Genomic DNA, 142,429 nt, shown 5'->3' on the forward strand with positions numbered 1-142,429 from the left:
TCCCCCTGTGTCTGATCCCTCTGTGGAAGCAGGTGAGAGAAGAAGAGACATAGGATAAGCAAGAGAGGTGGTGATGGCACATTGGGCACCCCTTGCAGCTGGCTGAACATCTGGAGGCATTGGCACTGGTAGAGGAACATGTGCATCTCTGGGCAGAGCCTGCAGCATCTGTGCTCAGTGGCAGGGATGGGGAGACCTGAGCTCATCTTCACTGTGGTCACCTTCATTGTCCCTTTCTCTGTGTGCTGTCCCTGTGCCAAGGGAAGCAGGGACCTGGCAACTGGATCAGTGTTGGAAGCAGCAGGGCACATCCCATCTGAGGAGGGAGCGATGGCGGGGCTGGCATGGCCAGAAAAGGCAGACCCACGTTGTCCTAAGCTGCATCCCTGGCACAGATCCCTCTGTGCGCTGCTGGATGAGAAACGAGGTCCTTTACCTGTTCCTGTGAACACTGGAGGTGTTTGTGACACAGCAGGTGCTCCAGCCTCCTTCCTCTCACTCACTGTAAAGCCAAGCAGTACTTGGAGTTGTTGGGAAATTCTGGTCTCTACAATAAACTTAATTTATATTAATTCTGCAGGAGTGTTTTCTGTTTTGATGTTTTCCCTTTTGTTTTCCAGAGGTGACAGTGCATTATCAGCTCTTCCACACGTCTGTTACGGGAAATAAGGTGTGTCATTTCCATTGGAAACCACTGCCTCCCTCTGTGTGGTAACAGAGGGCTTATCTTTCAATGTGTGCCTCCCTGATTAATGAGCACCATCTGAAGAGCTGACCACCTTCCAGGGGCATCTCTGAATGACACCTGTAGCTCCATAGAGTCCCAGACCAGTTTGGGTTGAAGGGCTCATCCAGTTCCAACCCCCTGCCATGGGCACGGACGCCTTCCACTAGAGCAGGTTGCTTGAAGCTCATTCCTATCCCTACAGGACTGCAGGGGGGGTCTCCCCAGAGCCCAGCAGAGGGGCAGGATCCCCTCCCTGAGCTGCTGCTCAGGCTCTGGGGATGCAGCCCAGCACATGGGGGGGTTCTGGGTTCAAGCACACACTGAAGCTGGGTCATGGGGAGCTTCTCATTGACCAACACCCCCAAGTCCTTCTCCTCAGGGCTGCTCCATTCAATCTCCCCCAGCCTCTGTTTGTGCTGGGGATTGCCCTGACCCATGTGCAGGACCTTGCACTTGGCCCTGTTGAACCCCATGAGGTTTGCAGGGTCCCACCTCTGCAGCCTGCCCAGGTCCCTCTGGATCCCATCCCTTCCCTCCAGTGTGTGACTGCGCCACACAGCTCAGTGTGATAATCCCGGCTGTGATAATCCCGGCTGTGATAATCCCGTTGTGATAACCCCGCTGTGATAACCCGGCTGTGATAACCCAGCTGCTCCCTCGCAACAAGCAGTGGGGCTCAGTCCAAGAGTTTAAGAACCCCTCTCACACACACGCTGCTCGCTGCGGTACCCAGGCTGGCCACACCGTGTCCCAGGGACACTGCCTGTGCCCTCGCCTGGTGTCACCCATCAGGGGAGCTGGTGGAGCCATCGCCCAGCTCCTGTGCTTGTAGCGTTTCAGAGCTGGGAGCAGGTTGGCTCAAGGCAAAGCCTTTGCTTGCAGAAGCAGGAGCTTGCAGAGCAGCTGAAGGACAAGCACAGCGGGGAAACGTTGTGTTTGCAAAGGAAAGATTAAAAATGTCTAAATATTAATAATGAGAAAGATAAAATGGGTGATTATCAGCAGAACTCATTGATTTGCAGCCGCTGGGGACTCATAATAGTCTGATTTATGTTGCAGCTTGCTGTGCCCTAGATCTATCACTTGCACAGAGAGGGAGCTGAGGAAACCCCACTGGTGCAGAGCGCTTTGCCGGCGCTCAGGGGCTCCAGGGTGTCAAACTGAAAGCAAATGAAGGTGGCAGTGAATGTGGTGCTGATGGGGCTCCAGTTTCCCCCAGATCTGAACCTTCCAGCCCAGTCCAGGAGCTGTCAGTGGCTCCATGGAATCCCAGCCTGGTTTGTGTTGAAGGGACCTTAAAGCTCCTCCAGTTCCAACCCCTGCCACAGGCAGGGACACCTTCCACTGGAGCAGCTTGCTCCAAGCCCCTGTGTCCAACCTGGCCTTGAACACTGCCAGGGATGGGGCAGCCACAGCTTCTCTCCTTCTATGTGACCTTTTCTGGATATATCTCATATTGAAGTCCCGGCCTTAGGAATTTTTCCATGTATTTCATTTGCAAACTTGCTGTTCCAAGCAAGTGCCAGCGTTTGCAGCTTTCTCATCCAGAAGAACACCAAAGGTTACTCCTCAACTCTGCTCCTCATTGCTTTCTCCTACACAAACCCCATCATTGTTACAGATTCTTCTCTCTCACATTTGGCCAGCTCTGCTGCTCTCTGCTTATAGGGTTGCTCTTTGCAGCTGTCAGAGAAGACATTCGGGCCCTGGAGTGGCAGAGGCTGTGCATGCAAATTCCCATAGCAGTGTTACTCTCTATTCAAACACAATTTGTTTCACTTGTAACTTGCTTCCTCTCCTTAGCATTAATCTTTTTCATATGAGCTCAGAGCAACAATAACCCTTCTTATCACACCCTCTGCACAGGGGAGTGCTGGAGCACAGCGAGATGGAGCTATCACACACTTTGCAGGTAGTTGCTTTCCTCAAAGCCCGATTTGTTGCTTTTGGAAGCTTCTAAAAGCAGCAGCAATGAAGCCTCTAATCAGGGTGTTCACCTGCTGCAGGGCAGCACCTACACAACCCCTGCAGAGGCACACAGCTCCCAGGGGTGTTCAGCAGGGATGCAGCTGGGGTTGCAGGATGCTCCTGAGGCCGCAGGGTTGCCTGGAATCAGGGGTGCATCAGGTGAGGATGAGTGGAGCTGAGGCATCACCCAGGGCCTCCCTGCAGCGGGGTGAGGGTGGTCCCGGCCCCTCTCCTTGGGGTTCGGTGCTCGGTGCTCGGTGCCTGTGCCCGCGGGACCGCAGGGCCGGTGGTGGAGCAGCAGTGGGCTCTGGTGGCGGAGGCAGCCAACTGCACGCTGCGCAGCGCCGGGCGGGGGTGATGCCGCCCGCCTCCCTCCGGCTCTGGGGGTGGTTGGAGGGATGCGGCTCGTTCGGGGGCCCCCCAGCAAGGAGGGCATCGCTGGAGGAGGCTACAAGGAGACAGAGAGAGAGCTTTGCTGGGATGGAGGATGAGCGCCCCAGCCAAAAGGGATCAGGCTGGGTGGGAGGTGGAGTCCCTTGACCCAGTGTTACCCGCTGGTTGCCTGCAGATGAGCACAGCGTGGGCCAGGCTCTCTTGCAGGTTTGCCTCCTTGCTGTTTGGTGTGAGTGTGAATCGTTTCCTTCCTCCTGAGAAAGGTTCCCCCAAAGCCTCCTCAATCCCTGCAGGTCCTGGGCCACCTCGTGCGTCTGCACCCAGCTCCTGAAGCATCGACTGCACAGAGACGGGTTCAGGAAAGGCTTTTTCTTGCTGAAAAGTGGGTGACCCTTGTACAGAAGCAATGCCTGGTTTAAGAGGGCTGAACACTGGGACAGCTGAGCATGAGCCCAGGTTGGGGAGAAACAGCCAGGCTTTTCCCTGCTCCATGTAGGGATGGTGCCCTGAGGTACAGAGCTGGGAGAGAGCATCCACCTCGGGGAGCATCCTGTTGTCCATCTCTGTGCCCTGATCCTCCAACACCATTCCCCACCCCGTGGAGCAACTGTAGAGCAGAATGAGACTGAGTCCTGCTCCCCAGGTAAGCCCTGAGCACCCTGATGAGGCCAAATCTTGACATGTCTTCAGTCAGCCTCATTTTGAGCTCTTCTGATGATGTTGGTTTCTCATTATTGGATTTGAAATCACTTCTCCTTTCTCACTTTCACGTTGCCCTGTGCCCTTGCTCCCGGTGTGCGGTGCAGCTCCCTGCTCCCAGCTAGCACCAAACCATCCCACAGTGACAAACAGCATTGAAGATCTCCAGCTGTGCTGAGGACCTTGGAATAATGTGGTGGGGCTGCTCCACGCCCTGTGATGGATGGGGAGCGTGTGGTGCACCCAGGACAGCTCTGCACCCCTGCAAGTTTGGGGTGTCCACTGTGTCCTTGTTGCTCTGGAGCCTGGAGAGCAGCTGAGCTTCAGAGGAGTCAGATTCACACCAGTAAATAGCAGTTACATCTGCTTTGGGTGCTAATGGCATCACGCAGAAGCTGAGGAATACTGCTGCAAGAACTGAATATAACTGATGCTCTTAAACTGCCAGAGAGAATGGCTTAAACCTGCCAGAGGGGAGACTGAGCTGAGCTCTTAGGCAGAAGCTGTTCCCTGTGAGGGTGCTGAGGCGCTGGCACAGGGTGCCCAGAGAAGCTGTGGCTGCCCCATCCCTGGCAGTGCTCAAGGCCAGGTTGGACACAGGGGCTTGGAGCAAGCTGCTCCAGTGGAAGGGGTCCCTGCCTGTGGCAGGGGTTGGGACTGGGTGAGCTTTAAGGACCCTTCCAACCCAAACCAGCCCGGGATACTTTCTGAGCTTTAAATGAAAGGGTTTAGGTGCAGCCAACCTGCCAGAGGGGGAATTTTATCTTCATAGACACAACATTGTCTATGGAGGTCTTAAAACACTTGCACATTGGAAACCTGCCTGGGTGTGAACAGCAAACAGGAGGAGACATGTTCAGGTTTAGCACCAGATTTCACTTTGCTGTCTGTGGTTCTAGCTAACTCCAGCTCAACCCCATTGTGCTGTTTTCATTGTTAGCATCATTTGTCCATCTCCCACCCAGGTGCAGCTGGTGTGGTTTGCAGCTCAGTGATGCTTCCGCAGCATCCTGCAGCCCTTCTCCCTGCAAACTGCTGATGTCCTGGTGGCCTGGGGTCACCGGTCTGCTCTGTGGGGAGTCATTCCTGCAGCACTGAGTTAATGAATGTGTCAGCTCCTCTTCTGGGCGGTGCATCTGCACAGCCAGACTGGGGACAGTGCTCAGGAGGGGGTCATAGCCCTTCTCTTGGTGACTGTGACTTCTCCCAGTGCCAGGGCTGTCACATCAGCCGTTCCCTATGGTGTCCAAGCAACCCGGTGCGCAAAATCCCCTCTGCTTCTCTGCCTTTGGGCAGAAAAAGGAGCAGTTTGGGTCTGCAGCAGCCTGAAGGCACATCCTCCCTCCTGCAGGTGTGTTGAAGGCTGCATGGGTGCTGGTGTCAGGCGGAATACACCTCCCATTACACCAGTGGTGGGCTAAACATGGGGCACTTGGTGAGGCTGGATTGTTGTGCAGGTGGCTTGGGAGGTGCTGGGTAGAAGGAGGTGGCTCACGGGGCTCTATGGGGAAAGCTCACCGGTTGATTTCCTTTCCGTTTTGGTAGCTCCGTGCAGTCCTTCAGTTCCTCCCCATCCCGGGGGGGAAGCCATGAAAAAGGGGGATGGGAGGATGAGCCTCCCCCAGAAGGAAGCATCCCGAGAGCAGGGCACGGGCCAGGAGACATCCGCTTCTCCATGCGCAGCGCAGCAGGAGCGCATCCCTGCGGGAGCGCCAGCACTGCCCTGGTTCTGCTGAGGAGGAAACCACAGCACAAAGCAGGGAAATGACTTGGCAAAGGTCACCTGGAGCTGGGGCTGAGCCCAGGAATAGCACCAGGGCTCCTGGTACCCCCGGCACAGCTGAGCTGCACCGTCCCTTCCTCCTGTGTGCTGAGGGGTGGCACTGACCCAGCTGCAGTGAAGGGGCTGCTGGGCACCAGCGTGGGTTTGCTTTTGCTGCTCATTGTGGTGGTAAAAATCTATTGTAATAAAGAAAAGTGAGAGCAGGGATGCAGGAGGTGGGGGAGCCTCAGGTGGGAAAATCAGAGCAGTGAGAGGAGGAGGGAGGGATGGGAATGGGATCACAGAATCCCAGACTGGTTTGGGTTGGAAGGGACCTTAAAGCTCACCCAGTCCCAACCCCTGCCATGGGCAGGGACCCCTTCCACTGGAGCAGCTTGCTCCAAGCCCCTGTGTCCAACCTGGCCTTGAACACTGCCAGGGATGGGGCAGCCACAGCTTCTCTGGGCACCCTGTGCCAGCGCCTCAGCACCCTCACAGGGAAGAGCTTCTGCCTAAGAGCTCAGCTCAGTCTCCCCTCTGGCAGGTTCAAGCCATTCCCCTTGGCCTGTCCCTACAGGCCCTTGTCCCAAGCCCCTCTCCAGGTTTCTTGTTGGCCTTTTCAGATATTGGAGGGTTGTTATAAGGTTTCTTCAGACCCTTTCATCTATTTATTTCACGTTGCCCAATTCTGCTGTGTAATCCCTGCCCCTTGCTCTGCCTTTTGCTGTCGCATTGAGGGCACTGCGCCTATGTCACCTTTTCCAACATGTGGCTTTTGATTATGTCACTGCTTCATTTTCATCTGGACACAGCAGGATGAGCTCATGAGTCACTGGGAGCCTTGCCACTTCACACACAGGCAGGCACAGGGGAAGAAAGAAAGTGCTGGCAGATGTGAGCCGTGTCCTGTCAGGCCTCTCCCCTTCCCTCTGTCCATCTGTCCTGGCCGGCTCCCCCTGCCCTGGCACATGCTCTAACCCGCTTGACTCTGCCTTGATTTTCCCAGTGTCACTCCTCACCCAGCACTGATTTTACACCAAATCCTTCTGTGCATTATTTCACAGGATCCCAGACTGGTTTGGGCTGGAAAGGACCTTAAAGCTCACCCAGTTCCAGCCCCTGCCACGGGCAGGGACACCTTCCACTGGAGCAGCTTGCTTCAAGCCCTGTTACTCTATGAGGTCAGAAATCTAACAGTGTAGGGGAGAAGCTAATGCAGGAGCATCACCCGTCCTTGCAGGCATCTTCCTGCAGCACACGTGAGGCTTTGCAGGTGGGACAGGGGCTCTGTGCAGGACTTGTGCCTTCTACAAAGCACACTTTGCAGGTGACAGCGGGCAGTGGTGGTGGTCCCTGCAGTCTGGAAGCTGATGGCATCCACAGCCCTCTCCCAGCTGGGGAGCCCCCCACCCCACCAGGCATTGTACCAGCCCGGTCCTCCCTTTTCCTGTAGGTGGGGTTTCCATAGGAAACACGGCTGGTGCAGGGCCCGGCCCCGGCCCGGCCGGACGCTGCTCCGGGCTGGAGCTGCAGCAGCAGCAGCGCTGGTCCCTCTGCTCCGGGCTGAGCCGTTCAGCCCGGGGAGCCCCTCGGCTGTCCCCGGTGATGGCGGGGAGGGGGACAACCGCCGGGCTCGCTCATGACTTCTCCTCCTTCCCAACCGGCGGCTGGCGCCTGCGGGACGCGGCGATGGGAGAGGATGCTGAGCACTCGCGGTCGCCCTAAGGCCGGCCGGGGAATGCGGCGGGCGGCGGGGCAGCCCTCGGCGATGTGCCGCTTGGCCAGCAGCGTGCTCCTGCTGAGCCGCTGCGCTCTGCAGCTCCCGGCGCTCTGGTGGTACCTGTTCCTCTGCGCCGATGCCCAGGAGGTGGCCACGTTCACGGTGCAGTACCGGGTGTTCGAAGAGGTGCCGCCGGGGACCGTGATAGGGGCGCTGGCCGAGCACTTTGAGGGGGGTGAGAGCGGCGATGCAGCGGACACCTTCCAGCTGATGGAGACCCCCGGGGGCTTCCCGCTGCTCGTGGGGAGCGGGGATGGGGTGCTCAGCACGGCCGGGCGGGTGGACAGGGAGCTGCTGTGCCGGCACAGCGATCCCTGCTGGGTCTCGTTCGACGTCCTGGCCGCCCGGAACCTGGCGCTGGTCCACGTGGAGGTTCAAGTGCTGGACATCAACGACAACGCGCCGCGGTTCCCCACGCCCCAGCTGGAGCTGGAGATGTCGGAGAGCGCATCCCTGCGGACGCGGATCCCGCTGGATCGAGCTCTGGATGCCGATGCTGGCCCCAACGCCCGCTGCTCCTACACCCTGTCCCCCAGCGAGCACTTTGCCCTGGAGGTTGTCTCCAGCTCCGATGGGACAAGGCACGCGGAGCTTGTTGTGGTCAAAGAGGTGGACCGGGAGCTGCACTCTTCCTTCGACCTCGTGCTGACAGCTGCTGATCATGGGGAGCCACCAAAATCAGGTACCGCTTTAATCAAAGTCATTGTCCTTGACTCCAACGATAACAGCCCCGTCTTTGCAGAGAGCTCTTTGACGGTGGAGGTTCGGGAGGATGCTCTGCCCGGGACCCTCCTTGTGACAGTCACAGCCACCGACCCTGACCAGGGTCCCAATGGGGAGATCGAGTACAGCCTGAGCAAGCACGCACCCCCGGAGGTGCTCAGCGCCTTCAGCATTGATGCCCGCACTGGCAGCATCATCCTGAGGCACCCGCTGGACTATGAGGAAACCCAGGCCTATGAACTGGATGTGCAAGCCCGGGACCTGGGTGCCAACCCCATCCCAGCCCACTGCAAGGTCCTGGTCAAAGTGCTGGATGTCAACGACAACGCTCCCGATGTCCACGTCACCTGGGCTGCTCGGGTGCCCGTGCTCTCTGAAGCCCTCCCCAAGGACAGCTTCGTGGCTCTGGTGACAGCCAGTGACCCCGATTCGGGGAGCAACGGGCAAGTGCAATGCTCCCTCAGTCAGGGGTACGAGCACTTCAGGCTGAAGAGGACCAACAGCCACAGCTACGTGCTGATGACCAACGCCACGCTGGACAGGGAGCTGCGTGCCGAGTACAACCTGACACTGGTGGTGCGAGACCAGGGTGAGCTCTCCTTGGCCGTGCTGAAGCACCTCACTATCTGCATCAGCGACGTCAACGACAACGCTCCCTCCTTCGACAAGGCCACCTATGAGGCTGCTGTTGCTGAGAACAGTGAAGCACCCACCTTGCTGCTCACTGTCCGTGCCACCGACCCTGACCTCGGTTTCAATGGGAAAATCACCTACAGCATCTCGGACTCCTCCGCCTCCAGTCTGGTCTCAGTTGACCCCACCACTGGGGATGTTTTTGCCCTCCAGGCTTTTGATTACGAGCAGATGAGGGGCCTGGAGTTCCTGGTGACCGCAGAGGATGGTGGTCACCCCAGGCTGGCATCCAGCACCTCCATCAGGCTGGCTGTGCTTGACAGGAATGACAATGCGCCCATCATCACCGCACCAGCGCTGGTGGGAGGCACAGCCACGCTCTCCGTGCTGGTGAGTGCGGACACAGGGTGCCTCTGGGTGGTGCCCGGGAATGGGAGCACCCAAGGGACTGCAGCGGTGACCAATGCAACGCTGGTGTCGTGTGCTGGCCCTCCCTTCCTCTTCACCATCGTGGCCAAGGATGTGGACTCGGGCACCAACGGGGCTCTCCGGTATGAGCTGGTGGGGGGGGAAGACGTGGGGCTCTTCATCCTGGACCCTCTCCTGGGGCAGCTCTTCCTCAACACCAGCAACGCCAGCAGCCTTGCGGGCAGCGAGCGGGAGCTGCTGGTGCGGGTGAGCGACGGGGGGGACGTTCCCCTGCACACCCTGGCCCGGCTCCGCTTGGTTTTCCGGAGTCACGGAGCCTTCTCCAAGATCTCAGCGCAGGATCCCGCGTGGTGGAGCCCGCCCGTGGTGGTGGTGACCTGCATGGCCGCTCTCCTGGGGGGGTGCCTTCTCCTTCTGGCTTTGACCCTGTCTTTGCGTAAGAAGGAGAAGAAGGACGGCATGGCCTACAACTGCAGGGAGGCGGAGGATGCCCGCAGGCAGCAGCACCTCAAGAAGCCGCACAGGCAGATCCAGAAGGCAGACATCCACCTCGTCCCCCTGCTCCGGGGCCGGCCCCAGGATGCTGAGCCCCCCCGGCCCTGCCAGGAGGATCTGCCTGGCACAGGCTCCCCGGAGCAGGGGGCTCCCCTCCACCTCACCCCCACTCTGTACAGGACGCTGAGGAATCAGAGGGCCCAAAAGGACCTGGATGAGCAGCAGGAGGGCTTCGACCTGCCCATCCTGCAGCGCCGGCCCTGCCAGCCCCACCGGCAGAAGAACGCGGTGAAAGAGGAGGCACCTCTGCACAGCAAGAGCTTGGTGAAGCCACTGCAGGGGCCTTTGGGGGAGCCCCCGTTGCCACCCAGCGAGCCCATGGGTGCTGGAGCCCCTGGGCAGCCCCAGCCCCACCAGCACATCCTCAGGAGCCTGGTCCGGTTGTCGCTGGTGGCACTGGCAGAGCAGAGCCCCAACGGGGAGTTCGCGATGGAGTCACCCCCGGTGCAGGTAGGAGCTGCCCCATGTGCTGATCCCCTCCACATCCCAAATCCTTCCTTGCCCAGGTCTGGGGTGGTGGGAACACAGAATCCCAGCCTGGTTTGGGTTGGAAGGGAGCCTTAAAGCTCATCCATCTCCAACCCCTGCCATGGGCAGGGACCCCTTCCACTAAAGCAGCTTGCTCCAAGCCCCTGTGTCCAACCTGGCCTTGAACACTGCCTGGGATGGGGCATGGAACATGCAACCTGATGGTCTTTGGTTGGTCTCCCATCCCGGCAGTGGGGCTGGGCAGGTGAGCGGGCTCCCCACCACGGGCAGGGTCTCCCCACACCTCCCCTGGGTGCTGCGATGGGGAGAAGGGGACTCACTCACCCACCTCCCCAGGGCAGGGCAGGGCAGGGCAGGGCTGGGCGGCGTGGGGGGACCAGGTGGGCTGCCCGGCCCCTTGTTTGTGCCTGCGTGGGGATGCGGAACCATCTGCAGGAGGAGGAAACGCTATAAAAAGGCTGGGGGGGGATGTCCTGGCAGGAAGCAGCTTGAGCGGCCACCAACAGCCTTTTCCTGCCTTGCAGCAAATCTCCCAGCTGCTGTCTCTGCTGCACCAGGGCCAGTTCCAGCCCAAAACCAACCACCGCGGAAACAAGTACACGGCCAAGAGCGGCAGCAGGTAAGGCTGCGCTCAGCCCTTCCCGTATCCGTGCCCCGCTACCCTGTGTCTCTGCTGCATCTGCTTCAGCCCTGCTGGTCCCAACAGCCCCCAGGGCAGCAGATACACAGGGCAAAACCTCACCCTGGGTTTGCTGACCAGAGCCTGGGGTCTTCCTTCAGGGGATGAACGTGCTCCTCTGGTCCTGGCTCCCTGTTGGTACCCAGGGCTGCTCTTTGCCTCCTTCCTGGGGCACCTTTGGCAGCTTCTTCCTTACTCACCTGAGCACCTCCATGGTCACAAACCATAGACCCATCCTTGCTAGGGCAGCACTGATGTGTTCAAGCATGATGGAAAGGTGAACTCATGAGCGCATCATTGAAGGCATCACCATAAACATGAGTTTTATCATTGCTTTGGGTACTTTCTTAGATATGCTGTTGCCTGTTGACATGAGTTCAGGACATCTATCTCAAGGCCAGAAGGTAATTGAGGGAGACACTCTCAGTAGCGATGGGAAGGACTGACATATCCCAGATGTATGCTGAAGTTGTTCCCAAAGACAAACTATGGCATTCCCATTAAATTACGCTGTTGATGTCTCTGGGTGAATGCTCTTGAGCACATGCCAGGGCTGTATCACTGACTTGCCATGTCCCCCTGTCCAGCACACGGGCAGACACAGCTTTTCCACCCTTCTCATCACCACCTCCATCTGCTGAGGATGAAGAGGGAGGAAGAGGGAGGAAGAGCTGCACTGAGCTCTGGGGCTGCTGGGGCTGGGCTGTGATGCTCCTCACCTGGAGCTCCTCTGCGCTCACAGGGAAGAGCCGGCATCTCCCTGTTTGCTCAGGATATGCCTGCAGAAGGATAAAACCCCTCTGGGACAAGATGTGAAGCACCCAGCACCCACCCAGGACCCTGACCCCAGTGCTTTTGCTCATGTGTTTGTTTCTTTAGAAAGCCCATAACCCCAAACCAAACAGCCCCCAAACTCATTGACTGGTGGGGACTGAGATTATCGTTCCTTCTACGTGAACGATGCTCGGGGAGGATGCCCTCACCCCACCTCTGGGTGGCTTCACGGGGGATGAAGACAACCACGTCCAGAGGAGCCCCATGGGCAGTGCTGGGGCTGGGCAGTGACGGGGGCTGTGTCCCTGCAGGGCGGCGGGGCCGGACGCTGACTGCCTGAGCACCAAGGACAGCGGGCACGGAGAGAGCGAGGCCGAGGCCGAGGACCGCGACTCCGAGAGCGGCTTCGAGCTGTCGGTGCCGCAGCTGGTGGGAGAGGAGCTGGAGACGCTGCTGGAGCCGCAGGCGGGTGAGGAGGCGCTGGGGGGGGCTGCTCGGGAGCGCACCCGGACCATGCAGGAGGCGGAACCGGCTGCGGCGAGCCGGGGGACAGCGCAGCTCCGGGGGTGGCTTCGGCAGCGCGGGGGCTCAGGGCACTGTGAGAGCAATGGGGCTGCTCAGCGGGGAGAAGAGAAGCTGCGTGGAGACCTCAGAGCAGCTTCCGGTGTCTGAAGGGGGCTGCAAGGATGGGGGAGAGGGGCTCTGCATCAGGGCCTGTAGGGACAGGCCAAGGGGAATGGCTTGAACCTGCCAGAGGGGAGACTGAGCTGAGCTCTTAGGCAGAAGCTCTTCCCTGTGAGGGTGCTGAGGCGCTGGCACAGGGTGCCCAGAGAAGCTGTGGCTGCCCCATCCCTGGCAGTGTTCAAGGCCAGGTTGGACACAGGGGCTTGGAGCAAGCTGCTCCAGTGGAAGGGGTCCCTGCCCGTGGCAGGGGTTGGAGCTGGATGGGCTTTAAGCTCCCTTCCAACACAAACCAGGATGGGATTCTATGAACCATCTTATGCTTTTGGTACCAGGTAATTTATAGCAAAGGCACTTGCTGAGCTTCGCCTTGGGTTTCATGAGTTTAATCCCTCTTGGTAGGTCTTTTCTTCTGTGCATGTGTCATGGATAGGGATGCTGGGGATGGACTCTTCATTAGGGACTGTAGTGGTAGGACAAGGGGTAATGGGTTAAAACTTAAACAGGGGAAGTTTAGATTGGATATAAGGAAGAAGTTCTTTCCTGTTATGGTGGTGAGGCACTGGAATGGGTTGCTCAGGGAGGTTGTGAATGCTCCATCCCTGGCAGTGTTCAAGGCCAGGTTGGACAGAGCCTTGGGTGCCATGGGTTAGTGGGAGGTGTCCCTGCCTATGGCAGGGGGGTTGGAACTGGATGGTCTTAAGGTCCTTTCCAAACCAAACCATTCTATGATTCTATGAGCTCCTTTCCAGCTGATTTGTGAGGCTGACCTCTGTTGCAAGGGGGTGAAGTGCAGCTTATGCATCATGTGAATTGCTTCCCGCACTCACCTGAGCCCCTTTGTTTCCTGGTCTGCTGGTCCATGCAGAGTGAGAAAGGTGAAGCTGCCCTTGTCAAGCCCCTCAAGCTGTTACGTGCCCTTTGGGCCCCATCAGGCTCCTGTTTCCCTCCAGGCTTGCCTCCTGTGACTGGCCTGTTACTAATTTTAGTGTATCTTTATTGAGCTGTGGTGACCAGAACTGAGCACAATGTTCAGGATACATCTACACTGGTGGTATAAGGAGGTCTTCTTGTTTCTGCTTCATTCCTATCCTGCTTGAGCCCCACGTTGTTACCAAACTGTTCACGGTAACTCCCAAATCCCTCTTCTGCGTGGTGGGAGAGTCATCAACACACAGTGTGCTGTTCTCGTGGCAATAATCCAATAGCTGGTGACACAGAAACCCACCAGCCACTTTTTGCTATGGCACTCAGTTCTATTAGGTCCTTCAGCAGCCCTCTGCTTGCACGACGTTGGCTGTTCCCAGTGGCATTGGGTGTTCCAGTGGCCTCAACACCACCGCCATCCACTTCTCCACATTCATCACTGTTGAATGGATACTCTGGGACTCTCCTAATGACCTCCCTTTGAGGGAAAGATTTATTCCTACCCTTGCTTTGAACACGTATTAGTCTAACAGAAGCTGGCTGTTAACACAGAGACAGCTCAGGTCCCTTTGAGCCTGGCTGCTGCAAGCTCAGGTGTCCTCTGTCAGCCAGGACTCTTCATCCAGCTCTTCCAAAGATGCCAACAGATCTGCAGCTTCCCCACCTTGCGAATGTCACTTCAGCTCTGGTCTGAAGAGCACTCGGCTCTCTGCCGAGCCTCGCATGTAACAATTGCTGTGGTTCTGCCTGCACCACATTCACCTTCACGCGCTTAAAAGCTCCTGTCACAGTTTCTACCTTCCCTTCCTCTGATCCCGTGTTCATCCAAAGCAGTAGTTAACCAACAGCAGCTAATAAAGCAAGCAATTTCATATCTGAGTTCCTCTGGCACTCCGGGGTGAATCCCATCTGGGCCTGGCATTTTCTGCATGTTCCTTTTATTGATTTGTTCTAAAAATCTCTTCCACTGGCATTTCAATTTGAAGGGGTTGGGCTGACTCATGTCCTGTAGCAGGAATTGCATTGTGGAGCCTCTGTGCTCCTCCACAGCAAGAGGAGCTCATTGAGCACTGCTGCTGTGGTTGTTTTGATGCCAGAGCTGGGCATTTTCTGTGCTCTTGCATGGCAGAACCACACTGCTGCTCTCTGTTGGCCTTCCTGCTCTTTTATTCTAACAAGGAGCAAAGGAAGGAATGGCTGGGTCAAATAAGAGCTATGAGCTTCCTCGGATTTAAAGGTCCTGCAGCTGCCCTGCTCCATCCCCACCATGGGTGTATTGACATGCATCAGTCCCAGTAAAGGAACTGGTGATCTGCTCAGCAGATCTGGACAGATCCAGTCCTGCCCAGCCACGTAGCATCCCACCAAATCTGTGCTCCAGGGAGGCATATCCATGAGATGGCACCTCCCATGCTTTTTGGATTTGATAGAAAAAGAACCTTTTCACCAAATGACTGGAATGTCACTGACCACCAGTGCTGAGGCTGTGCCCTGTGGCTTCCTGCCCGTGCAGTAGTGCTGGACATGACAGAAGCCCTGGGTCAGTGGTGAAGAACCTTAACCATGAGCCCAGATGTTCCCAAAAAGGCAACAGAGCGCAGCCGACGGAGCTGCTGGATTCCTTCCTCCTCTCCCAAACATAAACAGAGCAGTGGACTTGCATCCTGAGAGAGGGAGGAAGGAAGCATTGCTTGTGCTCTGGAGGACCAGAGCAGCTGGCTGAGGCTGTCTGGGCCTTTGTGCTGTTCTCAATGGGGGGAACTGCACGAGTCATCTGTCCCAGCCAGCTCTTGGCTTGTTTATGCTGCAAAGCATCATGCTGTGGGGTGAACTCTCAGCACTCAGTACCATTACCGCCTATCCCCTACCAGTGAAACAGCGTTCACAGCAGCAGATGAGTGAGAGAACTTTATTGATTATAAAAACAACCCCTGCTCACAAAACACCATTAAAGTAAGGCAGTAAAGTTATTGGTCTTAACATACCTAATGCCAAGGTTTCATGGCCACAGGACTGTGAGTCCTGACTCTTCCCGCAGTGAGCAGTCTACTGCTGTGCCCTGCACCAAAATATTCCAGAAACTCAGTGGCTTCTTGCAGACTGAGAGAACTGAGGATATTTTAGAGGAAAACCATGGGAATTCAGCTTGGGAAATCTCCTACAGAACAGTCACCGCGACTGAAAGAAAACAGTGAGATTGTGGAAAGAAATCCTGGAGTTAAGCAACACAAAAGAACTTTGTGCCTTCAGCTGAAACACAATCTAAGCAATGCATCTCTCCTTCCTGGGTTTGAATCCCAGCTCTCACCCCCATCCTGCCCCAGTACACGGCTGTTTTCCAGAGAAAAAGAGACTAATGACTTAGCTGGCTGAGGAAGGAGACTTGTCTCAGTGATTGAGTAGACCCGGACTGAGGACCACACGTCCCAGGCTCTGGAGGGTATTGATTATCTTCTGGAAGCAGCCCGATAAGGGCATCAGGATGGGGCCCCTCGTTTCAGGGGTCACTTTGTAAGTCAAGAGCCACGTAATTATTATCATGACACCATCTGATTGGGACTGCTGTGCTTTGTGAACAGACACCAATGCCCTGTTTTGCTGCTCTTTGACTCTGTCTCACAAGCCTGGAGGTCACTTCAAACCTCCCAGGGTTCCAGGTTACACGTTGGATATGCAGCAGTGTGGGGCTGGAAGGCAGCATCTGTGCACTGCATCACAGAGTCTTGTTTACCAACTGCAAAGCTCTACCTTAAAAACAAGAACCCCCATTTCCTTCCCTGCTGTCTGATGGGGAAGCTATTCCAGGCTCACCCTGCTATGGGGTCCTTCCTTTAATTTCCCAGTATATGTTTATTAATGGACAGTAATAATCACTTCTTCTTTTGCCAACACTATTTTAAGCATAGAGATTTCCTTTGTTGGTGCTTAATGCCTCAAAATACTGATAGGTTGCAGTCAGGTCCCTGGTGAGTTTCTGCTTCCTTAGGCTAAGCAACCCCTACCTCTTGTGGTCTCAATCACGTAAGCCTGGGCTCATTCCTGTTTTCATCTCAACAATTTGCTTTATGCTTCTATCATTGCAGATCCTCCCTCCTAAGGATGGATAATCAGATTTCTATGTAATACTCCTAACCAGGTCTTGCCAGACCTATTAACAATACTAGGGCTGTGTCTTCATGTCAACTGGGAATACCTTGACCAACACACTATGATTTTGGGGCAGAATCACATTACTGGTACACTCATGAGCCTGCAGCCACCACCCACGCCAGCTCCCACTGCTCCTCATCTGTTTCCAATTGATGAACGACAACTTTATAGCTCAGTTTTCTGTTCTTAGTCTTCAACCATCCAGCTGTGCATTTTATAATCCAGAATTTCATTCTACTTCTGTTACTTTTTTCACAATAACCCATTTCTTTTCAGTCTCAGCATGCCTGCTTAGCAGCAAATTCCCACCCTAGAGTGGCCCTTCAGGGAAGTCCACAATTGACCTTCTCTCTGGCCAACACCTTCCCCTTGAAAGCTTTCCATTGTTGTCTCCCCTTTAGCCAGTCCTAACCCTCACTCTGCTAACCATTTAGTGAAGTGTCACTTGAGGCTGCAACAAATGAGACAGCAAAGTAATTCTAATGGTTATTATACTTAAAAAACAAAACAAAAATCCAGTAGATAGAAATCAGTTCTGGTTGGTTTGGGATTTTTCAGCTGCTGGTTTGAATGATGCTGCTGGTAGCTTATCTCTAGACTTGTTCACAATCAGTCTTCCCACAGCTGATTTCAGGAAGTCTCCTTATTTTGCATTATTATTCCCACCCTTTTTCTCCCATGGTCTCCTCTGCTCCACATCTCACCAGTTCTTGTTCTTATTCCCTGCAGAGCTGGCCCTCAAGAGGCTGACGGCTGCTGACCCAGCATGGGTGGCTCGGCTCTCCTTGCCACTCACCAGCAGTTACAAGGACAACGTCTTCTCCCCAGACTCTCTGCATTCACCTCAGGATGAGGAAGCTGCAAGGCAGGAGAAACCAAGGACCTTTGAGACCTTTGGCAAAGGTGCTGGGGCTGACTCAAGTGCTGCTGGGACAAGGCTGGCCAGCACCTTCCTTTCAGAAATGAGCACCCTCTTTGAAATGATTTTGTCCCAGAAGGTCCAAGTCCACAATGAAACAGGCTCAGGGCTTCTGCGGCAGCTGTCGGCACGTGGGAAGAGCCTTGGACTGGAAGATGATGCTCCTGTTCTGTAGGCAGCTTGGTGGCTGTGATAAGGAGATAAAGAGTCAGACTTCTTTCTGCATCTGAGGTGTACATGTGGGCTTTGACCGTGTCACTGTATTTCCTGTGTCTACATTGATCACAACAGGCATATTTCTTCCTTTGCTTCACCCCATCGAATTTCTCTACAACTGATTTCACCTTGTTTAGTTCCCTTCTACCTGCCCATTCTGGCATTTCCCGCTTTCCTCCCCTTTCATCCTCATCTTACACCTTACTTAACATCACACTTAAGTCACACAACAGCAAGAAGGCCCTTTCCTCCCAGGGCAGGCTGACTGAGGGGATGGGCTTGTTAGTTTAACCACAAGCACAACCCAGTCAGCTACATCCATGTGATCACAGACTGTGCACCATGGACGATCAAATATTGCAGTCCTGGTCTCTGCAGCACACTGCAGAGCTGGGCTCCAGGATCTCAGTTCTTATTTAAATAAAATTGTTGGTTTTTAAACACTACCATCTCTGGAGCGAGGTGCAGTGTATCTGACATGATGATGTATCTGCAGAAAGCCTGCAATGGCATCTCACAAAGAGGAGATCTGCCTCTTGTCTCCCACTGATGTTTTCAGCTTTTGTGGTTCTACAAGTGTGAACTTGGCGTTCTGTAAAATGCCCCAAAATCAGCACTGGCATCTCTCCTGTGGCTGCACAAGGTGCCTACAGCTTCCTTCTCCATGCTCTCTTTTGAGGCCATTGGATTTTGGAGCAAAGTCCTTGCCCAGAAGCAGACTGGAGCCTGCCAAAGGGAACCTGGGAAAACAGAAGTGTGAAAACACTCTTTTGGAATAGTCAAGTCACAAGTTCTAACCATACTACAGGTTTTCACTTTGATCTGTGTGTATGTGAGCTATAAGACAGTTTTATGCTAATAGAATGCGTAGGAAAACTAAGGTACAGGTATTAGTAAAAACAGAAGGAGCACGCAGGTCTTGTTAACCATGGGGATTTGTACTTGCAGAGGTTGGAAAGACAACACAAGCATCTGGAGTGCATCTGCAGGCTTACACAGCAGTGCATGGATGGCAGGTAAGTGCTTCTGGATCACGCACACATGGCACTCTCTTCTGTACCACAGTCTGTGCCTTCCAACTAGGATACAAACCATCAGAATACACCTGGGGTGTGCTGGCAAAGCAGCTGTACCAGTGAGAGGAGAGTCAAGCTACAACACTGAGGGTAAGCCATGGCAGCAGCACACAACAGCATTGCTTGCAGAGTGACTACAAAAGGGAGGCTGAGAAGAGCTTTCCTCCACCACAGTGCAGGGCCAGCAGTGCTTTATACACACTGCTTGCTTCCTTCACCGGCTCTACATCAAAAATACTGCCCTGGCTTCTCCACAGATGCTGCAGTTCACAACACAGGCTTATCCAAAGCTGATCTGCTCATGGCAGGGCTGCTACATCAGGTGTCTTTGGGTGGTATTTTTAGCTTTTGTTTTACTGTTAAATTAAAAAATAATAGGAAGCATGACCCAACAGATGTGATCCTGGAGCATCTCAAGTGTCCTATCTGTGTTTCTTTCCATGCAGCTAGAGGGGACAGTCCCCTTCTTTTAGTGTGGACACACGTGAGCCACAGCAGCAGAAAACCATACAGATAATTTAAAGAAGAGGAAATGGGAAAGTTATCCTTTCCTGTTGCTCTTGGGACCAAACAACAAAAGCAACAGAGTAAGATTTCCCCAGGTAAACTCTTTTAATATCCCAAATACCCACTGTTGTATTTAGAGACTCCAAAGTGATTTACAGATCACCCCATCTTTGTCAATAAACTACACTGATGGGTTCGCCCCAGCCTGCTTATGCTGCTGCGCTGCTAGCAGAAGTACCTTGCTGTTCTGTTTCACAAACAAAACACTGCACCAAAACAATGACAGTGAGCCAAATTCTAACTGAGAGGCAGCTGTGCAAACCACAAGGGAGGCAGATCTGTGACTGTGAGGAGCTGGAGCCCTGTGGGATTCCTCTGCATCTTGGGAACACACACAGAGGACAAACACACTGCACAACCTCACATCTTCCTCTGGAAATTTACTTTGATGTGCCTATTAAAGGACAATCTTTACACAAAAATACACTATAATAAGCAGGCTAAAAAGGAGACAAATTCCTCTCTCCCAGTTCAATTTCCTGATTCTGCAAACTATTTTCAACCCCCTACACAACCCTTACCCTGTCCTGACCAATGCGTAAGCATGCTGTGGATTATCACAGAATAGGAAATCCACCCGAGGAATTTCCTGCTAATTGTATCCTGCTTGATAAAGGAAATGGTCTAAGAAAGTTTGGTCTGAGCAGAAAGAGAGACCAGACTAGAAGAACAATCAGATGTGTTGAGCTCTGCCTGTGCCACTCCCTTTGCTGAATGGAGACCACAGCAAGTTCAGGATGGGGCCATTGCCTTTGTTTTTCACAGCCTGATCTACACAAAGCACCAGAGCACCGTGGCTACAGGAAGCTGGACAGTTTGTACAGATGCCCTTGAACCAGTTTAAACTGGTGTGGACAAATGTCTTTTTCCAGATTCAGCTGCCCCAGTGGAAGGAATTACCATACCAGCTGCTTGCCACTGTCTGCCTGACAGTGGTGGCTGCCTGCTGGGAGCATCCCTTATCCACTCCAGTGAAAATGAGCTGGCGTGCTTAGCAAACACACACAATATAAATTCTGAAGCAAACCTTGCTTGTTGTGACTCAAACGGGTGTACCCGTGGGAACAGCTTGCTGCCAGAGCTGAAGGAATAAGAACTGGGGACCAAAGGACACTGAGAACAGTGCAGGATGCCTGAGGACAGCCAGTACGCTCACCAGTACAGGTGGATCCATAAGCCATATCCCACAAAATCCTGTGCCCTAATAATAATTCACTCTTGCTTGCACAGGTCTGAAAGCAAATTAAACTGCCACAATGTCAATACAGAGAGAATCCCAGACTGTGGGAATAGCTAGCCTTGAAGTGAGATCAAATTGCCTCAGAGGGTGCAGGCCAAGCCCATCACAAAGTTAGCTGCCAGCAACACCATATGGTGGCTTGTAAACCTCACTGGGGGACTACGTGCAATATTCACAGGGCTACTGGAATGACATCACTGTGGGATGGTGAAGCTTATACAGAAGTGTAAGAGCATAAAAAATGTCCTTGTATTGGAAGGTAGAGAGACAACATCATGGAGTAAGAATATCACAAGGTTTATTCTCAAACCCCTGTTATTTAAAATTGCCTCCTGTTCCATTAACAGCCTTCTCGTTCCACTCACTGCTAGCCTGCTTCCAGCTCCACACAGACCAAGAAGGGTTGCCTTCCCTTCTGCCTGCTCGTTTCACTTACCTACTGAACTAGTAACAGCAGTGGTGGGGCTCCAAGCACTGAAATTCCCGTGGCCTTGCCCTGTTTCCGAGGGCACGGCTCCATCCTGCACCACTGAGCATCATCATGTGGAGTCCGTCCGCGCTCCATGAGTGGGGCAGGGTTAGGGCAGATTGTCTTGGCTGGGTGGTGTGGTGGCCTACATGCACAGGCTCAATAGCCCAGAAACTGGGGCTAGAGGAAGAGGCTCTCATTCCAGAAGAAAATGGATGCTTTGTTTGCGCATCTGAAAGTACATTAAACCGAGATATTAATGACACATCATTCTATGGGAATGGTTTCTCTGTAGAAACATAGAATATCAGGTTGGGAACTCAAGGATCACCTAGTCCAACTCTTCTAGGCAAAGTATGACCTATACTAGATGTCCCTGCATGCTCCTCTTCAGCTCAACTTGGAAATAGCTGGTAACAAGAAGAATGAACTGAAATTGCTTCCTTCCCTTCAGCAGAGGACTCCTTTTTGCCATGGTTCTCTGCTACCCTTCCTCTGGCAGTACATGCCCCACTTTTATGGATCAGTTCCCCATGCAGTCCCACACACCCTTGTCCCCTGCTGCCCCTGGTACCTTCCACCTCCTCTTGTAACACTCGAAGTCTCTCCTGAGCGCTCCTGTTCCCTGCAGCAGCTGACTGCTGGTAGTGTCTCATTGCTTCCGCCAGGTTCTGCTGCACTCCAAGGCCCTTCTCATAGCAAACACCCACGTGGTACCTGCTCTGGGCATCCTAGCCACAGAGATAGCACAGCAATCAGCCCCACACGATGGAGAAGTGATGACAACACATGAAAAGAGAACAGAGAGTCTTTAACACCTCCTTTAAAGTTTACTCCTTTATCCCTCAGACCATATCTTCAGTAATTTAGTCCCTTCTCTGAGCACACAGTGAAGCAGAATGTCTTACCAGCTCTTTGACTCCACTCCTCCCTATCCTTTTCCAATGGGATTCACTGATTTCCCTTCCACATCCAGGTCTGTGTCACAGGAACAAAGGAACAGCTGCCTCTGCAGAGCATCCCGATTGTCTCAGGGGTCAGAGCTAAGGGGACATGGGCAGCCTTGACTGCACCCACATCCTGATCACACCCAAACTCTGAGCACACCCTGTGGACTGCCCAACTACAGTTCACACTGAAGTCTTGTACAAACATAACAAATGCCACAGAGGTTCTTGCTGCCAAGGGCTGAAAGATTCCCCTTGGTAGCAACAGGTCAGCAGTGCACAATAGTGCATTACTGTCTTGCTCAGCCCCACTTGATTATGTTCCAGAAGAAATCTCAAGCAGCAGAAATGAAGTCGAATAAGCACTAGAGAAAAAGCACCTAAAACTACTAAAGACATGTAACTGCTGAGAAGGAACTAGAAAGTAGAGGATGTCACTGCAAGTGCATCAGTGAAGCCAAACCCAAACCTATAATGTGTTTACACGTTGGCTGTGCACTTTATCTTTGAGACCCAGTGGGAGAAAAAGGATCTCAGATAGCATAAAAGCAAGATGATGGTCCTGAAGACACTGAAAAGGCAGCATGGGCTAATGGTCACACAGACCTTTTCCAGCAAAAAGCCAGCAACAGAACTTGAAGTGTGTGACTGCCAGAAACATGATCTAAGCAAGGCTTTGCAAATAAAGAAGGAAAAAAAGCAAGTAGCAAGTTTTAATAAAGCCATGAGAAATGAACATATTGCAAGTGTTGCTGTCTGAGATGGAGCTCGTAGAGGCAAGCAGAGAACTCAGTGAGTGGGTGCTTTGCAAAATGTTGCAAGTCTCAGCTTATGACAGCCATAAACTTCTCCAGAGATGAGATAAACACGTTGAAGGATTGGCACTTCAGATGTGACAAGAGACAGGGTGAAATAAGAAGCATTCCAGTAGCCGTCTCTCGGATGACGAACACCTCTAAGAAGAGACCACAAGGAGAAGAGATCCCCAAATTAGCATGGCATGAGTGATTGTGATATCCTTTGACATCTGAAGGTCAGACTCAGTTCTACAACCCTTTTCAGTATGTTTTTCTATATTCTATGGTTGCACACGTAGAATAAGGGAGGATAAAAAGTGGTAAGCAAAGTAGAACGCGGCTGTCTGAAGCGCTGTTGTGTTTGGAAGAACACTTGTCAGAGCTCTCAGCTCTGAGAACAACAACCTGAAAGAGAAACACTGAACCCACGACTTCTTGTGCTTGTTTCCCCTTTCTGGAGTCATAGCTGAATGGTGCTGTCCTTGCTTCACCCATATCCAGTGTTCTTTTACCCAACTAAACATAAACTCCTACTCCAGGGTAACAGGAAAAGAACGTACCCATGGACAATGCTCCCAGCAGAACATGTGGGGGGCTGATGCACAAGCCTGTCACCAAAGATGAGGCTGTGGTACATCTGCAGCCAGCATCCATTGGGAAGCAGAGACAGGGAAAGATGACTGGGTTCTGAGAACCATCATGGCTGTGACCAAAACACTGACCTACTGAGGGGTACCCCTGGGACCTGCAATTACCTGCTAGATTTCTGTTTTCTTACAAGGCCACTTATTGTTATATTGAGCAGCATCCACATCTGAGGTCAGGCTGGAAGAAAGGAGTCAATGATGCAGATTACAAGATCTTTAGCAGACTTGGAATTAAATCTTGTTATCATGGTATCTGAGCTGCTGTGGCTGTCAGGCCTAGTGCATTCTGAAAAGTGGGTGAAAACTGATGTGGCAAAGTTTGCAAGTGATGTAATGTCACTCAGAGTGCTCAAACTTACTGCCAAGAATTAATCAGAGAAGATCTCACAAGACTTAAGAGTGGACAACACAATCGCAGAGGAAAACTTACTGTTGACAAATGCCAAGTGGTGCTTATAGAAAGAAATTTGTGAGTCACTGTGACAGTTCCCTGAAACCACCAAACACTGCTCAGTGGCAGGCAAAAGGGCCAGTAATATTAGGAATCACCAGAAGGCTATGCAGAATAAAGCAGAGGATCTCATTATGTCAGATTCCTGGCATACCTCCATTCTGAGTCCAGCTTTAGTCCAAGCATCTTAAAATGGTCAAAGAAGACCAAAGAAAAAATAGAAAGACTGACAGGCCCGATGAAACAGCTTAACTACACGGAGAGACAAACTAAACTAGCACTGTGCAGCCTGCAAAAGAAATGACTTCGAGAAAACATCCTAAAGGGCGACAGAACCACAGGTATTAGCCAGAAGAAAGAACAGCTATTCATTATTTTCCATTGCACAAAAGCTGTGGGAACTGAAGTTAAAATGACCAATTCTTCAGAAAAACCTAGCTATTACAATGCAGTGCAAGCTGAAAATGAGTGAACGATGTTGCAGTGCTGTAAAGAAACAGAACTATGGGATGCAGAAACCTGGCTGCAAGACCTGGGCTGTCATTCTGCTGGTTCAGAAGTAGGATTATGCCAAGACCGTGCCACTGCCCATCAAGAAAATAAGCCACCAGGGGAAAGCGCATGCAAGAAAATGATCTGGGTTCTCGACAACACGAGGCGTGAAGAGAAACTGCAGCAATGAGGGAAGGCTGAATGGAGACTCAAGTATGTTAAAGGTTCCTGCAAAGAAACAGCAATAGTCTTTACATCCTCTCTGCAGAAGGCAAGACATAATGGGCCAATTTTGAAAACAGATTTGAGATAGACACAGCAAAGTTCTCAAAATGATACAGTAGTGCAAGAATTTGACTGAAGAGGGTGTAGCTGCTCCATAACGGGAAACCTCTAAAATTATGCTGGATGAATACAAGCACTGGTGCTGTAAGAACTACTTCAACCCAGTAAGACTGCTCCTATATTCATGTTTTGTAGGGTCTGTGCCCCAGGGCCTCCTTCCTTCCTCTCCAAGATGCACCAAGGCTCCACACTGTCTTTTCAGACTGCGTAGTAAGATCTTGACACTTGCTCCCATTTCCAAGAAGCCCTCAAATCTGCCATCTGTAAGCAGCAGTGATCCTAAACTGAGAACAATCATAGCTTGTAGAGGGATTACTTACACCGTTGTTCGCCGCCAGCAGCAGGTACTTTAGACCTCTCTTTTCCTTAGGTTGCAGCCCCCTCATGTAGAATACTCCAAGATAAGCCTGTGCCTGCAACAAAGCCACGTGGTAAAAATCAGCCAGGATTTCCCCCTTCATTTTCTTTTACTGATTTTGCAAGTTGCTCAAATGCTGGGTTACTGTGGCAAGATGAGGGTGCCAAGTACTCTGCTTGCTGCAGAGCCTGGGGAGAGAAAAGGGGGCTGTCCTAGAAAGAATCAGTCTGACATGGTCAACACACAAAAATCACATTGGATCTACAGAACAGCACTACAGGTGCAGTTAACATCACCACAGTAACACCTTAAGACCCAGAATCTAGTTTCAAACTGTACTGTGGAAGTCAGAGCCAAAGAACAGCTCCTACTCGTGAGCTGTCCCTAAGAGACAGCAGATGCACTTCCTGGAACAGTGTGCTACATGAGGTACAGTCACTGCCAGAACGACTGGCGTTCGCCACACAAGATGGCACATGCCTAAATGCATCTCCTAAAGAGTGGGAAAGGAGGGCAGGCATATCCATGCAGATGAATCATCCTGACAAGTCACAGATACAAAATGAGGATCTGTTCTTATTTAAAGCATCTCATGGAAGTTCCTCCACCCAAGCAACCTGTATTCTTGGAATTGAGAGGAGGTGAAACACAGAGCTACATTTGCAACTGTAGGTCAGTCTTCCTAAGGCAGTCGTATGATGTAGGTGTCTGATCTAAGAGCCCCATTAAAAAGCTCAACAGCAAAGCAGACAACCAACACAGCTGACACAGTGGGCACCTAGCTGCCCCCCATGTGTAGGCAGGGCTGTCTCCCATGCTCTATTATAAGTGTAAATATATTAGAAGGATTTTGCTTCCACTCCCACAATGCTGCTTTCTAGGATGTCTAGGTTTAAATCCTTTAAACAGGGATCTCTGCTGGCTCTCTCCTATGAACTCCCATACTATAGACACTAACCTCTGTAATGCCAGCCATTGCTGCTTGCTCCAGGAAAGTCACTGCCTTCTGATGCCTGTCCCACTCATTTTCAGGTCTGTGGCATAAGAGGTATCTTGCGTAGCGGTACTGTGCCATGGGGTGACGGCTGCTGGCTGCGTGGTAGTAATATAAAGCTGCCTGGAAAAAGATAAACACACTTGTGTGTTTATCAGGTAATATATGCCCTCAAACATGACATGTCTCCCCTCTGGCCAGGACAAGCTTACCCTCTCTGTCTAGATCTATCACCAGCTGGACACACTTACCCCAGCAGCTCTCCCACACTCCCCTGATGAAGAGTGTAAGATTGTTCAAGTGAGACAGTGAACTGCAACTATCTGAGAGCCCTCTAACCACACTGCCTTCTCTAGTCAAAACTCCCCGTGTTGAAGAGGCTGGCACTGGGTCAACAATACTCAAGCTTACTGTGTGCTAAGGGGGATCTACACAATCACTCGAAACAAGCCTCTTTTGCAGATCTTTCCAGCTACAGAAGATGCTGAGTACAACCAGCATGCACTAGGTGGCAGGATGTAGTTAAGGTACGCAAACACGAAGGCTCAAGATGTAAAAATCCCTCAGATGTGGAGTGGTGTTTTAAATACAGCAACATGACAGGTTTCTCCTTGGTGCTCTTCTGGGTGTTAGTGGCATAGGCTGAGTACCTATGAGAAGACCTCAGCAGCTACGAGAAAGGAGACTTCAGCAGCACTGATGGGATCTGTGATGCTGAAGCCAGCACTGCAAACCAGCACTCTCTATTATTTCCAGCATTTTCTAATGGACTTCAGAGCCTGTCAAACCCATGCAAAAGGAGAAAAGTACCTGTGTACCCCACAGAGACCACCCTCCTCCTCTGTGCCACACATACACAACCCTACAAGCCGTGGATACCTTTTCCAAGTCCTTTTCCGTGCCTCTGCCATGCTCGTAACACAGACCCACATTGAACTGGGCTTTGCTGTAGCCTCGATCTGCTGCCAGTTTGAAGCAGGTATAGGCTATCCTGGAATGGCCAGCTCTCATGCTTTCAATCCCTGAGAAGAGCACCATGTGAAAACAGGGGAAAAGAGCATGGACAAAATGTAGCCTCACATGCAGCAACCTTCCCCACAGCTACTTGGTCTTCCTTTGCCCCTGCCACGTGCTCCTTGCCATGTCCAGCTGGCTCAGCCACCCTCATGCCCCAGAACCAAAGTTTCCATAAGAAAAATGGCAGCATTGCCTTTCAGGAATTTGTCTAGGCTCACTGCAACGGAGGATAATGGGCTAACACAATGTATGCTTTGCACAGAAGCAGCTCACTTTTCACGGCTGCTGCTAGTGGTGTGTATATAGGGCAGAGCTTTTTTCTTAGGTCACTGCATCTTCCTTCGTCTCTTCTTAAGAGTTGCAATTCTGCAATTGCTTTTTCAGCTTGCCAGGGAGCCTGAGATCTCAGACAATAAAAAAGGATAAAAGGAGATGACATCTCGTGTTGCAAAAAAGACAGAGATGGCTTAATTTCCAACTACAGATGTCAGGACAACAGTGCAGGCTTCAACCAAGCCTGGATTTAAATATGCTGACATAAATCAGGTGGTAGGATGGGACAAAGGGCAATAAATCTCCCAAAGCACAGTTGAGTTTGCTGAAAGGAGGCTTCAGCTTGGGTATAAGCCATCTCTGCCTTCACAGAAGACCTGCAATGATCTGGAGGTCCTCCAAAAAGAGAAACGTGTGGTTTAAGGACACAACAAATCCAAGTGCACATTACCGAGGATATTCAATGCAATGGAAATGTCAATCCGGAAAACCTGCTGCAACTGGAAAGCAGCTTCCTCCAAATGCCCTCGCTGGGCTGGGTCACCCTGAGGAGTTAAAGCAGCAAGCTGTTAAGACAGCAAAACCATACAAACCCTGTAGGAGATTCTTTCTTAGAAACAAGCAGTCAGACACATTGGTACTGTATTATAGTTATCAAGAGGGTGATGTAATCTGCTGTCATGTGTCCACAAGAAACCCCTCCGTGTCCTACACAGCCATCTAGTTAGGGGAGCTGTATGGACACTGCTTACCTCCCCTCTGGCCAGGGAGCTTGGCTTAGCCTCTCAGACATCATCAGACCTGTCAGAATTCAGCAAATACCTGATATCACTCCTAACTCCCCCCTTCAAAAGTAATGCTAACCCTTGTTTGCTCTTCCATATCACGTCAACAGCACAAACAGGCACTGATGTATCTGTATAGGCTTTAAACAATTCAAGCTGAGCCCACACTGTCAACTTACCAACCACTGCACACGCCTAATGAAACCCTGCACAGCAGAGACAACGTCTTTTCTTTCTCAGTAACAGTATTTTCTACCTCAGCACAGCTCCGGGAGGTGGGAGGAGGATTAGCCTGGCTGTAGCTTCCCCGCTTGCGTACAAAGGTAGTGCCATCGAGCGGCAGCAGCGCACACTGCACACGAGCTGAGGTGCCTCCACGCTCGGGAAGTCATGCAGCAGAAATGCCCCTTGTCACCCAACAGCTTTACTGCTCAGCCAGCACTCAGAGTTGCTCACAAGAGGCCAGGACATGGACCAACTCCCCTCCTCTCTCAAGACCTGCCCCACGACCTACGAATGAGCTACAGACTGCTCCTAAGGCCCTGCAGAAGTGGCATGCCCCAGGATGGGCAGCTCGATGGTCACCCCCTCAGCAGATCAAGCAAATGCCTTTCTGGGGTGGGAGCAGAGTCATTGCACATCTAAGTGAGCAACCTACTCTGTGAAACACCGAATTTGCTCCCTGCTCTGTTCACTGTGTCCTTGAGCAATAGCTCAGCTGACTGATTTGTAAAATAAGGATTGTACCCAAGACTGTGAATTGCAAGGAATTAGCAGGTTTAATCACAGCAGGAACAATAACATAATTTATGGCCTTGTGACTCTCAAGCTGATGCACCCTCTTCAAGCCCAAAGTGTTTTCCTCTCTATAACAGACAACAGCCAGTCCTGATTTGCAGCTTTAGGCAGAGTGACATTACCTTCTCCAGTCATGGGTTGTCTGGTAAAAACCAAAATAGCAACCACAATGTAATCACCTACTGAAAGAATGCATCAAAATGCAAATACACAGGAACAGACTGGTGCTGTTGGAAAGGGGTTTTCCATTTTGTTTCAGCTCTTCTCTACTAGCAGCCCTGTTACACAGACAACTTAAAAGGATGGGGATGCCAGTTTGTAGCTCCTGGAACTTTGCTCTGGCTAAAGCAGAGGGCAGCATGTCACATCCCCCCTTCTGGCCTCCAGCTGCACAGGGAAGAAAACAGTGAGTGGATTGCTCTGGCTGTGCTGGGGGTCACAATGAGACGGCTTCCTGTAGGGAAGGGGTCTCAGGTACAGAGAGAGTATGTGAAAAATCGAAGTATACCTTTGCACGGTGGAGAACTGGCCCCAGAGTGGAGCTCTCAGGGATGTGGAACTCTCCTGCATTAAAAAACAAGCAAAAAGAACAACAACAACAAAAAGCAGGGTTAAGCAATGCTGTACCTTTGCCTCTTCTCCTCTTCCCATCCCCTCTATCCCATAGCTCTTTCCTAGAGGACTGATCACCCACTCAGTCACGGGCACTAAGAACAGAAGGAACACCAACGAATTTGACCTTTGTACCAAAGCAACCAAGTGCTGCATGATTACACTCCTATAGCCTGCAGCAATAATACACCTCCTCCAGAAAAGCCCCATTCTTGATTTGAAGCCACCAAAAGGTAGAAAATCTCCTGCTTCCCCTCAAAGATTATTCCAGGAACTTGCAATTGCTGCTTAAAGCTCTGTGCTTCATTTCAAATTAAAATACAACTGGTTTCTGCTACCAGGCATTGGCTTTTCTAGGCTTTTTTTGCCTGTACTAAAAAGACCATCCTCCTTTCGAAAGCCCTCATATGACTAATCAATCCCTCTTGATTCTTTCTGGGATTCTAAACAGACCCTGCCCTGTCCATGCCCTTCAACTGAAGTACCCTTCTGCCCAAGTTGATGAATTTTACGACTTTCTGCCACTATTCCTGGAATTTTTGACATTGTTACTGAAGTGTGAACCCTCTCCCCAGTGTCACAGGAAAGGTAAAATTGCCTCCTTATTCACCTTCATACCTGCCTAGTTTGCATCTATCAGAACTGTGCTCCAATTCCTATTGCTCAGGGCATCGTACCCATAGGTGCTTTGCCTCCCTAGCTCCTCTTCCAGGTAATTTATTTCCAGGTACAGTTCTGCTTGTGCAAGGAGATAATCAGATTCTGGCTGCACCGGATGTAGGCTTGGGTTATCACTCCAATGTTCCCCACTTGCTCATTGCTGCCCTCAGATACGGAAGCACAACCATGTGTTCAGTCACTATCTGACCAGTTTCAGACAGAATTATCTAATGAAAACATCTCCAGGAAGAGCTAAGCCACCTTGCTCTTAACAGAATCAGGCTGGAAGTGATTACACAGGCATTTACACCAGTGACTCTAAGAGGATGGTGACCTCCAGCAAAGAGGACAAACAGGGGAGGGCTGACTGAGGCCAATTATTTTTAACCTGAATCACCATAAGGAGCTGGATCCCACCAGGCACCTAACACCAGGTGCTGAAGCCTGGATCACTTCAAGCCAGTGCTGCTAACACAGGAAGTAGCTATGCTCTCCCCATGTTTCCCTCCCAAGCTGTGTGGCTGTAGAGCAGGGAGCTAATACCAGTAAACAACCATTATCAGTCCTTTCAGGGGCCTGATCCCTTGATTCCTGGCACTAAATGGCTACACAAGCACTGGTGCTGGCACAGACAATTGTGCAACAGGCAGGGTTGCTTCTTGCAGTGCCTGCACCTTCTTACAATGCACATGAAGCTGTGCTGTGTTCCAGCTGCAGTTTCACTATTCCCAGATAAACAATTCCCCTTTGGCTGTATTAAAATGTATGTTATCTGAACAAGCCCCACTTGCCCAACAAGCATGGTCGCTATGGCAAGCATGATTTCTAGTCATAATTCTACCAAAAGTAATGTAATCTGTGAATTTATTAGTTATGCTTTACATTTATTTTCAGACTAGGCATACAATTATCTGCTCTGTCTCACTGAAGACTCTATCTTGCTCAGTTATCTCCCTCATGATGTAATTTGTGTTCTTTTGCTATAGGTACAACAGCAAATTCAACGAATTTGTTTCAACATTAGTACATTCATGCTTTCAAGAAACTTTACTTTTGGCACAGACACCTCCTTCTAAATCAGAGACTCCTCAGTTACTGAGAAAACATGGTGTAATTTGGACAAACCCCATGAACAATAAACAGAAACTCATTCTAAATTCCATCAGCCTGTGGAACTGTCTCATCTCCCTCTACCAGTGGAACCTTCTCCTAACCCTAATCCCAGTAATCTCCCCACATTATGAGTTACCAATCCCAAAGAGCATAAAGTCATTTAAAAGAAAACACAGGGACCAACTGATCCTGGCACCCAGTTCCATCTCCTGGAGGAGCAGATTAGTGAATTCTCTCAGAAGAATCAAATCACGAATGGTGGTTTTGAGCAAGCCACGAATCAAACCTCTTCATGGATACTGTGATGTGTTAACACTTGCTTGTTTCAGAGCAGCTGCCTCAATACCAGACATGATCTAAACACAGTGCTTAGGTTCCTTCAGTAGAAAGGAGAAATAACAGCACCCCCTCAACAACAAAGAATCTCATCACACTTTAGCAGAGTGTGACTAGCTTAGACTACAGAATCACTGAATCCCAGGCTAGTTTGGGTTGGAAGGAACCTTAAAGCTCCTCCAGCTCCAACCCCTGCCACAGGCAGGGACACCTTCCACTAGAGCAGCTTCTTCCAAGCCCCTGTGTCCAACCTGGCCTTGAACACTGCCAGGGATGGGGCAGCCACAGCTTCTCTGGGCACCCTGTGCCAGCACCTCAGCACCCTCGTACTGGTGAAAATGAATTAATCTTCAACCTAACGCTAGTTAATACCAGTTCGCCCAACTGTTTATTTCTTATTTCTCTAAGAATGCTCAAGCTTCAACACAACTTCATAGGAACCAGTCCTCGAACAAATTCATTGCTATACTGCACCCACAGAACCATGTTCAATTATCCTTAATACTGTATGTTCAAAGCACACAAGAACTGGGAATACCACAGTTGGAATTTTCAGTGCAACTTTATTTCTACTTCTTCAAACACACGCTAGGATCTCACATGACTACACATCCTTTTTTCCATGCAATCTTTCAGCTTTCAGTGTACTGGATGCCCAATGAGTGCATATTCAGCAGCTAATAAATATTTTCTATTTCCCCACTGTTCCTCCTGGACTAATCAAATGTTGCTCAAAGCTAGCTCCAAATGAGGAATTAATAATCTTCTCATAGCCAGTCTAGATTGCTCATCCCAAAACATCCGAACACTTCACAAGCAGGAATTTGCAACAAGAGCTGGACCAAATCCAGGATTTCTGCCTCACGGAAAATTTTAGTGTTTCCAACTGGTTTTCATTGTGCTTTGAAATGAAAACACACTTGTGCAATGTCTGTAATCTCAGAATTGAAATAATGAATTTTACAGTTCTGCCAGGGGTAAAATACAACTCCCCAGGGTAGCATTCAGCTGCTGTAACACCGAAACTGGCTGTAATCACCTGTTTGCTCACTACGTGCCTTTAACTTCTGGCAAAAAAGCTTTGAGAGAGGCAGGAATTGCATGAAAAAATAGGATATGCTCATGCAGACAAGGACTTGCTGATAGTCATATCCAGGATGCTATTTAAAGCAAGTTTTAAATGAATTTCCCAAAGTTTGCTCTTTTTTTCACACTAAAAGTAATAGATTCTATCATATTGTGTTAAAACTGGAACAGCTCATCTGCAATGCTGGGATGTTTGGATCCATCACAAAGATCTTTGCCACTTGAGGTAATGAAGTAGCTGACAGCAACTGCAGATTGTCACTGTATATGTAGACCAGCACAAGCAAGCTTGGAAATTAACTGAAACACTGAAAGAAAGGGTGAGGACATGGAATTCTCTCCAGAAGGTCCTTTTGCTATTGCTGGCAACAGCAAACTGGAGAAGTGAAGGTACGTTCTGCTCCATTCCCAGTTCTGGAGGGCTGCTCTTTAATGGCAAGACTTTGCTATCAGATTCCCCTGCATCATCTGCCAGGTGTCTGTCCTTCCCTCCCTTCTGCTCACCCCAGCTTCTTGCTGCATTCTGATTTAGCCAGCCTTGTTCTCTTTTGGTTGCTAAACACCAGCAAAAGGAAATCTTAAACCTTAGGCAGCTTTTTCTGTAGCAAGCAAAACGCTGTGAGAGAAAGGACTTCACTTTAAACCTTCCCTTTAAAACCTTCCACGGGAAGATTCCCAGCACTTCCCACATTACACAGCCATGTTTTTTTTTGAGGCTCTTCAGTGACCATTACTGAATCTTTTCACCCTGACTTTCCTCAATAAATTCCCACCAAATGGATGCACAGAATAATGTGAGAATGTAACATAAGGACTTATGTATTGAGCAAAATCAAATTATTTCTGACATATATTATCTCTGACAACTGACAGCTGTAGATGCTTGGGCAGAAAGGGTAAGGAACAGGGATTATAAAGTCACGCTCTTCCTGGCAGAACTTTCCAGCAATCAGCTGTTCTGCAGTCCTCTGAGCAGGAGGTTTTGGCTGGACCAATTAAACTGAATTGGAATCTGTAATTTTACCTAATCATTTCTTGGAACCCATTGATACTTCTGGCCTGGAACAATGAGTTCCACAATTTACCTGTGTACTGACCAAACATGTGCCATCTTTCGCCTCTTTTCAGACTTGCTACCTGACTCTTTCTGTGCTACCTATTAATATGTGTAATATGGAAATTATTGTCCCATTTCACCTTCCCACAACACTTCTAGTTTCACAGAGCACTAGCACACCCTCTGCCACTTCTTTTTTAAGAAGAGTCTGACTCTATTTGTATGTCATTGTCTCCTTGTCATCATTTTCTATGCCATCATTGCTACTGTTTTTAAGACTCTGTCTTTTCCTTAAGCATTCAAGATGTGGCTGCATCACAGACTCACTCAAAACCTACAATACTGTCTTTCCTCAGTTCCTTCCTTTACAATAATTAACATTTAATTGGCCTCACTGCTGCTCAGCATTGACTTAACCTTATCAAAAACGTATCCATGGTGTCTTTAAATGTTCCCTCTGCAATATAATTATTAACTTGACACTCCTCATTCTGTATGTGTATTTAGAGCTACACTCCCCTGCGTATCCTAATTTAACCTACCTTGGGATTAGCCTGGGTTTAGTTCTCGTGCAATTTTTTGCTCTGCCTTTCAGATTTGACTGTCCTGAATAATTTTGTACCATTTGCTCCTTCTGTCTCCTCACTCACCACCTCTTTTTTTCCAAATCACTGCTGACTGCTGAACAGGTTTAACCAGTTCTGCTCCAGTTATGGTTCCCTATTGTGAGAACTATTTCTTGTACTTACTAGCCCAAGAGTAGCCCCTCTGTCTTCCCTCTCATCAGCTTTATTTCTCCAGGTAGCTTGATTTTAGCTCCTGGCTGAAAGATTTTCAGAAAGCTAAAAGCTGGATAATCTTGCTCCACATTCCTCTTGACTTCTCCAAAGAACTCATAATCGATTTACAGCTCTCTTAAGTCTCTGCAATGGAGCAAGATGGCCTGAGAAATGGCTTCCTAAATCCTTCCAAGACCTTTGATTCTTTGATATAGCATGCTCATCCAGGTATCTGACATTTCTATTCTACAACACAGTTTCTATCAACTTAGAATTACCTTTTTTGCCGTTCTGTGCCTCAAACAACCCCCCCTTTTTAAAAGCCAGTGTCCAATTTGTCAGTGTTCATTCTTCTGGGTGTACAACAGATTTAAGCACTGGATTACATATCATCATTAGAGGCTCAATGATTTCATTGCTTCTGAAGAACATCTGAACAAAGAGCACATGGCCTTAGTGACTTGTCACTGTTCAATTTATCAGTTTGCCTAAAAGCTCTTCCTATTGACTCTCAGTAGGAAACTGTTTGTCAGACACAGACACACACGTTCACTCCTGAACGTTCAGCTGTGCCAACTGAAGGCATCACTGTCTCCACTTATTCCCACCACTTCTCCCAGAAGTCCACGTCCAGTAATCTGCCAGTGAGGCAGTGTGTTTGAGTGCTTCTTAATATGCTCCAGGCAAAAGCAGATGGGTTAAACAGTCTAATTGGCAGTTTAGGTAAATTAACCTGGCTGTTTTCCTGGAGCTAATTAGGAAACATGGAAACAAAATGCTCCATTTGCCAACTGATGGGAATGGCAACCTCTGGCAGGCGATGGGTTTGATAAGCAGTAGTGGGCAGTAGCTTAAACCACCACAGAAAAAAGCCAAAGATCTGGAAGAAAGCCTAGAATGGGGAACCCCTCTGACCTTTTCTGCAGCATCTTACATTATGTAGCCAGCGTCTGTGGGCTGGCTCTTTTATGTGCCTCATTTACACCACGATCATATGTTGTTCCCCCCTTCTACGGGCTCCAGCTCCTACCAGTTTTCCTAAAGGCATTATTAGTGTTTCTTCACTTAGAGAGTAGCCCATCTGATTTTCCTTGATATGACTTTAAATTTAATATGTATGACTTGCTTTCCCAGGTTGAGACTCTCTATTTTTATAAAACTCATTTTAAGAAGAATGTCTTTGATACCTCCTTCCAGTGTGTTATCTACAGTATAAGTGCTCAGAAATACATCATCATCTTCCAGGAAGAGAATAATTCCGTTAGTTTCACACCATGTGCAAGGTCTCCCAGATCAATGGTGCCGTATTCTCCTGAATCCTTGTGGCTGCAAACATCTGTCCACAATAAAAGAGCAGCAGCTGGATGTTGTAATCAGGTCACTAAGGCAGAGCAGTACTGGTAAAGCTGATGTCACCTGCAGTTACAGCACACTCCTCCCTGCCTTCAGGAGACATTTTTCCTCCCGTCTCTGGACTCCTGATTTATGTCTCTGAAGATCTGTCTTTCCACTCTCACCTGTGTCCTCAAGGGTCAAGAAATGGCTCTACACTTTTTGGCTCCTAGCTCTGCCTTGGGAAATCTCAAAACTCGGAAGTCCTTTCACCACAAGTATCCTGCCCCGCAGCACATTGCACATATCTACTTCAGCCCAGGGCTGGCTCTCTCCTTGCCCTGAAGGGATGCCTGAGGACACATTCTCTGGTATAACCTCTGGACTTGGCTTCTGCAGGAAGCAGGACCCCAGCTGCTCAGTGGAACAGCTGGTTGAGGCTTCAGTCACCACTGTAAGAACACAAAAGCAATGCCTGCTTTAGGAGACAACACTGCATCATTTACCTAGCATCCTTCTCTGCTCTGACCACAAAGCCAAGCAGGAGGGAACTTCACGAAGCAGACTCAGAAGAGAAAATGAAGGTAACGGCATGCAGGATGTAAAGTGGGATTGAATCAAATTGTTAAGAAACAGCGAGATTCCCCTGACAGACACCAGCCCTCATTCCTTCCCCCGAGAGCTTGAAAGCTGGTTCTCAGCTTCTCAGCGCAGCTCTCTTCCAGCCTGCTAATGTATGACCAGGCAGGAACCCTGCCCGGCAGCAGGGCCCTCCTACACCCCCTTCTCACGCCAGCGCTGCGAACCTGTCTGTTGCGAGGTCAGCGAGGAGAGCCGCAGAGCCCTGTGCTCTCTCCTGGCGTCCGGCAGGGACCTGAGCCAGGCGATCTGCCTGAGCAGCTGCAGGAGCAGCGCACCCAGTGCCCCCTGAGGAAAAGCAGACACAAGTCAAGGACAACATCCCCGCTCCCTCCCTCTGTCCCGTTTCCATGGGCAGCTTGTCCACAGCTCTGGGTCGGCGCGCCCGCTGCTCCCACCCCTCTCACAACACAAGGTCCTGTGGTGCCAGCACTCCCAACACAGCCCGGGCCCGCCGCTCCTCACCCAGGTGACTGCCTCCAGCACGGAGTAGCGGGGCACCAGGCCGGGCAGGGTCTGCCGCCTTCCTCCTCGCTCCCGGCCATCCTGGGGCCGTCCATCCTCACAGCCGGGCGCCCTACAACAACCAGGAAACAAAACACGGTGAAGGCCGCGGGCACCCTCGGCACCCCCGCCCCGCGGCGCGCTGGGCGCAGGGGTCACCCCGCTCTCCCTGCAGGCCCGCACCGCGGGCAGTGCGCAGCCCGGCGCGGCCGCACTCACCGCTCGGTGCCCGGGCCGGGGCCGTCGGGAGGGGGCGCGGCGCAGGCAGGGCGGGCGGGGGGCGGCCAGCAGCGGCTCAGGCCGCGGCCCAGCAGCAGCCGCCACATCCCGCCCCCGGGACCATAGAGAGGGCGTGTTGCCGAGCCACAGCAGCTTGGGCCATAGAGAGGCCGCAGCTACTGAGGGTATCGGCTCGTCCCGGCGGCGCAGCGGCGGTCCGGCACCGGGCGGCGGAACACCGGGCAGCGGGGCCGAGCCGGGCCACACGGGCAAAGAGCAGAGAAGCGGCTTCGGCCGGCCCGAGCCCGGCCGCCGGGTGGGGATAGAGCGGCGCCGCATCATGGAGACGAGCTAGAGCGGCGCCCGGCGGAGAGCGGGCACGGTGCGGCGGCCCCTGTGCTCCGGGCGGGCCGGGATGGAAGGGGGCCGAGCAGGGCCCGGGGACAGCCCTGTGTGAAGGGGTTACCGGTTGTGCTGCAGGTGCGGAGCCCCGAGGGGAGCCCTGGGATGAGGGCTGACGGCGCGGGGCCAACACAATGCTGTGTGCCTGAGCCGGGGAATACCGGGTAAACGGTGCAGTTTCCTGACCGAGAGCAGCTTCCAGCAGCGGGGTCGGGGGACACTGGGGTGATGGGATGAGGAGAAGGACTTGGGGGTGTTGGGTGAGGAGAAGCTCTCCATGACCCGGCTTCAGTGTGCGCTTGAGCCCAGAAGCCCCCGTGTGCTGGGCTGCACCCCCAGAGCGTGAGCAGCAGCTCAGGGAGGGGATCCTGCCCCTCTGCTGTGCTCTGGGGAGACCCCCCCCGTGCAGCCCTGATCCAGCTCTGGGGCAGCAGCGCAAGAGGGACCTAAAGGGAAACCTGGAGAGGGGCTTGGGACAAGGGCCTGTAGGGACAGGCCAAGGGGAATGGCTTGAACCTGCCAGAGGGGAGACTGAGCTGAGCTCTTAGGCAGAAGCTCTTCCCTGTGAGGGTGCTGAGGCGCTGGCACAGGGTGCCCAGAGAAGCTGTGGCTGCCCCATCCCTGGCAGTGCTCAAGGCCAGGTTGGACACAGGGGCTTGGAGCAAGCTGCTCCAGTGGAAGGGGTCCCTGTCCATGGCAGGGGTTGGAACTGGGTGAGCTTTAAGGTCCCGTTCCAACACAAACCAGGCTGGGGTTCTGGGATTCTATGAATTAGACAAGAAGAAACTGTGTACTGCAAAAAAGTAATTCTAGGTTTTATCAGAAATTCGCTCAGTTAATCTTCCTGTAATCACTGATGTGATTAATCATATATGAGAAATGGGTATAAGTGGGGAGCATTTGAGAACGGGAATGTGCAAAATATGCATTAAGATGCAGTTGCAGTTTGGGCTGTGCATGAACTTGCCCCCACCCCTTGGTGGTGGTCGGTCTTACTTTGTGACTGCCCATGCTGCCAAAGGCCTCCCTTGGCTTATATCTGCTGTATGTCCGTGTGTTTCAGTGGCGTTGCAACAGATGGCAGAGTTCCCAACCGAGAGCATGCCATGCCAGCATGAGAAAAGGATAAACTTCCTATTCTCCTTTCCCTGGTGCTTTCCTTCAGAAGTATGACTATTGCCGGCCCTCTGCTCATTCCAGCTGAACAATGTGAATTTCTTGTTCATTTCTTCGTTCCACCAGTGCAGAAATTCTTGGTCAGTCTGGCAGTTCATCTCTCTTCACAGAATATGGTGTTCTCTTTGCTGGTAATTCCTGTTAGGAACTCGTAGTTGTAGTTCAGTATTATCCATGTTTTATGCTTGAATGGCTGCAAGTTTGGCTCCAAGTGTGGCTTTCCAGGAGATCTGTAATCGTTCTCTTTCATCAGGCTGAGCGCTTGCTTCAAACTGCCAGATTTCTTCTGTTTTTCCATAGCTTTTATTTTGTTGTAGTGTCATATGGGACACAAATCCTTTATCCTTTTCACCCCAGATTTGGCTTAATACCTTAATTACAAAGTCATTTAGTTGTCTCTTTTAGTAAATGTGTCTCTAATTGTCTCGTGTTAGTAGGCTGGTATTTGCTAAGCTACTACAGTTTGTTTGGGGATGAAAATGACATGCAAAATAGAAATATCAGCATCTCCACTCTATAATCTTGCTTTAATTTTCTTGCTCATCAAGTTGATATCGGTAATTAATGCTCCAAAAACTAACACTGCATTTGTTGGTATTGGTTCATCCAGGATCTTCTCAGCTAATCACTGTATTTTTAATGCTGTTTAGTCCTAATTTCCTTCCAGGTCCCCAGCCGTTTGGTGTGTGAAACTCTGTCTTTTCTGCAACTGGCAATTCAATAGCAGAGCTAATCCGGTTTGATTCATATCATGAACAGGAGCTGAGCAACATCTGCTGAAACGTTACTGCACATTTGTGTCTTTTACTTTGGAGAAGAACCAAATGCAGATGAGATGGGAGGGGATTTCTGAGACACGAGGAGGACTGTCCAGAGCAAGACAAGTTGAGAGATCTTTGTTGTGGATCTAAGCTGTTGTGGAGTAATGTGACTGAGGGATTAAATATCCCAGAGGGAAATGACTTGAGCTATGCAGGCAGGAGGACAGTAAGTTCTGCACAAGGGCTGCTTCTTTTGGCTTTCCAGCTTGGCTAGTTTGTGTCCTAGCAGCTTGCAGTCAGAGGGTGGAAAGGACATTGAGAAGGAAGAGGCAATAAGCCATGAGGGGTTACTGCAGGTGCAGAGGGCCTTGATACAGCTTTTCTGACCAGGCAGAGACTGGATTGGGAACAGCCCTGAGGAGAAAAATTCTTCCTTGTGAGGGTGCTGAGGCGCTGGCACAGGGTGCCCAGAGAAGCTGTGGCTGCCCCATCCCTGGCAGTGCTCAAGGCCTTTGGATGGGCTTGGAGCAAGCTGCTCTAGTGGAAGGTGTCCCTGTGGCAGGGAGTTAGAACTGGATGAGCTTTAAGGTTCCTTCCAGCATAAACCTTTCTATGGCTCTATAAATCCATGACTGTTGGTGGTGGGATTTTGCTCTGTGCACCAAGTGTGCTGAGGAAGTGGCCGATGTCATTGCAGGGCCACTTTGGAAGGTTGCAGTAATCAGGAGAGGATGGTGATGACAAAAAAATGTCAAACCTCACACATTCATTACTCAAGGGCAAGAAGAAGGATTGGAGAACTCTGAAACCCTCTTATTTAGCTTGTGCCTCTGGGAGGTGGTGGCACACCTTCTCCTGGAAACTTTTAAGTGTGTGAAGGACAAGAAGGCGATTGGAAGAGCCAGAGTGGATTTGACAAGGGCAATCATTCCTAACCAGCCTGATTGCCTTCTGTGATGAGACTGGCTCGGACAACAAGGGGAGAGCAGTGGGTGGTGTTTACCTTGTTGTTAGCAAGGCCTTTGACATGGTCTTCTATAGTATCACCTCACTAAACTGGTGAGGTATGGATTGGGTAAATGGACTATAAATTGGATGGAAAATTGCCTGGATTGTTGGGCTCAGATGATGGTGATCAGTGGGCTGGCACACAGAATGGACGAGAAGAGGCTGAGAAAACTGTTATCACACAATATTTTTAGGAAAAGAAATACTTTGTGCCTTAGGGGAATAAATACTGTGTTCCTTAAGAAATACATTTGTTTTGGTGGAAAGAGAAAATCAGACTGGTTGTAGAAAGCAGGTTATAAAAAAACATAAGTGACTTCAGAATGTATATAACCTTCTAGAGCTTTGAAAAACCTTGCAGTAGAAGGCACTCTTTTTATTCACTGGTTTAAACACCCATTGATGTCAGTCCCCCTGAAAATCCAGACAAAATCAACATATCTCCGAGTTCTTGATTATTGCTTTGAGGCACATAGGCCCCTGGAACTTTGTTCCCTGGGTGCTGGAGCTGTTGCCTCTTGTCTCATAGTGGTCTTCTAGTAACTTCAGTTTTCATCTGTGATTTTCTGTGTCTTGAACAAAGTCACTTGGTGGAACCTGAAAGCTTTGACACACAGCAGGTTTTTTCTAAAGCCAGAAATTTATGGCTACAAAACTCAAGTGTACAACTTTGATGAAGTAGACTTGAAACACTTGTAATTACAGATGATCGAGTTTCACAGCTCGCAGACAGAAGAAAATGTGTTTGTTTTACTTTATTAGATTGCTTCTAATACGTTCATACAAACCCAAATGTGCATATACACACTTTGTCAATACTGCCAACTGCAATTTATAAAGTTTTATAATTTTTTTCCACTAAGTCACTGTATTGGGAAACAGACAACAAATGCAGGATCTATGCTAAAGATGGGAAAGCTAAATTTCCAAGTAAGCAATCTTGTGATTTCTCTTAATAAGTTCATAAGGGGCATTTTTGAGGAAGTCTTAATCAATCGTAGGCCTAAACCCTCTCTTAATGGGGCTGTATTTTTCTAACAAGGAAGTAAGAAAAAGAGGTATTGGGGCATAAGCTGTATCTCGAGCTGCCCTTTCACTCTCCCCTGACTGCTGCAAAGCCCCTCAGTCAGTCATTGTAATCCAGATCTGGAACTGGGAGTGTGTTTTGGGGATATATCTTGTTGCTTTGTGATGAAGGCCCTGAGAGAATCTCTTGGTGTTGACAGCCCCTGACAGTAAATGTCACATGAATTCGGAGGGAGCTTAGGGACTTCTGGTGACTGCTATGAGAAGAGACATGGTGACAGAAAACCTGATTGATGAGCTATGCCACAAGTAGAGGGAGCACTGAGTGGTGATTGCCTATAATTGAATGGTCTGTGGAAGTTATTTCTGGGGTTCCTATGAGTGGTGACATGCACTCCAGAAGTGTTTGCACAGGGGAGGACTGCAGATTTTAACCCTGGTACTCAGCAACTCCTTGTTAATGCAGCATTAACAGACTTTAAAACTGTAATGGGCTGCTTTAGCTTCATGGCCAGCATAGTAATGAGCCAGTCGACAATCAGAGATGGTCACTCAAGCAATTACCTTTAGAAATGTTCCTTTGCCTCCTCTTTTTAGTGCTTTCTCCTCATGGCTCAGCTCTGTGATCTGACAACATGGAGACGTTGATTATCAAGGTTCTTCCTGACTCTGACAGTGCACTCCTCTGACATGGGCTTGTTGCAGCCATGTTAAACTGATGCTCCTGGCATTAAATGGGAATGGGAGATGTAGTAGCCCACTTACCCAGCAAAACATCTGCTCACACTGACCAATTAAATTGGCTTCTCTCTCATTAAAACCCTTGTGCAGACTCTGGTATGTCACAGATCTTTAAAATCTCCATTATGAATTCCACTTTCTTCTGGGTATTTTTAGCTTCTACTTGAAGAAATGATTATTGTCTCTTGCACTTAAACATATCAATTTTGGCTCCACAGACATCTCCTCTGGGCCACATTCAAAGACCTGAGCTGACTCCAACTGCTGAATCCGTAGGGAGGTTTTCAACACAGCCTGAAGCGCTCGGACATTGGAGCCAGGCAAGAAGGAAGAGGGGGAGAAATTCAAGCCCTCCCCACTTCCCTTTGGTAAATCAGGAGCACATCCCTTACAGATTTACTTGGTTGTGCCAATTTAATGTGATTTCTTCTGAGGGCCAGGAACCACTCAAGGGAGGCTGACAGGTTTTATCAACAGAATGGAAACTGAAGTGATAAGGTGAGAGTTACTGACCTGATAACTAACAAACAGAAAACTTCGGTGTCCCTCAAGCTAAATATTGCACTCAGCAGGTAAGTAAAAGATGGCAACAGCTGTGGTCTTGTCACTGAGTGGGAGTGTGGTTTAGTGTAGAGGAGCAGGAGGTGAACTGTGACAACAAACACATTCAGTTTGCTACAGACTATTTCCCTCTATTACTTTTAATGAGAGCTAAACTCCAAAATGCACAATGGGACAATAATATTTTAGATAGAAGGAACTCTTCATACAGCTCCTAAATTCTAGACACCCGGTTGCAATTAAAATCATTGCTTGTGTATTATTAATAGCTCACCAGTAGTTTAAGGCTGTTATCAGGTATGGGACCAATTGGTGCTGGCCGCTGCACAGCTGAATGAAGAGTAGTGCTGGCCTTGAAGGAGCTGAGTTAACAACCTGAACCCACAGTGCTCAGAGGAGTTTGAAAAATGAGAGGAACGTGGACAGGAGCTGTGTTGAATGCAGCAGTGTGGAAGCTGGCAAAGCAACATGGCTGGGTTGCTGTAGTCAGATGTTAGTGAATGCTGCCTAAGTGGGGTTTCATTTAGTTAAATTCTGAAATTGCAGTGTGTGAAGGGCAGATTGGAAAGGAAGCAGAGACCTCTAATAAATGCTGATTTACAAGTAATGGGCACAAAAAGTACTGCAAGTATGGCAGTCTGTTGTTCTTGCTTTTTCCCCTTATATTTTTTCTTTTCCTGAGAACATGCCGGGGGTTGTGTATGAAACGTAGTCGTCGTAAGTCTCACACATCCCTTGAAATTCCTGTCTGACAGAATATGAAGGCTGTAGCAGCTGAACAAAAAGGCACGCGACAGAGCTCTTGTATGATGTCCGTCTCCCCTTTCTGGCACCTGGCCTGCTCAGTACAATTGGGAAAGACAAATGGCAAGTGATTGCTTCCTATTCAACTTCTGCAAGCTAATTTTGTTTTTCACATGGCAGCAGTTTTGTACTCACCACGTTTGTCATTCTGCCATGTATTTTTTCTTCTCCCTGTTGCAGTTCCTCTCCTGTTACAGTTCCTTTCCTTTATAAGGTAAGGGCACCAGAACTACATTTGGTATTTGAGAAGCAGACGCACCATGAATTCATAGAGTGGCAAAGTCATACTTTTCTCTCCTAAGAATTCTGAACTTTTGCTTTTCTTTTCCTGCCTGCTGTTGAGCACCGAGGTGATATATTCATAGAACTAGCTATTAGAATGTCAGGATGCATTTTCTAAATTGTGCAAACCAGTTCAGAGCCCATCATTCTGTGTGTAAAGTGAGTGTTGCTTTTTGTGGATAGGTAGATTATAGCTGTCAGGGCTGAAATTTATCTCCCACTTTATCATGAGGCTTACTCAATGTCATGAGATCTTTAAGGTTTGGTAGTAAATACTATCCTAATTAATTGATGTTTTCTCAGAAATCTTCACTGTTCCACCTTCTTTCCGGGTCATTTGTGAACACAGTGAACACCATGGACCTTAATCCCCATGGGATTCCACTGATGATCATCCTCTAATGTGAAAACTCATCCTACAGTCTAATATTTTTTCCCCTCAGTATTATTTAACTCTGTGAGGGTCTTACCTGTAGTCCCTGGGTTTTTAGTTTATTTAAAAGCCTTTGATGAGACCTTCAGTGCCTGAAGTTTCTGGAAGCTTGATGTGAGCTGGAAATGCAAAGGGAAATTTCTCAGCTGGATCTCTGTTATTTACATGCTTTTGACTCCTTCAGAGAATTCCAGCAGATTTAGGAGGCTCAGATTCCTTTCACAAAAGTCATATTTACTTTTCCTTAATGTGTTACTTTTATTCATGTATTCAATCATTCTGTTCTTTACTAGAGCTTCAGCCAATATGACCAATATGGACATGAGACTTAGTGGTCTGTGGGTTCTTGAATCACCACTGGATTTCTTTTTAAAAACTGATTTGTTATTAGTTTCCTTCCAGCCCTTTGATAATCGCAGCAATTTTCAGCAAAAGGTTACATACTAAGGGGATTAGCTCAGATGATTCATATTTAACATTCCGTAAAGATCGTGCATGAATCTCAGGCACTGATATGTTGTTACTCAGTTTGTCTGGTTGTAATCTACTCTTAACAATCTTAAATTAAGACAAGCCTGTTGTGAATGTCTTATAAACAGGGTCCTGGCCTCAGAGTTTCTCTGAGGTTCTCCAGGTGAAGAGAGATGTAAAAAGAAGAGTTTGTAATCTTTTGCGATGGCATTATCTTTTCTGAGTGCTTCTCTCATACATGGCTCTTGCAAGCTTCATGCTCTTGATGTGTTCCAAGAAGGATTTCTTGCCTTTTTTTTTATTTCTTTAGCAAATAGCTTCTAAATTCTTTCTTCAGTCTATGTTATTGTGCTTTTACATTTAGTCTGCCAGGATTTATGTTCTTTTTAGTTTTCCTTTTTCAGACACCACTTCAGCTTTTTGCAGTGTACGTTTTAACTTCCAGCAGCCTCCCTGATCCTGCTGTTTTATGCTTTTTGTTTTTCTCTCAAGTCTTTTTTGACAGGTTATATGCATTTGCTTTGAGCCTCCAATATAGGATCCTAAAACAGTCTACCTGCCATCTAAAAACGTTTTACCTTTCTGGCTGCCACTCTTAGTGTTTTGGTTTTTTTTAACAGATTTCCCCATTTTTGAATTCCCATTCTCTGGAATCAAGCACAACCACTGCATTTGCCAACATTTCTTCATTTCAGAATATGTCGTCATGAATCAGATAAAAGGATTAAGGGTTTGAGCCTAGCCCAGTCTCTAGGAAGCCTGGAGATATTTGTCATTAACTTTTCACTGATGTTAATGTCACTAATTTCATTAACTGAGAAACAGGGAAGGAAATGGCTTTGCCAGGGCTGGAGGTGGTGGGATTTTCTGCCCTGGAACATCAGCTGCTTTCTCCAACCTACAACAGAGAAAATGATGGGTAACTGGAAAATAAAGCAGCCTGGGCTGGTCTGTGCCACTGCAGTTTGATGCTAACTAGGTGGGATGGTTTGGGCAGAGCCCATCTACACTGTGCTGGTCGGAACCAGAGTGCAAAAGTAGAGTCACAGTGATAGTGTCCAGTTCCCACATTAACAGATGCAGGATCGATCCAGTGTACCAAGAAATCCAGCAGGACAGTGTGTGGATGCAAGTATCTCTTCCTGTGATAATGCCAGAGAATCAAGAGCTTAGACTACTTCATTATTTCAGTCTGCATGTAACAAAATCTTGGATAAGGTCTGACCAAAAAAGGACTAAGACCACAGTTAGTAGAGCCTGCTTTGGTAGCTGAAAGTACCTGTAAAGCCAGAGTGAACCAAATGATGCTGGCTACAGTGCAACTGCTGCCTAGCATTGACTGCTTAGCAACAGGGAGAGTGATATGGATGCAGATGAATTGAGTGTTTTCTGAGCAAGCTGGGTAGGAACAGAAGTAATTAGCTGCTAGCTGATGAAAAGGCATGCTTAATTATTAGTATAATTATAGATATAATAGACCAGGAATTATTCAGTAAAAGTACGAAAGCCAATATGTTACAAAGAAGGTAATCAGAATGGGAGAGAAAATGACAGCGGTGTGAATTCTGGAGAAGAAACGTAATGGATTAAGGTGATAAATCTGGAATCTTTTGGGTTTCCACTTTCTGACAGAACCGAGTTTAACAATGGTGTAGGGGTCTACAGAGCTAACAAGGTGTGTGGCTTGTATTATTTCTGGTTTTATATAATGTTGATTTATCTGGTCGTATGCCAGTGAAATTGAGCTATATTTTCATAAATCTCCAAACCTGCAGAGATTCACAAAGATCTTTGTTCTCCCTCCAGCAATACTGGAAGCACAACCATTTAATTTGATGGATCCTGTCAGAAGCTCAGCTATAGCTGGTTCTGCTCAATATTGGTAATTGATTATAATTATTTGAAAAGGCAGCATTGCTTTCCCTTGGCACCCTGAGAAGTAGTTGTGACTAAGCAGACATGCTAGCCAGCTGCCCTGCCTGGCCAATGCATCTTAAACTGTTTTCAGTGCCTGCTGGGGAGATGGCTGGAGATAACAGGCTGAACTGTACCAACAGAGATGTTAGCAAGATGATGGATAATCACTGAAATGAATAATCTGGGGAAGGTTTTAAGTACATCTCTTCCAATGTCAGAACAAACGTAAGTAGTTCTGGTCCTGCTTTTGTGCCAGGGCTTCGAGTGAGTGCTAACAGTAGCAGCAGTGATCTGACATCTTCTATATGCATCTGGAATGGAGAGGTCCAAGAGATATACAATTTTGTCTAAAACTGTAGTGGTTTCTATGGCAGTGGAATGGTTGACTCTGGCACCAACAGCTCTAATCTAGACTCTTGAGTCTGAGAGTGGTGGTGCCAAATGATTACAAACCCTTTTGCCCACTGCACTGGTTGGAAAAGAAAATCAAGATACAAAGATTTTACTGAATTACTGTTTGAGGACTAATTATTAAAATGGTTTTTGATTAATGAGTTGTGAGTGAAGCTGGTTTGGCAAATAGCATTTTGATAAGGTATTTGCAAGACAGATAGTCTTAAGATGGTGCGATGAACGTAAAACACTCTAACCTTAATGATGATGTTAATGCAAAAATGATGTAAATGTGCATGAGCAATTACTGCATGAAGTCACTGGGGTACATCAGGACAAATTGAGTACAGACAAACTCTAATCAGCACAGAATCATTGCAGAGTGAACCTGATAGCAACCTCAGGTAATCAGTTGTTCCATTTCTTTCTTCCATAACAGAATCAGATCTTGCTCATGACATTCATGGCTTCTTTCTCTTCCATTTTTGTTGCAGACTTTTATCTGCTCCAAGACTGTTACTGCACCTGACTCTGTCAGGCCTGCTATTGCATCTCTCTGTGGTCTTCTCTTTTGAGCATCTCCTAAGTCTCTTGATTCAGGACATGTTTTCCAGACCTCTAACTGTTACTGGTTTTCTTGCTGCTTGGCCTGTCACCCTTTCTTGAGGAGCGGTACCAAAGACCGGATGTTGCTCTGCACTGAGGCGTTACTGAGTACAGCAAAAGGACAGGCAAGATGTCTTACAGGTAATTCTTCTGTTAATATATCTATGTAGTTTTCTCTTTGCTCAGGACAATAACCCCTGTTCAGCTTGTGATCTATCAGAACCTTCAGATCTATTTTTTTCCCAGAGTGCTTTCTGCTCTGCTTTCTGTCCTCTATTTGTGCGCTTTACTCCTGCCTAAGTTAAAACACTATGCTTTGTACAATTGAGATGATTCCTGTATTTATAGACAGCTTGTCCAAGTTGTCAAAAATTTGTAATACTGCTATCCCAAATGTATTTGTAGCCACTCTTTGCAGATTTAAGCTTGGCAGATTTAATAAACACACAAACCATTCCCTCATCCAGGCTATCAATAAAATATTGAATGGAACTTATGAACAGCTGAGTAACCATTCAATTTGTCCTTTATATTTCACAGTGAACCATTGGAAAACTACTCTCAGAGTGTGGATTCCAGCCCGATCTGTGTCATGACTTCAGCCAGGGCATTCTTGCACTCATCAATGTCGTGTGGGCCTCAGTGACATTGAGGTATGTGGTATCTGCTGCTGCTTCTTTATCCACAAAGTGTCATCCATTGGAGAGTGAAATTAGATTGAGTCAGCTTGTTTTGTTCATGAGGGATTCATGTTGACAAGTACTCATTTCCGTAGTTTCTGTGTGCTTAGAAATCATTTGTGTTCTTCTGGTGTTTTCCTGGGTGTTAAATCTTTTGGTATCTTCATTATTCTGTTGGGTTTGAAGATGACTGCTGGTGGTTCCAGCTGTTTGAAAGTGTAAGGACTCTGTGGACAGTTGTGAAGGCAACAGAAACAAACCTTTCAGTAGGAGAAACCCTGGATCAAATGTGACTTTCCTGCGATAAAGCACAGAGACACAAAAGGTTCTCAGCAGAGTGGTGGAAGGAATATTTTAACAAAAATAAATGATTTTATTTCAGTCTGAGAACTTAGGATGCAAATCAGATGAATTTAAAAAAACAGATTTCAGGCCAGCTTGAGAGAATTCTGAGCAGTTTGAACTACAAGTCTGAGCAGTCTTGTAGGAATGTGGCCAGGGTTACATGAAAGAAGTTGGGGAAACCTCAATTTTGGGTTGCACTGACTTCATAATAGATTGGTAGTGAATGTTTAAGAAAATAGGAATAGAGATTAGACTAAATTTCATAACCTTTTAACCCAGAATGCCTGGATCTCCTCAGCAAAGGGTTTTCTGAACTCTAATATATGCTCACTGTTGACACGGGCTTATCCACAGAACAGAATGACCTTTGCACAGCTCTATGAGAAGTGCGTGAATGCTAAGTTTTAGTATCTCCTGTTCACTGTGCCCATGTGACTCTGAGGTTGATCTTGCCAAAACAAGGTATTAGGCTTTGTCTTGTAGCCCTTCTGCTGGAGTGTTTGATACTGTGTGTATGGGAAGTGTATGTATATTTATATAAACACTCCAGTGTGTGAGTCAAGAAAAAAGGAGTATACATTGCATTGGTATGAATGATTTGCTGTTTTTCAGAAACCTTGATTTCACAGAATCCCAGACTGGTTTGTGTTGGAAGGGACCTTAAAGCTCACCCACTTCCAACCCGCTGCCATGGGCAGAGACACCTTCCACTAGAGCAGGCTGCTCAAAGCCCTGTCCTAATTTTTGCTTCAATTCGGTATTCTAATGGGTGAAAATATACCACTCTTACCTATGCTGTGTGTCAACAAGCCTTTGGGTCAGTACCATTTCCACTGTGCATTTTGTTATATAGAATTATCACCATGGTTGTGCCTTGAACTGTTTGAAGATGGGACTGCTGGCAAATAAGGGAGCTCAAAAATGTCATCAAACTCCTAAATAGAGGCACATGTATTATTCCATACTGGCTGCAGGAATTAAGTGTGAGCAAGGGGTCCTGGTATGACTCTTCCTTCTTTCATCCCTTTTTTTCACCATTTTCTGCCATATAAGTTCCCTTCTACTTCCTGGTCCTTTACGCTTAAGGAGCTGTAGAACTACTCTAGGAGTCATTCGTGTGTGGATGCATTCTTGCTTTCTGTTATCGTTTGGTTTTGCATGTACCCTCCACAGGCGGGGGACGAAATGTTCTTGGTGATGAAGCAGAGGCACATGTGTGTGTACTGAAGACGGCATGCCAGGCAGTGCAGTACAGATTTTATAATACCCAGTGAGTCATTTCTTAATAGTGAGGAGCTCTGAGTATTAACTCTAGGTGACTTCCACCACAAGGCAGCTGTTAACACATTACTATGAATTTGTTGTGGGGGAAGAATAAAATTGCATAAGTAGCTACATTTTAAAGAGACAGAAATAATAATGACATTAAAATTGGCTGAAAAAGCCGGAGCTACAGTAACAATGGAACGTTTTAAAAATAAATGGATAGCTAGGAAGGGGTGTAGGGAGACATGCTGCTTGGAGATCACAGAGGCACCTAAGCTTGACAGTTTCTATGACTGCATGAAACAGAGAAACACAGCCAAGCCTCCACTCTCTCCCAGCATATTCTACTGCACAGCAATCAGGTTTAGTAACACATTGCTGAGAAAAAGACTCCCACTATTTAGTATTCATTATAGATGGCATTTTTCAGATTGCAGCTCAGCAGTGTAAACAAGGCACGCTGGAGGAAGAGTTGAGAACAGCATTTCTCCAAGCTCTGATTTATTTCTTGTTGATATTCACTAACTACACAAACTTATGGGAGCACCAATTTTTTGGAAGGGAAGGTAACTCTCAAACCACCACCATTCTCCAGCTTTCTTACAGGAAGCCAACACAACAGGAGGCAAAACACAATTCCTGCAGTAGGACAGGCGTGTGGCTCCCTTGTGAGGCTGAAACATCTGGTAGATTTGTTTCTGTGAGTCGTGGATCTGCAGGCCTGCCTGGGTTCTGCCAGCTGCCTGCTTTAGATTCCATTTATATTGCATTTTGTAAACCTTGTCTATGTGAGGAGGGAGCCTGTCCCCATGTACAGGGTGCTGCTCTGCTGGGACACCTGCATCTGTGTGCAAAAAGCTTCCCGAACAAACCAGTGTCCTAACACGTACCAACATCCTAAATACCATGAGGTTGACCAACCTGTGTCACGTCCAACACCAGCCAGTGACATAGCAGCCAGAGAGCTGTCCTGCCTGCATGCTTGCCCTGGCAGAGATGTGCATGACCCACGCTGCATCCCATGGGAGCTGGCCCCTCTTTTTCGGGAGTGAGGTGCCTTTTTCCCAGGTGAGCTGAATGCCAGCCAGCCAGAAAAGCAACACAGCTTTTCCATCATCCATGAGTCATTAATTCCTGTAAGCCACAAGGATACCAAGCACTGCAGCAGAGGTGGGAGCCGTGTGTAGGGAAATGCACATGGGCTTTCACCCCAAGCTCCCCATGGTCTCCCCAGAGCCTGCCTAGCAGCAGAAAGATCTGGCATGCTGAAGAAAGGCTGCGTATGACGGCTCTGCTCCATCTGTACTGCCTGTGTGAGCATAGAGAGCCTGTAATAATACAAGATCTTTCAGCTCCTATCCCTGAACGAGTGAGTTCACATCATTCTGCTGACACAGGTACAGTCTTGCTTTTGAATGCGAGTCCTCTTTTGGGAGTTGCTGCTCCACATTCCCTACCTCTCTTTTACCTGGCCCTGCTACAGCCTCCTCACAGACCCTTTTGAAAGCTTGGTGCTAGAGGTTCCTCTGCCCACCTCACCCAGCATCCAGTGCCGTGGCAGCGGCCTCCCCATCCTTCCCCTTCCAGCTGAAGGTGTTAGATGTACTCTTTCTTCCAAAGCCTCTCTTCTTTGAAAAAACCTTGGTGAATACCTATATTTTTTCAGAGAGATTCATGGCAGAGTATCTTAGGAGTATTTGATTTTCCCCCACAGCTGTTCACAGTAATACCTACCTTAAAAATGGGACCTATTCAAAAGTACGTGAGCTTCTTAAAAGGAAATTAAAAGCAGCCGCTATAAGGATGCAGAAGATGAGAAGCTGGATAAAACCACCCTATCTGAAGCTCAGAGCAATATATCACCGAGTGAAATAATTCTACAAGGGACCAAAAGACAATATTCTAGCAGCAGAATGGAAGAGAGTATTCGAAATTGGGGATTTCTGAGCAAATAAAGAAACTATTTAAATAAAAAAAAAGGAAAAAAAAAGCATTAACTGTGAAGCTGAATCTGTAGGGCAGATAAGGGAAGATTTTAAGGTGCAAACTCACTAATGGAATAGTAAAAATACTAGTAAAAATGTTTTCAGAATTGCCAGGATTAGGTACTTTTTGTGGAGGTTTGATCAACAGATGACCAATCTCTGCAAGGATTATTGTAAGAGAGGAAAGTTGCTGTTGGAAAGTGAACTGAAGCTTTGTGTTGGTGCTCGCTGTGGGTGAGATAGGTTATGCTCCCATGAGAGTCAAACTTATGGGGACAAGTGTAGGGAACTGTCTCAAATTAAATGACAATAAAATGCATTTTAGGACTAATTGATAAGATGAAGAGTCAGAAATTGCCAAGACCATATGGTAATCACTCAAGAGCTCTGGAGGAAAACAAATATGCAATTATAGAGTGACTATAGTATGTAACCTGTCACTTAAATCAGTCTCTCAGCAGGAGGGATGGAAGATGGTAAATGTGACAACAATCCCACAGAAGGTCCCCAGGAGTGAAGTGGAGAATTGCAGACTGACACATTGCAGTCTGTACTCAGGAAGTGGGGAGAAATGGTAAGAAAATAATGATGGAACGGATAAAACCCAACATTTTACCCTGGATTCTAGCAGAATGTCTTCACCAAAAGGGTTGTTGAGCATTGGAACAGGCTGCCCAGGGCAGTGGTGGAGTCACCATCCCTGGAAGTATTTACAAGATACGTAGATGAGGCCCTTAGTGGCATGGTTTAGTGGTGGGCTTGGCAGTGCTGGGTTAATGGTTGGACTTTATCTTAGAGGTCTTTACCAGCATAAAAGATTCTGTGATTCTATATCAGGGAAAGTTTTTCTAGTGAGAAACCACATTCCACAAACTTAATGGAGCTCTTGAAATAGTCTTGAAGATGCAACTAAGGTGGTCTAGTCATAACAACATAAGAAAGAGTCTAGTGGGCCGGCCCAGTGCACCATCTGCCTGCACTGTCCATCTATTGTTGCTGAGACTATGATTTTATAAGTCTCACTCATATTCCCCTTGGTGCCTTCTCTCTGAATTGAGAAGCCCCTTTAAGTGTCTCTTCCACAGCAACAACTAGAAATCAGTTTAATCTGGTTGATGGTTCTTCACAAAACTTGTAATTGAACTGTAAAATCCCATGCTATAGGATATTATGGATGTTCAAAGTTTACTTGTTCTCTGGGGGTAACAAGAAAAGTTAATGGAGAGAAGTTAAACATAACCTGTTAAATAGTAAAACCAATGATTGTGACTCAAAACGTCCCAAGACACATATTGTTAGAAACCAGAATAATATTCCAGGAAAGCACCACTGCATACCTGGCATGTTCTTAAACTCCTTCCCCAGGCATCTCTATTGAAAACCAGATGCTGCAGTAGAGGAACCTTTGATCTGACCCAGTGCAGTTTGTGTGCTTCGTTATGTGCTGTCAAAAGCAAATGAAACATGGGTATGAATGTAAACACTTTTGATGGCACTGCTGAACACTGAATAGTGAACGTTGAACTCATCTCCCCTCTCTACAAGCAAACAATAAATTTTTATTTGAATGCTAATGAAGATCTCATCACGGTGCTGCTGGGTCTCATCTAGGAATATAAAAAGAAAAGCTGGATGGCGGAAATAAAGAAAGGATCTTTAGAAAGGGATGTAAATGTATTGCAAATATTGATGTCATTAACCAGTCACAGGTCAAAAATATACTTGAAGCTACTAATGTAATATGAAGTAGATAAACAAGTAGGAAGAAGAAAGTTTCCTTACAATTAGTGCATCTGTTCTGAACTGAAAAGGAGAAATGTGTATTTCCTGTATCACTTTAACTCCAAATAAGCCAGGGTTTGTAGTCAAAAAGCAGATCTTCCTACAGCTATCTAATCTATTCCTGATCTCTTTCAGTTTTTGAGTCAGAGCTGAGGCAAGCTTCTTTTACAAATTGGTGTTGCAGTCTTCTAAAAGAGCTGTTCCTTGCCAGGAGAATATTACATAGAGTTCTGAGAAAAATGCAGGGAGTCAGCTTGTTTGAGAGCTAACTGATGCTTACTCACAACACTGATAAGCCTGACATTTACGGAAGAGTGCCACGATTCTCAGTCCAATGAAAAATCCCAAGAGGATGTTTTCTTTTCCTCAGTGATGCTTCACATTCTATTGACTCAGGATAAACTGGAGTCTTCTCAAGTGTTTTACTCAACAAAAATAATAATGTGGAATCCAACTCCTCCGCTTGAATTACGTGCAGATGTACTGGCTTTCCTTGGCATATTTATTAATGGTTGTGGTATGTTTAATGATGCTCTACAAGATGTCAGTGCCTTACATGTCATATTTCATTCCGGTAGTGTATTAAAAGCACTTAAGCAAGAGTTCTTGGTGCCTTGATTGCAATTACAAAAATTATGCTTGGAATAATGCCACTTTGCACTTCCATAGGAAAGCCAAAGCTTGTAGTAAATACCTGTTTATGATTTTAGGCAGTTTTGTGGCTGTTAGTGGTGTTGCATGTTGGTCTGTGCTTCGCCTTCCTGTAGCAACCATAATACCTGTCCGTGCCGGATTCTGCAGGAATAGGCCCTGCCTGAAGAAGCCTGTCAGAAGGCTTTTGAATGTTCAAGTAGATTATGTCAAGCAGTTCCCTTTTGATCATTATTATAAAGATATGTTCAAATGATTCTGAAACATTACCGATGCACAACTTTCATTGCAGACACTGTGATAATTAGCTCCCACCATATCATATTCCTTACCTAGGAATCCCATTATTCTTTTAATTATCTTTTTGACCAACTCTCGATGTACAAAGCTTATTTCTCTGTGGCTCATCTTTTAAAATAGACAAGAAACCCAAATAGTGGCTAAGAATTTTCTGACAGAATTTTTTTTTGGGGGGAGGGAAAATTCTTATCTATGAAAACTTGAACTTTTCACATAAACCTATGTTCCAGATGTCAGGAGTTGAAAAATCCATCACTTCAGGTGGTAGTTTGTTCCCAAATTTAATCATCACTGCTGTTAAAAAATGTGTGTTTCATTTCTGGTTTGAATCGCTTTCATTTTTCAGCCCTTAGTCTTTCTTCTGTCTCTGCTAGATTAAAAAGTGCTGGTTGATATTTTCCCCTTGTGAAAGCATTTATGGAATCGCCCCACAATTGAGCTGTTTAAGTTTCCCAGTTACATGTTCTTCTCTCCTCATATACTTTTTTATGACTCTTTTCTGCCCCCAATCTAATCTTTCAACAGCTTTAAATGTGAACATCAGAATCAGATACAGTAGTGGTTTCAGTGATGCTGTACCCAGAGGTTGAACGGACTCCTTATTTCTCCCCTTTTATCACACTTTTACCTTGAGTATTTGTGGTGAATTCCTTGCCCATTAAGACCTCTGAAGTTATAACCATTGCACTCCAAGATAGAGTTTTCTATTCTGTAAGAGCAGCCCATATTCTCTTGTCGGTTCACTGACTGCCTCTTCTTGAACTCACTCCTCTTGTACCTTGTATAATATTAAGTAGGGAACAGCCTCTCTCTTCTTTGATGTTCAGGATCTAATACTTCTAAAAGCAGTCACACTAGCTCCTATAAATTGGTTCTCTAACTCTTTTTTTCCTTTGTGCCATTATATCGATTTATTTATGAATAATAGAGGTCCCCATGTTTAGTATTCCACCTCTCAACATGAAGCACTCAGTCTTTCTCTGGTGACTGATGGGGTAACTTTACTCATATATTTACATTCTTATTGCCAGAGAGGTTCAGTGTGTTGTCTTTTCCATAAGAATTTGAGTCTCACTAGATTCCTTAGAACATTTTCTTTGATATGAAAAAAATCATTCACTTTTATAACTTGAACTATCTTTTCTGTAATTTGTGGCTGCATATTATTGTATATTATTGGTTAGGGTCTGTTGGGTTTGTTACTGGGATTTACTATTTTCTGCTATGGCAAGATGTGATTTTATTACCTGGGTTTTTTTTAATTGACACCCCCCCCCCTTTTATATACATGCATTTATAGCTCTTAATTTGAGGGACATCTTTGTTTAGCGTCTTAGTCCAATGTCGTTTTGATATAATAAGTCTTCACCTCTGAAATGTTGCTATCGCTGTTCTAAGCTTTTTCTCTGAACTCGCTGGGTACACAGAGTGTTTTTGTTTTACCAACCCTTAGCAATCTGTTTGCCTTAGCTCATGACAGATTTCCCCCAGCTCCCACTTAATTAAACACATCAGATATGTTTTCCTTGTGAAAAGTCTTGATTTCACTTTTGACTTGTGATGGAGACCATCACCTCCAGATAGCATCTTCTTCCCCTCTGCCTAATTAGAGTTGTGTGTATAACTGGAAGGATTTCATAGAAACTGTCAACAGTACCCCGGGGCTAAATCTTCTAACCAGCAGTCTGACTTTGCCTTCCAGGATTCTTCAGTTGAATTTCCCTTTAAAATCTGTGACATGCAATAAGACCTCATGCTCCTCTCCAGCACTTTCTAGCATCCACCTAGGTGTCTCTTGAAAGACTCCTTCATATTCTGCCTGTAAGTCAGCAAATCTGTCATCACATGTGTGGCTGCCGGTATGCTCCTGGTATTTAAATTCCCATCAGCACAGCAGACCAAAAGTTCTTGACTGAAAATGTATTTTCAGATATAGCCTTCCTAGAGTTGTCAACTTGCTTTTCTGCAGCTGGAAGGCAGCTTTCTGTCATGTTAATGGTATGCTGTGCTATGCTAAACTATCCACTGTGAGAGGAGGCTGACCCTCCTCAGAGGTGAGAGGAGAGCAAGCAGTCTGAGCTTGGTCTGGTCCCTTGTGTCCTTTTACACTGTTTTTGTGCCTTATGTTTGTTCTCTATTTGTTCTCCAGATTAGAAGCTCTGGCCTCAGCCTGCTCTGGGTATGTGCTGTGAGAGCCAGGTGGGCAATGAAGACAGTAGCTGAAGCAATTACTGAAGCATTAGTGACTACCCTGGAAGCTCTCAGAAGGCAGGTGAGATCACTGAGTATTACAGAAAGGCAAACACAATTTACTTTTTTGAAAAACAGAAATTGGGGAATTAGAAGCCACTGTTCCAGCCATAAGTCTGAAAAAAACCCCAATGATCAATTTAAAGCAAATAGAAGATAAAAAGGAAAAAAGAAAGAAAAAAAAAAAAGGCATAGATTTACCAAGAATTAATCGTGCAGTCTTACTCTGATTTCCTTCTTTGAGAAAATAATGTCTAGTAGATGAAGAGGAGGCAGCAGATGGGACATATTTTGCTTTAGGAAAGCTTTTGAAACTGTTCCACATGATTCTCTCGGAAGCAGACTAAAGAAATATGGTCTAGATCAGTGTGCCCAGTATTTCTGGCTGGGTGAGACACTTACCTTGTTTCTGTATAAGGGAGAGACCATCTGTTGCAGCCCTTCCTCTAATGCATAACTGTATTGTGCAAGCATAGAAAAGCTGGTGCTTCCTGGGGCAATGAGATTTATTGCATATGTGCAGACAGGATCATATACTGCCATGATCAGAGGCACTGAGTGTGCTCCCAGCAAAGGTGGCCCACAGTGTTCTCAAAATAGCCCATTCAGTGGGCAGCCCTCCTCCCTCTGGACTCTAATCTGGATCCAGAAAGGAGTGCGGGAGACCACAGGCAAATTTATTGTTGTGCAGTTCATAGCTTGAGGTTCATCATTTAGAAGGTACATGATATTGCTGTAATGTGGGTGGTGATGGTGCACAGTCAGACTGGGAGGTTATTTCCACTGGAGTCCTGGTGGTGTATGTCCTGGGCCCAGTTCTGTTCTGTTTTTTAATTAATGACCTATATGGTTTATAAAAGAACTCACGTAAAATATGTAGATAAAGCAAGATGCACTTGGAGGGTCAGGATCAGACTTGTGATGATCTTGAGAAACTGGAGAAAATGATCCAGAAATCAGCAGCGTGAAACAGAAAGAACCAAGTGCTGTGTGGCACATTTATGAAAGAGGGAGCAAATACCAAGATGCAAAAATAGGTGTAACTGACTGTCTGGAGCATGCCAGGAACAAGATACAGGAATTAGAGAAAATGAAGAATTAAACATGAATGAGCAATCAAAGACTCATACTGGGAGGTGTTAATGAAATGTATTATTAAACATGGGAGGAGATCTCATTTTCTGCACTGCTGTTGAGACCTTTGCTGGGCTTTTGTGTCCACCCCTGGTGCTAGAGGGAGCTGGTGGTGTGAGTGATGTGGGCACTGACCACAGAGGAGTAAGTAGGAAAGACATTTTGAGAGTGGCATCACAGTGCTATAAATTGTCACAATACCAGACTAGCAGGTTTTTTGTGAGGCAGGTTTTGCAAGAAAGATAAGCTTTATAAATCAATGTGAGACTAGATTGCAAACTAGGTTTTAACATTCAAAAGCAATGAGGTATTTTTACAGTTCACTCTCCAAACTAACCAAATAAACAACAGCACATGGTTCAAGAGAAATAAGAAAATTCTTGTAATTTAGAAAAATGGAAGGAACTGAGATCAATAACATTGAGGAAGGAAATAGCAAAGAATGGTCTCAGCAATGAAAGTCCCAGCTAAGCAGGCCTTCTGAAAAATGGGCAACGAGATCAATAGAAAATGTAGAAATATACCTATACAAATGCTGCAACTCTGAAGCATAAAAGAGGTGAACTAGACTGTCTGATTTTAAAGGAAGTTATTGATATAATAAATGCCTCAGAAACTTGGCATAAGGGTAGGAAATGGTAATAATAGGGAACAGATTATTGAGGAAGGCTGGGAGGGGCTACATTAGTGGTGAAGCAGTGGAGAGTATGAGGAATTGTCCCTAAATGAAGTTTCAGCAGAGGACATTTTGGAACAAATCAATAAAACGAACCGTAAGAAAGCAGGAAGATAAGATGATACTCAATCTAGTTCTGAAAGACTTCAAACACTAGATTAAGAGAAAGCTAAATGTAGCGTGAAAAGTGTCATTTAAGTTGACCACACTGCAAAAGGAATAGAAGTGGCAAATGTGTCTTCAGCCTTGAGAAGAAGGCCTCCAGGACAAATGTGGAAACCCACAGATCAGTAAATCTCACTCCCAAACTGAGCAAGTGGGCAAAAACTACAATAATAAAGAAGAGAACCAGTAGACAATTTCATAAATGTGATTTATTTGGTAAAAGTCATTACAGTTCTTGCAGAAGGAGACCGTGTCTCATAAATCTATTTGAACTCTTTGAAGATGTCAACAAGCTTGTAGGTAAGGCTGATCTAGTTGATAAAGTATGTACAGACTTCCAAACAAATGTCAATAAGTCTTTCTGCAAAGACTCTTAAAGTAGTTAAGCTGAGATAATAAGATGTCCTCTTGTAAGTAAACAAGATGGAGACAAAATGGTACAAGAAGTGGGAGGAAAAGGAAAAAGATCAGCTTTCCCAGTGAAAAGAGCTCTACAATTTAGTCATGTAACTGTTTGATTTAGGACCTATTTGATATCCTTATAAATGATGTGGAAAGGGGGGTGAATATTGCAGTGGCAAGGTTTGTGGATGGCACCAGATTAACTGAGGGTATCAAATCTGACCCTGAGAAGAGAGGCAGATGGTTCTCATGGCAGTGAGGGACTATATCAGAAATGGCATGTGAAAGTCAATGCTAATAAATGCAAATTAGCATGTCTGGGAATATACATATTCAATTATAAGTTATACTTACTCAGTTACAGCTTGAGTGTTATATTATTATCACTCAGAAATAGAATTGCGGTAGGATAACTCTGTGAAAACACTGATGCAGTGACCACAGCAATACAAAATTCAAGCTGAATGAGAGAAATTTTTAGGAAAGGGAAAAAAGGAAAAACGTGATTATGTGATTATGTCACTGTAGAAATGTTTGGCAAACCCATGTATTGATTAATACGTGCAGTTCTGTTCATCCAGTCTTCAGAAAGAATAAAATAGAACTAAAAAGGATGGGTAGGAGTTGTTTGGCTCAGACATCTAAATTTAGGTTTCTACCTGTAGTTGTCAATCTGTGAGGTAGGTACCTAAACTCCAACACGAAATCAAAGCTTTTTAATATGAATTCCACCCTGAGGAAGTGGATGAGGACAGAATGGTTTTCGTATCAGGACAAAAAAGATAGTCAGGCATGGGGCAGAGGTCTTGAGATCTCCTAGCTAGCTAGAAAACAGTGAAGAGGGGGTGGCTATTATTTTTAAGAGCAGGACAGGTTAAGATACCCCATGAAATTATGAGGTATGAGGTCTAAACCAGAAAGTCATACATTCTCATGTAACTTCTTATTAAATTGTAGAACTTATTGCCAGAGGCTGTTGTGTAGGTCAAAAGCATAAAGGAATAAAGAATTTCTGGAAGGCTGATGGGAAGTCAGTGTCCTGCCAGACAATATTATGAAGGCTCGTTCAGCTGTTAAGAGCCAGGCAGAAGTACAGTGGAAGGACTCCAAGGCAGCTAAGTAGGACAACACAGGCAATTTATAGGCCAGAATGGAGACCATGAGTGAGAAACTGGTGTGCACCCCACCAGTGGGGTGATCTTCTTGTGGTCAGTGGGACACCATGAAGAGAGAACCACAGTTGGGATCTTCAGAGTGGAAAGTGTGGTATATACCAACATAAACTCTGGGGGAAGGAGGGAAAATGAGGGAGACTGGTGATAGCCATAAAACAGTAGCTGTTGGCACAGGTAATGCCCAGAATGTGAAAGTAAGGAGGAGTGTTTGCAGCTCATGATCTTCAGCACCTCAGAGGTGACTGAATGAAGAAAACCCAAGAAGCCACCAGCAGTACAGCTGTTCCCAGGCTGGTAACACTTCTGCCTGGCTTGAAATGTACATCCTAGAGTTCATTTGCTAACTCTAGGCTTTACTAGAGCAATACCTTACTGGTTTTTGAAGACTTAAATTGCTAACAACCACATTCAGCCCAGTTCTGGCCAAACTCCCTGGCCTGAGTTGTTACTGAGGTTTCAGATGGGAACCTGAATGATCAGTAATGACCCCAAAGTGGACAGTTTTAATGGTTTGTCTCAGAGGAGTAGCTATGCAGGGCTGTGAAGGGTAAGGCTGGAGAACACCTTGAGCTCTTCAGTATGGGGGAGAACTGAGTTATGAATATAGCTACCGCTGTAGGTAAGTATAGTGTAGTATAAACTCTGTATAGAGGTCCCAAACTTCCCACTTTCAGTCCTGCTTTCATTTTCCATTTTGTTTGGATATATTTTCATCAATCATTCTGTGCTTTAGGAAAATACTTGTTTCTGTTGTATGTTACTCTGCTGGCTGTTCCCAGGGTGTTTCCACCTGGCTCTGAAATGGTTGCAGGTATTTTCTGTGAGTTTGGGCAGCCATGAATTTGGCTCCACAGACCTCAGAAGGACTCAGAGTTCTCTGGAAAGCAGTACAGCTCATCTGCAGGGTGCAAACACAGAGAATGATGATTTAATGAGATTGGTAGCACTACTTCAAAGCAGAATTGGAATCTAATGCAGCTGTCTTTAAAATACATTTCAGTATTACATCAGAAATAATAATAGCATCAGAAGTGGAAACCTTTAAATGAGTGTAAATCTGATGGCAGCTTTTGCATCCTTTATTGTAAAGCACGCTGAGCTGCAGTATAGTAGGATCCATTAGTACTTTGGGGATATATCTATTTATTTCTTTTTAAGTTGAGAACTATTCATTAGCTCCAAGTGAAACTTACTGTAAGAGTCGTTCAAGTCCTGGTGGGAATTGCTCTTGCAGATGGAAGAAGTACCATCCCCTCCCAAAGCACCAAAGGCCTGAGCCTCATGTCCATGGTAGCAGCATCCCACTCCTGCAGGAAACTCCTGCTTTATTAAGCACCAAAACCAAAGACCATGATCATGATGAGTCTGCTCAGGAACTGGGACAGAGAATAGGGCTGCCTAAAAAAAACACATTCCCCAAACCTTGGGTTATTCTTACCTAGGATCCGCCTTGAGCTACTTTTGTATGTAGCCCCAACACAGTTGTACTGTTGGAACTGCGGGGCTGTCACAGGAGCTTCTTTATACTGCCACAGCCTCTGAAAGGAAAAGATTTGTAATTACAGGGAAAAAAAGAGAGTGCTCTGAGTAATCTCAGGGCTTTGGTATGCATATGTATGTTCTTCAGTCTCTGGATAGGGATGATCTCCTTTACATGAGTGCTTGTCACCACAGAAGGACTTTGAGCTTACTGCCTGATGCTGCGTTTGAATCCTGTGACCGCGGGACTGTTCCTAGCATTTCTTGCCTTTTCTGACCTAGAAAATATTTACTTATTTTTTAATAAATCAAAACTGCTATCCCTGGAAACATTTAATGAGGTGTTTTGGTGCCTCTCAGGGAGTTGCCAATGAAAATCAGGGTCAAACCAGTAGCATGGTTATGGACTTAATTAGATAGGCTGCTTTTGGAGGGAGAAGTTAAAGAGTTGGACACTGAGGAATTGTCTGCATTGAGTTAAGAAGAAAACAGCTTTAAAATTTGTTTCTCCATTTCCTAGAAAACGAGTTTTCTACACGGTTTTGGATTGTTCTGGCAAATGTCTCTGTATTTTCGTGATATGTTTCACAACATATTTGTTATGTCCAGACATAGAATGTTAGAATTAATCAAAACTGAAATATTTATGGAGAAAGCCATTTCACGTCCATCTCTGTCATGAGACTGGCTGCTCTGGTAGGGATTAGAGGTTGTTACGCTAATGACTTAGACTTTTGTCTCATTGCCAGAGCAGTTTCCCAATTTAGAGCCTTTTCTTCTGATTAATATTTGTATTCCTCCCACAATTCCTCTTCTTATAGGAACTCGTACTGGGAATTATTCCAGACCTACATAATGTCTCTGAAATCTTTTTATCCCTCTGTTTGCTGATCAGTGGAAAGGATTTTAATGCCAGGTTAGGTAATCGAGATAAATCCTAACTTCATCTAACTTTATCCCTCGACCATGTCTTGGATATGCTAGAAACATTTTTTGTGATCCATAAATAAATTCACATAGGATTTTGATTAATCTTTTTCTTTTGCTCTTCTGTTGTCAGTGAAGCCTCATTACATTAAATGGGAGATCAAACAGAGTGTATTACCACTTCCACTATGTGCTGGTTTGTTTAGTGCATCACTTCTTTGCAGGTTGAAAACATCAGTAAGTTCCAAAGACATAGTTTTGTGCACAGCTGGGCATGTATAACATGTTTTGATAGTAGTCTGAAGCAGTAATGGCTTCTAGTACCTGATAATGCTTTCTAGCCCCATTCAGTTGTTTGAATTAGCTTACACAGTGGTGGAAAGTATACACTGATTTAATTCACTTCACTCCTAACTGCAACTTGTTACAAAGAAGAGGGAGTCAAGCATGTTTAAAGCAGATCTCTTGCTGGCAGCTGAAGCCAGCAAAGGCGTAATGCCTGTGTGGTTTGGGAGAGGTAGGGCTCCTGCGCTCCTGAGCGCTGCTCCCTGAGATTCTGTGTGCACATCTGGGACATTTCATGGCCACAAGCCAGCCATTTCTGAGGCACAGTCACTGGGGACGAAAGCAGGGCTTGAGTCCATGTCTATATCCTTTTTCATTTGACTTTGAATTCCAGCAAAAGGTTTCAAACTAAAACAGAAGTCAAAGTTTTCTTACCAAGAAGAAAGAGTGACAAGTCTGAACCTCAGAGCAATCAGGTTAAATGTGCCTGGGAAAGATGGTGCCTCCAGTTTGTTAAGAGAAGCAGACTCCATGTTACCCTTGACTGTCCTAACGATAGATGAGATGGAAAAAAGCCCTCCCTTGCTTTGACCCAGAGTTGCTCTTTCCTCTGATGGTTCATTGATTCCCTTTGCTTCCCCTCTCATTTAATAGATTTCTATAAGTTGGGCATTTACAGACCTGCTGCTATTAACATTAAATGTTAGTGGACCTGAGAGCTTCTCTGTCAACTATGCTGGAGCTTCTGAGCCTGCCGATTTAAAAATGTTCATTGCTGATAGATTCTAACATCTCTCTCAGTTACTAATAGACTGGAAAGTATTTCATCATCTTCAAGCAATGAAAAGCAAATCATCCCTCTTTCCAAATACTAAAAGCCTGTTTGAACACTTCCGCATTTTCTGCATAATCCTTCACAATTCTCCTGTCTGCACTAAGCAGTGACCCCACACCATGGCTGGGATTTCTTTTGCAAACACAACTTTCTCGTGCTAAGCTCTGTCAGCCAAGGATTTTATTCTGAAGCTGCTTTGTTTTGTGGCTCGCGGTTCTTGTAGGTCAGGAGTTTGCCTGGCTATCGATTTACAGCTAGTTATATGTAGTACTAGTGTTTGACATTTCTGTCTTTGTTGTTCTTTGCTGACATCACCCCCAAACTTCAACCATGCCAGTCAGTTGCTTTAAGATTTCATCGTGAGTGTCTGACTCAGTTTGACATTTTTCACAGTTTTTAGTGTCGGGTAAAATGGAAAAGGGATTAGGGAGAGGAGACCATTTCCCCAGTGTTTGAAATGCATATATATTTGTAGTATATCTTTAATAATGAATATGTATTTTTTATATAAAACTCCCAATAGCAATGCTGTATAGCCCACTTTTGACACAGTAGAGTCTTTAATATTTGACTGAAGGGCTTGAAATTTAGGAAAGGACTAACCCTGGTGAAAGATGCGCATTTTTTCTTTTCCTTTGAAATCTGACATGTTCTGAGTCCCTCACCATGTCAGTCTGTGGATGTTCAGCTGTGACTTGCCTGCGTTCAGGTATGTATTCCCCAGACCCTTGTCCAACAACAGACGCCACTCCTGGCTTCAGGAGTGAGCAAGATTGTACCTGCAGTGCACAGCAGAGGACATGGCAGACCTCAGAAGCAGGGCAGGTGGGAGGGCTTAAAAGGGATGGAGGAAGAGAAGCAAAAAAACTGGCCAGGCACAGGGAGAATCTAGAGGATAGAGGTGGAAAGATCGGTACTCCTTCAAATGTGTTGTCTCTTAAGAACACGAAATGGGGCCCAACACCACATGGTGCCACCTGTGCAGGTCTGTACTACATGGAATTACCAGCACAGCATGTGTGTTCAGACTCAGTCTACTTAAGGTCTTTATAAAGGATGACAATATCATATTGTTACCAGTAACCACATTATTTGTTGGTACCAGGCACAGAAGGGGAGGAGGGTATCAGAATGCTGTCTTCTTCAGTAGTGGTATCTGAGGAAAAGCTCTGTCCTGGCAGGGCTACCTATGCTTTCTTTATCTGGAGAGGCATCCTGAGTCAGTATTAGCAGGGCTGGAGGTAAGGCAGTAAAAGAGGGCTTATGGATTATGGCCTGATCACTGAAGTTCAAATCTCTCTTTTTCTGAAGTTATTCATGCTCCCCAGACTTTCATATACCTTGTGCTTCACTGCCATATGTCAGAGATCCTCATTCCTTTGCCAAAGCTCTTATCTCTTTTCCACACCAGCCTCCCCACACCACTGTGCTGTCCCTGGATGGAGTATCTGGGCAGGGAAACATGGAGAATACGTGCATGTAGCGATACATGCATGCAGCTACTCCTACATGGACTAAGGAAGCCCTGCTGTAGGGCTGTATCCTCTCCCTCTGCTCACTTGTGTTTGTTCTGGACTGTAAATTTCAGTGACCACAGGCTGTTAACTGACAATCCAGAAAATTATCCAGGAAAAGAATATGTATTTATCTTAGGCTGTAAAGTTTTCCCATAGCACCCACTACAGGTCACAAGATGGGAGCAGAGAGAGTCCATGGCACTTTGATTTGTCTGAATAGGATGGCTTTGGTGTTCTTTGTACCTTAAAGCCCAGTGGCTTTCTTTTCTTAAAACTATAGTTACAGTACTTTAATCTGAAGGGCTTTTCCTTAGTGAACCTTTCTCTTGTACTCGCACCACTGTATCTCTTCATTATTAGCAGATGGAGCATGAGTTCTTTCCTTCCATCCTTCCTGCCAAGAGATCCCTGGTGCCTCGGCAGATTTTTGTGGATACTTAATCTTGTGCTGCTTTTCTTCCAATGATTTTGATTAATTTTATCCATGTACATAAAATTATTTTGTGAGCGACACTTTCCATTAAAGAATGATGTTGGAATTAGGTTTTAGTTCCCTGATTCCAGTGAAAACATCGCACGCTTCCTTTTTTCAAGTCTGAACTTCATGATTATTTTTCTGTAATCCACTTTTAATTGTAAGTACCCAGCATTCTGCTAGTTCATGCAGTACCAAATGACACAAGGTTGCTGTGGAGTGCTCCAGCGAGTATCTTCTGGGGAATATTGAAATTCCATGGAAACAACACGAGAACCATTATCTGAAACAGCCTCTTCAGGCAAACCATATGGGGTGACATATTCTGCACTGCTTCGATAATCCAAGCACAGATATGTTCACTGGTAACTCTGCAGTAAGCATCAGTCATTTGCTTTGTCTGTGCAGTATTAATGAGCCATTTCAATAGACTGCGGGTTTCAACTATATTTGCTGCATATTCATGTTGCTTCCTTCAAGTTGTTTCAAAACTCTTTCCACTAGATTAACTTGGAAGTCTCAGTTATTCCATCAGGTGCTGGCGTACTGAAGATATGGACCATCCTGTCCTTTCCAGTCTTGGCTGAGGAGTGGGGCTAATGTTTGGAAGAGGGATGCTGTTCTAGGCACACTGCCTTTGCTGAGCTTCCCTCCAGCAGGGAGCCTTTGCTCCTGCTTCCAGCACCGATTGCTGGGGCATGTAAAACCTCTTTATTGCTTTCTGGTTCATCTGTCATCCGAGAGTTGTGGTTGCTAGCAAGCAATGGAGCCTTAAGACACTTTTTGCAGGTGGACACACATCATTATAGTGGAGTGAGAATGTGCAAAATCCAGAATAGAGAGCACAGAGGGAAGAGTTAGACGTTTTGACTAGGCTGATCTCTGCTGTGCCTGTAAGTATCTCTGTGTGATGTTACTGTGATATAGTCAGGGGAGATAAACACTCCAGATGTTGGTCTGGGTACCTGCAGAGCCTCCCCATGTCTGAATACAGCATTTTCTATGGGGCATAAATATTCAGAAAAATTCATACACACGTTTTAAAAACCACAAGAAACCTGGAGAGGGGCTTGGGACAAGGGCCTGTAGGGACAGGCCAAGGGGAATGGCTTGAACCTGCCAGAGGGGAGACTGAGCTGAGCTCTTAGGCAGAAGCTCTTCCCTGTGAGGGTGCAGAGGCGCTGGCACAGGGTGCCCAGAGAAGCTGTGGCTGCCCCATCCCTGGCAGTGCTCAAGGCCAGGTTGGACACAGGGGCTTGGAGCAAGCTGCTCCAGTGGAAGGGGTCCCTGTCTGTGGCAGGGGTTGGAGCTGGATGAGCTTTGAGGTCCCTTCCAACCCAGACCAGTCTCGGATTCTATGGTAATGAATATAGAAGCCTCTGGGGTTTGGCACTGAGAGCCAGAGGGCTCTGGTTCATACTGAAAACCACATGAAGGTTTCAAGGGCACCAAAAGTAATTCGACATTTTAGAAATACTATAAATGGCTCCCTTTTGTCCTTGTGAGCATGCAGAAACACAGCCCTTCCTTAATCTGAGCATCTGGTTCTGATAGCTACATGGAGCTTAACCTGGGCAGCAGCTTAAAAAACCAGAAATAGATTAGTAGGGTTACTTACAGGTCTTCCTATGGAAAGACACTAACACAACTCTTGAATAACCACTTCCCAAGCAAAGGAACTCACATATTTAAACAGAACCACAAGGATAATTGAAAGAGACTGGAGGTTGCCAGGACCAAACTGGGTTGTTTGAGGTGCTGGTAGGTGTGAAGGGGGGGGGGGGAAAGGGATTTTCAATTTCAGCCCATTGTTTCTATGCTACAGCTGGTTTACCTTTAAACAGTAGAAAGTGAGCACATGATTTATCCAGCAGGATAGAGCCAGCAGTGCTGTGGTTGAGGGGAAGCAAAGGACACAGCCGAGGACTGGAGGCAGCAGCCACATCCTGGAGCAGTTTGTGGCTGTGATTGTGCCAGGGCTGCTGTGCCTCTGGAGCTGGAGGAAGAGTACAGGTGGAGCGCTTTACCTTCTCTTTTGGGAACAATCTTCTGAAGGGAAAAATACAGACTAATGAACAGCACAGATGTCTGTTCGTCCGTCCTGCAGCCTTTCAAGTCCTTGTATTTCCTTTCATGTGTTGTTAGAAGTAAGTTTTATTGTATTGCCTTTTCCATTTCTGTAAAGAATGAACCAGTAACATTGCACTGTCTCACCTCTAAGGGAGTGCCTGCTTGCTTCTGTTCTCACATCAATTGATGCCCTACCCTGAGCTCCCACTGCCCCTCCGGAGCAGGTACAACATCAGGCGGCTGTGCTGGTCCCTTTCTTCCTGTCTCTGGAAACTGCAGTAATTTTAAGTATCTCCCTTGGAGCTGGAGCAGCTTCTCTATTCCCAGGGGCAGACATCCCCCTGCCTCGGCACAAGCTCTTCCCCAGGGCTGTTGGGATAGGAGAGCTGGGCTGGTTCAGTCTGGAGAAGAGAGGGCTCCTTAAGGGGAGACCTTAGAGCAGCTCCGGTGCCTGAAGGGGCTGCAGGAAAGCTGGAGAGGGCTTGGGACAAGGGCCTGTAGGGACAGGCCAAGGGGAATGGCTTGAACCTGCCTGAGGGGAGACTGAGCTGAGCTCTTAGGCAGAAGCTCTTCCCTGTGAGGGTGCTGAGGCACTGGCACAGGGTGCCCAGAGAAGCTGTGGCTGCCCCATCCCTGGCAGTGTTCAAGGCCAGGTTGGATACAGGGGCTTGGAACAACCCTGCATGACAGTCCTCCCTGAGCCTGGCTTTGGAGGAAGTGCAGAAAGTTCATGCCTGCTCTTGTGTTTTGGGGGTGATTTGGGGCCTCTGCACGTGTCCCCCTTGGGTGCTTGGGGAAGGGTGTGTGTTAGGCAGGCAGTTCTGCTGAGAGCACAAGAGATGTGTTATGAGATGCGACATGGTGCATGGTATTCCCTGTCAGGTATGGTGTTTTGGGAAGCTGTTGGGAATGGGTCTCTTCCTCAGTAGTGAGCCAGCTCCCTAATAGCGTTGTTTGCAGGGCAGGAGACTGACCTGGGCTGTTGGAGACCTGTGTTGGTCTGATTGTACCCTCGTTTACTCACCAGGAGCTTTTCTTTCAGCAGAGATGATGCTGTTTTGCTGCACTAAAACATCAGAAGTCCCTGGCGAGGAGCACAGACCTGATGCTATGGGGACAAAAGGAGGATGCATGCATGGGAGAAGGTGTCAGGTGAGTGCTGAGTGATCAAAGCTAAGCCCCAAAGAGGCTTTGGCATCTGTACCCCATTCTTGGTGGGTTAGTTGTGCCCAGAAGGTCCAGGCAGGGGGCCTGGAGGGGATCCCTTGCTGCTAGCCAGAGGCATGGTGATCCCAGGTGATCCTGCAGGGTCCCCCATGACTGAGGTGATGGCAGGGGGCTGTTTTCAGGGCTCTGCTGTGAAAGCAGAGAGCTGCACTACAGAGGCAGAGCTGGACTGTGCTGTCCCCATAGAATAGGCTGATGTAGGTCAAACAACTAGGAGCACAGGTAAATCTGAGCTGAAAAGTTAGTTTGATGAACACCCAGAAGACCTGATGCTTACCTGAAGAGGTATGAGGGCTGCAGGGGTCAGCTGCTGAGCTGAGGCTGTTTGGAGTGGGTAGTGGCTGGTTTTTGGACTGAGGTCATCTTCATGGTGCTGGGATTGCCTGTGGGCATGTTCTATAGGGCTGTCTGGAAGTGAAGGTGCAGCTGATTCAGCCTTCCCTTGTCAGATGCTCTTCATTGTAGATAAAAGCTTTTTCTGATCATTCTAGTTCCCATGGCTGGGAAGGGGTTTATAAATGGCAAAGGCTGTCCTGTGGGTCAGCGCTTTAGGAAGTCTTTCTCATCTGTGCATCCCAGGAGCAGGTTGGCAAACCATCCTCCTTACTTAAATGTGCTGGCAAGAACAAGCATCTCTGTGCTTGAACTTCAACCCACTCAGGGTGGCAGTTCCTGTGGCTGCCCTGTGCTTTGGATGAGCTTTGGGATTTGCCCAGCTGTGGCTGAAGCTCTAGCTCTTGCTGGGTATAGAGGAATGAGGCCCAGGGCTTGGCTGGAGGCTGCTGGAGCTGCACAAATCCAGTGCACACATCTGCATGCCTGACCCTGCTTGGGTTAAAGCAGGGGGTTGAGTCCTATTGTCTGTGGATAAAAGCTTTCTGTTTCTGCTATTTCTCTGTTTTCCTAAGTGCTTATTGCTAAGAATAACTGCTATTTCACCTCTTGCCTGCCCTCCATCAGCTGCTTGGGGCCACCATTTTAAACGTCATCTTGAGCTGCAAAGAGTAAGTGATCTTGTTTTCCAGAGGCCCTGTTTGAAGGAGCAGCAACTGGATTTTGCCTTCATTTGCTCTTTAAGGAGCTGCCACAGGAGGAAAGGGCCTGTGTTTGCCAGCTCCTCACAGCCCTTGCTGAGAAGCTGCACCACAGCAAGCGCTGAGAAGGAATCAAGCATGCTGGCATCACACTGGGCTGGTTTTCCTCTTGGAAGTCAAAAGTGGAGCAAAGCCACAACTGAGACAAGGTGACTTTCAGTTTATTCAATGCATTGCTTACTTAATGCCTACTAACAGATCTCTGGAGCACACCTTGCCCTCCTCCTCACTCTCAGCTTGTCCCACAGCTCCTGCATCAGAAAGAGCTTGTTACTGTGCTAGTGGAGCTAAAAGGGCTGTGTCAGTGTTGCAACTCTTATTTCGTTGCAGGCGGTACGCTCCATAAGGGGCTGTTTCTCTGCCTTTGCAGATGCTCCTTTCAGCCCAGCTTGCTTTTTACTCCATTTCAGCAAGGGCCCAGCAAACACAGCTCCAGCTGGGAAGATGAGATGTGAGGGCTCCAGGCTTCTTCCCAGCAACCTTCTCTGCTAATAACTGCAGGGAAACCAAAACAATACAAATAACCTGGCTTTGGCTGCTAAAATCCAGGTAAAACAAAGCAGTGAAAAGCTGTGATAGAGACCTTGGAGATCCTTTCTCTCTTCCTTTGCTCTTGCACTAAACCAGGGTCTTCCCTGGGCTCTGGGCCCTAACTGGGGGAGGCAGTTTCTGAAAGCAGCACAAGGGAGTTTTGTTTGTTCTTTGCTTACCGCTTTCTCTGACCTCCGGTGCTGGGCTGGAAGCAGGGTCTGTACCAGGCAGGATGTAGGCCCCAGAGGGTCATGGCAGAGAACCACTGTCATCTGAGGTGATTTTTAACACTAAACTGTGTGACTCACTTTGCTGACACTACCGCTCCTTGCTGCAGAGCAGAACCCTTCACACCAGAGCAGTCTCTTGCACCATCCCTGGGCTGAGTCATGATTGCCCTCCCCTCAACCAGGTCCAGCTTCATCCTGCCCTTCTGCTTCAGACTAATTTACTTACTGGTGAATGGCTTAAGAAGATGTGCCCCTGCTTCCCATCCCTATGCTGATGGCTGTGAGACTGTGGGATCTGTCCTTGCCTCACTGCTGTGTAATGGGACTGATAGTCCTGAGAGCACATGGAAGGCTCCTGGGGGCACCAAAGTACACAGATTCCTAGGGCAGGAGCACCAAAAAGCAGATTGAAAGCTCTGGGGCACCCAAAAAAAGCACACCAAGGCCCTTGAGGACACTGGAAAAGAAACAGAGGGGCTCCAAGGGTACCCCAAACCACCCTGAGGAGCAATATTGGAGAAACAGACCAGTGCTGGTTTCCCTCTCAGATCTCCAACTAGCTAAGAAACCACAAAAGCAAACCAAGAGGTTGAGAAAACCAGAGGGGAGACACAGGGATTCCAAGGACTGAAAAGAAGACAGAGGGTTTTGAGGGACCTTGGTAGCATCAACGAGCATATACAGGGGTGTGGGGGGCAAGATAAATGGACCAAAGCCTCTGGGGACATTGGAGGGGCACCAAAACCAAATCCATTGCTTATGTAAGTGATCTGATTCATTTTTCTCAGCAGAAGGAGTCCTGTGTCTGTCCTCTTGCCTCTGTGTGCTGGCATCCAGGCTTCAGATGAATTTCATGGTCTGTAATCATCCCGGGAGAATTTCCCTCTTGTTCATCCTACGGAAGAGAAACTCTCCCATTTCCACTTGGATCTTACAATAGCTTGTCAGTGACAAAACATTCCCAAATCCTCTCATTTATCAAATGGCCAATCCTGTTAACAGCTTAAGAAACATAATTACCTGCAATCTCTTCTGCTATTCATTTTATGCCTACACTTCCCTCTCTCTGGCAGCTTCCCAGCAGGCAAGTCAAGAGCTAAAGCATGGCTGCAGCTACCAAATGCTTGAGCAATGCAATTTCCTCTAATCACCTGCACAATGATAGCAGGAGTTTTGCCTCCCTGTTTGTAGCAGCAAGGAGCAGGTGAGGAAGGCAGGAAGAGGGCCAAAAGCATCAGCTGACAGTTGTGGGTAAGTTTCCAAGCATGGCTACAATTTAAGTGCTGTATGGTGGGAACATCATTGATTAGGGTCTACTTTTAGGGCACAAGAAATCACAGTCACACTTACTCACTTAGGAGATCCATGGGCACAACTGGGGTCTGAGAGAAGCAGAGAGGCTGATGCAGGTTTGGGTGCTGGAAATGGCTGTAGGAGCTTTGTCAGCAAGAAAGCAGGGCCTGAAATATCAGTGAGCTGGTGAGCTAATGGGGAAATTGGGATCAGCTGGAGACAGTGTGAGCTTCTGATTATTGCATTGCTAACGGGGGCTGATTTTGTCTTATTTCACAGTGTACCTCAAGCTTGTGAGAGACTTTGGCTCAACTCTCAGGGAGGAGATCCAGCTTGCAGGCTGGAGATCTGCTGGCTTCCTGAATGTTGGGTATGTACAGGGCAGCTTGATCCAAAGTGAAACCCGTAGGATTGCCGTAGCCTACCCTAGAACCTGGGAGTTAGAAAATTCCTAGCTCTGTTCTATCCATGCTGGCTGCTGAGGAAGCTGCCTTTGTGCCTTAAAACCTTGTACTAGCCTGACATTATCACTGTGCATTTAACTGGCCAGGATGCTTCAGCCTACACTCTCCAGTTAGACCTGCCTTCAGTGTGGAAGGGTTTTTCTTACACCTACTCTACTCCTCTTTTCAATCCTATCAGCTATTTTGGATCCTATGGGGTTGGGATAAATGAGGTGCATTTCTTCTGACACCTCCCAGTGTTATTTTTAAGCAATTTTTTATGCTGCTTGCCAACACTTTATCCTTACAGTTCTTTGAATGTTGTATTTAAAACCCCTATGCACAAGCTGTATACAAAATCAGAAGTTTGGTGTTTTGTTCTGTTTTAAATCAGACATCATCTTAAGAGATTTGGAACTTTCTGATCTTCCTCAGATACTGAATACAAGTATATTTTGGTCACTATAATAGAATAACCCTTTCTTTAATAGCAGCTTGAACCTCGAATGCCAGTTTTGGCAACTGCTTTTCCTAATGGAAATGGTTTAATTCACTTCTCAGAATACAGGCACCTACATAGATGAATTTCAGTGTAACCCAAATGCCACCCAGACCAAGACACCAAAGAACTTTGATGTCTCTGGGCTACATGCCTGGAGCTGTGTGCTGCTTGGGAACAGCAAGGACTCGGATATAGGATCAGAGAATCCCAGACTGGTTTGGGTTGAAGGAACCTCAGAGTTCATCCAGTTCCAACCCCTGCCATGGGCAGGGACACCTTCCACTAGAGCAGGTTGCTCTAAGCCCCATCCAACCTGGCCTTGGTATGAAACTGTGTGAGTGCTGAGGAGGGACTGAAGTAAGCTGTTTTCTTGTGTTTAACAAGATATAATATATACATAGGGAAAGTAAGGACCGCAAATGAAGAAACTGTACCTAAAAGAAAATAAAGACTGTTCCAATAAAAAATAAAATAGGACAGACGTGCTTTTATACAAGAACTTCCTATTTCTTTTATGATATTTATTTCAAATCATGCAAACCCTTCAGAGCAGCCCTAGTGCCCAGTGGAGTTCTCCAAACTAAATGTCTCATTGTCAGTGCAAGAAACAAAGATAATGTAATTTGAATACTGGACGCAACAACGTAGGCTGCTCTGGAGGCAGATTCTCCTTGCTCCAAATGGGAATGATGGCTCCAAACAGGCTCACCAGAACAGACTGAAAAACAGATGTCTCATTTGTGAGGAAATGGCCAATCTCTCAGCTGTTTTTCCCCCTATTTCTTTCTTCCTAGAAAGGAAAAAAACCCAAACCAGTTGCATAAAGATGCTGCTGTTTCAAAGCAAAATTTTAAACATTGCTGATTTGCAAATGGCATTTCAGCATTTTCCTGAGAATAAAATGCTGCTCTGATGCTGTGTTTAAATATTTCATTCCAGCTCCCCGAACAAACTTAAAATCTTATTATAAGTCGTTTTGACATAAAAGCGCGCTTCTCGGAGGTGCCCGTAGCTCAGACATCTCCAGCTTCAAGCACAGCTGCAGGAGCTCTCCCTGCTCATGGCTGATCAAAGACAAACCATGCTGCCACCCACGAGCTGCTGCTCATCCCCAGCACCCAACCCAGGAGGAAAAACGGATCCTGAACATCCCGAGTGCTTCTTCCTGAGGGGCGACGCTGTCTATGCAAAATACACGTCGCTGTCGTAACCCTACTGTGAAAAGGTGGAGGGAGTTTAGCAAACAAACATCCTTCGCCTTGCTTTAAATCATGCTGAAATAAAACATCAGCTGGTGCTGGCTGCTCAATTAAGCAGTTTGTCGTGCAGCCTTTGGAGAGGAAAACGCTGAGAAATAGGATTTCACGGCACATGCGTATTGCGTGGAGGAAACGTTTCCTGAGAAGCTGTCCAAACCCCCCTGCAATTCCCATGTGCTGCCATTCCCTGTCATGCAACACGTGTGTTGCCTTCAAATTTGGAGGATGGCTCATGGCTGTATGTACCTGTGGTGTGATGACCACCAGTATGTGTATAGGTCACAGCAGGTATACGTTTTAGTTAATTCCATCTGTAGTCCTGATGTGGGAACAAGGAGCCATTGTTCCCCTCCTAGAGGCTTGAGCACATCTTCTGGGGGAAATGTTGAATCTCCTTTTCCTCAGTGAGGGTATTTAACCCCAAAACACCCATTGCCACCCTCGTGAGGGGAGGGGTGCTATTTACCTGTCAGTGCTGGCACCCTGCTGCGGGAGCTTGTTCATCATGTCCACTGTTGCAACTGAAATTGCAATTGTTCAGCCTGGAGAAGGCTTCAGAAGGGGAGACCTTAGAGCAGCTCCCAGAGCCTAAAGGGGCTGCAGGAAACCTGGAGAGGGGCTTGGGACAAGGGCCTGTAGGGACAGGCCAAGGGGAATGGCTTGAACCTGCCAGAGGGGAGACTGAGCTGAGCTCTTAGGCAGAAGCTCTTCCCTGTGAGGGTGCTGAGGCGCTGGCACAGGGTGCCCCGAGAAGCTGTGGCTGCCCCATCCCTGGCAGTGCTCAAGGCCAGGTTGGACACAGGGGCTTGGAGCAAGCTGCTCTAGTGGAAGGGGTCCCTGCCTGTGGCAGGGGTTGGAGCTGGGTGAGCTTTAAGGTCCCTTCCAACCCAAACCAGGCTGGGATTCTGTGTCCCCAATTTGTTTTGTATTCATCTCTGCCAAATATAACAGGAACACAGGAAACTCCTCTGACAGACCCCAACATCTTGTTGGGTGAATCCCTGTCTCTGTATTTTCTCCTATGCAGTGCTCAAACCCCAGGTATAATATTGATAGCCTGCTCTCAGGCTGTTCCCGTTTGCCAGACACCTTAATCCTTCCCTTCTACCCAAACCAGTCTGGGATTCTGTGCTTCAGTGAAATGGTGGCGCTGGCCATGCACCAGGACACTCAGTTTCTTGTCCTCATTCCCTTGCTCCTCGTGGTTATGTGCCATGCTGGTTTTACTGTGGTTGAGATCTGCAATGCCACCATTGTGGCAGCTCTCCTGAGGTCTCTGAGGACCTGTTTTGCGACTGAGAGCATCCTGACTCCATTTCCTGACCATGGGAACTTATGTGTCCACTCGATGAGACACATGGTTATTTCTTCTGGTGTTTCTGCCCTTCATAACACCTTGATCCATGGGGTGTGTGTAGGGCTCAGCCTGCAGAAGCCCTACATAGCTGTGGGTGTCCCAGAGGACACGTTATAGGAGAGGACAGGATTACTTGCTGTCTCACCGTATTGCCCCCCCCCAGCCACCAAACATCCTTAACAGGCTGTGTAAGCAGTAGCGTGTTCTGCATCTCCATCATTCTCGCTGAGTAGCTTTGATGGCTCTTGATGCGTGTGAGTGAGGCCCCATCCAGCACGAAGGGAGGGAACAAGCAAGAGGGGCTTATGTTTTCCACTGATAAATGTATTAGTCTTTATAGCAGAATTTAAACTACAACCCTTTTTCAGGCACCTCAGCACTCCGTTATTTTGCAGGCCTTGTAAGGGAATGTGATTTTGCCTTTTAACTGGAGTGTATCTTATGCTAAGCAGGGAGATTAAGAGTAGGGATCCAAAAGAAGTTGCTGAATGGCAGAATTGCCTTTATAAATAACATTAATAATTTATCCGATCCAGAGGTTTTTTGGCTAAATGAAATACCTGCCTCTGTGTAAAAGCCCACTGACTAGAAACACATCTCTGCTTTTATGAGCCTTGGATTAAAGAAGGAAAATGCTAAGGGGCTTATCTTTGCTTCAATTTGCAGCCCTTCCGGCTAGTGGCAAACTCATTTAAGAAGCTCCTGTGTCTGTGCCAACTCTGCTTTTGTTCTTGGTGCGGGAGCTTGGCTGCATTTCTTGCCATGGCACTGGAGAGAACAGAGGGGAAGCATTTTGTTTTCTTGACCTCAGATTACCAGACAAAAGCTAGCAAGAATAATTTCCCTTGGAGCCCTCCCTATTATGGGCTGCTTAAAGCATGCTGCAGAGAAGCTGGCGGTCCAAGGAACCCACGTGTGAAAGAGGACAGGGCTGGTGGCTGAATGGAGATGAGTCGAAAGAGCATCTGTCATCTTTCTGCTGGGACGCCTGTATCCTCCTGCATGGGCAGTCGTGAAATGGCAAAATTCATCCTCTGCAAAGCCCACGAGCTGTCACTTCTCAGCTCTTCTTTTCTGCTGGTAAAAATCAATTGCTTCAAAGTTCAGTGAAGGTGAAGGCAACATTTGCTTTCCATTCAGTGCTAAGCGGGCCGTCTTGGAGAGTAAACGCTCTCGAAAGGGAGAATAGCAAAAATCAGCAGAAAAATTCTCTGAATAATTTGGACTAGGCAAGGAAAAAGCAATTTACTCCCAGTTATTCCACAGACAAAAGTATGAATAAAAAAATCAGGAGCTATTTACCCTGCCTGGACTGTTTGCACGAGGTTTATGCTATTCCAGTTTTGCTTCATCAACCCCCAAAGACCTTATCACCAGATCCTCAGGCACTTAAGGAAAGCCTGCTAGATCAGCAGGGACCAAAAGCAGAGAAAACAAAAGGGGTCCTAAATCTGAACCATGCTGTTGCTTGTGTGTGCATTGACCTGAATCACAGACCCGGGCTCTGGCCAGCCAACATTACCAGTAGTATTACAAGCTTGGGTGCTTTGTATTCAGAGAGGAGGCTGTGGCAAAGGCAGGGTGGGTATTTACAATCTGCTTTAGAAAAACCTTATACATGTTGTTAGCTGTTCTGTTGTAAAGGCAGTTTATGTTCCCCGCATCTGCTGCTTTAGGTGGCCCAGCCAGACAGCTGGCACAGCTCAAAATGCCAGAGACAGTGCTGCTGCAATGAGGAGAAGAAAAAGAAAGGAGGATGAAGACCTCATAAGCTTTATCAAAACCCACCAAAAAGTCAGGAGATTTGGGGATTACACCGTGTAATTACATTACCTTAAGAGAAAAGTTTACTGAAAATTCCCTGTTTTGTGTTGCCAGCGCTTTTCAGCCATTAGTAACACATAACTTCTCATTGTCTTTTCCCGAGGCACAGATGGGCTAATTTTCAGCTACCTGATAATTACATATTGTTTGAAACAGTATCAAAAGCTTCTGTTCCTGCATCCCTCCAGCAGCCGTTCTTACAGCTCACAAAGTCCCTTGTCTGGAGCTTGCGAGGGTCCCCATCCATCGGTTCATCCATCCATCTGGAGGGCTGAGAGTGGAGGGGCAAAGCCTCCATCCTCACACACAGGCTTCACAGGCTGCTTGTACAGATCTGCACCGTTTCCAAACCAGGTGGAGAAACTGAAGCTCCATCAAAAGCATCTTTTCGGCTCAATGCCAGTATCCGTTTGATATGGGATAAAGCTGCACCAAAATGTTTCTGCTTAAATACGCATGGGGATGCTGATGTCATGGTGAAATTAAGGATAAACCAACATGAGATGCTGGAAATCAGTGTAGCAGAGGTTTAGGTCTCAATTTCTTGTGGGAAAGGGGCTGTCCTTGGGCAAAGCTGTGGTTTGCCAAATTGGAAAAAGGCAGTTCATTGGCTGTATAGAGAGGAAAGCTGACAGTACCTCCTCTAGTGCCACACTGGAGGTTGGGGAAAGAAAACTCCTTCTCCCTCCATTCCTCTTCTTCAGGAGGGGTTGCTCTGCCTGTTGAGCTCTGGTTGGTTTTGGAGGGTGTTTTCTTAGTTTGTTTGAGGCTGTCCAGAGGGAAAATCCAAAAGGCCTCACTCACGTGTTTTCTGCTCTCCCCATCATCCAGGATGCCGTACGACCAGTCACATTTGGTTCTCATGGTTGAAGGAAGTCACATTTGGTTGACACGACTGGTTCTTGACAAACCCATGTCTTTGATTTTATTAATCATCACATCTTACAAGTTGCTCAGTTAAGACTTTTTTCCAGCCTCTTTAAGGGAATTGAGATTAAGATGATTACTCATTTTTTTAGGCTATTCTCTTACACAAGAGGTGCTTCTCTCACCTCCAGGGACCTCTACACCTTCATAAATCTTGAAGACAGCCACCAAGGGTTCAGTGCTCTTGGGTGCATTTCATCAGATCCTCTTAATTTGAATACATTTGACATATCCCAATGGCTTTAAACTTCATCCCTTATGCTGGTTCTTCTCGACAGTTCTCTTCAAAGCCTGTTTCATTAAGTTTCATTCACAATTAACCTTTTCATAAAGACTGAAACGAGGGTGACAGGGCAAATTCCTGCTTTGAGCGCTCGGTCTGTTCTTCCCCAGATGCTTGCATCCCTACACATCTTGCAGTTCTCATTTTACATCTATTTGGAGACCCTTGCTGGTTGCCTCCAAAATCTTGTGCAGACATAGCCGTTCTCATGCTGTGAACCTGTATTGTTCCTCTCTTCTCCCTCCAGGCACGTACCTGTTTTGACTTCCCATACAACTTCTTTCCAGCTTCCAGACCCTGCTGCTGCTGTAATGCCATCTAATTATGCTTATCTGCTTTCACAGAGGAGCACTTTGCTGTTGTGCACCATCTTTGGTGTCTTCTGGGAACTGCCAGTTCTCATGTGTTTCCTTACCGTGTATTTCCATCCAATTGAGCTGCTCCACTGCTCCCCTGATCTCTGTCAGATGCTCATTATTCTGTTATTTCTATTCTTCTGTCTTACTATGCTGATGGGAAACAGGCACTTGGGTTATATATAGCTTCTCCTATTCCCAAATCCCTTGGGATGTAAGTTAAGGACTAGCCTGATAAGGCTGCAAAACTGAAAGCTCTTAAAATCCTCCTGGCAGTAGTCCCAGGTGGTCCCAGGTAGGACTGACACGGCATTGCTGTGGAGAGGCTCTTGCTTGGGAAAAAAAGATCCAGAACTGGCCAATTGGTCAATGTTGGACAGTATGTGGGAAGCAGGGCTCTGCAGCAAGACTCCCCCAGACCCCGGCATCTCCTGGGGTCATTTCTTCTGTTCTCCATGTATGTGCGGATGGGATGACATACTGGAAAGGATGGGATCCAGAGGGAGCTGAACAGGCTGCAGAGGTGGGACCGTGTGAACCTCATGGAGCAAAACAAGGCCGAGTGCAAGGTCCTGCACATGGGTTGGGGCAATTCCAAGCACAAACACAGGCTGGGGGAGACTGGACTGAAGATGACCTTTAAGGTCCCTTCCAACCCAAACCATTCTATGATTCTATGAAGAAGCAGCTCTGCTCATACCTGACTCTTCAGGCGATGTTCGTTATCCTCATGAGGCTCATGAGGACCAAAGCATCGCCCTGTTTCTGAGTGTGTTTGGCTGGAGCCTCCATGCAGAGGCACTGTTCACGTGCCTGACATTAACTGTGGGGGCCTCAATATCTTCTAATTTCAGTGGAAATTGGAGTCAAGTACCACTGGAACAGCAGCTCCGACAGGGAGGAATCGCAGGTGCCCTTGGGGACATTTCACATTCAGATCGTAGAGTGCAGTTTGGTTTGGGGTTTTACAAATGCTCTTGCGCTCGCTTGCTTGCCTCAAGTAATGAAGCAGAGAGATAAAAGACAGGGCCACAGAAGGTTGTTAAAAAATTACTTGCAAATTAATATGAGAACAAGGTGTAAGAGTTAATATCTCATAAAGACCCTTGAAATCGGCGTACATGCGTGCACCCTCTGAGCACTGACATTCGCAGGCACAGCTACACTGGTAAAGCGAGCCCAAGGGGCTTGATTAACAGGAAATTTTCAGAATGCCAATTAGAGCAAAGTTTACTGAACAAATTGTTTGCACTTGTACCCTAGAACCATCATGAATTTTAATTCAGCATGGATTTGTGTGGCTGAAACAATAATTAAAGATACATGAATGCCTTACGTTCTGGAGATGGCCCTGTGGGTACACTGGCATTTTGGGTGAGGAAGGGGGTGATGAGCCTGTTTGGGCAGGGTTTGCTCTCACTAGGAAGGACATGGGGTGCAGAAGGCTTTTCCCCGTGGAGATACAAGCGGTTTCCCGAGTACTGAGCTCGCTGATTTGTGCTGTGTTTAGTCTTGGATTTCCTTTTTCTTGTTTTTTCCCCCCCAATTCATTTATGTAATCTGACACAGAATGATCCATGCGCTGTTTTCTTAGTGAAAGGTGGCTTGTCTTTTCCTGACATCCTCTTCTGGTGGCTGAGATGTTAAATCATGTCCTTGTGTTCCCCAAGGCTGTGCTCTCCCTGCACCCCAGGAGAGGACACATGTGGATCCACTCTCTCCTTATCCCTGCTCCTGCTTGGCCAGTCCCAGGTTTGGAAGTGGGGAAAAGCTTTGCACGCCACAGTCCCACAGGGAGCAGCTTCGCTGGAGGAGAAAGCAGTGCTACCACAGACGTCCCCATCCAGCAGTGCGATGTATATGTATGTTGTCATTTGAATTCTCTCCCCATGCTGGTAAATAAGTTACACATATTTTTAGAAGAAGTTATTTTCTGTGACTGCACTTTTAAATGTCAGGCTCCTGGAGAGGAGTCTTTAAGATAGTTTAAGGTCAGTCAGGCTTCAAGGAAGGAATACGCAGGTGGGGAAGGAAAGTGGCTGTCGGGCTGTGGTCCAGCCTAAACCCAGGCTGTGGTCTAAATGATGGGCAAGTACAAGCATCCCTCGTGGAGGCGACGCCCCAGGGCATTGACCTCCCTGTACCTCAGCAATTGCCCTCAGTTATGGAGTAACTAAAGACTTTGACAAAAAAATCCAGTGGCTGAAAATTATCTGGCCCATTAGTTCAGGAGCACAGATGAATAATGCATACATCCAAAGGTTGGTTTACAAATGATTAATTAACCTTAAGAGAGGTTATCCTCACTGGCAACATCCATCGTCCTAAACAGCTTAATCATATCTGCACAGAACAGTGTATTTTAAACACTATTATTTAAGAAGAGCATTAAGGAATCATGGATCAAGTGCTGGATACTGGCACTGATCACTGCAGAGTCAGGTACACACCATGCACAGGGAGGGCAGCCAGGTCTACAGGTTTCACTGTGCTATGTGTGGTACAAGACAGGCTTGAGCATCACTTAACAGAGCCCAGTGCCTGCTTGTGCTAAGGCATGGCTGGGAGGTGCAGAGATTGCACCTTTGCTGTAATAAACAGTTCAGGCATTTGTTTTCCCTGCTTTGATGTAAGAGTGTGGCTCTGCTGCTAGCGAGAGCTGCTCCCAGTGCCTCCTGCTGCGATGAATGGCCTTTAGTCCCAGGGCTTTTTGCATTTGTTATCAGCCATTTGTTATGTGTGTCTATTAATAAAGTGCTCCTAAAAAGCACTTCCACTGTCTGGAGTCGTTTCTGACGATACCTTTATGCCTCCAGCATGCAGTACCTCTGCTAAAGCTTGCTCATCTTCTGCAGGGACCAGGGGTGCTCACTTCACTCCAGGGAGAGCTTAACCCCTCTGCCCCTTATTCAGGCTTCAAGAGAGCCCCCAACTCCAGGCAGGGTTACTTATAATGATCATGATTCAGTTTTATTTTGGCAGAGGCACATTTGGCTGCAGGCTGGCCTCTGTCAATACCTCTCACAGGACAAATAGCCTATGGGAACCCTGTCTACATCAGAAGATTGCTCTTCCTCCAGCTCCTTCTTCCTCCTACCCATTCTTTCCTCTTCAAAACCAAGCAGGACGAGCTCACCATGTTCTTCTCATACAAAGAACAATTAGCCCCTTTCCCCTGACAAAGCTCCTACACTGGATGCAGCTGAATTGGTTTCTTACCTCTTGTTAATCCATGAAGCAGTAAAAGCAGTGCACATTCACACCTGAGTACCCATGGCTTGAAATGTGTGAAGTTCCTGAAGTGCTTCAGCTGAACTTCAGTGTTTCCAAGGGCAGAAGGGTCACTCACAGTGGAGAAAGAGAGAGTCTGGGGGGAAAAATCCCAAAAATACACATCCTAAGCAGTTGGGTTTGCTTTGTCTGGCAGGTCCAAACTCCAGAGAGGTGTCTGAAGTACCGCTCTGGTGGGGTGTGAAGCCCTAAGCTGAGTTCTGTAACCCATAGAAACATTTACTGGCCTGGATGCTGAAGGTCCCCATGCTCATGATTCAATCCAGAAATGATGGGGAGCCCATGCAAAGCTTGGTGCCAGCACTAAGGTGGTGGACCACTGAGTTTTTCCCACCTGTCTGCTCATCTCCTATGTGTCCTGGCTGCCACATCCACACAAAGTCACTCCCAACCTGCTGGAAACGGGAGCAGTGGAATGGTGGAGACCATGGGAGTGATGCCAGAGGGATAGCACTCGCTGTGTCTGCTCTGGCTGGTGCTCCTGCAGCTCGGGCATCTCCTGGAGCTACAGCTCTAACACTCATATTTATGCTTTTTTACGTGAGGTTCTTTCCATAAGCATGAAAATGGTTTGCAACATTTCAGATTTCATTTTCTTTAATCCTTTAAAATCAAAACAAATCTTTGCCCAATTTTAAGGCGTCCCCTTTGTTCAGCTTTTGCAGAAAAACACGGATGGAAGAAACTCCTGAAATCCCTAACCAGTGGCAACCAAATTGGTATTTTACAAGTTAAGTGCTATAACAGAGGGAACATACATGTTTAATTTGAAAATGTTGATTCAAAATGGATTTTTGTTTTTTTTTTTAAAAAAAAAAACCCACCACAAAAGCCCACCTTCCCCCAAGCAAGTCAATATTTGTAATCAAATGGAAATTTCCTCTGGGAATTATTTATTTTCATGAGGGCTAATTTTTGCAAGGGAAAATTCTACACAGGAAGGTTTTCAGTTGCTTTAAACCAGCTTTAGGAATCTGGGTGATGGGAGGGGGCCAGGAAATCCCACTCATGCTGAAGCTCAGCTGCCTTTGATGAGGGTGAGCTGATGCAAGAGTTTAAACTGATTCTTTCCACTTTGAAGGGGGTAAAGAGTGAGCAGAAAGGAAGGTAAGGGAGAAACAGGAAAGAAGGAGGCATTCAGCACCAATTCCCTGCTTTGTATTTTTTGAGAATGCAGCAGCATGGCATGGGATTCACCTCTGGCAACATCAGACATCAAACTGAGGCATCCCAGCTGGCTGCTTTCAGCTTCCCATACACCAGAGGGAACACAAAGCACTTTGGGGTGCTGCATCATTCACCTGCCTATATATGACATCCACTGCAGGGTGAGATGAGTTGTGCCACTGACTTCATCTGCCTCGAACAGATGAGGAGCTGATGGTGACAGGTTCACGTTACCATAGCCCAGTGAATCCCATTTGAGCTGCCTGACCTGCTGTTGATTTACTGGTGGAGCAGGAGCATCCCTGAGGGTACTGCAGCCCCTCCATGGGTAACACAGTATGGGCCACGAGGAGGAACAGGCACCTTATACTGCTATTAATGCATTAACAAGGATTCAAGCCCCAAGAGAAGACACACATGGCTTCCAGCACCCATAGGGAAGTACTTTAGAGCAAACCATCACGGCTCAACCTTAAGATGATTTTCTTACAGAATTTGTGTCCATTTTACCCCAACAGTTGGGGTTAATGATGTGCATAATTTACATTACTATGCCTTTTATATTTGTATTATGATAAATTGCCTACCTTCGTGTTCCTCTTTATTATGATGCACTGGGAACACAATAGAGCAGTAGGAAAACAACAGTATAACACTGCGCTGTCAGCCTCCAACACAGAGCCAGCACACCCAGGCTGCAGCCATCCCCGGATGCACAGCACCGTGTCAGATGATTAGCTCCAAGGCAACTGCCAACATGCCGCTTTAGTGGAAATGAAAACAAGGTAATTCAAGATTTATTTTCTCTCTAAGAAAGCTCCAGGAGGCAGGAGCCAGCCCCCAGCATCTCCCATAAAATACCCGAACAGGGGAGCTCAGCTTCTGCCCGTGGATCTGTGAGAGACCTCTTCAAAAGGAGGAGAGTTTTCCTTTTCCTTCTTGTCCCCACACTGTATCCTAAGCAGAGTGCTGGAGATGGCTGGACCCTGGTTTCCCAAAGGAGATAAGCACACCTTGTGTGGTTTTAGCTCTAGGCATGCCTCCTGGGTGGCTCCTAATCACCCGTCCTTACAGCTTCAGAAACATATCCCTGTTATTTTCCAAGTGTTCATTTACCTCCAGAACATTGCTGTCTTAGCCCCCTTTCTAATGGATTAGGGTGAACAGATAACCAACCAAAGCTCCTTACTAACAGTGACCTACCATGCCCAAGTACAATCTGTGCCTGGATGCTGATACAGCCATATGCTGTGGCCAGAGAAGGTACCTGCTGAAAACACTTAGGAGCTGGGAGGAAAATGATCAGGATTAGTGGAGTGATTAATTCAGAGTTATTGAAGACCATCCTTTAAAGATGCCCTAAATGTGTTATAAAAAAAAAAAAAAGCCACACTGATTAAAAAGGCAATGATAAAGAAGTGCCTTGGTGAGATGGATGGTGAAAGCAGCAATAAACCCAAATAAAACCATGTATATGATAAATAGGATGAGAGCAAGCCAGCAGCAACAGCCATCGGTCAGAAAGCAGGGATGCAAACAAGGCCTGACAGTAACTTGTGTCATGAAAGGACCCTTTATGGAGATGGAGAGGTGGTTTCCCAGTCCAGGTGTTTGGGTTAGGGGTTCCATTGGCAGTCAGGAAGCACGAGAGGGTGTCAGAGATTTTAGATAGAGTCTTGCTGTCATCTTCTGGATGATCCTGAGCTGGTTATAAAATATTCCTGCCTCCGCTCAGGTACAGGTTCTTTCCAGAAATCAGAAACCCAAACCTTGGAAACCTGACTCTTCAGGTGAAAATGCAGAAAAGCTTCTGTTTGGAGTTTCTGGTCAATATTTTAGCTCTACTATCACTCCTAAGGACACAGAAAGGAGCTCTTGTAGGGTTTTCAAGTCTTCCAGAGGACTGACATCACCTGCAGGACCTAAGACCTGATGTGTTTTGCTTGCTAAGGCTGGATACGGACAGATGGTTTGGAGCAAATCTGGCATTTCCTGGGGCAGGAGAAACAACGTACATGTGCAAGACCATCACAGGTGCTGGGAGGCATCCATGCACCTATGCTGGCAACTCCAAACCCCAGTCCCTCCTCCTGGGAGCTTTGCCCACTGTACATGCACAGAGGAGCCAGGTACCCCAGCAGGCAGCAGTGGGAGAGATTGCTGCTATGAGATCTGAGCACAAAGCGGCTTTAACCACTGCTGGCATTGGCACAGCAAGCGAGAAGACATTTACTTCCAGGAGCAAACACAGGGAACTGCCAATTGGCCAAAACCAAATAAAACATGACCTCTGATGAACTGGAGCCGTAATACTTTCAAACAACCCTGCGCTCAATATCGGCAATGCAATAGTTTACCTTTGAGACACGAGGGCTGAAGGAGGAACGACACCCCAGCTCCCGGAGATGTTTCATTACCATCATTGCTATTACTGATAACAGGACAGCAAACCCCCACGAGGGCCCCGTGCCGGGCTCCAGGAAAGCATTACCTGCACCTCTTCCCCAAGGGAAAGCACAGGAGCTGGGGTTTATGGGAGCACCTGAACCTTTTCAATTACAGGAAATACAGAATGAGGCAGAATAGAGATATTCTTTCCTGGCAGCAAAGTCCTTCCTCTCAGCTTTTGTTCTCAATCCTGCAACCTGCCCGCTACTCCCTGGGTAACCACGCACACACTCAGCCTTGCTGGCTCCTGGAAAAAGCCCCTTTTAAGTGGGACAGGAACAAACCCTGAGCTAGAAATAATGGGAAGCCTTTGGGGAAGAAGTAATAAAACAATCTGAGTTTGATTATTAAGCACAAAGCGCGAGATGGCAGCTGATGTGCAGTACACACCGCCTCCCAATCAAACAAATACCCAGAGCGCAGTCCTGTCCAGAAGCAGTATAGATATCTCAGCAGCTTATTACCTTGTTTCCTGGATCACTGCAAGCTTCTTGGAACCAGTGTGAAGCACAGGCAAATCCATTAAAAAATTGATTTTTGTTATTTCTCTTCAGCTGCCTCTGACTTCAGTCACTTCTCTCTTACACTTTGGCTGCAGTAAATTCACCCTCTGCCTGCCTTTATTCCCAGCAAGGAGTTCCTTGTCCTGCCCTGGAGCCTCCTGGAGTGACCAAGGGCTCCTGGGTACTGGTCTATAAACCTCTTTCTGCCTCTACCCCAGGACAAACAGGCTGCTGCCGGCAACCACAGGCAGGCAGCTTCTCCCTGGCTATGCCTACACCCCAAACCCATGGTGTGGGAGATGCTCCAGGTTACACTGGACTAAAGCTCCTTCTGCCAAAGTCTGAGCCTCTGGGGTCAGCTCATCTTGCCATGAGGTTTAGCCAGAGCCCCTTCAGTTCCCCATCCCACATCTACAAGCTCAGATCTCCATCATTCAACCCCCAGCACAGCCACCCAAATGGGGAGCACAGTTGGAGACGGGTTGGGTTGGATTGTGCACTTTTGGTTTCCCTAAAAGCTGCAGGCAGGGGAAGCAACAAGTCTATGACAACCTCTGCTGCCATACCCCTGACAAACCTTTCAGCAAGCCCCTTTGCAAGGCATGGAGACATTTATAACCTGCTGCTTCAGGAGGAACGGGGACACTACATGGATTGGACATGGCAGTAGCATACGGGGAGCCATATGCTCTGCCAGGAGAGAAGCATATGGAGACAGCAGAGAGGCTGACCCCAGGCAGGCACGTCTGGGGTTATGGGCAAGGCTGCCACAGACACAGGTCCTGCTCCCTGAGCAACCCATGGCCCAGCACAGCTCTTCTCTTCTCCATGGGCCAGAAATGCCCTTATTACCTTTGGTGGTATTTGGTGATTATTACATTAATCCACAGCCCCCCTTTGTGCATAAAGCACCCGAGATTTTAGAGTCATAGAATCATAGAATAGTTAGGGTTGGAAAGGACCTTAAGATCATCCAGTTCCAACCCCCCTGCCATGGGCAGGGCACCTCACACTAAACCATCTCACCCAAGGCTCTGTCCAACCTGGCCTTGAACACTGCCAGGGATGGAGCATTCACAACCTCCCTGGGCAACCCATTCCAGTGCCTCACCACCCTAACAGGAAAGAATTTCCTCCTTATATCCAATCTAAACTTCCCCTGTTTAAGTTTTAACCCATTACCCCTTGTCCTGTCACTACAGTCCCTAATGAAGAGTCCCTCCCCAGCATCCCTATATGCCCCTTCAGATACTGGAAGACTGCTATGAGGTCATACATTTTACCACAGCTGTAAGGGAGGATATTGCCCCATGATAATAATAACTACTTTGCACAGGGTACCTGCCCCCTGGCATCCTCAAAACATACAGCCAGGGGAAAATGCACTTCCCTGTTGTGATTTGATGCCCCAACTGCAATAAAATCATTTGATGACCAAGGATTCTTTCTTGCAAGGTACATCAGTCAATGAAGCTGTCAAATAGGCAGCGCCAGGAACTGGTTTAGGACGTAGCAGCACAGAACATTTTCTTCCCCAGCCACCACAGCGCTCATCCCTCCACTGCTTCTCTGGCAGCACAGTCTGTCTGCAGCTCTGTGCAGTGAGCTGCATCACTGGCACAGCTGGAGTTGTTGGGAAGCAGGAAGAGGGATTGTGTCCATACACATGCACATACAAAACCGTGTACTTTTAAACCCAGGAAGTTCTCGTCACCTCCCTGGGGTTCAGCTCCCTGCTGCTGCATGGCCGGGTCGGTGGTTGCAGGATGCAAAGGCAGGGCTGGGAAAGCAGCAGCACTGGGGCTCACAGCCAAGGGAAATGATCCCCACAGCAGCACCGTGTGCACGGGGAGAGTCACAGGGATGGGGGTTTGCAACCCTGGGGCTCCTTGTGTCCATGTCCAGCCCAAGAGTCACCGCTGCAGCACAGCCTGGGTAAAACCCTGGGCATGGCTGTAACCTGCTCTGCTGCAGACAACAGCCACAGTGATGCTGAGCCTGGGGGGGTCACCCGAACACATCCTGCCCTGTGTGCGATGTAGCAGTAGGTGTGCTGAGGGCTGCAGTCACAAAGGGAGCCTGTAACCCACTCTGACCAGAGCTGCCCTTTCTTCTGGGCATGGGGCACTGCACAGGTCATTGGTTGCTTTTCAGCTGAGGAGCTGAAAGGAGCTGGCCAGGAGCCACCCAACAGCACTGCAGAAGACACACAGGAGGACTTGAAACACCCCCGAGCTGTAGGGTTGCATGTGCTGCAGCCCCCTCCTCATGCTTACCTTAACAGCTCAGTGTGCTGAGCACCCCTCCTGTGCCCAGAGAAGGGATACAACTGACAGCATCCCACCCAAGCCTGGCATCACCTCTCCCTGTGCCCAGCAGGAGGGCAGCCACACCACCGGCTCCTCCACTGCCCCTTGCCAACAAGTCCCGGCTCCTGCAGCCCTCTCGAATCCAGATGCAGGGAAGAACCTGGAAGATGACAGAAAGCTCTCTCATTCCCGCTGTAATTAGTCCCTTTGGAATTCAATTAACAGGCTCCCCGCTGCAGCTATCAAGCTATCATCAGTTGGGCAAACAGCCGTACAAGCCAAGCCAGGTCCTTGTGAGTACAGCAGAAACATTTTGGCATGTCCAAGGGGAGCCTGTCCTTCCACACCCTCTGCAGCTTCCTTTAAAGTAGTGCCCTGCTGGTGGGAATCTAATGGCTCTGTTGATGATCAGCAGCACCTGTGCCCCCCCTGCTCACCAGTCCCAGCTGGAGAGCATCCACCATTCCCAAGCAGTGCCAGGGAAAAGCATCATCCTGGTGCGGCCGCAGCATCTCAGAGCTGACCCTGGTCTGGCAGTGCTGGTGCTGTGCATGGTGTGAATACACTTCCACTCTGCTCGCCTTATGTGCTAGCATGGTGCTGAGCACGTCAGCAGGCACTGAGTGTGATCCCTTGCTTGTCTCTGGGGTGTGTGATTGGGCTAAGATACACACCCGTGATGGTGAATAGCAACCATGACAGCAGGGGCTAGATAACTTTTAATTTTTATGTTTTTCTGGCTTTTTTCTGCATTTCCATTTGGCTGGAAATGGGGAAGCTGACGTTTCCTGAGCTGTTCTCCTGGGCTTCTGGAAGTGGGGCTATGAGAGCTCAATTCAGCCCACTTCTTTTCAAATACAAGGCGAGCAGAGTTTGAAATAGGGCTTTAGCCTGGGTGGGGACTCAATGCCCATCTCCCTCCAGGTGCAAGTTTGGAGCCAGGGAATTGCGATGCTCTGTACCTGGAGGGACACTGGATAAAGCCTTGATTGTGTCTGCTGTAAAAGCACTGGGATGTGACACCCTGTGCTGAGGAACAGGGTCTTGCACAAAGGTCTGCAAACCTCCTCTGCCTTCAGTGCAGGAAAACTCCTTCGCCTGCTGTGAATGATATTTCAACTTGGCAAATTCTGTTCAAAATGAAACCCACTATGGCAAAGGAAGAAAAAACTCCCTAATGTTTGTACTGCATCAAACTGAGCGATGTCACGTGTCTGGGCTGCCTTGGAAAGCACAGAGTTGCCAAAAGATGGTGAATGTCTTCAATATGAAGAGAGAGGGACCAGAAGGAAGCTGCTAAAGCCTAGAGAAAATTTCCAGTTACTGCTTCTGTTGATGCATTTCTCTTCAAGGAGTATCCTCTGCTTTGATTTAAGGGTGCCCTTACAGCACTGGAGACCTGATAATGGTGGTGGTGGCCACCTGAGATTGATGCATGGACGTTAACTCCAGCGCCTCAGGCAGTGTGTGTTAAAGCATTGACTTCAGCACATACATCCCTGCTCTGATCTCTCCATCACACACCTAGGATGAGCTTGCAGCTCAGGCTCACCTGCAGCCTCAGGGTAGATGTAGCCAGGAGCCTGCTGGCTCCCCATAACCTGATTTACTGAATTTCATGCCGTGCCTGTGCTAGTGGGAGAGGAGCACATGGTGTTCCAGCCCAGAGCTCCCCATTGCGCCCTTGCGCAGTGGTGGCATTGTCCTAGGGGGATGTTTGATGTCCCTCCAGCTATTCCCACCCTCATATGGTGTTACAAGCCAGGACACTGCTGTGCAAAGCCCTGCTGAGGTACAGGACAGCTGGCAATGCCAAAAGCCACCGGTTCCAGGGTATGGATGCCAGTATACCCCAGCGGGTGTTAATGCCTTCTGTAGCAGCACAGAGCCCCTTCCAGCCCAGTGCACTGCCCAATTAAGCTGAGATTAGGCAAAACTTAAATAACATGTGCTACCTGTGGTACTTTGGCTCCAAGGAGTCACATTGGAAGTCATCACGGGAAGGTCTGGGCTCGCTCAGGCAGAAACAAAGCAGCAACAAAATGCTCCTTCCCACCCAAAGAACTGCTCTAACAAAGCCAAGCCCTGCCAGCAGTTTATCATCCCTTGCCCATAGCAAAGCCTTCCCTGCCTACCCAAACAATAGAAGTGGTGTGCTAAAGAGAAGGACAAGGCTTGAGGGAGATAGTTCTTAAAGCTGCGCTTTTGGAGCACATATCACCTGGTTTTCACTTTCATTTGCTCATTGTAGAATCACAGATGGTTTGGGTTAGAAGGACCTTAAAGATCAACTTGTTCCAAACCCCTGCCATGGGCAGGGACACCTTCTACAAGATCAGGTAACGCAGTAGAGGTGGAATGCACCATTTCCCTGGATAAACATCAATTCCCTTGTATTGCTTCATGATCTATAACAAAATAAGGGCCACTTTGCAACTATTTTGCTGATATTCTGCTTGAGTGGTGGTGATTTAACTGAGAGCAAATCTCCAAATGTCCATAATAAGCCCTTACTCTCACAAATCACAACTCGAACCTTCCACGTCACCTTCTACCTGCTGTGAGCCAACAAACTACAAGGGCTCAGAACTTTTCTTCCAGAATAATAAGGACAATAAACTTCTGCTTCAAAGACAAGATCCAGGATCACAAGATGCTTCTGGAAACACATTGCTTTCCCAGCTTGTGAAAAAATACTGGATCTTTGATGCTGAAGAGAAAACAAAGGGGGGTTTTATAGTATAGACTCAGTCTAAGTGTATAGGGGTGCATGGATGGAGAGGAGAAGACTTAGGTGACAGTGCCATACCCCAGACTGGTGTCATGGGGGCTGATGATGCTCCATAGCCCCATTTTTCACCCTCTTCTCAATACCACGGCGACAGCAGCTTTACTCTGTCATTCTTGTAAAATATTTAGTGCTTTTCTCCACAAATGCAGCAGCGAGTTGGCCACCTCGCAGAGGAAAAGTGGTTTAAAAATTAATTGAAAGCTTTTAAAAATTAATAATTATTTCAGTTAATTAAGGTTGCAGCTTAACTTTTTGTTTTTAAACCGTTAACAATTTGGGAGCTGCTGCGCAGCCATCGTTAGAATAGAAAATGATGGGTACCAAGATCTGGAGATGTGCGGTCTTCGTCATTTCACAGAGCAGGTTTTTGGTCTCTTCTGCACCATCTGCATTGTTATTGATGGCATCACTGCACCTATCAAAAAATGGATCCATAACACTGTAATTTTGCTGGAATTTCTTTTGTTCCAGATAATTTAAAATGCTTTCCTGATGCCCATAACACATTTGGATATGGATTTTTTTTTAATGGATACTTTTACTTCTCAGATCCATTGTTCTTTATTTCATAGCATCTGATTTTTAATCACAACTATTATCTTCCTTCCTTTCCTGATTTGTTACTTATTATCTGTAGCTCGGCTCGCTCTTCTTGCTTCCTTTTCTTTTTTGCCAGGATTTGTTGTGTTCTTTTCTTTGTGATCATCATAAATACGCCTGTCAAGTAGGAACCGAAACAAAAGGCATTTATTTCCCTGAGAATCCGAGAAATTTCTGTTTTCCAATGAATCAGTGCAGAGAGCTATAAAAAAAGTGCTGTGTGTGTGAGAACTGGCCAGCAGATTTTGCTCAGGGCTTCTGCCTAGTTACTGCATCCTGATGGGATGGTTAATTCCTGAGGCCTCTTGCACAGATGCAGTGCCCAGCAGCAGGAGCTGCTCTGCACCCTGGTCAGGTCTCAGCACCAAGAATTGCCTTAGTTTCCTAGGTCGTGATCTACAGTGCTTATAAATTCATAAATCTGACTGCCTTGTCCTGCAGGGGTGGATGCAGAACAAGTTCACAGAAGCCCAGACTGGTTTGGGTTGGAAGGGACCTTCAAGCTCATCCAGCTCCAACCCCTGCCATGGGCAGGGACACCTTCCACTGGAGCAGCTTGCTCCAAGCCCCTGTGTCCAACCTGGCCTTGAACACTGCCAGGGATGGGGCAGCCACAGCTTCTCTGGGCACCCTGTGCCAGCGCCTCAGCACCCTCACAGGGAAGAGCTTCTGCCTAAGAGCTCATCTCAGTCTCCCCTCTGGCAGGTTCAAGCCATTCCCCTTGTCCTGTCCCTACAGGCCCTTGTCCAAAGCCCCTCTCCAGGTTTCTTGTAGAGAAACTCCATACCCAGAGCACTGATGCAGCAGGCCATGGTGGAAATGCTGTGGGGTGTGCAGGAGAAGCCGATAAAACAAAACCATGCATTTTAACATCCCATGGACCAGAAACACCAGAAACCTTGCCCTCGTGCTGTGTAAGCCTGTCTATCCCAGCCCATTTCCTCACCATCACCAGCTGCATCATGCACCGAGGTTGCTCTTGATGTGTTTACATTGATTTTAGAATATGACTTTTCATGAAATAAACTTCGATTGAGAAAATAAATGATGTTCTCAGGGGGTGCAGGCAGGCAGCTGCTGCGCCGGGTGTGCGCTCCCAACCCTCACAGCGTTGATTCCCCATTACAAGCACATCATCATCGGGGCCCAGGCGGCTCAAGCATTCCCATTCAAATGCAAAGTATTCAAAACTTTATGTATTTCACTTTTCATGCAGAAAATCTGCCTATTTCTACTCAGCACACGAGGAACTTCCATTGGGTGGTTTAACCTTGAATAAAATGTGGTTTAACCATTTTCAGAACAGGAGGATGACAAAACCCGCACCCCGCCGCTGTTCTGCACCGCTGCTCCGTGGCTGATGGGTTAAACCTGAACGCAGCAGAACTGCAATCCATAAGCAAAATATGTATTTTTATCATTATTCTTTCCCAGCGCTGCAGTGGAAACGTGCTTTGAGTCCTGCTTCGTTTTAGAAATGGGCTTTGAAGCTCTGCCCTGTTGTTCTCTTTTTCCTGCCCATGTTTGATGACCTGCCAGCCTTCAGTTGGCACCGAGCACAACTCTGCAAAGGGTCAGATGGGGAGCTCTGGTGTGGCCCTCATCCCAGAGTTGTGTCTTCCTCTGTGGGTGCAGTTACACTGATGAGCATCTGCTCCTGGAGCATGAGATGCAACAAATAGGTGGGCTCGTGATCAAGAGGTGTACTTAACAATGGATCCTATTACTCAAGTTATTCATGAATGTGAAATGTGCTGTAATTAAGCAAGCCAACCAGTTAAAGCCTCTCTGGTATGAAGGACAATGGCAGACTGACTGCATCAAATTCCTACCCACCCCCCAAGCAAAAGCCTAGAGCACCAAGGATTCCCAGGCAATCTCCCATCCAAGTACTAACCAAGCATCTTCCTCAAAGGCACTCAAAGAAATTAAACAGTTGCCTGGATTTCCTCCTTACAATAATGGAAGGTGAGCACGAGGTACAAAGGGTAATCCACTCACAAAAGCAGCTGGATGTCCTCTACATGGAGGAAGATGGTATTTCAGGTTGAAACACAGCATGTCCTGTGCTAAAGGCTGGATTAGCTGTGCAGAAGGATGTGCAGAGAAACACCCCTCATCCTTCTCTGATCACAGATTAAAGCTTGGCCCAGGTCACCTATTTCAGGAGTTTCCTGATGGATTCCTACATGAAGCTTAACAACCAGAAATGAAATTAAGTAAACCACCCTCCTTGAGGGGGTGCTGTAAGGCTGATGGGGCCCAACCCATCTCATGCATCTCCCAGCGGATGCTCTCCCTGAAGTTGTTCAGTTACCCTGCAGCCCATCCAAACCTTGCAACAACACCCTTGGGGGGTAGAACTTCAGTTGTGCACGATATGAGAAAATCATTTTTTCCTGCCTATTTTGAATGTCCTGATCCATACTTTGATACCCTTGGTCTCTGTGCTGCAGGGAACTGTGAATAATCTCTCCCGTGCTGCTCCTCACCGCACAGCCCATCACTCACACTTCTTCCAGCATGAAGAGCCTCAGTCTGTGTAATCTCTCCACCTGCAGAGCTATTCCCCAGCCCTTATCTTCCCCACCTCTCTCTGCATCTCTTCTACTTTCTACGGGTTTTTTTCTGTCTCTTTTTCCTCCCTTCAAGTGAAGGGAGCAGATTTCCAAGCACTATTCAGGTAGCAGGGGAATTATTGATCTGCACAATGACAAATTGATCTTTTCTGTTTTGTTTAACACTTTTCCCCTAAAAATTTCCACACTCAATTTACCTTTTAGGCTACCAGAGATCACTGTGTTGATGTTTGTGTAGCAGCACCTGCAACATGGATATGCAAGGATAAAAGTCACCATTCCTGAGCAGTAATAGTTCATTTAAGGCTCACGACTGGTTCAAGTACAAATGGACAGGATTTTGTTGTTGCATTTCACTCTTGTTTTACTGTCCAGCTGCTCAGTATTGAGAGATCCTGCCACAGCTGCTCACCATCAGCTCTGCTATTGAAATATTGTCAGCAGCTTCAGCCCCTAACAGCTTTCCTTCTCCAGGTCATATCCCGATCTGGAGCTGACGCTCCACCACAGGTCCCTGGGTGCCTCTCTTGGCACATGTATTCCACCGCAAAATCTAATTTGTTCCTAATTTGTGTTTCATACTCTCATGCAGTTATTAGGCAGAGCAGGAACTTCTGCTTTACACAACAGTGATTTAATATCTTTAAGAGCCTCTGATGAAGACAATTTCTTTTGCTGAATGCACCCCCTGCTCTGCAGGCCCGCTGCCTCTCCAAGGGCTTGCAATGCATCCTTCTGCAAACCCCACATCAACTCTTCCCCACTATTTCATCTTAATTCCTGTGCCTACTGACACCATTGTTACAGTCTCCTGACTGTTTACCATGTGCAGGAATTGACCGGGCAATCCCCCAGATTGTTACTGGGGCCCTTTTAAATAGCGTTGTGTTTACCCCCTTTGGCTCCTTGGGTACCACAGTTAAACAGTCCCTTGTGCACCGCCGCTGAAGGGCTATTTTGTATGAGACATCCTCTGGCTGAATACCCTCTAATCCTCCCGACACTCTTCATCTCCCCAACCTCTAGCTGATTTTGGGATGGTGAGAAGAGCCCTGGAGGACTCCACAGCTTCTGAGAGGTCTGAGGAGAAGGCTTCATTATTCCAGTTTTCCATCTTAGAAAGCTCCTCATAAAAAGGTTCATCCCCTTTGTCAGAGTTTTACGCTTAATTTGTCACCTGGCACTCATTCTGTAATTCTCCTCATTTGAGCACGACTTTTACTTTTTGAAGGATACCATTTTACCTCTGACAGGCTCCTTTAGTCGGCTCTTTAACGAGAACAGCTAATTTCTTCCCCTTTTAAAATCTCTTCTAATAACTGTATAGATTCGCTCTCATCACCTAATTGAAGATCTTTAAACAATGTCTATGTCCCCTGGAAAAATTTTACCCTTTTGGTGGCTGCTTTTAATTTCTTTTTAACAAGCCTCTCCACTTTTATGTGGATCCCCTTTCGAAATGAAGTCGCAATGAACTTCTTCAGCTCTATTTTTAAAATCCTACAATGTTACTGCATTTAAGTACATTGCAGATGCATTTATAGAGGGGCTCTTCAAGTACAACGCTTTAAATTAGCCCTGTAGCCTGCTCAGGATCAAATCCAGCATTGCTTCTCCTAGCTGTCCTGAGAAGGAGTTATTTTCTATGTTGTCTCCAGACATCTACTCATTTCTCTATGAGAGTATTTGAACCAGCCTAGTGTCAGACTGGTTTCCACCACCTTGGTCACCCCATCTTCCTGATGGGTATTATGGTTAAGAGTCATATGGTTGGGTGATGACGTAGCCTCAACCTTTTGCATTAGCATTGTATTTAAACCCACGATGGGTCTGTTATTTTCTAACATTTCATAGAATCATAGAATAGAATCATAGAATCATAGAATAGTTAGGGTTGGAAAGGACCTTAAGATCATCAAGTTCCAACCCCAGTGCCATGTGCAGGACACCTCGCTCTAAACCATATCACCCAAGGCCTCGTCCAACCTAGCCTTGAACACTGCCAGGGATGGAGCATTCACAACCTCCCTGGGCAACCCATTCCAGTGCCTCACCACCCTCACAGGAAAGAATTCCCTCCTTATTGTTTGTTGTCTTATTCCACACTAATACCCAGCCTCCCCCTCCACGTGCTCCACTGGAGCTCATGCTTTGTCCTGCTCTGATGTGCCTGCTTTGCCAATGCTCTTGTGCTTCAGGGTCTGTAGGCACCATGACAGTCACCCTGCCCCTCAGATATTCACTGAAAACCCATGGGATGGGATAAAACCTCAGTAGTGCCCCCCAGTGACCTTCGCTGGACAAAAGGGACATTCAGTACACCCCTTCCCCAAAATAAAGGTCTGGGAGAGTTGCCCACTTCATCTGAACTGCTGCTTCTAAAGATGAACACGTCTATGATCCTACAGCGTTACCTGGGTTCATATGCACTAGGCAGCTCCAGAGCCTGTTACCAGGCTGGACCCGCTCACCAGATGATTTTGTAATTTCTGTTGAAATAAATGTTATTCCAGAGAAGCGAAACAATGTTAAAAATCAATCAAAAGCCTCAGGTTGTGCCCGAGTAGAAAAAGTAATATAAAATTGTCCAAGCACGTTTCTGACATGCTGTAAATTAAAAACCAGACCCCTCCTCCCCACTTCTCAGCTCACGAAATATAAGCCAGGGCTGTCATTTCAAGGGAATATTTGAAATAAACCCCAAAACGCAGCTCTGTGAAGGATGCGAAGTGATTTTTAGGTTTCTTTTTAGATCGCAAGTTACCATCATGCTCTGTGACCAGAAATATGTCTGCAGAGGCTGCTTCGACCCCTCACATTCCCTCTGCCACAGAAGAGCTGTGTGATGCCATCCCTGGAGACACCAGGCCGAGGCTGGATGTGGTTCTGGGCAAGCTGCTCTAGTGGAAGGTGTCCCTGCCTGTGACAGGGGGTTGGAACTGGATGAGCTTTAAGGTCCCTTCCAACCCAGGCTGTTCTGTGATCCCATGACAAGAGGGAAGGCTGTGAAAACCCGGCTGCCATTCCCATGTTCTGGGCTGAAAGCAGGATCGCTCCCAGGCCTCCTCATTTCCTCTGAGCTTTTTATCACAGCTAAGAGCTGCCAGGAACAGTCGACAAGAGAGGAGAGGGAAACCCAGCCGCAGAACCCGGGTAGCGCAGGCAGCAGGCGCTTCTCCAAAGACAGCCGGCAGGATCCGCCGTCTACCCTGGCTAGCTCTGCCTGAAAACATTTGTAAAGCAAGTCTGCTCTCCATTAAGACAGTGGGGAAAGCCTTGTTCCTGCCAGGAAGATTTGTCCTGGCAAGGTCTGAAGCAGATACACTTCGTTTTAAACTGAAAAGCGGCGCTGGCAGCATCGACTTTGCTTGCATCACAGGAGCAGTGCAGCCCGCACCATGGGGATGAGGGTGCCTGCACAGGTTCAGCTGGTTTCTCGTTTTTGTGTGATCTGTTAGTAAATGCAGCACGCCACACTGCCCCATTTCTACAAACCCCAAACCCCTGCAAATCCTCAGCATCACCCCTAAGTAAAGCCAGGCTCATGAGAACGGGCAGGTTTCCCTCCAGGTGAGCATGGATAAATTTTCCAGGCATTTTGATTTTTTCCCATTTCAACATACAGAGCCTGCTTATTCATTCGTAGCTGTCACAGTTTCACATCTTCCCTGTTCATGCCTCGAGCATCACTTCTCTTCCTCTGCATCCAGAGCCTTAAATGCCGCCAAGCACGGCTCCCGTTGGTCACTGTACCTGCTTGTTGCTGTGCAGTGATGTGCTTGTCTCGTACAGCTACAGCCACGTGTTTCCTTGTCTCCATGCAATCTCTTCCCGGAGGCTCCGGAGGATTCTGTTTGCACTGCACAGCCTCAGACCTTGGGCTTTAGGGATAAGCCAGATTTCCTTGTGATTAAAGACTTCTGAAAGATTAAAGATACACAGCCAGGGCCCAAGTCAAAGCTGCAAAGTAAAGATCATCCTGCAACTCCTCTGTCTGCAGTTTGATTTTTGTGCAGTCTGTTCTCCTGCATTTTTAACCATGTAAATTGGAAGAGGCAGTCACCTACCACAGAGCATCATAGTGCTCCTGCTCCAGAGCAGGGCTGAAAATGGAGAGCCAGAGTCTAGTCAGTCCCTATTCCTAAGGGCTTGCATCCCACCCCAGTGTTTTGGCACAGCCAGTCTAGCTTTGCTGGGTGGTTCTCCCATTCCTACACAGCCCCACGCTCCTGCTTCCATCTGGCTTTGTTGTGGTCTGCCCCACTTTCTCCTTTCCTCCCATTCCTGTTACTTGTCTCCATCCTACGTGTACAACCCTCCCCATCCTCCTCCATGCCCTCTTGCTCAGCCTGGATGACAGCAAAGGTCCCTCCATGTCCCCCCAAAAGATTTCTTTTTTTCCCCAAGGCCATGAGCAAAGCATCCTCTTCTCATGCACCAAAGTAGTTGCCCACAGAGCACTGGACCATTTAGTAGCATCTCCCCAAAGTCCAGCCTGTGCCATAACGCCCAAAGAGGGCTCTCCAGCAAAGAAAGGATGTGCCCAGTAAAACCTTGCTTTGCCTGTTTCTGTTTGTCTCACTGAATGCACCCATCAAGCCACCTTAGCACCAAACAAGCTCCTGCTGGAGCCCCTGCATGATCCTTATGTGGGACTGTCTAAGCATCCTCCTCTGCTTGCTTTGTGTTACTGCATGGTATTACCTGAACAGCCAGGAGCCATTTGAGCAACATCATCCTGTCCCAAGCTGCAAAAGAGTGAGCATGAAGCAGTCCAGACAAGCATCCAACTCTGCCCCAGCACATGCATTGAGACCCAAATGCAGCGGAGGTACCTGTGGGAGCTCCTGGTGACACTACGTGACCATGGATCATCCTGCCCCACTGCCACCATGCTCATCTGTTGGTCCCAAGGAGAGAGCAGGTACCTGCAGCACTGGGGGAAATCTACCCAGTTTCCTGCACAGAGAGCAGCCCCATAAGGCCTTTAGAACAAAAAGGACCGGTTTTGCATGACTAGATGACCTTTAAGGTCCCACCCAAACCATTCTATAATTCTCTGTGTTAGGATCCTTTACTTCTGAAATGGAGATGCTTGAAGTGGCCAAGTCAAACAGTAGAAAAAAAGAGCTGTGAGTATAAATAAGGGTTTATGAGCACCACATCCCTGCCAGCTGGTCCTTCCTCCCAGCCCAGCTTCCAGCAGACAGTGACTTGCAGAGCTGCAGCAGCCACAGCATCATCCCTGCTGGGCCCTGGGCTGTTTGTCCTTCCATCATCCATCTCTCCCCTCTACAGTCACTGGGCACAGGCTGCAGAATCCCAGGTCTGCTCTTCCTCATCTCCTCCTCCTGCACACGGGAGGCTGGTCCAGGTCAGAGCTGCCTTCTCCCAGGGGCGGGAGCAAGGTATGGCAGCTCCTTCAGAGGCATCTGCCTGACTCCAGCACTTCTATTAGAGAAACCTGACACACACACATGCCAAGAGCGCACGCAGATCAAACAGATGCTGTCTGTCACAGAGCTTAAAGCCTAATTACAGAAGATTACAGAAACTATTTATAAATATTTATATCCATTTAAATATATTTATAAACGTATCAGGATTGGATAAAAGTGTCTATTGTTACTTCAGCTTAAGACATAACCAAGTAGCATTTATACAATGCTCATACAGTAATCATTTATTTGTATTAAGCTTCTTTTTGATTTAACATGGACAGCAACTGTTAACATTTGAATTGCTGTTAGTAGAAAGCAGGTTGGCACCCACTGAGGAGAAGGGGAGGGTAGAGGCTGGGAAGATCTGGGGCAACAGAGCAAGTGACTATAGCATAGAAAACTGTTCCCCTTCTTAGGCAGAAACCCTCCTGGTTCACCAAGAAGGATACTGGAAACATATAGTTAGGTTATGGATCCTCTTTCATCATTAATCAGCAGATTTACCATGGCAGCACACTGCCTGCCTTCCCCCATCACTCACTCACATTGCACCTGGGGCAGCAGCCATCTCCCACAGCACAGCTCCCCTGTGCTGCTCATCTCACTTGGGTCCTCTACACGTGCAGCAGCACTCTGCAAGTAGAACACCTAAATCACAGCTTTGTGTCACCAAAAGGTTGTCTGACCTCACAACTCACTGCTTTTGTGGGATGCTTTGGAGCAACAGCCTCCCCTGGGCACCTCCTGATGCACGGCGGTGTTGTACTTCTCACTGTGCAGCAGCTTTGTTTGTCCAGTGCTTAGGAAGAGCTTCAGCAAAGGCATTTGGAAAGTCACCTGTGATTTCTTATCTTTTCTTTTTCCAGTTTGGCTTCCTAAAGGAAGCCTGTGTAACTCAGACAAGCTGAGCTGATGGGGCGAAGCCACAGCTAAGAGGGAAATTTCTGCATATTAACACATGCATAGAAGTTGTGTGAAAGGCAGGAGATGAACCTTTGTGTTCCTTTTGCAAGCACAGTGGGGAAGACTCAAGCCTTACCTGTGGCACTCAGCAGCTGATGGGCCACCAACTTGGCTGGAGGTCTGGACTGGCCTTCACGCTGGCTGCAGGTGGCTCTGGATGGATGTGGGGGTACTGGAGGGCACTGAGGGTAAGGGATGGGGAGCAGTGGCAGATGACAGGATAAATTTGGGAAGCACTGAAGGGAAGGCAGCCTGGAACAGCAGCAGGGAGCCCAGAAAGATGCTCACCATGTGAGCTGCTCCCATGGCTGGACCTCAGGGTTCCCACAGTCCCTGTCAAGAGGAAGGTTCACCTGGGCTGTGCCAGGCACTGAGCAGAAGAGATGCTGCCTGCCCTTGGTCTCCATCACAGGCATGCTGCTGTGTTGTGTGGCAAGCCGGCTTATCCCTGCCTGCTTCCAAGCACTTCTCTTTTCCTCCCTCAGGAGAAGACAAAACAGGAAAGTTGCTCCGTGCTCCCGGCAGGGTGGTTTCGAGCAGGACAATCCCTTCGGTCAGGCATCAAATACCAGCATGTGAACCATCTGCTTCTTTGACTAAAACACCCAGAGAAAAGCTGCTGGATTGGAAAGAGGATATTAATCTGAAAAGCATACAACAAAGCAACTGCAGGGTGTTTCCCCCCCGAGCCAGAGCGAGCGAGGGAAAGCTGATTACCATGACACACAGGAGCCCTGATCTAATATTCCACTTCAAGATTTGCAAATAATGTGCCCATTAACATTCATTAGCTCTTTAAATAATACCTGCCAGACCTTCCAGGCAAGGAGGAAAGGCCCCTGCGCCCAGGAATCAATCACAAAACAGCCTCTAATTGTGCTTTTTCCACAGCTACGTGAAGTTTCAATAAAAACAAGGCAGGACAGAGCAGCAGAGCTGGAGCTGTCACTGCTGTGTGCAGAGCTGCACAGAGACACCCTTTCCACTCCCAGCTGCAGCGCGAGCATCTTTGCTCATCAGTGGGCTTCTGTCCGACAGCTCACCCAGGTTCATCAGGGAGGCTCCCTGCAGGAATGTGTGAAGCCAACCTTTCACCACCCAAAATAGCTTCTGTCCTCCTGCTCACCAGGGCAGCCCACAGAGATAAGTGCCATGGAGAGAAAGAGGCTGGTGTCATGCCCATCGTGTCCCAGGAGATGAGGCTCGCTTTAGCTTTGGGAATCCCACATTAATATCCAGCTATAGAAAGGTTTGAGGATGCCTCCTGCAGCCCCAGCTGAAGAAATACCTTAGGAATAGTAAAGGCATGGCCATGAAGCTGTGATGCTACCTACAAATCTCACTGCTGTTTATCACCTGGATTTTCTGCCTTCCCACTTCCCCCCTTCAGAAAGGACAGATCCTTTACAGAAAGCAAAGAGTGATGAGGGCAAGTGATCAAACCACTCTTTGGTCATGTTGGTCTTGGATGCCCACACCAGCACCCTCCCACAAGACTTGATAAATGAAGTTTTCAGCACTGAAAATTAACCCAGCCAAGAGTATCTGTGATGAGGCCACCATTGTGACTGCATCCAAAGTGGACCAGAGGGATGAGTTAAAGGGTCCACCAGCGTGAACAGAGGTCATAAGCAGTGGTAAAACCATGGTGCTACTTTTATTCTCAGAATCCCAAATCAAAAGCATGGGGACATGTCCTTACAGAATTATGAGTTACTGGAACTATGGACTGAAGATCCTTTGGGCATGGTCAACCAAGGTTTGACATTGGAAAGCAGCTTCATGTGAAAGGTCTAGGTATAGAGCAGCAATGCTCCTATCACCTTCTCTTTAGCTGATTCATACTAATGGACATAGCCTGTGTCACCGAACAACCAGCATGATCTGGCTCCCTCTTCTCTACAGCTCCAGCATTGGTTTGAGCATGGGCTGAGCAGCGTGGACATACCAAGTCTAAAAGAAATCAACCTGCCCAAGGGTAAATAGCTTCTCAGCAAGGTAAAAGGTGCGGTCTAACCCTTGTGTGCAGCAGTTCTGATCAAAACAGGGAACAGGGGCAGGGCTGTGGTAGACACAATGGCTTTCTGGGTTAGTCATCATCACCCAACTGGAGCGCACTGAATCACCCTGCTAGCACTCAGCATGCAACTGCTAGGCACTGTAAAGCTCAAATTAGCTGCCTGCACAAGCACGCTCTGGAACTTGTCTGGTGTATTTTAATGCTTTAAAAATCACAGCACCAGATAAGTAGGTCCTTTTACTAAAGGCCACAAGCAAGCCTAGAGGCATCTTGGGGTCTGTAACACACCGTGTTCCTAAGCAAATGGTTCTGTATTGTCACAGATGCTACAGTCTAAGCAAAAACACTGGGAAAGGCACACTTTCCTTGAGAAAAGCTGTGCAGCAACGAGATAGCTGCTTATAGCTGCATTTATCAGCCCAAAATGAGTTTGAGTGGTTAAAAGACAAACTGGACTAACCTGTCCGGGCCAACTAGCCAGGTCAAGGAAAGGCAGCAGCAGAAGGGTGCTGTGAAGGGTCTACATGTCTGCAGGGTTAGTGAAAACTATGCTCCCCAAAGAATATTCTTGAGCACAGGGGACTGAAGAAATTCCTTCAAAGAATAAAGATGAAATATGAAGAAAAATAGGGGACAAACTTGTTTAATGTGTGAATGGTAACAGTGCAATGGAGAAGCAAAGAGGGAAAATCATAGAATAGTTAGGGTTGGAAAGGACCTTAAGATCATCTAGTTCGAACCCCCCTGCCATGGGCAGGGACATCTCACACTAAACTATGTCACTCAAGGTTCTGTCCAACCTGGCCTTGAACACTGCCAGGGATGGAGCATTCACAGCTTCCCTGGGCAACCCATTCCAGTGCCTCACCACCCTTACAGTAAAGAACTTCTTCCTTATATCCAATCTAAATTTCCCCTGTTTAAGTTTGAACCCATTACCCCTTGTCCTCCCTTGTCCTATCACTACAGTCCCTAATGAAGAGTCCATCCCCAGCATCCCTATAGGCCCCCTTCAGATACTGGAAGGCTGCTCTGAGGTCTCCACGCAGCCTTCTCTTCTCCAGGCTGAACAGCCCCAACTTTCTCAGCCTATCTTCATATGGGAGGTGCTCCAGTCCCCTGATCATTCTCGTGGCCTCCTCTGGACTTGTTCCAACAGATCCATGTCCTTTTTATGTTGAGGACACCAGAACTGCACACAATACTCCAAGTGAGGTCTCACGAGGGCAGAGTAGAGGGGCAAGATCAGCTCCTTCAACCTGCTGGTCACACTCCTTTTGATGCAGCAAAAATAGTTAAGTAAATCTCTGTAGACACTGCAAAGAATTGCAAGAATAAAATGAGTTTATGGGCATACTTAAAGGGCAGTGACATGATGAAGAGGGAAATACAGAATTAATGTCCTCTCCTGGGCTTCCTCACAGATTTACCAAGGAAGATGTTGCCATATTGCTCCACATGCATGGAGAAATTAAAGAGCTTCAAGTTTCAGAGTGGAACAGTGGATGTTACCATCACACTGACGCAAAACAGACTGTGACCACCACTGTATATGTAGGATATCATCTTTAGCCTAATCATTCCTCAACCCCAGGTCTGCTCTTTTTGATGTTAGGCCTCCCCCAGCTCCTTGGGTAACAATTCTCACCTCAGACCTGATCTACATTATTGTTTGAGGTGCTCACTGATCCTCCCTTCTCTCATCAGCTCCTATCTAATTTATCCTACCAGCTACCACAAACTAATCTAAAACTCCTTAAAAAGAAGAAAATAAATCTGGTTTATGCTATGTACTTTATTCTCTCATCCAAGACCTGTGTGAACATGAATAAAGTCACTATTTAATAGGGCTGGTCAAGCCTTGCTGCTTGCTCCAAAGCCTGTTTGGATCAGGTATTATTTCAGCCTGTTTGGATCAGCTATTAAAAGTTTGTATGAAACTTGTGAACATGTTCTCGTAGTACACAAGGGAAGGATTAAGGTGTTTGGCACACGGGAACAGCCTGAGAGCAGGCTATCAATATTATACCTGGGGTCTGAGCAGTGCATAGGAGAAAATACAGAGACAGGGATTCACCCAACAAGATGTTGGGGTCTGTCAGAAGAGTTTCCTGTGTTCTTGTTATATTTGGCAGAGATAAATACAAAATGAATTGGGGACACAAAATCCCAGCCTGGTTTGGGTTGGAAGGGACCTTAAAGCTCATCCAGCTCCAACCCCTGCCACAGGCAGGGACACCTTCCACTAGAGCAGCTTGCTCCAAGCCCCTGTGTCCAACCTGGCCTTGAACACTGCCAGGGATGGGGCAGCCACAGCTTCTCTGGGCACCCTGTGCCAGCGCCTCAGCACCCTCACAGGGAAGAGCTTCTGCCTAAGAGCTCATCTCAGTCTCCCCTCTGGCAGGTTCAAGCCACACGTTCCTGTGTAACCTTACCTAGGTGTTCCTGCTCCGGCAGGGGGATTGGACTAGATGATCTTTTGAGGTCCCTTCCAATCTCTAACATACTGTGATACTGTGTGATTCCCCTTGGCCTGTCCCTACAGGCCCTTGTCCCAAGCCCCTCTCCAGGTTTCCTGCAGCCTCTTCAGGCACTGAAGCTGCTCTATTGTCCCTTGGGGAAGCAGAGAGGTGTCTATCCTCTCTAGGGGTGGGAATAGCTCAGCCTGGATAAGTTTCAGGAAGGTTATATTTATCCTATAACAAGTATTTGAGTAGTTTCCAACTCTCCTTCCCCACAGTTGCTTTTTTTCCTATTCCTTTTTCAGTACCTTGGATCACCAGCCTCTAATTATTGCCTGCAGTTATAAACATGTACTTCTCCCTGGAAGAAGTCCATTATTTCTTTTTTACCTAAAAATTGAGGGCAGTTAGCAGATGCTCCAGCAGTGTGAACACTTGCAATTTATTATTAAAACAAGCCCTCCCCCCTCTGCTTTGCAAGAGTTGCTAACACTGCTTTCTGTAGCAGGCTTGTGAGAGTTTCTGTAATCCCAAGCAGACAGCACCCCTTAGTCTGAAGTAGAGACTATGTAATGGGCCTCCCTAGCATTAAAATCAGGGAGTCAGTGGGAATCTCTGTGCAGAGCATAGCTGTAGATAAACTCTCCTGCAGGCATTTAAAGCAGGAGTGGAAGAGCAGAGACATGAGGGAGCCCTTTCAGACCCCAGAATTAGATCAATTGAACTCGGTCCCCAGGGAGCATCTGCTGACTCTGGAAACTCAATGCCCAAAAGAGAACTTCAGGCAGCAGCCAGCTCCCACAGTGTCCTTACACCTTTAAAATCTCAGTACCCCTCATGTTTAAGAGCTCAAACAGCGACTAGATTGAGCCATCTGCAACAAATCACCCTGATATCATTTCAGTGTTAAAATCCTTTGTGTTAGTTGCCCATAAATAAAAAGTTGTAAAAAAGTTACTTTGAAACCAAGAAGCTTTTCTTGATTAAATCCTTAAAGCATCTAAAGAGCCCTATTCCAGTTTAAAGCTTCATTTTTAACAACACAGCTTTTTTTCTTTTAAAAGCTACCTGGCTCTCATACTTGATAACTCAAAGTGCAGGAAGATAAAATGTTTGTATTAGCTTCTCTAACCTATATAATCTATTAAATATAAGCAATATAATGTTAAAATGAACTAAAATTAATACTATATTATTAACATAAGGAACAATATCCAAAGCAGCACCGGGTATTCATGAAACAGTAAAAGTGTTTGTTTACTGCATTGAACCTCCCATTAACTATTACTAGTGCTGTTGCTACTGAAAAGGCCTAATAGTCTTTTGCAATGTGATTTTCACTACACAGAGCCCAAGAATGGTGGACTTGTGTTTAAAGAGCAAGGTGATGGGACATGAACTCCCCTTAGCCCATGTTTTTTGCTCATTTTGGCTGCTATCACCATTGATCAGTGGCTATTGCCTGACTTGTTCCAGCTTAGCTCTGCAAATGCTTCATGAAGATGCAGCAAACCTCAGTGGTAATCACATAAGAACCGACCCTTTGCATCGAGCCTGGGAGGGGGCTTTTTGTGCATCTTGCAAACCTTCTCGGTGATGAGAGCCACTGCATTAAAAGGAGGCATAAAAGTAACAGCAAGCACCCTAGGTAAGGGGCCCTTGAAGCCACCTTTAGCTCAACCTGGTGAAGGGCTTGAGATGCCATCAACCCCTTTGACACTCAGACCCATTTTGTGCTCCAGGAGGATCAGTGCCACCAGGTTTAGGAACAACAGAAGGGTGAGCATAACCTGAGATATATACCAGCAGGGGGTTTTATGACTATGTTATTAATGATGCTTTTCCATATTAATTCAGAATGTTAGTATTACTGTAACAGGGATAATAACCATTTGTTATATTTTGATTGGACTGTTAAGGCTGTAATTAGACTAACAGCAAACCCATAGCTCCACAGAAGAAGTGCTCTAATTTTACGTGTAATGACAATTCAGGTCTGACAGGCAGGTGAGGCAGGGTGAAGGGGCAATGGGGCAGATGCAGCTCCCACTTCCCCACCATCAGCAACATACCTGCAAACACGGAGAGAATCACCAGGGGATCTTGTTATGGCTTTGAAAGTCAGTGCTGATGTCAGAACACGCTGGAGGAGGGTGTTTGAGGACAGCTAGGGATGGCCTCCTAGTTAGCAGGTCATCAACTCTGTACCTTGCACAGATTGCTATTGGTCAATGTCTCAATTAACAGCCATCCCAGGATAACTTGTAGCTGTACCATTAATTAGAGGTCAGAGATGGCTGGAGCTGTCTTACTCGAACTGGTAGGATGCACCTCTCTTTATATTCCCAGAAACACAGAGCAGCTAAAATACAGAATACGCTTTGTTTGCTGCCTTGGAACTGCCAAGAGAAGACTTGTCTTGGGTGGGCATCTCCTAATTTTAACCAATCTTATCACTTTCTGATGAGCAAGTATCAGCTTTGCCAGGAAGAGCAACAGGCATTGCCATAAGAGACTCAATAAAGCACATGTGCTTTGTTCTGCACTCCTCTCCCTGAAGCAGAAAGCATCCCAGTGAAAGCTGAGGGCGGGGGGAGCAGTGAGAGGTAGCAGCCATCAATCCATCTGGTAATGCCTTAAATCGCATCCAAGACGAGCATCCCATTAACTTTGTTTCTCTGAAATCCTATTTAGGGAAGCGGCTCATAAGATGTGGAGTAACAACAATGTGACTTTCATATCACTTTGAGAGAAAGCACTTGAATGCACCCTTAGTTTATCTTGAGAAACCAGTCATTGCAACTGCGAGCCAGAGCTGGAGAACTCACTTTCATGCTGGTTCCAATTGATAAGCCCCGAACCGAGCCTGATAGTTGTGTCTTGTTTACCCAAGTGACAAGACGACTCTTTGTGTCCAAATACTTCTCTGAAAGCACCCACCTTAGTTAAAGCCTTGCAAGGGACTTCAGCTTTGAATGCTCTCCTTGATTCACAAGGAGAGGAGCGGATGCTGCACGGGAACAATACCGATGCGGAGAACAACCTGCAAACATGAAGCCTGGCAGCAATCACATCCTCAGTTTGCTTGGTTTTATCTGTTAATAGTTGTTGCCTGCTCAGCACAAGTTGTTCTCAGTGGCAAAACCTGCTTTCATTATAAAACCCCCTTTGCTTTTCATGGAAAGCTGCTGCCTGGTATGATGCAGCAGTTAAGCTGTGAACAAGCTGAACCCCCACAACGCAGCCAAGAGGTCCTGGCCCCAATGGGTTATCCCCCGAGGACCTCGAACCAGGAGGAAAGCCCTGAAGAGAGGCAACCCTCTTCAGTCCTATCTGCCCATCCTGAATTTAGGTGCTTTATTAAGCACTGCTGGCAAGCCTGCTGCTAAGCATCTCATCCAGGGAATATCATGCTGCCTGGAGGCAGAGGATGTTTGTGCCCTCAGGCAAGAATGGGATTTACCCTGTGCCCCAAACAAGTGCTCTGATAACAGGATTATTTCAGGAAGTGTGGAGGAAGAGACGTGGGGACTCTCCAGCTGTGGTTTGGGAGCACAGAGCAGCTGCTGGGTCTTCTATGGAGATCTCTTACGTGTACTTTGCCAGACTTGCAGATTAGGTCCCATTGGGGCAAAACTACAGCTTTAAGGGCACTTTGACAACAAGCTGGCTGCACAGCCCAGGGTCCTAACACTCTAGGCCCCACTTCCAGTACAAGTATGAAGTGGGACAGGGCATACAGACACAGATGGTCCTGCAGACAGTAAGCCCACAGTGCACTGCTGAGTTCTCTGCACTCTTCCATAAGTCATCTACTCCATAAGCACACTGCAGATAGAGCTTTCTCTGGTGGTGCAACTGTAGGATGGCTTGGACTGGTTTAATTCATTATGCTTCATCCCTTTCAAAAGCTAGACTTACAGTTAAAGAAGCATAGAATGGTTTGTGTTCGAAGAAACATTAAATATCATCTAGTTCCAACCCCCTGCCATGGGCAGGGACACCAGGGACATCATTTTACATATTGCAAGCATGATCTAGTGGCCTGTGCTTTGTTCGTTGTAACTTCTTGTTTTCTTCGTTAATTCTATTTCATCTAATAAAGTGCTTTAATTTACTCTAATTTCCATATTGTACTGTAGCTAAAGAACAGAGATAAAGAGAACTACAAGAAACGTCAACTAGATAATTGGTTAATTAAAACAACTTAACTGGTATGTGGTTTATAACATATTGTTCTTGCAGAAGCAACAATATGGTGAACTGCTTTGGATAGGTAATTCCAAGTTTCAGCTGCCTTTTATGAGTGTATCCTATAAAAGAGCTGGTAATTATGAAATTCAGATCATTAGGCTCCCTTTCTCAGGAAGATTTGAACTGCTTTGTATTAAACCCTTATCCACACTTGTCCCCCCCATCTGTTAAGGGCAATTCATAGTTGTCATGGGAATTTGCCCAACTGCACCTACCCACTGCTACCATCACAGAAGCAATTTGGGTGGAGAAGACACATTCACAACCATTTCCTTCCCTGAAAGAAGCTTGGATCAGGTAGGATACCATGGAGGGAGAGCAATGACTGCTGAGCCTGCTCCAGGCAGAGGGCAGGATGGATGGTATCAGGGTTGGGCTTGGGCTGGGAACATGCAACTGAGTGTCAGAGAGCCTCCAGGGAGAGACAGGGATCAAAGAGCCAGGCCTAGGAGAATGTGGCAAGGGAAGACCTGGGATGAGAAGTGGCTGTGCAGAATTCACTGCAACCCTGAAATCAATGGATCACTTGCTCAAATCAAGTCCAGAAGCAAGGATCTGCCTGTGAAAAGCAGGGCGAGAGATGTTAATAAACCTTAAATGTTCTCTTCTGTCTGGTCAGCTTGTGCCTTTGGGTCACTTACACTAAGACCTCCCAAAAGAGTTGGTCTGAAAGTGCCAAGAACATCCCTCTCACTTGGCTTCAGCAGGAGAAATGTGGCCCATATAGAAAGGGGCGGGTTGAGCTGGAGATTAAGGCACTGAAATTCAGCTTCTGATGTGCCTGTGTGCCCTGTGAATCCTACTGTGATCATTTTAACAGCAGTTTGGGTACCTAGCTCATGTAGATACCTGCAGTTATGTCCCAGTTTAAGCTGAAGCCCACTTGCAATGAGAGAGTGGATGGGACTGCACATCTCCATCCAGATAGCAAAACCAGGCATTAGACAAGTGCTTTCCAGAGGAAGCAAAAGAGGACCAAAAGCTCTACTCAAATAGAAAAATGATAACAGGGAACTATTTTTTAGTTCTCAGTTCCAGGTGATTTAAGTAATTGGAAAATCACAGTTGTGAAACTGCTCTTTGCAGAGCATCATAATCAACCACACAACTCAGCAGGGCCTAAGTGCAGCAGAGTGGCTCTAAAGACCCCTTAAGAAATGTGCTTTTCTGGGGGAGACTTGTCATTTTGAGATGGCATCTCTAGGAACAGCAGCTCCTTCAGAAAAGATGAAGCCTTCAGGACCATAAGGATGCAGTGATTTATGTAATGCTTATTAAAAGACTTTAGCCAGCTTGCTGACAGACACTATCATTCCAAGGTCTTCCTTCTGCAAGAATACTAACTGTAAATAATGGGCAACTCTAACAGTGCAAAGAAAACTCTGAGCACTTGGAAGATAATCACCTCCAGTCTGGGAGACATAACTGAGGAGAGCACTACTGATTTGGACAAGGGAGATGACTGCTCACACAGCTAAAGCCAAGCTTGTGCTTGCATATCATGCTCAAGTGATACCTACATAAGGGCTGTGTCTTCTCAATGATGTATTCAGATCACGCATCCTCCCCTTCACATTATTAACTTTGACTCAGTGCTTCGAATTCTGCTCCAAGCAATCCATAATCTCCAACCAAATAATCATAAGGGCCCTGCTGGCCTTAAAACATATGTCTCTGACAATAGCAATAAACCTATTTATTACTATTGTGACCACTGAAGAAAAGTCCATGCAGTGCGAGCATCACATCATCCAGATTTATCTGTAAAGCGAGCCATAGCCAGCATTTACTAAAAGGATCAGATAAAAATATTACTCTTAAGATCTACTGATCATGTATGTGGGCATTTAGATAGAGACAGTTACCACTATAAAGACTGGGATAGGAAAAAAGACATAAAATGAGATTAAGACAGAAGGATATAAGCTACCATAAAAGTAACTCAATAAACAGAGTTCTGAGCTCAAGTCTGTACCATCCACAGCAGCATCCCACCACTATAAAGGCAGGGATGCATTAGGGTCAGGTTAAAGAAATCCAAGGATGGGAAAATGGTTCTTACATAGACACAGGTTTTGCCCAGATGCCCCAGACAGTGTGATGTGGGAAAGGGCACCTACTTCAAAGCTTTAGGACTAGCAAGTGTCTATCTCTGGTGCTCGCTAGAGCAAAGCGGCTACTGCCCCAGAGGTTCTGAAGCAATAAATGTATTGACAGAATAATGATAACATGTTTGCAGTAGAAAATTGCCTATATTCAGGCAGTGTCATGCTATAACTCTGCAACAATATCAGGCAGTCTAAGAAATAGGAAGAGAAAGATTTGGAGATATTTTCAGCTTTTAAAGAGAATTAAGCAAAATGGAAATCACTAGCAATACGTGCACTAAAATAGAATTGCACACAAAAACAGGGGAACTGTAGGGGCTCCACTGGGGTATCTTTACATATTTAAGAACACAAATGTCTGCAGGACCAAACAAGCTTTACAGCCTTCACTTCCCTCTACTGATACATAAAAAACAGGGGACTTGCAGAAATAGAGTTAATTCACCACTGGATATGCAGAGAGAATAGCTGTAATAAAAATTAATGTGCTCCTTGGCTAGTATTTATTTTTCAAGTGCTCCCACTAAAATCCTGGGTACAATAGAGGCAGGAGAGCAAGAGGACATTTCAGACTTTTATGGGTAAAACAACCCTCAATCATGAGCGGGAGAGCAGGGGAAGTGAAAGGAATGTCATTCCCCCATGTAAAAAATGAATATATGATCAAAGCTAGACTATGAAAGGTTTTCTGGTGCTGCAGATTGTAACACCAGTTTTAGGAGCTTTCCCCCTTCTCCACGGAGTACCTTTGGAGCTCGTAATACGTCTGCAGCTGGAATAGGCTCTTGTGGCTGCTCTCAGAGCGGCCGATGTCAGTGCATATTAGTTGACTGGGAGCTCTCAAATCCCGTTTTCCCCTTCAACCCCCTGTCCCTCCCTTCATGGGGAAGATAAACAGCGACACAGAAAGGTATTTTGAATCCAAAAAGCAAGGAGCGTTATGACAGACAGAATAACACACCAGATTCTGTACTTAAAAAAATCCATTTATTGGCCAGCAAACAGCCTTTAGTATATATATGTATCTATAATTTTATTTGCTTACTTCCTTCCATAAAAGTTTATTCTGCCTAAGATACTCACTAAGATTTTATCAAGGGTAATAATAGTGATGTGATATGAGTGGATCTATAATGCTTCAGGCCCTACCTATTGCCACCGATGGCAGAGGGAGGCAGCTTAGATTTTAAAAGGATGAGATGGGAAGCCTCTGGCACCAGCAGAAATGAAGCACAGAAGGGAGAGTGCAGCCCCTTTTACAACAGTGTATCTGGGATGTTAAGAGTGACTTTTCAGCATCAAAGCTGTCCTACTTCCAGAGCCTTATCATATTTGCCAAAGCACAATTGAGGGAAAAGGACTTCAGCAAAAAATTACATTCCACAGGAAGGCTTGGTAATAAATAAATCACATCCCACTTCTAGAAACAATTTCCCATGATCAATAATGAATAAAAAAAAAGTGAGGTCCAAAGAAGTGTTGTGACAGCATGACATGTAAGTGAGTGACAGCAAGGATTTTGCTTTAGCAGCAAAATCAGTGCCTGATAAAACATCACATTTCCCTAGACTAGAAAGGTGCTGCAGAATAGGAAGAAAAACTCAACACACCCAACAAGGGCCCTGCAGCACAGCCCAAAGACAGATCAGGTTCTGAATATAAAGCTACCTCCTGGGCTCGGAGTTGCTGTGCTGCACAGACAAAACTTGGCACCAGCACATAGGTGCAGAGATGAGAGAGTAAACTGCTTGCACTGAGGACCAGGACAGCTTCAGATTTACACAAAGGCTGCTGAGACCAGGATGATGATAGAATGTTTTGTAAGGGACCTTAAAGCTCATCCAGCTCCAACCCCTGCCATGGGCAGGGACCCCTTCCACTAGAGCAGCTTGCTCCAAGCCCCTGTGTCCAACCTGGCCTTGAACACTGCCAGGGATGGGGCAGCCACAGCTTCTCTGGGCACCCTGTGCCAGCGCCTCAGCACCCTCACAGGGAAGAGCTTCTGCCTAAGAGCTCAGCTCAGTCTCCCCTTGGGCAGGTTCAAGCCATTCCCCTTGGCCTGTCCCTACAGGCCCTTGTCCCAAGCCCCTCTCCAGGTTTCCTGCAGCCTCTTTAGGCACTGGAGCTGCTCTAAGGTCTCCCCTTCAGGAGCCTTCTCTTCTCCAGGCTGACCCAGCCCAGCTCTCTCAGCCTGGCTCCATAAAAATGCTCCTTAGTCATCACCTATATCTGGCAGCAGCCTCAGCTAACTGTTAGCACAATGTGGGATTACTGATCATCAGGTGCAGCACTTGGTGGCCATAACCAGAGATGGGATCTCTGCTGCAGAACAGCAGTAGATATCCTGGTACCCTGGTCCTTTACTACCTCAACACTTTCTGACATGCAGCCCATCTGCCGTCTGCATTCTGGGGACATACCAGGCTTTGAATTTTCAATTGCTAAAGGCGTTTTCAACTTGCAGCTTACACATACCTAAATCTCAACTCTTCCATCTGTCTTTAGAGGGCTTAATACAGAAGCCAACAACACTTATTTCCCTGCAAGAGCAAAGGAGAATGGGCGTGATAAGACCCTGCAGTCCAGAAAGGTTCTGTGAAGGATTAGTACTGAATGAAAAGCCAGTGTCATGGGGAGAAATGGCTCTAATTCACATCAGAACAGCCTGTACATAAACTATTAGGAGGTCCAAAGATCCCTGTGCCTCTGGAGACATCAAGGCAGAGCTATCTTGCAGGTGCTGGCCTTTTCCTCCTGTAGAACAAGCCCTTTTGTTTTCTGAGGATATTCTTGGGTCTTGCTTAGACACAACCAAACCTATTTTTGGTCAGTAATAACGTGGAGCTCAACTGCTGGACCTGCCACATTCATAAGCCAAGACCTTGCTGTTCTGCTCATCTCCAAGTGTTCTCATGCTGCTAGTGCTCAACTAATCATTGTGAGCTCAACTGATTATTATGAGCTGTCATTTAAAGCGAAGAGTGTCATGTCCAGCTCCAAACCTGACATCATCTCTACAGATAAACACAAAGTCACAGAAGCAAACATTATTTTTGTGACCACAGTTTCCAGTTTCAACGACCGCTCCAAGCAGAAGGATAAAGTGCAAATCCATCCAGTTATGTATTTACTTAAAAGCCTTGTAAGGACCCGTTTCACATTACTGAGAACACTTTGGCACCAACTATCTGAGAATAAGCAAATATGAAAACAAACCATGAAGAAAAGGGAGCATAATTGGGAATTCTCAGGAATAGTTGACACGATGCCAAAACCCCACAGTCCCACAACTTAAAGAGGAGCTGTGCTGCTTTAATAGCATTCCTGGTGACTGTCGCAGCCTGCAGCAGAGCTGGCTCAATGTGTGGAGGACTTGCGAGATGAGCACATGCCCATCAGTTATCATTCCCAGTTTGCACCCACGGGCCAGATTCGGCTTCGAGGCTTCCTGATAAACTGAGTCCTGATCAGAATCTGAAAATGAAGCTGCCTGAGCTCACAGCTTCCCTTCCCCACTCCCCAGCAGTGAGTCAGACAGCTTTGCAGAGCGCTGAAGATCAAGAAGGGAAGCGGGATGATGAGCAGGCAGCAGCCAGCTGCTCCTCTCCCAAACACAGCAATAAGCTTTTCAAGTCCTTCTCTCTGGTTTCTTGGTAATCCAACCATGACACCAGCTGAGGCATCCTGCCTGCCTCCGAGGACACTGTGACTGGGGTCGGGGCTGCCATGAGCTGGCACCAAGGCACCCCTGCAGTGGTTGCTCCCATCTACCCAGCACTTCTGCAGCCCAGGCGGCACCCAAACCCATGCCACCTCACCCCAGGCAACTCCCTGCACCCTTCACCAGCTCTTCTCCTCCTCCAGACAGGAGATGGTGAGAAGCTGCCACTTGTGATAGGAGGGCTTGAGTGTACAGTTTCTTGGTGTGTCTAAATAGGAGATGCAAGGAGATTTATTTAGTATGCCATGCCTAGGCTATATATAATCCTGTAGTCCTGGGGATCAGGAAGAATTACTAGTTCTGCCATTTGATGTGTAATTTAGGTTCTGGGTTTGCTAGGCTTTTTACTTCTGTAGCATCAGCAAGCAGCCACAGGTAAAGGTGGATTTGGCATGGGAATCTTCATCCTGGTCCCCAACGCAGGATTAACCTGATCACCGCGGTTAGGATCAAGAAAGAGCTTTTCCTTAAACCAGGGATCACAGGGATGCCTTTATGATTTTCAGCTTCTATAAGATGGCATTACAGTACCAAAGGCCACCTGGCCATTTTTATTGAGCAAAACCCCTGCTGCTGCAGGAGCCCACAGCACTGACAGCCTTCACAGTCTCTCGCTTTCTACCTGACACACAGGTTTCTGTAGTATTTGGTGTTTTAGCCTTGAAGTTAAGTACATTAAAGTATCCTGGAGGATTATCTGTGGCTTTCGAAGCTCCAAGATGTTCCTCTGACCCCCTGGATTTAATTTCTATTTCAGAGTTGTCTGAGCTCACTGTGGCCCCATGCACTCCTCCAGCCTCCTCTTTCACCAGCTACATGGCACCTCACAGAGCAGAGGTATCCAAGAGCATCACTCTGATTGTTATCCTTCCTATTTACAATCATTTACCAGGAACACTCAGAAAAGCCTGCTCAGGGGCCATAATATACTATTATAATAATGTTTTATTCTCAATTAATTATTAGCTATATCTTTTACCAGCTGTCCTGCTATTTTATGCAGGAACAGCGTTCAGCAAAATAACTTCAGCAATTTCATTCTGTTCTTTGTTTTTAGAAGTGTTCCCTGCTCCCCACCCTCAGAAGCTTTCTCAGTATTTCACATTAGCACAGTACATGTTATTAAGCCCCAAGTTTCCCAGGAGTTTCTCCAAAAACACTTGGAAGCCCATTGCACAGCATCCCTAATTTAAATGCATTTGACTCAATAATACAGTTTAATAACCACCGTAGTTACAGTTTAGAAAGAAAAATATCTCATTAGCTCTGTAAATTTGCAATATATTACCCCCCTTTTTTTAATCACCAAGCAGAAATATTTGGGGAACATATTTGGCTTTTCAATAACACTACCTTCAATTTTATCATGCCCACTTAGTAGGGGACCTTAGACCAGCATTAGATTCTTTTTAATTCCCAAAATTGGATTTTCTTTTGTTCTTTCCTTCCCTAGCCAGATACTGTCAAATACTACAATAGCTCAGCTTAAAAGGTAAAACCCAGATAATTAGGGTTATATTAATTATTCGCTCTTCCCTTCTTTATGTATTGCATGCATATGTCTGCACTAACAGCCTCTGCCTGTCACCCACACTTAAAGAAGCATCTTTACCTCTAACAAGCAACACTATTATTTATGCATGTATATCATTCACATACATTTACTGTCAAGACACTGGCAGCCATCCAGCTGCCAACCTTATCAATATAAGCAGAGAAAGTGGAGAAGGGGCAGCCAGTGATTTCAGTGTCGATGTTGATTTGCAGACCAAGTTACTCCTTTCTGACAGGACAGGGGTTGGGCTGCTGCGTTACTCAAAGGTACAAAGCAATTTGTATTTGCTTATTTATTCTACTCAGCTGAATCATAGGTGCTTGGAATCTACTCAAACATGCAAAAAAGAAAAAAACAACAAAAAAACCTCTCTGGGAACAAATTCCTCTGTGTTTTCCCTCTCCAGCACTTTTGCTCAGCATTAAGGTTGTTGGGAGAAAGCCACACAGCATCCCCCTACCCTGGTTCCCCTGTTGCCCCAGGCCTTGCCCATTCCTTCCCCAGAGAAAATAAGGGGAGCCACTTGTGTCCCCTGTGACAAAGCAGGGTCTGGAATGACATCAGGCTGGTACCCACCTATCCCCATAGGTCACATCAGCCTTCCACTGGTGTTACCCTGACACATCCCTCCCGACCATGCCCCCGAGGATGGCTCCAGCTTACCAGAAGAGGACACACTAAAACCAGGGCTTGCCTCTTCACTGAAGATAAAGAAAAGGGATGCTCTTAGACCAAGCAGTTCTCAGGGGCAAGGACAGCTTTTAAAGGCTGCAGATTTGACACAGTTGAGGGCACCCCAGGTATCAGCCTCATCAGCTCCTCCCTGGCAATTGGGCTCTAACAGCAGCCATCTGGATCAGCTCACCATCTGCTGGTCCTGCTGCTGTGGTATCTGTACTGCCCCAGACCACTGAGTCTGCCTTTCCCTGTGCAGTCCCAACACACAGAGGGACAGCAGAATTCATCTGCAGGGGAAGGGAGGGTTGCTGGAGGAGCCAGGTTGGAGGGAAGTAGGTGGGTTTGCACAGAGAAACTGCCAGCAGGCTTCAGAAAAGCAAGAGCATCTTCTAGGATGCATGAAGGATTCAGTGTGTTCATCCAACCATACTGAGGCATTGATTTCATAAAAGCTGACTTTATTTTGGATTAGATCCCTTGTGATGCTCTCTATCCTGCCCTGCTGCATTACCCCCTTGCTTGAGTCCCGCAGTGGGGACAGAGCAGCTCGGTGCAGAAAACCATGCTGCTGGTTGGAGGGGGATGGAGGCAGGAGCAGAGATGCTCGGGGACAGGCCAGGCAGGCTGTGCACAGCCTGTGATTGCTGTTCTGGAGGCTCAGCCAGACCTGCGAGCTGCTCTGCCCCTCCCCAGTGCCTCCCCCCAGCTCTCTGCGCTCCCTTCCCTGCCCTCGGGTTCTACGGCTATAATCAAATCATAACTTTTATTAAATTTGAGATTACTTTTTAATGGAATCAATTTCTTGCGTGGTGCTTTTCCCTTCTGCCCCACGGCTCAGCTGCGCTCTGCACTGCTCTGGTTTTACTCTCGCTTCTCTCTCTGCTGCTGCCCTAATGCTAAATGCCGGCTGCATAGGGAAGCACCCACGCCCCTGTCCTGCCTGATGGACAAGATACAGCGTTTGCTGTGTGATGATGCTCGCCTCTTTTGTTGCTGGAGCAGACATCCCTGCAGAGATGGGGCAGGGACAGCAGGATTTACCCCATGTTGCAGGTGGCAGCATGGATGGTGTTAGCACTTCTGGGTTCAAGAAGTTATCATAGAATCACAGAATCCCAGCCTGGTTTGGGTTGGAAGGGACCTTAAAGCTCACCCAGTTCCAACCCTTGCCACGGGCAGGGACACCTTCCACTAGAGCAGCTTGCTCCAAGCCCCTGTGTCCAACCTGGCCTTGAGCACTGCCAGGGATGGGGCAGCCACAGCTTCTCTGGGCACCCTGTGCCAGCGCCTCAGCACCCTCACAGGGAAGAGCTTCTGCCTAAGAGCTCAGCTCAGTCTCTCCTCTGGCAGGTTCAAGCCATTCCCCTTGGCCTGTCCCTACAGGCCCTTGTCCCAAGCCCCTCTCCAGGTTTCCTGCAGCCCCTTTAGGCACTGGAGCTGCTCTAAGGTCTCCCCTTCAGGAGCCTTCTCTTCTCCAGGCTGACCCAGCCCAGCTCTCTCAGCCTGGCTCCAGAGCAGAGCTGCTCCAGCCCTTTGATCATCTTCATGTCCCTTTTCTTCCAAAGGGAAGGGACCCCTCACCTTTCCCTTGGCTTTGCTGCTGCATTGGAATTCCTGTGCTAGACCCAGTTGCTCTGAAGCTCCTGAAGCTCAGACAGGCTGAAGGCACCTGACAGGGGCTCCCATCGACCTGCTCATGGCTCCTGCCCAGGCTCTGTGAGGATGCCTGCTCCAGGACTGCCCCGCAGGCAGGCTCTCTCCATGATGAAGTGGACCACATGGATGCCACCAAGCACCGCAGCTCAAGCCCAGGCTTCCCAGCCTTCATGGGTTTTCAGTTTCCTAATAACCATATTGCCCCAAATGGCTTCAGCTGCACAATTTTATGTAACTTTGCAGTCACCTTCCCCACCTCCCCTTCTGCTTATTCTTTTCTCTTTCTTCCTACAACACCTACAGATTGTATTATATCCTCAGATGCAAAAATGCCTATTCTCATTTCACTTGTAGCTGTATAATGACAGCAAGAAAAATAACAGTGACAGTTTTTATTTGGTCCTTCTCCTGCTGATGTTCTTGAAAAGGCATTTTAAGATCCTAACTTCAGATCTCATGTGCAGATGTTATAGGTCTCCCAGCTTTCTCGGTTAGAAACTCTATTTTCTCAGTTCTCATTTGGGAACAGCAGGTCAGGCTGCCTCCTCCTTGTTTCAAGACCTGGCTCTTGTCCAACCATCTTTCTCACAAACTTTCTCCCAGTTTGTAATACCTGAGTTTTGAGAAGATGGATTTAGCTCTGGTCCGAAGGCACGCAGCGCTCCGGCTCGTGGGCTTTGTGCTGTCTATTAGGTAGTTTCATTGAATTTCTGTGGGAATTCAAATTTAATTCCTCCAAAACAAATAAAGATGTATTATCTGGAGTGGTTTCTTCAGTCGAAGCTGGAGTAACAGGTACTGAGCACAGCGATGTGCAGAGGTGCCCTGAGGCTGCCCCAGCCTTTCAAACCTGCGTTCAGCACAGCTCCATGCCCAGCCTGCACCCAGCACGTACCAAGGGGCCAGTCAAGGTGTATCATGGGGCACAGACCACACCAGTGATTAATTATTCAAGACAACAAGCAAAAAACTTCTCTAACCCAACCTTTTGCTTCCACCAGCCTGTTTGATGCTTACGTCACACTGTAAGCATCCTAAATATTTGTCTTAAACACAATGCCTGCTATGTTCACACCACCCTGTACCTGCTCTCCTCCTGGACAAATAAAGCTGAGATCTACTGTCTGATTCGGTCAGTTAGAAACACTATCAGTTCTTTTCCTTCACTCCCTTGAAGTTTAAAATAGAGCATAAGATAAGGGGTTTCATGTATCTGCTCTCTCTGGTCTCCCTAGATGCACTAAAATATCTTCCATGGCTGAGCATCCATGTGGCCAGAAGTGGGTACTCCATAATTAACACATCCATGTAAGTGTTCAGAGCATTTAACTACTTCCAAAATAGTATCAAATGTTCCTTTTCATTTAGAATTTGAAGGAGATTTTATACTGTTCTTTGCATCCTTCCTAAGATAGCAATCCAGAGGTCTTTCTTCTAACTAGAGAAGTATCTCATGCCGTGACAACAGGATGAGAAGCCCATAGTCTGTAGTTATTCAGGTAACTTTCTTCTTTCTCCTTCTTTCAAAGTCTAACTTCTTTTTTTTCAGCCAAGTCCATTCTGTGTGTATCTGTGCCTGCGAACAAAAGGATGTTATTCTTTGAGATTCATTTGAAATGCTCTTCCATGGTCATTTATGAAAGCATAAAAATAGATCTGAGTCCTGAAGCATGAGACACATTACCAAAAGCTATATATATATATATGAATAGATATTTGTTTGTGTGTGTGTGTGTGGTTTTTTAAGGACTACATTCCCTTTTTTGGCTGCGCATATGGGGTTTATTCCTGCAAAGGGCGAAGTTTTTTCCATTCCCGCACAAATCACCAGGACCGAGGGAGCTGCAGCTCTGCCGTAACTCTGCCTGTAATTAATAAATCATCTAAAGAGCAGAGAGTAACAAGTCCACTTTGAGGTCCAACAGGAGACTTCCAAGTCTACTTTAAAAAGTGAAAAACCACCAAAGTCAATTTTGGTGTCTGCTATCAGCTCCTCTATTGCTGTTGCTGGGATCCACGAGGAAGCTCCAGTTCTGTAAATACGAGCCCTCCTGCAGGTTTAGGAGATGAGAGTGGAAGTGGGCTACGGCTCCAGTTGCACTGAGCTCTGGGGTGGACTTGACTCCTTTCCTGAGCATGGGGAAGGATGGGTTTGGTGTTATTGCCACAGTGTTTTCTGTGCTCTGTCAGAGCAGCCAGGCCAGTGAGAGCAGCGTTTCAAATGCTGACTTTCTGGCTGTATTTTAAGCCTCAGGTTGCAATAAATAATTAGCTCTCTTTCTGTTACCCTCCTCAATCAAGCACATCAATGCCAGCCTCTTCTATCCAGCTTTATTAAGTAAAATTTGACCAGAAGACCATCTCCTTCAAAACCAGCATAGTCATCATGTGGATGGTCATCAACCTTGGTGACTTGGGCAACATTTTCAGTCTTTTCCTGCCTCCCTGCATGCTAATATCTGCCTGACAAATAACTTTCCTGCCCTATGCCCCAGCTCATTCAGAAATACACATTTCATTATGAAAGGCATTGGGGGTACTTGTCCCCAGCATCACCTTCCTGGGGCTGATGGCTCCTGTTCTCAGCTATGCCCCCTGCCTGATCCCACTTCTCTTGGGACTCGCCTGGCACAGTGATCCCAGCTCCTTCTGGACTGGGACATGCTTGGGGAGGTGGTGGACACCATTCTGTACCCTTGCTGCTGTCCCAGGGCTCACATTGAGCTGGTGAATGTCTCACCAAGAAGCCTCTGAGCTGCTTATTTCCCCCTGAATGAAGAATACAAATCTCTCCCAGTCTCTGAGGGAAACACATTTTTCAGTGACACTTCCAAGAGGACAGCCTGTCCTTTCTCCAGAGCCATCACAGCGTAACACCCCAATCTGCAGGCAAACATTATGCAAACGTCTCTCCTGCAGACATAGTCAGAAATGCTCCTTTTCTTCTGCTTCATTAAGACATTGGCATAAAATGCCATTGCAGCCTCTGAGGTTTGCATCCTTCCCATCAGAGAGACAAGGCTGCTTTCTAGTTTATGTCTGTTTTCATTTCTGTAGTTATTAGAAGCCTGGTCTTGATCCTTGCTGCTTAAAGGACCCCACTGGTGGTCCAGATCTCCACATCCAGTTATTTACCAGGCTTCTTTGTCTCCTTCCCAGTAGCCTGTGAGCCATCCACACCTCCAGTGGAAGCAACTGGAAGAGAAGAGAGGAAACAAACCTGAATGGAGTCAGCTCCAGGTTGGAGCTGGGTATCACACCATCTTTAGGCCCTTACTTTTGTCCCCGTGGTGGTCCCAGCTCACTTCCTAGATGATATAGGCTCTGCTTGTAGGTTGCTCTGGACTCTGAGCTACAGGGATAAGAATGATGTTCCCAACATCTGTCAGCCTGCTCAGGAAAGACCACAGCCCCTGGGAATGTGTTCATCTCTTTCAAACAATAAATGCACGTAGTACACTCCATGTAGCAATAAAAAAGTGAAGTTTTCTTAAAAATGAAGCTTCCTTGCCAAAAGTCCTTGAATCTTGGTCTAATAACCCTCGCATCCTGCTGTGCATTGCTGTTTTCCATGGGTGCTCACAGGATGTGGATTTTTATGTGGGTGTTCCCATGCTTATGGACATGCTGTTATGTGGTGTTTCTACACATGTCCTGTGGCTACTGCCATTTCTGTGTGGATTTCCTTGAGCTCTGCTCCTGCCTTGCCTGTGGTTGAGCTGTTCCTCCCAGTCTGCCCAGTCCCAACCAGCTGCAGCAATATGTACTGTGTCCCCATACTGCTCCACTCTTTACTCTGTTGGTCACCCTTTAGCTCCAGCTCATGAGATCTCTTCCCTCAACCTTTGTCCAAGCCATCTGCACCCCCAACCCGTCACTGAGCAGAAGGAGCATGGCACCTCTCATTTGTGAGCAATTCCCTCCCATTCATGTACAGGGAAGAACAACAGCAATGGCAATAAATTGACTTTTCAGTGGTTTGTTTGAACTTGCCAGTTTCTTTCCTGTGCCTGAAAATCTCTCCTCTCTGCTCACTGTGTGCATCTTCTAATATCTTAAGGTAGGCAAGGTGACCCAAATGCTTCCCCAGATGATAGGAATGGGCATTGCAGAGCAGATCTGATCATGAGCTGAATTGGATGCTCTGGATAGTGCTTCTCCTGGTGTAATGTACCTGTAACACTATTTCCTTGAAATATAAAAGGTGGAGGAAATAGATAAGTAAATATAGTGGCTATATAGTAATAGGTAAGTAAATATAGTGCCTATATAGTAATAGATAAATAAATATAGTGCTTACTTGGAGAAAAGCACTGACGCAGTACTAAAAGTGAGTTGTTTGGTTCGACAGAGTACAGTGTGTCCCTGACTTCATTACTTGGTTGGAATATATACTGCTTGAAGGCGTTTTGATAATTATTTATGTCATTTATTCATTTATCTATTCTCACTTTCAGCAAGACGAGGTGTGCTACGTATTTGGAAGAGAGATGCTCACAATAGGGTGTTTGTGTAGGAAGCTGCAACGGTTTCTAATCGTGAAATGGAAATAGTCCTAAGAACTTGGTCTCTCTTTAATCCTGAAAATGAACATTGGTAATCACCCTTCTACCGAGAAGCATCTTAGCACATTCCTGCAGACTCTGCTGAAAACAAACACAGGAAATTTCACCCTTGAAAATATTCTGCAAAAAAATAATGAACGAACCCGAAAACACTAAATCAATTTTTTTTGCATCCTTGGCAGCGAGCGCCTCACCGAAATTTCTATTAAGCTCTGGAAAGGCTGTTCTGTGTCAAGAAGAAAAACCCAGCCCCTTGGATTTTCTTTAACAGATGCAAGCCTTCTAATGAAACACCCAGATAGCAGCAAGCCCTCGCGTGGTTTTCCTCACAGGTTTTCATAGGGCTCCTTCTGTACAAATTTGGTAATTAAAAATTTGGAGGAAAAAAAAACACCCCAAAACAGCAAACCCAAAGACCTAAAAAAAGATGTAGGTTAAAAATTTAGTTGAAATTGGACAATCTTCCCAGCCCGTGGGTGTTTAATAGCCTGGGAAGTCACTAAGGCATGTCTCTGCAGTGATTTCTCTGCAGACCATACAAGCCCAGCATGTGGGGTGCACTTCATGGCTCAGGCTTGCAAAGCAATTTCCAGTGTGGGGTGCAACAGAGGTTGTAGGATGGCTGTGGAAATTAGCAGCATTGACTCAGGGTTCCTTGCTCACAGATCCTGGATCAGCAGAGGATATTGCTACAGGGAATTAAAGCTAATACAGCTTCTGAATCAAAGTCAATGTAAGCAGCAGGTTTGCATTTCCCAGGTATTGGGACACCGTGGAGGCAGTGTGGGATGCTGCAGGAGCAGGCATGTATATTGGCACCATTTATTTTAGAAATACCTGTTATTTTCTTTTTTATTTTGACTAGTAGAAGCTATTTCTTTAAAGCAGGATACAACAGAAGGGGATGCGCTGGCCAGCAGCAACAAGCTGTGTGCGTGCATATGTGGTGTGTTTGTGTATGTATATGTGTGAGTGTGCTGGGAAAGCACTACAGGCCTTTGGTACTCAAGTCTGGCATGGCTAACACATCCACAGCAGGACATAGGAACCTGCTGAGGTCCAAATGCAAAGCTCCCAAAGGTCAGGGAGGATACAGATGGGACCCTCTGGGAGCTGTGGATGCACTATACGCAGCAGTCAGTCTCATCAGACCATCACTCATGGCAGGGGTACCACTGGGAGAGGCCAGGCAGTGAGAGCCTTCCCCTCCATCAAGCTCCCATGTGCATCCAGGCTGGAGAGCCATGGGGTGGCAAGGTCCACGCTGGCATGCTGGTAGTGGGTCTGGCTCCTCCAGCTGCGCTGCTCCAGGGCTCGAGGGCATGCTGGTATTGCCTGTCAGGGAGATTGGTGGGATCTGAGCTGCCAAACTTCCCGAGTCATTTACAAAGCACTGTTTGCCCACCCCTGCTCGGCGGTGATGAATGGAGTTATTATATCTGCACAATCTTATCCTGCCCCCCAGCAAAACTCAGTGGTGAATTGAATGTTGCTGGGGAAGGCTAGTGAAGCATATGGAGCAGTGATCACATTTGTCTTGCAGGGAGAGGAAGGATTGAGGGCTGCAATAAGCAGCACTAAAGAGCCAAGCACGTTGGATTACGGCTCAGCAGCTCCCTGCCTGCTGTGGTCTTCCAGTGAATTTCCATTGTCTTCCCATCATCTTGGGCACTGGGGAGTGGTTGCTGGGGCTCTCCTCCCATCCCCTCTCACATCTCTTGTGCATCTCAGGCGGGAATATTTACTTGGGTGCTCCTGGTCCTCGGTGGAGTCATCTCGTCCTGCAGGAAGGACTCTCTCCTGTTTGAGTGGACCAGTGGGTGATATTCAAGGTTATTTCTCTCCACCCCACAACTTTCCTGCTTTGGGAATGTTTTCTCCACAGGACAGGCAAGGTCTATGAGCACATGGTGGAAATGACCTTTCCTGCATGCAGATTATAGCACTCTGTCACATACTGACCAGATGGGGCTAATTAATGAGTATGAATTAGTTAATACTACTAAAGCACTTGTAAACCATGAATCATCACTTGCTGAACCCACTATTCCCTCTGCAGCTGTGTTCAGGACAGACATTTCTGGGACAGAGGAGTCACCACCAGTTAGCACGAAGGTGCAAGTCTGGAAAAGGGCTTGCAGAAACTGGTCTGGGACCCCAAGTGATAATGCATGAACTCCTGTGGTCCTCCAGCATCCATATGGATGGACTGCACAGTGGTGCGTGTGGCGGTACAGGTGATGTGCAGATCAGGATTGTGGCTGAGGTTGTGTGTTTATGGACAGGGGAATGTTCATCAGGTTATGAAGGTTTGTCAGAGAAGCCATCATCCAGAGGCACTGGTCCCCCAGTAGGTGTGTGTGCACTTGTGCAATGCTGTGGATGCTGAGTGCACACTGGTGTAGAGATGATAGTGAAGTGGGTGGGCAGAGTTCCACCAGCATGGGGATGTTTGGGGAAGGAAGGGTACTGGGCAGTGTATTGAATAGGAATGTGGACTTTCTTGCAGGAAAGCACATGTGCTCTGCATTGCAATCCCCCAGACACCCTGAGAGAGCTGTGGGGTTGGCTCAGGGGCATGGATGCTGGCACAGCACCTGCAATCAGGTTGCACACTCATGCAGGGGCCAGTGGAGAGCAGCAGCAGCGGCCTGATCCTGGCTCCATGGGGCTGTATTTAGGGTCTGCTCCTCCTCCTCCCCCTAGCATGGGCTGTGGGAACCACTGGCCCCCATCCACCCATGGGGGCAGTGGGTGGTGGCAGCCTGCGCCGCGCACTGGGGTCATGGGTAGTGCGATGCTCCATGGAGCAGTGCTCGGGGCTCTGCCGAATCCCAATGGAGGGTGAGTGTGGGAAGAACTGCTGGGAAAGTCACAGCCTCATCAGTCCCCCGGATCTGGGAGCAGAGAGGCAGGGAAAGCATGAACCCCTTGGGAATAGCAGAGAGGGGTTTAACTCTGTGTGTGCTGCATGATGCTGGGGTTGCACTGCAGGACATGCCTCTGTGCCTGCCCCTATCCATTCAAGGGTCACTGTGGACACCCTGACCCACAGGAGCATCCTTGCAGCATCGCCTTTGTCCACAGACAGGCAAGCCCTGGAGAGGGGTGGAAGGTGGAAGAGGCCCTGGCTATCACATCAAGGTGTGATCAGAGGCTGGAAAATGAATGAGGCAGTTTCTCATCATGTAAAACCACCATCGGCCCTCCTCGTCGCCCAGCAGTGCAGAGGCGGTGCAGACTGACAGTCCTGCCAAGGCACTGTCACAGATTTCCTATGCAGTATTAGAGGAGCGGGGAGAGATCTTGGAGAATTTGCATTAAAAATGGTCACATTGGCATTTGCTTCTTGCTGAACATTTCTTCTCTTCAAAGAACCATGTATTTTCACAGGAAAAAGGAGAGTAAGGAGCAGACTGTCCCAGGTATCAGGCTGATGCTTTTGTCCCGAGCAATTTTCATCTTAAGAATAAAAGAGCTGCATAAAAGAAAATACTGCTGAGCACACTTGGTTTGCAATTTTCCATCCTTTAAAGGCTGGTCCCATCACTTTCCTCCCAGCGCGGCTTGTTCTCTGGCCCCTGAGGACACTGTTTCCTTGCCAGATACTAATTTTCAAACCTCAGCTCTTTCAGCCCGTTCCAATAAACATCACAAGAATGTTTCTAAATAAGGAATGTGCATTTTTTTTTGTTCTCCTTAAGCCTTAAGAAGGAGGGAGAAATTTTGTGAAATGTTTGAAAAGGATCGTTGGGCAATGAGGCACCCTTTGTCTAAGCGTTGGAGGTTTGGAGAGGTAATGAAAGGTAAAACCTATTGGAGCTGGGTACGTGACATTATCTGAGGATGAAAAGTCAAGCGTTGTTGCCCTGGCAGTGGGGTGCAATGAGAGGGCTGCTCACTTTTGTGTGAGCACAGGTGGTGGGTGCTGTGCCACTCCGTACCTGCTTCAGCTTGCTCGTCACAAGGATGGACAAGTGATGGGATGCTGAAGCTTGGCTCTGAAAAGGAACATTATTGTCAGGTTGTTTCAGGCAATCTGAAGTTGTTTCTCTTGCTTGTCCTTTCCTTCATTCCAGCATCCCTGGTAAATCACAACGAAGCCAAGGCAATGGCTTCAGACACTGGGAGCAGGCAATCCTCTGAGACCGCCTGAAGAATGCAGGCTCCTTCTGCTAAGCTGCCAGACTTATTAGTGATTATTTTAATTAAGTGGAAGCTTACAAATGGCTCTGTAAACAAAGAAGCTGCTGGAAAGCTCTCTGCCTCCCAGTTGCATTGCGCCAGGCACTCGTGGGTTTGTTGAGATGACTGTCTGTGGCATCACCTACTGCATCAGTGATGGCGTGGGGGAAAGCCCAGCTTCACCAGCCACATCTCAGCGGCTCTAGGATGGCTTGCCAGCAAGCTGGGGAACAGCGTGGGTGCTATGGCAGCTCCGTGGGTGAGAAAGCTGACAGAAAGATCCACTAAACAGTTCAGTGTAACCCAAACAGAAACCAGAAAGAAAACCGAACCCAGAGCAGAAGATGCTGCAAGAGTGTAGTCCTTGTACCATCTCAACAGGGAGACTGAGAGGAGAGTTGATTGCAGTGTGTAAATGCCCCAGTATCTGCAAGTCAAATGCAGACAGACGAATTGTATAAGATCAGTGCTTTTCTGGGTCCTGTGCTTTAGCCATAGGTATAAATTACCAGCTCCTTTCCAGGATGTGGAAATTCAGGCTTTGCTATCTGATCTGATGAGATTTCCTGCCTGTCCTCTGAATCACTAGAAATGATAGGAAGGTGTCCCTGTGCATGGCAAGGGTTGGGTCTGGATAAATCTCTTTGAAGCCAAGCCAGTCTGTGATTCTATGATTCTAAGAGAGATGTGGCCTTTTTGACCACCAGTATATCTGCCCATTCCAGTGGATTTCAGAGCCTAGAAAACGTTTCTGCTCCTCACTTCCCCATCACAATGTTGAACCTCATTTAACTTACTGGGGCTTTTCTGTTTGTTTTCCTGGCAATCCTCTATTTGCAGTTTTAGTCAGCCAGCACTTGCCACGCATAGAAACATCCCTTTAACTCCCTTTCCTGGGTGTAATTCCTTTGAATTTTTGTGAAATCCATCTGCATGCATCCCTGCGCATACAAATCCAATGACACTATTATAATAAGGCTTAAATGCGGCAGCAGCCCGCTACCATTTAAGCTAATAGCTCCCAGCAGGCTGGGACCAGCCCTCTGGGGAGCCACATGGAACAGCTTGCAACAATGGGTTACGCATTTGGAAGTTGCCAAACTTTACTTACTGCATCTTCCAGGGCCCTGGGATTTGGAGGGGTTTTTAATTTTCAGTTTAAGTTTTCCTCCAGTTGCACAGCAGAGGTTTCTGAGCCTTGGTGGGTTTCTGTAATATGGACCTTTCACTTAACAACTGCTGCCTCAAATTCCTTGGATTATTGGTAGTCACCTGTGTGCGCATCTGGAAGTGCGTGTGCTGAAACAAAAGAGATCTTTGATTGTGGATTTAATCAGATAACAAGCAAAAGGGTGAACCCGAGGGACCTGCAGCCTGAGAAATCCCAGCAAGTCCTGGGGATAAACACGTGGGCCTCCAGGTGGGGAGGTCTGAGGCAAAATGGTTGGGAAATGCCAAAGGTTTGCTCAGACGTTTGCAAACGGCGCTGCTTTTGTTTAAAGGAGTTGATATTTATTAGGCATGCCAGTAGAATAAAAACAACCACAGATGGAGAATAAATCTTCCCGAACAGCCAGTGCAGTATTCCTTGATCATTCAATAAACATCATATTTTAGCACCTTTGGTCCTTCCCAGGCAGCTCTGTACCTGATACAAGAGGGGCTCACTAAAGATAAGATTAGTTGCCAGCTCCTGTTCAGCTACTGCCTTTTCCATTTGCTTTTAATGTTTTGAGGCTGCTTCTCTGACACTGAGATTTTTCCACATCAGGCTCTGTTAAAAGGGCGAGTAGAGGTATTCCGAGTGAATGGAAAATATTTCTGTCATCAGAAGTCCATGAATACCTTGGTGACTGTCAGAAACAGGTATTCCATGTTACATTTGTAGTCTACAGCACACCAAACACAAAAGCTGATTGGTGCAACAATGGGTGCAGGTGTCAAACTGACAGATTCCAACATGGGTGGTATGTTGATTGTTTGTGGGGCCCTGAGCATCTGGGCTCATCACTTGAACAGCCTGGGAGGACATGTCTTTCCATGTTGCCTTTATGTCCTGGACACACAGAGACTTCACTTCATCTGTCTTTGATTGAAGAAAAGCTCTGGTAGCTACAGCTGGAAGCCCAGAGAGTTTACAGTCTCTGCAGAGGATCTGAAATCTGGCTGTGGCTCAGTATATAAGCCCAGCTGCTGAAGCCTACATTTACCCCAGCTCTTTCCAGAGCTGAGGGGGGAAAGGAAATGGGATATTTTAACCCAAATCCTTCCTGACTATGGACTAATGCAGGACAGAGAAAAAGAGATCTGAGCATCTCACCTCTAAAAACAAGTTTTGAAGCCTTGGATTTTGTCGGTGTATGGTTTTCCTGATGGGAATGCGCAAAGGAGCCGTGCAAAACAACCAAACTCCCTCAGGAGCAAGGAGAAGCATCCAAAAACAAGTTCCCTTTACTAAACCAACCTGTCTCTTTGGAATCCCTCTCCTGCAGTGATGAGCTGCCTGTGTGCCTGAGACGGATGTGTTTGGGCTCATGGGGGTCAAAGGCAGCACCCCTGTCTGCGGGCTTGAAACATCCACCCTTCCTCAAGCAGAGATTTGTGCACTGAGGGAGATTGCAGCTCCGAGCTCACACGTTCTTTGCGAGCTCCAACTCTTAAGTGGCCTCCAGATGCACTCTTGCCATGGAGTTACATTAACCCTGGTTCAGAGGTCAAAGGTGGTTGATAACAGTGAGATCTCGGAGCACTGGAAGCAATTGTTTTGGTGGGATTGGTGTGCTCAGCCCTACTGCAGCTATTCCAGGAACAGCTGATCCCTGGCAAGGATGGTTGGTCCGCATCAGCTTGTTCCTGTGCTCCCTGGTGAACGGCTGTTACTTAACAAGGATTAGAGCTCTTGAAGTTATTACACAGAAACACAGAGCATTTAAAACCCCCAAACAATACGTAGGCTGCAAATCAATCACCAGCGAGGTGGGACACGTCCCAGTTAGGGTGTTTTGTAAAGCTTTAATGCAGCCCCTGTGTGTGTGCACCACACCACAGCCTCTGCCTACAAACACATACTGCTTCCGTAAGACGCAGCCTGACCCTGTGCTGGGATGAATGGCATACACTTAACGAACCATTACTCAATATCTCACTTTAGCTTTATTGTTTGGTGTGGTCCCTTGTCTTATATGCTGCTGGCTATACAAATCTTCTTCTGGGGACAGAATTATTCATCTCCTTGGCCTAGATAACATTAATGGGACGAAAACTAATGGACTGATTTTTTCCAACACTCTCTAAGATGAATGAGCTTCTTAATCTTCATTTTACCAGTGAAGAGTTGAAGCATAGAGCATTTAAGGTCCAAAGATTCCTCTCTATGTGGTTGTGCAATCCTGAGACTCAGAGGACCTGCTTTAGGTGGTGCTTAGTATTCAATGGGTGGATTACTTAGCATTAGATGAGCTAATTCCCCCTCTTGCAGTAGCAGCTGTGGGATGTGAGATCTCTAGCCGTGCAGCCAGAGCACTTCAGAAGAGCCCACATGTGGTGCCAGTGGCACCTCCATGAGCTCTGGACATCATTGCCACCTTCCTTACCAACAGCCAGGAAAGAGCCCACCTCTGATATCAGGAGTGCATGGAAGGACAGAGTAATCCCTAATTATTGATTGCAATTGCTACTGGCTAGTTGCTGTGTCCTTCTGCCCCAGGATCCATGTACATGGGCTCCTCCAACCTCAAAAAACAGATCTCAGTTGTTCAGTGAAGGAGATGTAGCTCTGGAGCTGTGTTTGCCACAGAGGTGGGAAATTGTTCATTATAGCAGGAGGAGGATGCTGGTAGCTTCTTACACCATGGCACAGCTTTAGTTGCGCAGCAGTCATGTTCCTGTGTGGCCCTGAAAGGAGGCAGATGCACATCTGCAAATGTTACCAAGTCCCTGTGTGATGTTTAAGCATCAGTTTATGAATTTCCCACAGGGATCAGTGAGTTTATAGGATGTGATGGTGCTGTACACCGCCTCTGAGAACAGCTGGCTCTACTGGCAGGTCTTTCAAAAAGCCAGTGTTGACCTACAGGATGCTGGTTCTGAACCTGTTGAATCAGAGCATCTGCTCCCCATGATCAGCTTTCTTTGCTCCTCCACTTATCTGGAGATCCCTGGGCTGGTGAAAACTCTCCCGGGGCCCTTTTCCCTTTAAAGCTGCAAGCAAAGTACTGTTGTTCACCTGGTCCTAGGGCCTCTTCTACATCTCACCACACTGGTTACCTGCACCTTGCCATCTGCCTGCCCCAAGGTTGGCCCACTTTGTCCCTGATTTTCTACTCCAAAAGCCCTGGCTTCAAACCAAGGCCAGAGGCTCCTCTTCTACATCTGCACACATGCTTTCTCTTCCCATCCTATCCAGGGATATCCCATCCCAATCAAAACCAGGACAACCCCGTTTCTTTGTTTTCACTAAATGCCCTTTGTTCTCTGGAAAGGAAAATAGTGCCTAACGCTTATATATGTAACCCCATGCTTTGTTTATCATTTGCTTATTTCCCTTGTGCCTAACATCTTCCCTTCTGTGACTCGTCTGCAAGCTGACCTCATCTCTTCTCTCAACCATCTTCCAGGATCCTAAAAGGATTTTTCCTCCCTCGCTGGGAGACTACAACTAATTCAGTGCCCATCCATGCATGCAAAAATGTAAATAATAAATCACGTCTCCCTGCCAGCAAGCACCCATGCACATGGATGCAACCCCCCTCTTCTTTCTGGCAAAGTGGGGCTTTGTCTCAGTCTGTGAACAGCCTTACCATTATTTTTGTTAAATTACTGGGAATTACAGGCTTTGGGGGCTTCCCACCTGCCTGTCCACAGCCCCCCCCCCCAGTCACATCCATGCTTGTTTTGGCTCTGCTCAGAAGGAAATGACTGCTTTGGGATGCTCGGAATGACAGGGAGGGGGAAAGGGAAGCACAGAGGAGCCTTTACGGGGTGAGGGATGAAGGGAAGGCACCACAGAAAAGTGGGAGTAGAGAACAAGATGTGGGGTGGGGGAGGCTAAAGGAGCTGGTGTGTGACCCACATGCACAGTGCCAACGTGCTAAATTCTCTTCTACAGCGACGTAAAAGGTTTTTATCCTTTAACTAACACAGTGGTGAGAGGTTTATTCAAGTAGAAAATTTTTAATTGCATTCTCTTGTAGTCAAATATTAATGGAAGGACCTTGTACAAATAAAAGTGAATAATGCAACAGCTTAGCTGACAACATTGTTTCACATTCATTGCAGATTGTGAACCTTCATTAAAATGGATTATTTTTGCTTTGGAGATTTAACCAGCAACATGACTTTCCCCTCTCACTGGCCCTGTTATGCCTGAGCCCGCAGAGAGCTCGGTCCAAGCAGGAGCCTGCAAAATTAATTCCAAAATAAGAGGCTGAAACTTCCAGGACGTGAATTCTTCTCATCCCTTTGGCTCAGAGGAGAGCTCAGCGTGGAAATCGTTAGGCAGTGAGTTAGAGCAGACCCCTACAATGGAGAAGGGCTTGGAGGAGATAGGCATGGCAGTGTGCTTGGGAAGTGCTGGGAGAAATATAGGTAGCGACTTGTTGTAAAGAAGGCTAAGTTTATCCCAGTACCAAGGTGCCTGAAGGGTGGCCTTTGCTTTAGGTCAATGGCTCTACCAGTTGGGTGGACAACTGGTCCTTCTGATCCAGCCAGACCAGCATGGGGGGAAGCAGGGAGCTTGGAGGAGAGCGATGGGCTGGAACTGGCTTTGACCCATGTGCCCCTTCCTGGTAATTGGGGATGGTGAGGATGGGGACACTAGTGACAGGCACTGGGGCAGTGATGGGTTTGCCTCCCCAGACCACCACATCTCATCTCAGGACCCTGAGCAGGGTTGTACAGGGACATGCTGATGCTCCAGGGTAGATGCTGTCAGGCACCCTCTGCCCTTTTGGTAGATATTCAAAAGCATCCTTTGAGCAGGATCAGCAGCCCCATGCCCTGTGCCCTGTGCCTGTGCTATGACAGGAGTCTGTTTCACTTCCAGCTCTCCATACTACCTTGCTTGAAGCTTTGATGCCTCCATACATGCAACAGCTTCATGGGACCCATGAAGCCTTGGGTCCCATGCCCATACCCATCTACACGACTCCATTGCTGTCACCCTGAATGAGCGCAGGCAGCTCCAGCAAGGAGAAACTCAGCCCATCTGCAGGAGAGGATCAAAGAACCGCAGCAGCTCTTCAAAACTACCCACTATTTTGGTCCAAGATCTTCAAAACCACCCCACTATTTTGGTCCAAGTGATGGGGGCAGCCTCACATGGGAAGCATGCGGCAACAGCTGGAGTGCAGCTCCAATGCCCCAAAGCATCACCGTTCTACAGAGAAGCCCACAGGATAAGCAAGCCACAGGGAAGCAGCACGGGTGCTTAGGTGGCTGTGTGGTTATGCTCACAGCATTCCAGTGTTTGTGGTCACAAATTAGCTCAAACCAATTTTCCAAGGATTTTCTCATCGCTCGCTGCACATTGCTTGGGTGGGAAGTTAAAGCTGTTTCCGAGCATTCACTGCGAATCTCTCCAGCTGCACGTTTGCTTTCTGCCTAACCCAGGATTAATTGGGTTTGTAGTTGCCGCTGTGGGAAAGCTCTGATGTCCTCCACTACAGATTTACTCTCCAGTTTGCTCGCGACTCTAATTCCTCGCTTACATTTGGAACAGCAGTTCCGTGTTATTTTTAGCCCTAAAACATTACAAACAGAGAGGAAACAAGACACCTACAGAAGTTGCCCCTGTGCAAAATTATGAATGATTCAAAAGTGCTGTCGCAATTGTCAGCCTCTCTTCTTCTATAAAGCTTTGTGATATTAACGGTATGGGGTTGGTTTGCTCCTGAGTGGCGAGAAACGCCTGAGAGAAGTTGATTGTTGAACCCTGAATTTACCTCCCAGTGAATCAGAGAGGAAAGCACTAAGACTGGGGTATGATGGGGAAAACCCACCCTCAACCACGCACTCTGCTTTCAAAGGGTCCTCCTATGCTCCTGCCTCAGTTTCCCCCCTCGCAGCATGTATGGGTTGAGCAGAAATGTTTGTACCAAAGGAGCTCTGTATCTTCTGATGCTCAGCATAGCAGCTTTAAAGGATCGGATCAACTAATTTGCTGCTGGTGGCTCCTAACACAGGTATTCAGCTTCCCACATGCATCAAAACCAGTGTGAGGACACTTGGCTGTAGCTGTTGCATGGAGGAGCCTCTGAAGAGCTCTTTTGTGATGGGAGGATTTATATTTGTACAATGGCCTCACTGTAGAGTTAGACGAGCGACTGACATGGCAGTACTTATAGTCTATAAAACAGCAATTATGCTTGTTATTAGATCATCCCATTTACAGCCTGAATCCTTTGCCTATGGTGCATGCAAAGCAACCCAGTGACTCTCCAAATGCTGGGCTAATCTGTACTAATCCATTATGTAAATTACCAGGACAATAACCAGAGACAAATGGTAAATGTCTTAGAAGCACCCGGCCTTTCTTAATGAAATTTGACCCACAGAAATGATGGGTTTGGTCTGCAGCTTGCTGGGAGGACTGTGTACAGGAAGAACATCTGCACTTCACAATCTGTAGATGCAGTCTGAACCCTTGGGGCATCTCCTAATCTTAGCCTTTTCATGGGGCTGCTGCTGAACTGGTCCCTGTATGCATAGCAAAGAGCCTGGACTCTTTGAAACAGGACCCCAGTCCCCAGACAGGGTTATTTTGAAGCAGCTGTGGTCTCCTTGGGGCCATGCTCCACACACTGAGTCCTTCCAAAATGTGGTCTTTGTGACCAAGACCTTAGGGAAATCTCAGGGAGATTACTTGACTAGAACTGTTGCAGGTCATGAAAGAGCGTATTTGTACTTTCATGACATCTCTGGATAGCAGCAGCAAGCAGAGGCAGTGAACGAGGTCCTGAATGGCAAGCAGAGTATGCTGGGGATGGGAGTAAGACCCCCAGACACAGGAAGAGTGGGTCTGATGGTTGTGCCTGTGTGTCCATCCTGCCCTGGACAGATCTCATCCGGCTTAGACAACTCTAAGGGTGGCCAAGGGGCTTGGAGGGTATTGCTAAAAGTCTATCCACAGTGCCTGGCTATTGCTCCTGGTTGCACCTCTTAATAAGTGTATGGATATTGCATATGGTTCCCTTATTATGGTCTCATCATTACCAATTCCTTATCCCAGAAACCTTTGTTATAGATACCGAAGAGATAACTACAGGAGGACACCCTTTTCTCTGCCACGAGGTCTGGCTATGATCCATGAAGATCTTGGCATGTCTTTCGGTTTTGTGACTTGTTCTCCTGTTGCAGCAGGGAGAAGCAAAGCCACAAGGGGATGCCAGATAGATTCTTGTCTCTGCCTGGATTTCTGCTCCTCGGGAGAGAATCTGGGCTGTGGCAATGAATATTTTAAAATGTGGGGCTTAGGAATCTCAATGGCAACATGTTTTAGCAGCACGCTTCAAAGCAAATAGAGATATGGCTGTGTGTCTGTGCTCTTCACTGTCTATCGGCATTTCCAAGCTCTGCGAGCGGAGCTGCTAGACTTTGCATGATCTGCAAGATATAGATGGGCTCTTCCTCCCCCCACCATCTTTTTATTCAAATAAACCTTAGGATAATTACATGCAAAACTCCTATGCTACTGCAATGTTGATATTGCACATTTAGAAATCACTGCAGAGGGGATGCATGTAGGCAGAGCCATAAGGACGGTGGCAGCTGGCTGCCAGGCTGGCACGTAGCGATTCGCCGCCAGTCACAGTGGAGCCTCAATGGGTCCAGACGCTTCCCACAGTCTCACACTTTGCTCGAACACCAAATTTGCCTCCGTGTTTGAGGTACCCGCATGTGCTTACCCCCTCCACGCATCCCTGAGCAGAGGCATGGCTCAGTTATTTTAAGCCTTTGACTGGAGCAGATGAGAAGTGCTCAGGCAAACAGCAGCAGGGGCCAGGATGCTCGGTGGAGACTGGATGGAGCAGCCCTGAGGAGAAGGACTTGGGGGTGTTGGTTGGTGAGAAGCTCCCCATCACCCAGCTTCAGTGTGCGCTTAAGCTCAGAACCTCCTGTGTGCTGGGCTGCACCCCCAGAGCGTGAGCAGCAGTCGAGGGAGGGGATTCTGCCCCTTTGCTGTGCTTTGGTGCACATCCCTCTGCAGGCTAGTGGCTGAGTGGACACTTATTTGTGCTCTCTGGGTGCGATGTGGAAGGAGGCAGATGAGCAAAGTCACCTGCAACCCCTCTTCCAGCTCCCAGGGAGAGAGATACAGGCAGGCTGAGCAGCGGAAGGGTGTGATGGATGCGAGAAGAGAGCCCCAGGGGGGAGGCTGGGGAGGCAGGAGAGCAACTTGCAAAAACACAGAACATTTTCATAGGGAAAAGTGGCTCCGCTATTTACGCCACTCATCAAAAAGCAATGGAGATGTGGGAAACCTGCTGTGCCATAGAAGTGGTAATGGGCCAGCCTCCCATCCCTACCTTCAGCTCTCCCGCTGGGCTGAGGCTGCTTCTCTTCTGCACAGCCAAGGGTATGTTGCTGTCATCATAGCTGGGTTTGATTTTGCCAGCAAAAGTAACTTTCATGCCAGCCAGGGCTCCTGTGACGATATTTGATTTTTTTCACACTGGCCAAATTTTCAAATAGTTCTCTTACCAAAAAAAATAAAAAAATTTAGAAAGAAAGGAACAAAACACGGGGACCTGTGAGAAATAACGCTGGGGGCTTTGTAGTTTTGCACAAAGAGGGTTTCTTAAGAAAACATCACCACAAAACAAGCAACCCAGAGCTCGGTTTTAAAAACTCTACAGGGTTTCTTGCAGAACCCTGTAATTCTGTGCTCAAATATTTATTTATTTCTAATGAAACCTGTAACTTTATTTTTTCCTCATAAAAGCAACAGAAGATCCAAAGGAAATTGTGAAAATAATTCTCTAAAATTTCTGGAAACAAGCATTTACCATTTGCTGACGGGTTCTGTAGTATCTCCCACCAGGAGAACAGGCAGCCTATCCCAGGACATCTTCATGGACCCAGCTCCACCCAGCTTGCAGCTGATACAGCTTGTTCTGTCTGTGGTTGATGGAATCAATAGGAATACCCCAAAATCAGCATTTGACCAAGATGGTTGCTTTGTGCAGCTACACCAGCATTGCCTCCAGTCCTTTCCCTTCACTGGGATTTTTCCCTGTGGTACCAGCTTTGTATTCCTGCCTTGCCTTCATCAAAACTGTGTGAAAATATGTAAAAACCCCCAACAAACAAATGCTACCTGGGGTATTTTAATAGTTAAATGAATGCAGGCATGAGTTTTGGGGTATCTTGAAGACTTCCTCTTCCACAAATGACCCATAGAGGATAGGAGAAGGAATAACCAGGAAGTGAGACAGGCTGTGGGGCACATCTTTCCCTTTGAAATAACCAAAGCAGCTCTGTATTAATCTACAAGGACAGAGAAATCACACTGCAAAGGTGCACTTGGACAGCACACTCCAGATCTGGGGGGATCCTACAGCTATGGGAGGAAGAGATGGGAAGAAGATGGAGGAAACCAACATTATTCTGTTTCAGTAGACTTATACCAACAGCTGTTACAGATATTCGTGCCTTTGTCTACTCTCTTTGTTGTGATCCCTGTCTTCCAGGATAAAGATATGCACTATGAGTAAATGCTGTTGCTTCTGCCGTACTGCCATACAAGCATGCTGTCCATTCATACACTGTGGCATGTTTCTGTTTAAGCAAATTAGCGCAATCTTTATAGCATATATAGGAGGGCCACAAAGATACACAAAGGATGTAGCAGCTCTGCTCTGGAGCCAGGCTGAGAGAGCTGGGCTGGGTCAGCATGGGGAAGAGAAGGCTCCTGAAGGGGAGACCTTAGAGCAGCTCCAGTGCCTAAAGGGGCTGCAGGAAACCTGGAGAGGGGCTTGGGACAAGGGCCTGTAGGGACAGGCCAAGGGGAATGGCTTGAACCTGCCCGAGGGGAGACTGAGCTGAGCTCTTAGGCAGAAGCTCTTCCCTGTGAGGGTGCTGAGGCGCTGGCACAGGGTGCCCAGAGAAGCTGTGGCTGCCCCATCCCTGGCAGTGCTCAAGGCCAGGTTGGACACAGGGGCTTGGAGCAAGCTGCTCCAGTGGAAGGGGTCCCTGCCTGTGGCAGGGGTTGGAGCTGGGTGAGCTTTAAGGTCCCTTCCAACCCAAACCAGTCTGGGATTCTATGATCATACGAACCTGAGAAAGGGGATGTGGGACCAGATTTGGCAGTCTATAGCCAGCTGGGAGCTCATGCCTGATGCTCGAGGCTCCTGTAAACAGCCTCTGGGTATCCCCACTCTGTGCACAGAGCAAGGTCTCCTGTCATATCAACATTCTCTCAGTACCTTTAGGAACACCTCTTGAAGCTGAACAAGTGAATAAGAGTTTGGGACTTTGGTGACTTGTGCTTTGATCAGTGCTTTGAAAAGTGTGTCTGTGCACACATACATAATTAGTATGAGCCATTTGCATCTTTTCTGGGATGATTTTATGAGTTTCATCATACCTGCTTGTGACTTTCCTGAAGTCCTGAGCATGGTTACATGTTTGCTGCTGTTCATTTAGCTGTAAGGAGATAAGACGGGTATCACTAACATTTAAATGGAGTGGAAGAAAACAGCAATTTACATAAATTAATTAAGAGGCTGACCTCTTTCCCCAGTATTCCTCAGAGAGCAAGTGAAAACCCCCAGTTTATTAAGTCAGTACTTAGTTTGACACCTGAATCAAGCTTTCCCCAAATCAAATGACAGAATTAATCCCCAGCAAAACGCACCATAAGCCCCTTCACTTCAGTCATTTATTTTTTGAGCTATCCCAGCAATTTATTTTTAAACATATCAGTACGCTATGTTCCATGACATTTCACATCTACAAAAACACCATATGTATTGGCAAGTGATTACTCATTGAAAGTGCCGTATCATGGATGCAAGTATATCTGGCAGCCTGGGTTTTCCCCACCTCTTTTGGGCCTATGCCCTTATTGTTTCATGGACACCTTCTTACCAGGCAAATTGGCTGAGTGTCTATTTTATCCCATGCTAAAGATGTATTTGAATGGAGCTTGTGAGAGCACACCTTTGTCCTGTGAGCCAGGGAGGGTGGTGCCCATGGTCTGATAAATGCAGAGCTGTGCTTTGTTGCTGGACAAGTCACTGGAAGGAGATGCTGTCCTGCCTGGCCCCAACATGTACACAGTAGGTCCACTCCTACCTGTGCCATACCCCTGCTGCACTTCAGCTACTCCACCGAGCACAGCTTGGCAGCATCAATGGCTTCAGTGCAGCTTGAAGACTTTATTCACTGTAAGGCAGCGAGTATTTCAGAGCCATCCCTTGATAACTCGCAACCCACAGGCAGTAGCTTTAATAACAGAGCTGCAAACCTCCACCACTAGCTGTCTTATGGCTGAGCTGACAAGAGCAAATTGGTCTGAAATATCCAGGTTGTAGGGAGATAGGAAGCAAGCAGCTTTGTTACTAGTGGGGGCTGGCTAGCTACATGTAGGATTACCAGAGCTGGGCTAGGTTTCTTCTACCTTGAGATCTCCTTCTTCTTTGAGAAGCTGCTGTGATCCATTTTCTCTCCACAAATCGCTTACCCAAGTAGGTGCCTTGGCAAATTACTCCAAAGATGAATCTGGAAATGCTCATGGAATTGGCTTCCATACAGAGAAGTGCCTGAGCAAGAAATATGCTCACGTACTGCACACTTTTGCCACCTTCCCATTTATATTGCTGGCCCAGCTGTTGCAAGGGAACAGCAGAAAACAGAAGTAAGGCACTGTTTAGTGGATCATCATGAATAATAGACAGTATGAACAAATGAATCCAGGTGCTTGAAGACAGAGTATAAACTATAATTAAAACCTAGCAGCGCTGCTATGACAGATGGTACGATACGTACCCTGAAAATTGTCCATGAACATTTATTTAATATCTGAGAACACAAACTGCTAGCAGGCTGTGGTGCTATTACCGGATCACCAGCAACATCCAGGAGGAAATTCTCTGGATTGCCTCATGATTCCCATAAAACTCACATAATCCAATGCAAGGAAGACCATGTTCATCATGGATATGCTGACATGGATGCAAATAGGATGCCCAAGGCAACATACTTTGCAAAGATAATAAAAGCTGTCATGTAAACATGCCTGGAAACACCACAGTAAGGTGTTTTGTTTGGTTGTAGGCACATGTTCTCGTATCTGGAGTGGGATTTGCAGTCCTGGAGTGGGACAGCGTGTTTTGCAGCACTGACATGGAAAGGTTGCTTAACCTGTTCCTTGTTCCATCTTTAAAAAGGCAGTACAAGAATAACTTCTGCACGTCCATTTACAGCAGGAACTGAGTTCTGCTTTCCCACTAACACTGCTTCTGCTTTCAGAATTCATTTTCTGGTGCATATTTCTCCCTTGTCCGTTTCTGTGACCCTGCTTACACCTTTCATGTTATTGTTCCTGGCTTTGGCAAGCGAGGGCAGCTCTGTAGCTCTTGGGTAGCAATGCGGAGAGCTGGACTGTCCCAGGGGAGGACCTGGGCTCCGCTTTGACGGCAGACGGAGCAGCCTCTTGCGCAGGCCAGCTCTGCAGAGCAGTGCTCTGCAAATGTTCCTGCTATTTGTAATCAGCCGTGGTTGTCACACTT

General features: G+C 47.3%; 2 protein-coding genes and 4 long non-coding RNA genes across 13 annotated transcripts; 4 read left to right on the forward strand and 2 right to left on the reverse strand.

Moving 5' to 3' along the window:
* Positions 1 to 7,046: 7,046 nt before the first annotated feature.
* PCDH12 (protocadherin 12) lies at positions 7,047 to 17,950 on the forward strand. The gene is made up of 4 exons (XM_061353936.1): positions 7,047 to 10,119; positions 10,683 to 10,777; positions 11,923 to 12,080; positions 17,099 to 17,950. Exons 1-4 carry the CDS (start codon positions 7,189 to 7,191, stop codon positions 17,461 to 17,463), a joined length of 3,549 nt encoding a protein of 1,182 aa, XP_061209920.1. The 5' UTR covers positions 7,047 to 7,188; the 3' UTR covers positions 17,464 to 17,950.
* DELE1 (DAP3 binding cell death enhancer 1) lies at positions 17,344 to 37,318 on the reverse strand. Its single transcript, XM_061353937.1, has 13 exons — positions 37,098 to 37,318; positions 36,840 to 36,951; positions 36,542 to 36,662; positions 36,048 to 36,187; positions 34,163 to 34,166; positions 29,269 to 29,324; positions 27,629 to 27,722; positions 26,767 to 26,909; positions 25,852 to 26,010; positions 24,856 to 24,948; positions 21,431 to 21,587; positions 20,824 to 21,088; positions 17,344 to 17,475 (listed from the first exon to the last, which is right to left on the reverse strand). The coding sequence occupies exons 1-12, from the start codon at positions 37,202 to 37,204 to the stop codon at positions 20,832 to 20,834; spliced, it is 1,443 nt and encodes a 480-aa protein (XP_061209921.1). The 5' UTR covers positions 37,205 to 37,318; the 3' UTR covers positions 17,344 to 17,475; positions 20,824 to 20,831.
* A 3,646-nt stretch (positions 37,319 to 40,964) lies between these two features.
* Positions 40,965 to 69,521, forward strand: LOC133212471 (uncharacterized). 6 transcript variants are annotated; one of them, XR_009725493.1, is made up of 7 exons: positions 40,965 to 41,374; positions 42,430 to 42,783; positions 43,528 to 47,819; positions 48,219 to 48,331; positions 56,837 to 56,959; positions 67,879 to 68,020; positions 69,123 to 69,521. It is a non-coding gene; the product is annotated as an uncharacterized LOC133212471 (long non-coding RNA). The 6 variants fall into 6 exon arrangements; XR_009725489.1 differs by having other exon boundaries at positions 42,430 to 47,819; positions 69,105 to 69,521; XR_009725491.1 differs by having other exon boundaries at positions 42,430 to 47,819; positions 69,120 to 69,521.
* Positions 69,522 to 69,558: 37 nt separating this feature from the next.
* On the forward strand, positions 69,559 to 72,189 carry LOC133212472 (uncharacterized). 3 transcript variants are annotated; one of them, XR_009725496.1, is made up of 3 exons: positions 69,559 to 70,547; positions 70,635 to 70,731; positions 70,809 to 72,189. It is a non-coding gene; the product is annotated as an uncharacterized LOC133212472 (long non-coding RNA). The 3 variants fall into 3 exon arrangements; XR_009725494.1 differs by having other exon boundaries at positions 69,559 to 70,731; XR_009725495.1 differs by having other exon boundaries at positions 69,559 to 70,731; positions 71,342 to 72,189.
* A 12,284-nt stretch (positions 72,190 to 84,473) lies between these two features.
* Positions 84,474 to 86,862, forward strand: LOC133212457 (uncharacterized). The gene is made up of 2 exons (XR_009725479.1): positions 84,474 to 84,646; positions 85,597 to 86,862. It is a non-coding gene; the product is annotated as an uncharacterized LOC133212457 (long non-coding RNA).
* A 28,576-nt stretch (positions 86,863 to 115,438) lies between these two features.
* Positions 115,439 to 116,012, reverse strand: LOC133212458 (uncharacterized). The gene is made up of 2 exons (XR_009725480.1): positions 115,631 to 116,012; positions 115,439 to 115,523 (listed from the first exon to the last, which is right to left on the reverse strand). It is a non-coding gene; the product is annotated as an uncharacterized LOC133212458 (long non-coding RNA).
* Positions 116,013 to 142,429: the final 26,417 nt, after the last annotated feature.

This window comes from Neopsephotus bourkii, unplaced genomic scaffold (assembly GCF_033783945.1).
Source record: "Neopsephotus bourkii isolate Nb327-2 ecotype Australia unplaced genomic scaffold, CSIRO-AGI_Nbou_v1 NB_716, whole genome shotgun sequence".
In the NCBI taxonomy this organism is placed as follows: Eukaryota; Metazoa; Chordata; class Aves; order Psittaciformes; family Psittacidae; genus Neopsephotus; species Neopsephotus bourkii.

Excerpts from the sequence above, each read along its gene's own strand:
- PCDH12 (XM_061353936.1), top strand. The coding sequence starts at position 7,189 with ATGACTTCTCCTCCTTCCCAACCGGCGGCTGGCGCCTGCGGGACGCGG. Across the intron at positions 10,120-10,682 it reads TGGAGTCACCCCCGGTGCAG|CAAATCTCCCAGCTGCTGTC; the intron begins GTAGGAGCTGCC and ends CCTGCCTTGCAG. Across the intron at positions 10,778-11,922 it reads ACGGCCAAGAGCGGCAGCAG|GGCGGCGGGGCCGGACGCTG; the intron begins GTAAGGCTGCGC and ends GTGTCCCTGCAG.
- DELE1 (XM_061353937.1), bottom strand. The coding sequence starts at position 37,204 with ATGTGGCGGCTGCTGCTGGGCCGCGGCCTGAGCCGCTGCTGGCCGCCC. Across the intron at positions 36,952-37,097 it reads CCCGGCCCGGGCACCGAGCG|GGCGCCCGGCTGTGAGGATG; the intron begins GTGAGTGCGGCC and ends TGGTTGTTGTAG. Across the intron at positions 27,723-29,268 it reads CAGTTCTCCACCGTGCAAAG|GGTGACCCAGCCCAGCGAGG; the intron begins GTATACTTCGAT and ends TTAACTCCTCAG.